The sequence below is a fragment of the Atractosteus spatula genome, chromosome 4 (assembly GCF_055471065.1).
Source record: "Atractosteus spatula isolate fAtrSpa1 chromosome 4, fAtrSpa1.hap1, whole genome shotgun sequence".
NCBI classification, from domain to species: domain Eukaryota; kingdom Metazoa; phylum Chordata; class Actinopteri; order Semionotiformes; family Lepisosteidae; genus Atractosteus; species Atractosteus spatula.
This window is the reverse complement of record NC_142709.1, coordinates 14,602,103-14,713,475: the sequence shown is the minus strand read 5'-3', so window position 1 is coordinate 14,713,475 and position 111,373 is coordinate 14,602,103. Positions and strand designations below refer to the sequence as shown.

The 111,373-nt window shown below is 40.3% G+C and overlaps 3 protein-coding genes across 4 annotated transcripts; 1 reads left to right on the top strand and 2 right to left on the bottom strand.

Annotated features, from left to right (window-relative positions):
• Nucleotides 1-21,477: 21,477 nt before the first annotated feature.
• clcn4 (Cl-/H+ antiporter 4) lies at nt 21,478-36,358 on the bottom strand. Its single transcript, XM_088913419.1, has 12 exons — nt 36,162-36,358; nt 34,162-34,313; nt 33,698-33,797; nt 33,152-33,339; nt 32,282-32,404; nt 31,702-31,908; nt 31,165-31,245; nt 29,315-29,860; nt 28,472-28,658; nt 26,522-26,920; nt 25,600-25,816; nt 21,478-24,229 (listed from the first exon to the last, which is right to left on the bottom strand). The coding sequence occupies exons 1-12, from the start codon at nt 36,172-36,174 to the stop codon at nt 24,139-24,141; spliced, it is 2,304 nt and encodes a 767-aa protein (XP_088769545.1). The 5' UTR covers nt 36,175-36,358; the 3' UTR covers nt 21,478-24,138.
• A 1,533-nt stretch (nt 36,359-37,891) lies between these two features.
• On the bottom strand, nt 37,892-92,428 carry wwc3 (WWC family member 3). 2 transcript variants are annotated; one of them, XM_088913325.1, is made up of 23 exons: nt 91,969-92,428; nt 73,553-73,662; nt 70,879-71,082; nt 69,425-69,501; nt 68,389-68,468; nt 63,513-63,642; nt 58,759-58,908; nt 57,864-57,937; nt 54,235-54,483; nt 52,298-52,387; nt 51,419-51,960; nt 50,585-50,705; nt 47,856-47,933; nt 47,402-47,488; nt 46,192-46,384; nt 44,909-45,082; nt 44,087-44,232; nt 42,275-42,422; nt 41,195-41,359; nt 40,751-40,843; nt 40,355-40,585; nt 39,589-39,716; nt 37,892-38,736 (listed from the first exon to the last, which is right to left on the bottom strand). In XM_088913325.1, exons 1-23 carry the CDS (start codon nt 92,112-92,114, stop codon nt 38,670-38,672), a joined length of 3,483 nt encoding a protein of 1,160 aa, XP_088769451.1. In that variant the 5' UTR covers nt 92,115-92,428; the 3' UTR covers nt 37,892-38,669. The 2 variants fall into 2 exon arrangements, with proteins under 2 accessions (XP_088769451.1, XP_088769452.1); XM_088913326.1 differs by lacking the exons at nt 73,553-73,662; nt 91,969-92,428 and adding an exon at nt 73,212-73,274.
• A 9,165-nt stretch (nt 92,429-101,593) lies between these two features.
• Nucleotides 101,594-105,379, top strand: LOC148835891 (claudin-24-like). Its single transcript, XM_088913447.1, has one exon. It carries the CDS (start codon nt 101,982-101,984, stop codon nt 102,636-102,638), a length of 657 nt encoding a protein of 218 aa, XP_088769573.1. The 5' UTR covers nt 101,594-101,981; the 3' UTR covers nt 102,639-105,379.
• Nucleotides 105,380-111,373: the final 5,994 nt, after the last annotated feature.

The window sequence follows — 111,373 nt, the reverse complement described above, 5'->3', positions numbered from 1 at the left end:
AAGTGCATTAGTGATAGCTGAATAAACTTGGCCTAATTAAGCTCTCGTGACTAACACTTCTGGAAACAGAGGTGGCTCACTAAGAAAGAAAACATATTTAATGGGATCTGGGTTAAAGTGGCTGGCTTTTCAGAGAAGGAGTATTGCTAGAAAGTCATTAAATTATTTAAATAAGTGTGAATTCTTAATTTCCCCTTCGAGCTCAATTCCTGTTTAAGGAATAATTAACTAGATAAAAATGAATACTGCATATTTAAAGAAAAGCTGCTGATAACCTCTCACTGGCAGGCTTCAGCTTGCCAGTGGTCAAAAATGAGATTTTTATAAATTACATAACTTGCATGAAAGCATATGCAGTTTATCTATTTAGAGATGTACTGTAGCACTGAAATGGCTTTAGAGATGCTTTCACAGTTCATTGGTAACTTATCTATAACAGGACATCCTAATCCAAAATATAAGAACGTAAGAATGGTTACAAATGATAAGAGGCCATTTGGCCCAATCAGCTTGTTTGGTAATAAGCAGCTTATTGACCCAAGTATCTCATCCAGACATTTCTTAAAAGAAGCCAGAATATCTCTTTGGGCACATGGCAATTTTCTTTCAGTACTCCCACAGCCTTTTGGAAAAAGGAATGTCTCTTGTTCTTGGGTCTAAATGCCCTTCCATGTAGTTCCCACTTCATGTTTCTCTGTCTGTTCTGAAGAAATCCACTAGGTTAACTTATAGACGCCCTTGAGGATATTGAATACTTGTATCGGGCCCCCTCACAATCTTCTGTTTGAAACTAAAGAGGTTCAGTTCCTTCGCACTGTCAGAGTAGGACTTTCCTTAAAAATCCAGAATGTTTCTGGTTGCTCTTCTCTGGACTAATTCCAGAATAGCAGTAACATCTTTTCTTGAATTTGGTCACAAAATTATACACAATATTCTAAATGAGGTCTTGCTGAAAGGTTAGGCCTTTAGGATGAGAATTACCTACTAAATGTAACTAAATGTAAAGTCACCTTGTAATTTAACTGTTAATTTACTAATTAGGTATTTTAATTGTTTTTTGCTCTACTGTTCAATGAGGGGTGCAGTTAAGCAACTGAGGTTTCAGATGGAATGGATGGTAAACCAGCACTGGCATCATGAGGATCAGGATTGGGAAGTCTAAGATGGCCTATATTTAGACCAGGAGTCCCCACTCTGATCCTCTGGGTCACTAATCCAACAGGTTTTCAATGTCTCTTTAAATTGCCATAAGGCTGTGAACAAGGGATAAATTGGTTTAATAATAATAATAATAATTACTTACACTTATATAGCACTTTTCTGGACACTCCACTCAAAGCACTTTACAGGTAATGGGGACTCCCCTCCACCACCACCAATGTGCAGCATTCATCTGGATGATGTGACGGCAGCCCTAGTGTGCCAGAACGCTCACCCCACACCAGCTATCAGTGGGGAGGAGAGGAGAATAATGAAGCCAATTCATAGAGGGGGATTATTAGGAGGCCAATGGGAAATTTGGCCAGGACACCAGGGTTACACCCCTACTCTTTTAGAGAAACACCCTGGGATTTTTAATGACCACAGAGAGTCAGGACCTCAGTTTTACATCTCAGCTGAAGGACGGCACCTGTTTACAGTATAGTGTCCCCCTCACTATACTGGGGCATTAGGACCCACACAGACCACAGGGTGAGTGCCCCCTGCTGGCCCCACTAACACCTCTTCCAGCAGCAACCTTAGTTTTTCCCAGGAGGTCTCCCATCCAGGTACTGACCAGGCTCACACCTGCTGAGCTTCAGTGGGTTGCCAGTTGTGAGTTGCAAGGTGATGTGGCTGCTGGCTGCTGGTTTAGTTAAGCTTCGGTCGTGTAACCCTGAACACTTCTACCTAGTAAAGTCTTGTTTATAACAAGGAGACAAATAAATACTACTTAATTCCAGACCATAGGATCAGAGTTGGCAACAGCTCAAATACTGTTGCAAAATAGTTGAAACAAATATGTATTGTTACTGTCATGTACCGTGCAACCAAAATGTAAGCTACTGCAATTTAAATACATAGAAAATCTGTTTAATCCATACCTTCATGATAACTGCCACCAACAATATTTATGTGTAATATTTATGTGACAGGTCACAAAAACCGTCAGACATTTTGAAAACAAAGGGAGCTGAAAGTAATCAAAGAGGATCTTTTTTCAAGGTCAATTACAAATAATGGATGGAAATAAAACAACCCCACAGACAAAATGCCAAAAGTGCAATGTTTTTCATGGAATCAAAACTCCATGCACCTCAGTGTCAGAGCCACCCAAATGGGTTCCCTGGAAATGCAAATCCCTCAAGTACTGGGAGAGGAAAATGTATGAAATGTAATGGAGTTTAATGTTTAGGAAGTTTTTGACACCATACTGTGGTCTGTGGCATATTAAAGCCAGCTTTCATTAATAAGAGAGTTATATAAAAGACAGATCTCAGCACCAGAAAGATTCCCATTAAACTAAAAAGGAAAATTCTGGTTGATTATTTTTGTTTTGCAGGGACTTTTATCTGAGGTACAAGATATAATTACATTTACTTCCACATGATAATCATTTGAGACTTTCACTTCCATCTGGCACGCAGATGTTTCATTCAACCATGTGGCCTGCCTTATTTCTTTTTTGCCCTTGCTTTGCGAAAGTGTTGAAAACGTCAGGATCGAAAAGTCATAAAATGAAGAATTTTATTTTTTGTGTGTCCTATTTCAGTTTGTTTTAGGTTCTTTTCACCATACTTGCATTTGTTTGAAGAAAAAAAGGTGAAACGGAAGGTTTTCCTTCTCCATTCCAGGACATCCATCCATTTTCTGCCTGCTTCTTCCAGTTCAGGGTCACCAGCAAGCAAGGGGCGCAAGGCAATGTATCGCAGGGCCCAGACAAATACGGGCATGCACCCCTAGGGCCAATTTTCCAGAAGCCAATTAACCTAACCAGTCTGTTTTGGGGCTGTGGGAGTCCAGAGAACCCAGGGAAAATCCAAGCAAACAAAGGGAGAACATACAGTACAAACTTTTCTAGAGAGCCTTCTAATGTGGAGTAGACAAGTCCATTCTGGGAGCACAGAATGCTTCTAAATTAATATGAATAATTTATTAACCCATTCTTTCTTAATCAACTTGTTTTCTTTGTTCTTTCACTTATTCCTATTGAAGGTGTATTGCTGCAGCTGGTTTTTCAAATCGTTGGAAATCGCATTTTTCAGTTTGATCGGGATTGCATCTTGAAATGGAGTTTTTCAAAACTTTAAAATGCAATCAGGATTATTCTGATATGGATTTAGGTTCAGTAATTCAAATTGATGTTTGATTGTGATTGATCATGATCAGAAGATGACATACATTCATCAGGAACTCATGTTGAAATCTCTTAAAGCTAAGCTCTTAGTACTGTAAATGCTTAATATGCACTCAGTTTCAGTGTAGACATTTTCAACTAATAATGAGGACAGTTTTGCAGTTTATCAGGTCTGTTATATTATTTAATAAAAATCACATATAGTAGGCTAATACTGATAACCTTTCTTCAGTTGTTGTTTCTGTTTTTATGTGCTCTAATGTAGTATATTCCTCAAAAGCTTTCTATCACTTTTAAAAAAATGTATTCTTGATTACAGGTACTTGTTATCTGGATAAATGTGGAGGTGGCATTTTTAAAATACGAAAATGAAAAGACTTGTATGATCCAGATCAAAACCAAAAAACACGTGATTACAGAATCTAGATAGTTTTTATCCACTTTAAAAGTTCTTACATGTTTTTATAAGTGGAGAGATTGAAGAAACGTGGCAGGCACATACTTTTCTGATCCTGCATTTTTAATATCAAGGTTTGAAGAACAGACCACATACATTTCTTTACTTTTATGCTGTAGATGCCAACGTTCCTCCAAATTTATACAATTTCTGGCAGAGATTTGATAAACAAGCCTCCATGCATAAAATCCTACTTGATTTCTTGTATTAAAATATTGTAGAAGTCTTATACCTTTTAGAGAAGTACATGTATAAATCAGCTCATTTCAGACCACCTGCTCAAGTTGCATGGATTGTGAGCAGACTCAACAGAATTGTCATTTAATGAAAAAAGGTTTGTGTTGTATTACAAGAAAGAAAGTGGGAAAAGGAATGCCTCTATCATATTTAGACTTAATAGATATAGGACAGGAAAACAAAACTGAAAAGCTCAAGAAGCCCCATGACTTTTTTTCCCCCTCTAAACACATTTAGTACACTCAGAATTTGATCTGGATCAAATTTAGATCAGCATAAAAAGAAATAACAACCTGGATCACATTTCTCTGGATTACAAGTGACCATGATTGCAAAATCCGTTTTTCTTAATCAAAACAGTTTACCATGGTCCAGCCCATGAAATGCAGAAACTACAACAAATACAGATACAATATATCACCTGGCGCTGCAGTATTGTAATCCACTCTGTCTTCAAGTACTGTATATTTCTTATTTTATAAAAGTGGGGTTCCGCTTGAAGCAATTTTCACATGGGAATGAAACTTCGCAGGCGCCACCACACTCTGCTCGCTGTGAAATCTCATGCCGCGGTCTTTGGGTACGGCAGGTCTTGCGGGTGTAAAATATCAAAGCAGGACCCGTGAGCTAAGCGACGTAAAACCTGTTTTGAACCCCCCGTCTGCCTGCCACATGAACCTGCTCACCTCCTCCACTCCCAGGCGCTGTGTGCAGCCCCAGGATCATGGCAATGCCTCGCATGACCCAAGAACAAGCGTACCCCTACTCTGACGGGGAGCAGGCATCGGCGCTCAGGAGAAGAAAAAAAAACATGACAACTGATACAAGGGACAAAATAGACCCAGAAACAGCAAGTGGAACTGCATTTGTTGGTCACAGTGAGCTAGTTTTTATGTTTACTGTAATATTTTCATGGGATGGAGATACTTCCTTAATGCTCAAGGAAAGAGGCTGAGGAACTCGGCAACTGCATTCCCCTTTATTTTAACCATAATTTTACTTTTTTTTTTCCTCAAAGGTGATGTTACTAAGGATATTTCGGACCAGAGGCCATTCATTAATGACTTTCTCCAAGTGTGGCCAATTTTCTTAATAAAGGGTATGTTCTTTAAAATGCCCTTTTACCGTGTGTGTAAATGTTGCTCTTCACAAAACCTGCATTGTCGCAAGTCCATATGGTGCCATCTACAGGATAAATCTCTTATTGCACCAGAATTGCTATAGTTGCTATAGTAGAAATGTTATAGAATCAAAATGTAAACCATCTTGCATTGTACAGTATGTGGTAAACTGTTCATATATTGAATTACATACTGGATGTCATAATTTAGACAGTGTAACTTCAGTTTGGAAAATCTGGTTATCTTCCTGTTAATTTGCAGGTCTTAAGTAACTTTATCCAACGAAAGTGTCCTAAAGTAAAATGGTTTAAAAAAACAAGCCACCCCATTTTCACAAGTATGGAGTTTCCAAAGCAAATCCATTTAGACATTCTTGGAAACTCATGTATAGTTAACAAAATCCAGATTTCACACAAGTTTTAAACCAATCTTCTTAAAAAGCTTTTCCACTTATAGCAAATCGTTAAATTATGTTAGGCTTTAAAATGCGTCTAGTGTTTCACTTTTTAAAATATTTATTAAGTAAAACTGATGACAGATTGAAAACAAAACACTCCTTCATATAGATTAACCAGCCAGACGTTATTTATAACCGAATAAATCTTTTACAGATATTTGGAGCACTATTAAAGTGATTCTTTCTCAATATTAATATTCATTAGGCCATTGTTTTTTCAGATAGAAATGTAATTATGGAATTTTAGGAGCTGTGCACAACAATGTATCATGTCAGCTAGATCTCCTCTAGTGCCCATGAAAATTGTTCTTTACATAAAATACATGGCAATACTCACGATGACAAAAAAGTTATTTTAAAAGTTATTTTCAGAGACTGGGTGTGATATTCTCTCCAGGCTTGTAATTTATTAAATTCCTGAAGTTAAAGCCCAACACATCACAATTTAAAACTTATTTTCCTCCAATCTCTTTCTCATGAAAAAAAAATCATAAATCAGCTGCCAGTACTAATAGCCATGTTATCTATTCCCTATTCTGTTTTCTAAGTTGGGAGCAAGGAAAGCACTGCAGAATTTCCTATACGTGTCAGACCTTTAGCAAGCAATACGCTCATCATAAATAGCAGATGTCGCAGAAGGTTCAAAAGCTCCCAAAGTAATTGCCAGTTCTAGCAAGGTTAGCCTAACTAATACAGAGCGCAGAACAGTGAAACATGGCATGCATTGTGGCTGAAATAGAGACTGGAGAAAAGAAATGCATACTGTAGAATGCACAAGGCACTTCAGCATTTTTCTGTATTCCTGAATGTCTTGATTTTACATATGTTTGTTTTGTTCTTAACCCGTGTGGTAATATGCTATGATGACACAACAATGGGTGTGTCAATGAGAACAGAATAATGTTCTTTACAGCAGTGATTAGAATAGAACGGCCTTACATAAGTGAACACAGATTCAAGATGGTCTACATGCTGCACTTAGTAAACATGTGACTAATGCTCTTGTACAAGTATGTACCCAATTAACCATCTTTTCAGTCTTGAGGAATAAAATACTTTTCCGGCAATTTTCTTTACGAATGACAGCCACAACAACAACAACAAATAAAATTACATTACTTGTTAAGGTTGAGCTGACATAACTGGAAATAGCTGAAATACCTTCCACTTCGTCAAGCATGATAAACAATGCCTCTGCTTGCAATAGCGGTTATAGTTGAAATATAGCCTTAAGTTGTGTTACAAACAATCCTTCCTTATTATCTTCGAATGAGTCTGTATCTGGGTTCATACTGACAGTTCTAATGATTCAGTACTGGTCATCAGCTCAAAACACTGGGGATGCAGCTCTGAAACCAATAATTGTGTTTTGTTTTTACAAAATGAGGGATCATCTCCCCCACAGTGACTCAATTGTGGATAACTACCTTTGATGCCTTCCCAACCATCTTCCAGGCTACACTAAATCCCCTTCGTTGCAGTTGTTCTGGAACAGCATGGGGTTACGGAAGAGAAAGAATGAAAACAAGAGACGTAATAATAAAGGCAGAAAATTTGCCCCAGTGTGGCTCAGAGCCTGGATTCCTTCTTGATCAAATCTGTAATCAATATCTTTATTCTAGGAGCCGCTGTTTGAGTCAGACCCAGGTCAGATGCATTATTCCTGTCAGGTTCCTGGATGAAGAAACCCTGAACCATGCCTCAGACTGCAGAGGCCATAGGTGCTAGCTCTGCACGATCAGGTCATTGTGCAGCAGAGCAGACTTGACAGAGGACCTCCTGACCCTGTGATAGTGTTGGGAAAGTACCACGTCAGAATACAGTGTGACAGGAAAGAATTTCAGCTATCACCTGGAGGTTTATGAAGTTAAATGGGCTAAATATAATAGTTGGGCAGAGATAGATGTATCTTTTGTCATTCTACCGCACAACACAAAGCAAGAGCATCATTACACAGATATGAGTCAGGACAACAGTTCATTGCACAGCAGGAGATCAACTTAGTATTACATGTTCTCTCGTCCTGTTTTTTTGTCTCTGCTTCCTTATGCTTTCCTTGCAGCAAATGTTACTGTGTGCCAAAGGACATAAAGATGTGACACAAAAGAGCTAATCATGAAGTCTGGAACGGCCACTGGGGACAATAGCAGCTTTACCAGTAGCACGAATTTCACTTAATTCATTTCTCTGCATCATTTACTCCCTTTCAAATATTAAATATTTGCTTAGTAAAGCTCATCATAAACACCTAGGAAGTTTCCGCCGTGCCATCATGTTTTACTATTTAAAACAAAATTCTCCACGAGAGAAGTTTTATGGCAGATAAATATTGCCATATATTGTATGTTGCAGGGTAGGCATTACTGTAAAGCAACTTTCTTTAGTCATTTTTTATTATCATTCATTTTCCACTGAAGCCTAAATAAAAAAATATACTTTTTTCCTAAATGCTATAACAATGCTTATTTGAATCAATGTCATTCTATGCAATGTTATTTTCTAGGTGTTACAAATAAAACGTTTTGTAGAGGACACAAGTAGACACTATGTGGAAGTACATTTAAAATCACGAACAAGAGTCATTTCTTTACACACAGGGCTGGAGAACAAGAACAAGAAATGTTATTGAAGCCTGTACTCTGGCATCTTTCAAGATGGATGTGATCCTTGATTCAATTAGCTACTAACAACCAAATTGAATAGATTTGGCAATCGGCTTCATCTGTAAGTTTTCTTATGTGATTTATGGAGGAAGAATAAAGGTAAAAGGACAAGACTCCAGGATACACAAACTGAAAAATGTCACTGCACATTTTCCACACTGTTGTTTTAAATGTAATATTACCAGCTGGGTGAAATGTTTCAAGTACTCCTGCATTTTATCCGTGGAATGAATTGATTAAGCCTTCAGCCACTCTTTCATTGCTCGGCAATCGCGTGACTTTTTGTTTTGACAAAACCACACAATTAGAAAAATATTCTAAAAGATAAAATGTGACAAATTGTATTCATCTTGCTTGAATGCCTGAAGTGGACAAATGCCGCCCCTCACAATGAATTTCAAACCAATGGCTAGAAAATCAGTGAAATTGTAGGGAATTTGTCTTTGTCACATCAATTGCTTCCCTAACTGCAATTACCTGCAAATATTTTTTTCATTGTTTAACTACTGAAGTCTTTGAGGGATAAAGAAAGTAAATGTTGTCTTAGTCTTGATTCAGGGGATCTGGTACCTCCTACCTGAGATTAGAGTAGTATACTTTAAAAAAGAGTAGATGAGAGGATTCATTTCAGATTTTATGTGCAAGATTAATAATATTAATCTTTTAATATTAATAAGATTAATAATATGTCTCTCCATTAGCCCTGATCACTTTATTCAACTTATTTTTGCTCATGAGTGACAAAGCACCTTCCCACCTCTGAATACAAAAGGTTGGAATAACACTCTTATAAAAAGCATTGTGCTTTGTACATTGAAACTCCTTAACTTCCATAAAAAGCATGACCTTGTTGTGCCTTCAAATACCTTGCTTCTGTATTGGCGGTTCAAGTCAATTTACAATCAACAATAATGCCAAGGTATTTATAGTCATTTGCAGTTTAATTTTCAGTTCCATTAACAGTTACAGAGATCACAGGAAAAGAACATTTCTTTCCATGATCAGTTTTCATTTCATTTATTTTTTTTTGTGTTTAAAAACAGTGAATGACCCTGACACCAATAATAAAAAAGGTTCTGTCTCCTGTCTGTAATTGTTTTTGTCATCATTCAGAAGTCCAGGCAACATCATCCACAAACAGTTGTGTAGAACAGTTGTGCTCTACACAATCCGCTGCGTATGATTGTACAAGTTCCTGGATTCAGTTAATTGTGTTTCTGCGTGATTTAATTTTGAAATTAAAATTTCTTCTAAACTGTGACTGCATCTTTAAAGCTCTGGGGCTCTGCAGTATGCTCTGGTTTTTCAAAAGCATTTACTGTGGAGAAGCAAGGCACAAGCATAACTGACAAGACCTTTGCAAGAGCAGTCCCTGGAAAGGCAGAAGAAATCATGACCATCCTTTGTGCTAAACTATCTACACTACTCCCCACAGATCAATCACCAGGCAGAAACAAGGACATCAATATTGCCTTCATAGTTAAAGAAACAAATCTTAAAACAAATGGCCATTTTAGCTTTTGCAAAAATGTCATACAGTATGTGTGACTTGTTTCGGAAATAATGGTTTCCTTACGTAGCTCAAATACCGCATTTTGATAAAACAGTAATCACAAAAAAAGCAGTATTTTTAAGTTGAATATACTGTAAAATACTAACGTTTAACTCACCCAGGTTTAATTCCTTATTGTTTACAGAAAGGCACAGTCACTTGCACCCAGAAAAGAGACTCTCTCTTACTGGAGGAGGAAGAGGAAGAAAAGAACCTGGACAAGAGGAAAGCGAAAAGGGGTCATGGGACAGTCCAACACTGGAGGAAGTGAGGAATACGAGGAACACAACAGATGGGAGGATTTGAAAAGCTGCAGGCTGTGTTAAGGTGAATGGGGGGGGGGAAGTTTTGCAAAACTGGGAGCAATCTGGGAAAGATGGACCGCCATTCATCTGTGTGGGATGTCAAGGGATAAGAAAGAGAGGAGGGTTGTAGGATGCCTGCTGGCTGAGCCAGAGGCTGGACGATGGATAGACCCAGAGGATGTGAGGTCAGGAGTAAGGGGGGTTGAAAGACTGGAATCCGGGTATGGTTTGACCACCCCAGGGTAGTGAACTAAATCACCTTTAAGTCCAGGGGTGGTTACAGAAGTCATAAAAATCTAGGTCCAACAAAAGGAAAAAAAACCTCTGTGTTTACTAAAGTGTTCTTGTGCAAGAAGACAAGACATTCAAGAAAAATGATATACCTCGAAACCCAGTGAAACAGCCCACAGAAATGGTTGCTGTGGTTAGACAACAAAGATCAAGACAAGGCTAATTTTCTACAACATAAATTGTAGAAAACTTATGTTGTATGTCAGGACAAAGGTAGGATAAGGATAACTACCATCCCCAGCTCCTCGTGATGGACAGGTAAGCAGCCAGAGGTGAGTCAGGGTCTGTAACATGTAAAAGGGTGGAACAGAGAAGGACGGCACTGTCAAGACAAATACAAACAGCCAATACATAGATTAACATAGATTAACAATAACAATTTACAGCAATATCCAGAATTCACAAATACACAAATTCACAAATACAGAGATATATGGTCTTTGCTCTAGGATGACAAAGATAACTGATGAGTCAATAAAAACAAAAAAAACTTAAAATCTTACGAAAGACCTCAACAGATCTCAAAAAACATCCTTCACAGGTAGGATAGTGGGAACAGAGGCAAAATGGGAGCTGGAAGAGAAGGCAGAAATTAGGTGGGCAATTGAGAATGAACAATTTAGAGTGACCTGGAGCTGGAAGCTCGGTGGTAGAGCATGGCATTTTAACAGAACCTAAGGGATTTAGGCAGAAAAAATAGTTGCAAGACAAATGGATGGTTTTGAGGTGACCTTTGTGTCATGCCAGAAAGGGATATTGGGTGCAAAGGCATCGCAAGTTTTAGTTTGGGCCATGTTGGGTGTCTGGGATAGAGGAAGAAGGGTTAGAAATTAAGTTGAGAAAGATGGTGGAAGGTGGTAAACGGGGGGTTTGAGATTCAGGGGACTAGACTTTTTAAAGAGGGTGTTGGTAGAAACAAGAGGCAGGACAAATGAAGGAAGCAGACAAATGAGATGAGAATTTAGATGAGAAGGAACATGAGCAGCAGAAGAAACAGAAACGGATGGACAAGAAAGAGCAGAAAGCCCAGGACACAGGAGCAGTGGCAGCACAGGGATCCCTGCTGGGATGAAAGGGATTGGTTGTCATCAATCCAACCAAACCTCAGTCAAGAATTCCATATACAGTATTACTTCTGAATAAATCCAGAGAAGAGAGACCAGATAGCATTCCTGGGCCTAACAGATTGTCCTACACTGACAGGTTACAAGAACTAAATGCTTTTTGTCTGGAATAAAGAATATTACAGTCTGAGACCAGATTCAATCATTCAAAATGATAAAAATGCATTACCAAAGTCAATTCACTGGTCATCTTCAGAACCAACAGTGAAAAATTAGCCTGTAGGAAACTACAGGGAAATGCATTGAAAACTGAGAACAGGGGGCGCTTTTTAAAATCAAAAATGCTTCAGGAGTTTTGATAAGCTATCAGGTATGACGCTGAAGCTGTTGCCCTGAATTCATTCAAGAATCGATGGATGGCATCCTAGGATCAATTAGCAGCTGGCAACCAAACCGGTAATTCAGCTGAATGACCTCCTTTCTTCTCTATCTCTGGAAAAGAAAGAAGGGCTGTAATACTAGTGGACATGTTAATTTTTCTCATAGTTCATCCACATCTATAGAATGAATGCTTGAGTGTCTCCACGCTAGGTAATAGCTGGGTAATAGACCCTGTTTTTTTCTATGTCGCAGTTGCTCATTTTAATACGTCAAGATCCCATACATATTATCATTTTGTGTACATCATCACTGGTACTTTGGAACTATCACCAAAGGTGCTCCTAGATGAACACGGTTCTTGTGCAAATCTGGGAACTGCCAGCACAGTACACTGTGTATGCATTATCTTTTATTAGCTTCATAATGGAAAACAGTCCCACTGAGAATTTCATATAATATTTCTGCATGGGCAACTTCCCTAATGAAAACATTTGTCTCATCATAATCCACTGAACAGCAATGCGCTTAATATATGCCATAAATATTCAGCTATGAATTGTCAATAGATAAGGCTCATAAATATCAATTATTTTATGTCCTTCATTTGCCTGTTGGCTCAAAGAGAAAACACATCTGTAACTATTTGATTCCAGAGCCTTGAAAAAGTGCAGCATACATGTTATTACATATTTATAAGCAAAATATAATACATAACATTTTAGGAGTTGTGAATTCTGTTTATAATGTTTATAACACATAATAGATTAAAATAATACCTGTTAATATTTAATAATATGTTAATACCTTAGAAGTAACTGTTCCATAGTAATGAATAATATGGTTTAATAGCAAAAATCAAGATTTTTCTTTTGATTTAATTAACAATTTAGTGTTGCTAGCCAGTTCTGCATTTAAAAAGTGTTCAAAGGGTTAGTTGTAACCCTAAAACTGAAGTGTTACCGAACAATAAATATGATTCATTCTCATCTACTGTGTTAGAACATTTATAAAACAGATCAAATACTGTATATGGAAAGAGCACACAATGTGCAGAAGGACAGAAGCTGGGGACCGTGTAACTCATTTACCCTGACTGTCAGAAGCCCTGAACAAACATTCATCTTCAAGTTGATTTTCCAAAGATCTTTAGGAAAACTCTTTCTCACCTCAATGGTGAAAGCCTAACCTGTCATTATTTTCCAAAGAGACCACAACACCTGGACAGAGGCTGCATTGCCTGCCCAAACAGTTGCAGGAAATGAAAATATGTTGGGGTCATTTGAATACTTCTCTTATTTTAATTATGTATAGGTTGCTCATGAATAATAGACACACAGAACATTTATGTTAGCCTTTATCATCCATAAGATTAAAAAATTCAATCATACTTCTTTTGCACAATATTTTCATTTAGTGGGAGCAATCGCTTTACTATGAGTAATTATTTTGATAGAGTGCAGGCATACCAGAGAAGCAAAAGAATAGAATTGCTTGGATTCAGAGATGCTACAGTGTGCACTGTGCCCTAGGCAGTTGGCATTGCTGAATGTACGAATAAGTGCTGCAAAAATGCCTTTGATACTGTAGTCATGTTTCATGCTTGTTGTGCAGCTTTTAAAGAGCAAAAAAGCTTTGAAAAATTAAACAGTGCAAATTATATTGATCCTCAGACAGTTGCCTTCTTGCATATATACAATTTGCATTCCTTCTGGGAACCTTAGCTTGAAAGACTTACAAAATTAAATGCACGTGAGGAGCTTATCCATAGCCTCTGAATGCAGTAGCTGATATTATACATAGTGAAAGCTAGTGGTGTTGCTTTAAAACTGGGTGCATATGGGTTTCATTCTAACTGCCCTGCATAATATGAGGTAAAAAAAAACAGTATTATATGGGGAGTTCACATTGTTCTTGTATATATATCTTTTTCATTTTTTGATTTCTTTGAGACTTCATTCTCATACAAATATGTAGCTGCATCAGTCACAATGTGTAGCCATGTGTAGAACAGCCGCAGTTCACTTTGGCATATCTAATGTCTTGGGAATACTTTAGAGGTGACATCATGCAGACCAAGCAATTAACACTTGATTAAAAAACTTATATATATTTGTACTAATTAATCCAAAGCAAAGTTCTTACCAGCTTAACATTTGTGCTTAACAGATGCACATTTAAAAATCTGTTAGTTCAGGTATCCATTAATATATGGTCTATAAAGAAATTTACATTATATACTACTGATGTTATGAACAACTGTAGGACAGCACAGTTGGTATTGTTACCTTGCAGTGATTGGACCCTGGGTTCAATTCCTGGGATGCTCTCTGTGTGAAGTCCTAAGTCCAAAGATGTGCTAGTAGGTTAATTAGCTTCTAGCAAAATTGACCCTGGTGTGAGTGTCTGTGTGTGTCCTGTGATGGACTGGTATCCTGTCTAAGGTGTATCCTGGTACATATTGCTTGCCAGGATAGGCTCCTCTACAACACTGTATCGGATAAAAGAGGATGGATGGATGAACAGTTCTAAAAGATTATATTGGACTGGTTCAGGCTATAGTCAGTATTCGTATTTTGTTAATGAACATTAGTAACAATGTGTTAAAAAACAAGGCTTTAAATCCAAGCAGATGCTCTGAAAGGGGGGAATTCAGAATACTGTTGTAACAGGAAAATCACCTGGAAACAACTTTGCATCAAGTGATTAAAAATAGACAGATGATAACATTTCAATCTTTACAAAAAATTGAAGTACAAAGTATTTAAATCAGTATGTAAAGTATTTACAATATTTTTTAAAACAGGATTTGGCTCATAACAAGAACAAGGACAAACTCATAATTCTGTCAGCTTTATATTCAACCCATTTATTTTATAATAAATAACATGAGTTATTTTTTACATCTTTTCAAATTTCTCTAAATTATCGCCTAACTTTTAATTTAGGAGAGAATCTTGAAACACCAGGATGCACTACAGTGTTCAAAAAAGGCAAATTGTGTGTAGTAAATCATAGCTATTCTCCCAAAGGACTGTTCAATAATTCATGCAGTGAAATATTGCCTGTGCTCACTTTTTTTTAAATGTATCCCTCATAAAAGGATTCATGTTTAACTCTTACTAGCCTTTACAGTAATTAAACACATGATAATAATGTGTGGGCTGTGATCATTAATATTTAGCCTTATGGTGAGTTAAATCTTTTTTATTGTATTGGTACACGTGTACAGAAATGTCAGCAAATCAGCTTTAATGAGGCAGCGTAATACGCAGAGCGACTGTTCCCTGTAAGGTATTCAGAAAAACCTGTACAAGAAAATCCAGACTTAAACTGTAGGAATCCACAAGCAGCTCATCTCTAGTGAAGTTAACAGTCTAGGGATTTTTTTTAAATTAATACAACACATTTTGGCTGTGCTCACGCATAAAAGGCTCCACATTTTTAAACTGGCTTGTAATGAGCATAATGTGTAACACAACGTGTCGACCCATGTTGCATTATTTGCCTCCTGAACGCCCTAAAACGTTGTGAGATAACAACGGTGCAAGCAGGACCGGGACCTGCCATTCTGCTGCTCTAGGCGGCCACTTCCCCCCCAGTGCGCCGCGGGACCGGCCGCGGGACCGGGTAGTCTATTATTTGCATGGTTACGTGCGTCTCATTTCATCGTGTTTAACACACAACACCCAAAACCTTTACAGAAAACCTTATACCAATCGAAAATAGACAACCGGAATTTCACAAAACTATTTTCAGAACTTAAAGGCACCACGGCAATCGAACGCAATAAAAACAATTATCGGAAGACGCACTTCAGAATACGTGCGGCGATAAGTAATCAATAAGCCAGCAAAACATGACCGCAAAAGCAAAAACCAGCACAAAAAGAATATATCCCATGTTTTTACCTTCCATGGAGTCTCTGTGAGAGCAGCTGTATATCCAGAAACGGCTCGCCTGACTCATCTAAAGACCTGGAGGAGACTGAAATGTATGGGCTATTGCAATTGAATTTTGAATCTGCCCGCTTCGAAAAAGCTGATCTAATTGGTCAAAATCGCTGTCATTCATCATATTTTCAGCCAACCTTTCGAGTCCATAACATCAACCCCCAACTCGCCAAGTTTCTTGATCAGAACGTCAGTCATGCCGGCTCCTGTAGAATCTGTCAGCTCTGTGAGTTCTAAGTAATGCTCTCTCATCTTCACGCTGCTTTCCTGTGTTGTAACAAAGCGCACGATCACTGTCATCTGTTAGATTCCACTCACATCAGGCGTACAATCTAAAATTATTGAGAAGTACTTAGCTGACTTGAGCATCATCAGAGTTTCGTGCTGAATACGGGATGCTAGCATTGCTATGATTTCATTTTGAATTCCTTTACCCAAGTAGTGAACATGCGTTTCTTTAGAAGTTACTCTCCTAATGTGTTCAGCCATAACATTATCAAAAAGGCCAATCATCTCTATAATGACACACGGAAAATTTTCTCTGCCCGCTGTCCCTGGGAAAATCGATTCTTTTGACTTGATGCGGTGCCCTCTGTATGAAAATATCTCGACCAAGGACCAAGTCCTTGGTAAATTGTTGTCGGCCACTTGGCAGGATCATTTTTTCTCAGCTTGTAACATGTAAGTGGCTGGTGAGTCTTTGTTTTGGAGCCCGAAGGAGTTAATGTATCTGATTCTCTGCCCCCTAACTTGCTCCTGTTTTTGACTCAGTCCAGTTGAGATAAAGTATTATAAAATGAAAATTATTATTGTTATCTTTGTGAAGAAGCAAATAATTGTGCCACATCCAATAGGTGCAGTATAACACTGAAAGGAAACTTGGATATATCCTACTAAAGGTTTGTGTACTGTAACGGTCTAGGCCTAAATTTCCATTTCCTGCAGTCTGAATCACAGGACAGGATGTGACTTTGTATAGACAGCTCTCCTTGTTGTGGTTTCTCCTACACATTCACAGGAAGAGCTTCCCTCACTAACGACCACGTGGAGCAGAACTTGCATCAGTGCTGTAGCAGGTTTGCAAGGTTCTCGTAGATTGTGTTAAATGACACAAGCTGCTCTGGAATGCACATTCCGATCCACGTTGAACTGGAATAAGAAGGCTGGTGTTCCTCACCTAACAGCTCGTGTTCACATGATGGGCTCCAAGGCTTGTTCTAATTAAGAAGTGCTTTCGGTCTGCAACCAATGGTGCGGCAGTTAAAATAACTGGCCCAATAAAGGTAAACAAATACCAAGATATACTTGATAACAGATAATTAACAGATAACAAACCACTCTCTATCTGAGGGATGGATGTCCTGCAATAAACGTAATTCCAGCCTTTAATTACCAGAGCCTTCGATTTTCTGCTCAGGAGGTTACAGGACCTTGAGAGCTGCAGACTTCCAGGCCTGAACTTAGCTGGTACGCTGCCACACTTACTGGCCATGACTCAAGCTGTATAAAATATTATATAACACCTTAAAAAAGGGTCATTTGCAATACAAGGAGCTTTTTTTTTTCTTTCAGACAGCAGCCCAGCTCCTTGGGTGATGATTTAAATATATCTGTAAATCTATTTCACTGAAAAATAATACATGCCACAATTGACTAAGTGAAATACTGTACCACCCTGATCCTGCTCTGCATCATGGATATGATTACTGTTTCTTAATTCTGTGTGTCCTCAGAGTCTTGTTTCACTGCATCACAGTTTTGGGCAGTGAACCAAGTGAGGGCTCTCACCATTAACTTCTGAAAGACAGAGAGTGGAGAGTATTCACAAACCCAGCATATCAGGAGATTACTTCAATACGTACATGGCCATTATTCAAGCACTTCTTGTTTTCTAGAATGAGCAAGGTTCTAGAATGAGCAACATTTATATGTTATAATTTCATTTTATTTCTTGTACATTCATATAAACTCACTTGGAAATATACTGTGTCTGCACACAGACTGTAAAATAAAGCTAGACTGAAGTTTATTAATACTCCATGATGTGTCTTTGTCATGAATAGGACAGAATCTTGATGTTCTGATAGTTAATAAATCTCTTTAGATTACAAGCCATCTCTTCACCTTTGCCCAGCATTACCTATGAATATGTCTTATTTATGCTGTAATCCTTAAACACATTTCGCTGAAGTCTCCGATTTCTATTCCAGTCCACTTTCTTCATCAAGGTCACTTTCACTAGCTTTAATTATTTAAAATTTAACATAACAGCATTTTATTTAACATATAAGACTCTCAAAACACCATTTCCCACTGGCCTCTCACAACTGGGACCTGCAGAGGCTGGTAAGTCTTTAAGCAACTAAATTACTTACAACTGCCTTTACTCCGCTGCATGGCCCACAGCCTACGGGAGGTAGCCAGCACCAATTTTCACAACACTTTCAGTCAGAGAAGCACTTTGAAGTGCCCACAACTCCTCGCTAGGCGAGTACACTTTTTCTCTTCCGAGCACGAAGTGCGTTCCTTGGTTCGACACGCTTGAACCGTCTTAATGGTTGTTATTTTCAGACAGCCACCTAGTCGTTTTTATCTTTTCGAGAATTCATGAACACGGCAACGATTAGAGTTAGAACAAGGGCTGTGAGGTTTCTGGTGAGCGCACACACACAGGTACGGGAGGTGGAGTCTAACTCTCGCCTCACCCCGTGACTGGTCCACAGCCCGGTACCCACGCCCGAGGCATTCCTGACACCAGGAAGCCCCGCCGGAGTCGAGCTTGTGGAAGACGAGACTATTCCCCACGATGGAAACCAATCCAGTCGCAGGCACAGCTCGTTGACCCCTCAGCGGCATTGCTTTTTTTTTCAGCTGGAAACAAAACATTTCACATTTAATGAGATCCAAGGTCGTGACCGCATGCAGTTTCCTCAGAGACTTGTTTACATGCTCTACATGCATTTAATTTCACAGTTGTTTTATGCCTAAAAATATAAAATTGTTTACAAAGTCTGGCAATTCTTAAAACGAGTCTGATACCAAACAGACGTATTTTATAGAAGGCAACCTTTTTTCTAAAATGTATTTTTCTACTGAAAGCCTTATTTAACACTATACTAACATATCACGTTTACAGAATCATGAGGACTTTCACTCTGCTTATAAAAAAATAAAACTGCTACACACTGTGTCCATAAAATATTGATTAAGAGCCCATGTAGGTCACATATTTTCTTCCCGTTATGGTTTCTCTGCTTTAAATAGCCAGATTGTCATAAATGAGGTTGTGCAGGCTCTCCTGAGTCTAAAAGCTTCTATAAACTGCTTTATTACTTCTTATATCAAGTGGAAATGGCTTTTTCCAACCAAAACATCTGTATGTTCCACAAACAGTAGTAAAAAGCGCCTGTGAAAACAAGTTATACGAGCACCACTTTGCTCTTCTACGAAATGTTAGCAGTCGACTGAATGAATTTGGGGTGTGTATGCCCCCTAGCGGATACACGCATAAACTGCAGGGGAGCTGAACTACATTGGTCATGTGTGTAACAAACACAAAAATAACATGATTTGCAGGGTCAGTAATGAATTAAGAAGCCGGTCACATCAAACTACTGAATGGAGTGGACTCAGAGTCGTAATTCGAATAGCACTGGTCTATGGCAGTTTTACTATTTGGCTCCCAAAGAAACATAAGATGAGTTTTGGTAGCATAGTGAAGAGTTAGTCTCATCCTGACAAATTTCAAGTAGTACTTCCACAAAATATTCCAAAAATACAATGATATAAAAGCATGATAGAGCATTTTATTTGTGATGAAAATGTATTGTCTTAAATTCCTAGCATTTCAAACCATTAGACATCGGCTTTCACATCATTGAAAGACGATATGTTCATATGTGTTTAAATTTTATTGATGAAAACATTATGGTACAATCTGTCTCATACACCATTTAATGCACACAAATCAACAAAAGCCACTTCGACTGCAGTCAAATATTTAGCATATAAAATATGCTAGTTAATTTTTAAGTGCCATGGGACAGTATTTCCATAGGAACATGCTTTTATGAATTTAATGTTTATTACTATAAACAAATGTAAGGGTTACCCTATAAGAACAGAAGAATATCTGCTAATGTCTAGCAGTATGAAACAGAGAGGACATGAAAGATAGCATCAAGTAAAAGTACCATTTATAGATCACTTTGAAGTGCTCAATTTCAGAACAACGTCTGAGGGTTTAAAACATAAAAACAGAATAAGAACTAAAACAAGTCAGATATAATGTGTTAGATCAGCTACAATGCATCATACCTTAAAATACACAAGCCTTCAAGCTTTTGTCATTTGTACTAATGCTACTTCTATTCCCCACACACTACTTTCAAAAAAGGAATACCTATGGGATAACTTTAAAAAGCACAGGACGGTATAAGAAATCAACTTTCTAAGATCATGACTGCTTACTGCAGACTAACCATCAGCAATGTGATCTCAGTTCACTCACTGTGACTTGAAATGGCAAAGTGCAGGAAGCAGTCGTCCTGTTGCAGTGAACTCAAGGCCTCGTCCTTAACATCTCACAAGACAGGGCTGTCCCTAGTGATGTTGGTAAACATTTCCAAAGTCGAAAACATCACTAAGAAAAGAAAATAAAGTGAAAAGCAAGGTTTTCGGCAACCTTCTCTGCATTTACACTCCTGTGATCCGGTTTTAAATTTAGCCTCAGCCCCCCGAGCATCACTAAATTTAGACGCATCTCTCTGCACTTTGCTCTCCCTTCACCCCACTTCCAGCCACGCCTAAAGGAAGCAGCAGAAATAATCACTCATCGCTGCTAGCAGCAGGGGTGAGGGTAAGAAGTCATCCTTGGGCTAAGATGAGACTTCACAACATCTGTAAATTCTTGCCCAAACACAGCACAAAATGACCAGCTCAATTCAAACAGATCAAGAGCATTAAGGCCAAGAAACTGGTCCCTTATAGTCTTCCAGATCCCTAGATCAACACACAGCATGCAGCTACAGGGATAGATAGATCAGCTTTGTTATACAGCAAAACACAGCAAGGATCTTGACAGCCGGAGAGCCGTTTCATTAATTCATGACCAGCTTTTACAGCGGCATCTAAAAACAGGGGGAAAGTGTTCCCAATTTACAGTAAGTGGCTTTCATGTTTAATTCACAGGGAATAGGGGGACGTCGATACGAATAGCCTGTGAAAACACCGCAACATAAAGTGCTTTTTTTCTTTAGCTGCATAGAAAATCCTGCATCACATCTGACGTAATTACAAGAAAAATGCCAACATGCATTTCAAGTTACCAACAGTTATAAAATACGGTGTAAAAATGATTTATGCGGTACTGGATAATACATGGTGATAACATAAATCCATAAGGCCAACAGCGAGCCAGGAGTGGACATCAGAATGTACAGAAAGATGTATTACACAGCATAATCACAGAGGGATTTTTAACATAATACAATGTATTCTTTTCCCTAACTGTACCCATCTTTGCAAACCTAGTCAGGCTGGTGCTAATGCCAGGCATCAAGAACAGGAAACAAAAAGCATCAAGTTGACTCAGAACACATTTGATTTCTACATTTTAAGCCTGGCAGCAATATCAAGGAAAAAGTTACAAATACATTAAAATGTTATCAGTATGTATTTATTTTACAAGTTTAGTGACAATGTAAATTTACAAAAGAAATAAAAATGTTAAGTGATCTTGACCTCTGAAATAGTAGAAGTAACGTTTTAGAGCAGTTATGACATTACATTAATACAGGTGTTAAGCAAGAGAAAGAGAACTCATAACAAACATACACAATACAACGGAGTTTAATAAAACAAAGTATTCCTAAAAAAGCACATAAACATACTGCTAAAAGTGCATCAAGACCTTAATTTCTTGAAGCAACGGGAGTACAAAGAGCAACCTTAAAATAACATTTATTCTTCTAGCTTTATGTTACATTTGGAACCATCCGGTAAATATCAGACATCTTGTACATTAATGCACCTTTAAAGTTGCCAATAGGGAAAATCAATGTCCTAAAATGGTAGATTAATTGCATCACTGTAGACTTTAACAGAACAATTCATAGCAAAAGGTTAGTATTATATTGAATTTTAATGAACTACACACTCCAAATTCAGACTTACACTAAAGCATTAAACAATACCAGAATGATGATGCATAAAAGAGCCTGGATTTCGTTTCAGAAAATTATACAAAGTGCACTTTGAAACGTAGACGTCTGTAAACGTGCTGGGGCAGGAAAATACTTTAACGTCCTTTCAAACATCCTGATTCTATCTCACTCAAAATAACACAGGCTTGTCATGACCTAAACATTGCAAATCAGATCAGTTATCTTATCTGAAGCAAAGTGTCAAATCCTTTCTTGGTTTTCAGAATGCATCTGAATACTCTAGCCATGATGAAAGGTACTATTTCACCACTTTTCAGAACTTGCATTTCACAAATGTCTTCATCCATCACATGAAATGTCCTTTGCATGCAGCCTCAAACAACAAATAATAACCGAGTCGACTATTGGGATTGCAGAAGACTTTCAGATCTAAGGGAGTATAAAACTACCCACTCTGTTTTTAAGGATGTCTGTTCCCGAGTTTAAATGCTCTAGTATGAGTCAAAGGGTTGTAGAGGGCCATTGCACATTCTGCAAAGGCAAACGGGTCTTTTGTGTTTCTTAAAACCCACATGGGCTCAAAACCCCAAGTTCCATTGAAAGATCTGTAGTAAAACAATTCATGTGCAAGATCTGATGCTTACTCTTTACGTAGTTTGCAGTTCAGACACAACTTTTACTTTCTGACTGCTATGCAAATTGTGTTAGATTAAAAAAAACACTTTTTATATTGAATCCACGGTCAACAAAACATGAACATTTAAAGACACTTTAAAGATAAATTAAAACAATGTTAATGCTAATTCAACTGACGTTAATGTGATTTCAGTGCAATCTAGCAAAGTTATATATATACAGTATATACTCTGAATATTTTTACTACAATTATATAAAATATAAATATTGTGCAATTACTTCCTAAAGCTTCACATTTTTTTGCTTACATGTTGATCAAATAAGTGAATTCCAAAATAAACTGCTATGAAAACAAACTCTAGCTTAGCTGGCATTTTTGTCACAAGATACAGATTTAGAAAAGAACTTCCACAAAGTTAACATGCTTGCCACAAGTGTCCCCTCATAAGGATACTTTCCTAAACTGACCTCCTGAACTTAAGAGGAACATGCATGGTCTCTCTGAGAAAACAAGTACAGCAGCTAGAGAAAATGCCACACTTTCAATTCAGATTGGAAGGTTCTGAGATAGTTGCTGACAGGTCAAATGCATCTAGTAAACAAACCGTGAGACAACAGTCATCATCATCTCATGAGCTGTCAAGTTCACTGTTCTCTTGAAGTTCTGTACACTTTACAAACTGCAGTTACAGTACTCATTGCAATGTTATGTGTTAAAAGCCCACAACAGTTGTGAAATGCTAAATGCAGTATTTATACATCATTCACTTCAAGAATTTGAATAATTTGCAGGAGGGAAGGATTTTTTTTGTTTTTATCTTCTTTTTTTTCCTGATACCCTTTTCCAAACAGTAAATAAATAATTATGGCAGTAAGACAAAGGAAAATAAATCAACATACAAAAGTTGTAGAATAATGCTGCCAAAATGCCTTTCATTTTCATTAACTGGATTTAAATTTCAATTTCCTTCTATTTAGGAAGAAAAGCTGAACGTTTGTAGAGCGTGCAAAATAATTCCTTAGTACAGTACGATCATCCACCTGATATCATTAATCCCAATATCCTGCTTCTATGACACATCAAGTTCCCTTAAGGTAGTACAGTTTTAAAGAGATGCTACAGAAACTGGTATACTGTACAATTTGTCAAAGCAGGCTAGACCCACTAGATGGACGATTATTCCTAGTTAAAACGGTTGAAGAAACACTTCCAATGTATTCCTAGTAACACATCTTTAAAAAAGATACAAGCTTAGCAATGACATTTACGGTAGCAGCAAACAAGACACATTAAACCCCAGAGGTGCTCTGTCCTCTCATTCCTGCCATTTCGCCACGCTCTCTTAGTCTTTCTGCATTTGTCACAGCAGAGCCTCTAGGGAGATCATTTACATTAGGAGCTGTTTCTGTTTCACAAGTCACTGTAGCGATGCCCTGTCCGCAGGCTCTTCCAGGCTAAACTTAGGAATCCCTGAAGGCATCAGTAGGTGGGCTGCTGAGCGCTGAGCTACCTTGGACACTGATTAATTGAACATGATGGATTCAGGGTCCTGGTTTGCCATTTTAGCCATGTGGCGGAGAACATCCTTTTTTGTTATGATGCCTAAGAGGCGCCTGAAAAAAAAGAAACATGACAATGTAATATTGGTCCAAGGTGCTGAGATTTTCCGAGGGCAAATGCAATAAAAAACTGCATTAAAAAGAGAACCAAAGAATACAAGACATGATCACTAAATGATACCACAAAAACCACCAGACCTGACACTTCCACAACAAATGAAACCTGTTAATCGTTTTTGCAGAGTGTGATATCAGATCAATCATCACAACAGACTCGCCACCAATAGTGCTAATCTAGTTAATCAGTTAGTTGCCATGACAACGTGCTATGAATGACAATCGGTGCTACCTGTTAGGCTGTAACTTGCATTGTTATTTAAGACCTGTATCTCTGCATTCTCTGGAGTTTAGTTTTCAGTTACTAGTCTTGGCGTTCACAATTTACTTACCTCCTATGTTTCAACTGAATTTTGTTTGACTTCACATTCCTGTACTTTCCCCGATCTGCATCTTAGTGTTTGTTTTTGGCTTTGACTTTCACCCTGGCCTGTTTTCTCAGCTTCAGTTCTGAGTTTCCCTTTGCTACTTTACTCCCAAGTCTTCCTGCATTTGACCTCGGCCTGTTCCTGTTTTTCAGCATTGGACTGTGTTTCTGCCTGCCTTCTTGCCTGTTCCACTCTCACTTGAATCTAGCCTTCAGTCCTAGACCACTTCTCCTTAACACCGAGTACAGTGGTATTACACACACAAGACTAAATATCACCTTATACCCAAACTGGAGTGTACCTCCAAACTGGCTAAAAACAATATTTTGTTGCACATTTCTGGATTAGTGGGAACACTCCAGTCAGCTTCGAATAATTAATCAATTAAAGGAAAATAAGCCACAGAAGGTTGTTGTTTTTATCGAACACAAGATTTACAACGGGGTGGCACAATGGCGCCATGTTAGTTGAAGTTGTGGATCTGGGGAGCTATCTGCATGAAGTTTGTAGATTCTCCCCGTGTCTGTGGTAGTTTCTTCCAGGTGTCCCCATTTCCTCCCACAGTCCAAAGACATGTTGGCAGGTTAAGAGGTTTCTGGGAAAACTGGCTTGGGTGGGTGTGTGCCCTGCGATGGACTGGTGTCCCATCCAGGGTGTACCCCACTTTGTGCACATTTAGGGTCCGGCTCTCCCCCGACCACGGACTGGATGAAGTGGTAAGAAAATGGATGGATGACAGATTTACAAATAATAAAAAAACAACCTTTTTTAGATTTTAAAGTCCCTGCAATAAAAATCCAAACCCGTGTGCCACACTTTGTATTACAAAAGCACCAGAGCTGCTGAACGCAAGCGCTACTGCATCCGACCGCAGGACCCAAGCAGTATGACCACAGGCCCCAGCGTGCTCTGGAACAGACAGCAAAAGGCCGCACTCACCCACTGCGCGTCACCAGGCACTGCCGGAGCCCCAGCTTGCGGAAGATGTCCACGACGGTCTCCATGGGAGTGTGGTCGGTCACCGTGAACGGGCTGAGGTTCAGGATGCGCCGCAGCTTGAGAGGCTGAGGGCTGCTGGCGGGCAGCTGGGGGGCGTCTTCGGTGAAGTAGACCACTGAGTTGCTCACCACGCCGTCCTGCTTCTGCCGTGCATTCTCTGACGATGAAGAACGTTTGTTGGGGGTAAAGAACACGTAAACAGCTGAAACAAATGCAGTTTGCTTTCCAGCCAAGTGCCTTAGTCATCTAGGCCCTTCATCGAACTTAAAAGGTTGCTTGACCGGAACGTTTACAAGCCCGTTTCTCTACTCTGAAGCCTTAAATTATTCATGAAATGCAATAGTTAATAGGTCCAGGCTTGAGAAACTTACATTAAATCTCAAGCCCTGTGGTATGGACAGAAAAAAAAACCTTGCAGATTTCCACAGACATTTAGACACTGTGTGCTCAGAAGGTAACAGAGAAAAGTATATAACATATTTAATGGGACTTCTTCATTTATACATAAAACAGAAGACACAGGACAAATGCAGCTAGGAAATTAAATGCCAAGTTTAGACAACTAACTGAATGCAGTAGAAGCTCACCTGAAGTGAATAACTTGCCGGAACATGCCTGGCCAATTAAGAGTAAGTTATTTACTACAGTGTTTATAACTTACAATAGTATAAAATCATACCCGTCTCGCTATTGTAAAGACAGAGCTGTGAAAGGGGAGAACCTCAAAACAATCTCAGGCATCAAAAGTCACTGCATATAAATATCTCGGTGCTTCGCGCTCGCAAAGGACTAACACGCTCAGAGATGGGCTGGGGACAATGCTGCTGCTGTAAATGCTATGAAGAGAGAGGCAGGGTCTTACTGATGGCGAGGATGAGGTCTCTGCGCTGCACGAAGCCGATGAGCCGCTCGGATTCCCGGGACACGACCACGGGGAAGCCGTTGTAGTCGGTGTCCTTGATGAGCGCCTCCACGTCCTCTACGGTGGTGCTGTCCTGGGTCAGCACGGCCAGGGGCGGCTCGCCGCGCCGCGGCCGCATCACGTCGGTGGCCAGCGTGCGGTGCGTGAACTCGTCCTTGACGTCCAGGAAGGGGTAGCCGTTCAGCCGGATGTGCGACTCGTAGATGCTCTCCTTCCCGAAGGCGTCCGCCACCCACTTGCTGGTCACGGCCGCGGCCATCAGGGGCACGATGTACTCCAGCCCCCCCGTCAGCTCAAACATGATCACCACCAGCGACACCGTCATCCTCGTCACCCCACCTGCAGCCCACCCCGCCACACGCCAGCACATCACACGTCAGGGGCACCAGTGGAAAAAAATAAAAATAAACGGTGAGGCTCACTCACTCACCAAAGACTGCCTGGATCCTTAATTCTCATCCCAAGACTCTCATCTAATTACCGTGCTCGTGGATCGAGTAATCTGGACATCCAATCCAATGACACGCAGCTGTGTTAGTGTACAGCAGCTCCATTCAAATACATTACATTTGAATGAATCCCTATTAGCTTTTCATGTACAAAACGATTTTCGGGTTATAACAATATGAAACTTGAGGCTATTCAAACCAGGCTGGCAACACTGACACTGCTGCTTCAGAGGTCATGAGGCCAAGGTTCAATTCTGACCTGGGGGATCAGTGTGGAGTCTGCATGTTCATGAGGCTTTCTGCCATGGGCACGGTCGGGTTTGATTGGCTATTCTGCACCGTCCCTTTCTCAGGGGTCCTGCAAGGGCCATTCGTCCCATCTTTGGCTTGGATTGATACAGAACTCAAAATCTGGCAAGTAACCATTTCTGATTTTTAAACAATACCCTCAATTTTGCAGTTTCTGAAGTCTTTGAAGCCAACGAGTATCGCTTTTTAACAAAGATTCAAGATCCACGATAGCTTTAGCTCCTTTTAAATGACTTTTTCAATTATCACGATAAGCTGTCGTTTACACTGCTGTGCTTTTCTATCAACTGCCATTTACTTTAACATTACTATATTAGTGATTCTAACATTTTTAACATTATTTTAACATTTTACAGAATTTAACAGGTGTGGCAGTCACAATAAGATAAAGCTAATAAGCAATTAGGGATATTCAAGGATATTCAATTTACATTGGTGGAGGTATATGACATCTGACTTTTTAAATTTATAATTTACTACACTCAACCATTTCCAATAACAGCTTAGTTCCATACAGGGCCGTGCTGAGCTAAATCCTAACCAAGCAGACAATGGACAGAAGGCAGAATACACACAAATCAGGATGCCAGTAAATTACAAGACACTCACACATGCATACAGAGACAATTTAGAGATGCCAATTAATTTAGACATCAGGTCTAGAAATCTGAACCGTGGCAGGAATTGAACTCAAGTCCATCAACTGTACTACCAGCCTGTCATATTTAGCTTATCACATGTCATTTAGGAGGCATGATGTGAATGTATGAAACAGGCAGACATAATTTGATTCAGATTGTCACAGCACAGTTTGTTCTCTGTGCTGGCTCCAAACCTTAAAGTGAAAAAACACCTTATTAAAATATTTGCTCTTCTCTGGCAATTAACACGCCTTTTAATACGCCTTTGCTCATTTTAACCGACACCCATTGGGGTCGAACGTTTTAAAAGAGAATATTTGGATATCATGATTAAAAAAAAAAGTTTTAGCAGAACCATGGCGAATAAACCCCAGTACACTTTTGAGTCCTTTTTTGGATAAGTGGTGTACAAATTGATAGGCCATCCATTCCTTCCTGACAAAACAACAGCAGCAGAGTTCAAGAAAGGGGACAGAAACAAGTTCTCTCACCCAGACAAGCTGCAGCCCCAACCATGGCATAGAGACCTGGAGTGACACAGTCAGCTCCCGGCCGGCACCAGTTCTTGAAGATAATCCAGTCGTGATGGTGATAAGCCATTTGCTCCACTGCTATTCCTACTATCCGGCCCGCAATGGCTCCCACTGCCATGCTTGGGATAAACAGCCCGGAGGGAATCTGACCAGATTTGAGAATAAAGAAATGAGACTGAAAAAACTACAGTGCCATTAAAAAAATAAAGCTTTGGCTTTTAGAAAAAAAATACAAATGCTACAAACAGACTACACTTGACAATATATCTGCAAATGTTATGACTTTCTCAAACTAACTGGATCTAAGAAAAACTATATTATTCTGCCCTTAATATCATGACGCCTACTGTCAAAATTCTGTAATGCCTCAGTAGGGTCAGTTCGTTTTTTTACAAGCGTTACTTAAAAGCCCCGAGATCTTCTCAGAGTACAGAAGCTTACATCAACCCACAAACACAAATCTTTGGTATGATCACTTTGCAAAGTTAGACAAATAAAGAGTATGCTCACTTCTTGAGTCTTTATAGGTCTCGGAGCTCTAAGCACACATTGTAAAAAAAAAAAATTAACGTCAGTTCTAAAAATCTCATGGTAACATGGTGATTTTATGAGTCCTGAAGAAGTCAGGGTTTAGCGTTTACAACTCCTGCCAGCCTCTTGTGCATTACATGAAGAAAACCTCGGGTACACTTCTTAGTGAAGAAGGCAGAGGCGTGCACACACAAAAACACACACACACACACACACACACACACACACACACAAACACACACAAACACACACAAACACACACAAACACACCTTCATGCCAAAGGTGAAGATGGTGATGACAATTTTGAAGACGAGCGCGAGGGCCAACTGCCAGAGCGCGGTGTAGACCCCAGGGCCAGCGGGCCGGTCCGGAATGTCGTCCACGGGCCGGGTCATGTTGGGGTCGTTGACGTAGTCGCAGAGCTGGGAGGACTCGAGGGCCCCGCAGTCGTTGAAGAGCTCGGAGATGAGCTCGCTGGTGCTGCGCCGGGTGTAGGGGTTGGGGAAGGCCAGGATGGCAGTGATGCCCGTCACCGCAATCACCTCCAGCACGGGGAACTTCCCCAGCTTTGTGGTCTTGCGGCGGCGGCACCAGGCGATGTTGCCACGAATGAAAAGGGTTCCCCACAGCCCCCCGAAGACTCCCAGGAGGATGAAGGGGAGGAGCTCGGCCATGTACCAGGGCGTGTGGTACTCCACGTAGAACAGCACCAGACGGCTGTTCCCAAAGGGATTGATGGAGCGCAAGGTGAACGCGGCAACCAGGGCAGCGAAGAAGGACCGCCAGAGAGTCTTCAGCGGGAAGTAATAACTCACCTATGGAAACAGGAGGCCACGAAAGACAAGATGGCTGCCGGTTATTTTTCCGATCATTTCTCAATAACCGCCCCTGTCAAACTTCAAAATTGAATTTTTCAAGCATATGCCGTGTATGGTAGAATTCACTTATCATTCACCGGTTAAAAAGGTACACGGGCTCCTTTTTTAAACTGTGAACATTTTTTTTTAAAAAAGCATGACCCAGGGGCAGACGCAGGACACGCTGTTGGGATTATACCTCTGTATAATCTCTCTCTCTAATGCCCCCCTCCAGGAGCAACTGTAGACTGCTGCTGGGGAAAGGCAAGGCTGGTATACTCTAGTCAGCCCGTTATGATCGTGAACCTCACAAGAAATAAGTGGTTAGGAAATGATGATGATGATGATGAGTTTAAAAAGGTTTTAAAATCTTTTTGTCACACAGACAGTCTCATTTTTCTCAGACAGTGGAGTCGGAGTCGGCAACAATGCAGCATCACATTTACAAAGCAACACAAATCTGAAAAACAGACCTAGACAGACAGTCCCATTATAAGTCTTGATAAGCTTGTTGAAAGACTATTTTCCCAGTGTGATAAAGTGCTAATGTGGGGATTTCTCCTCCGAGTTTTTCATTCAATATCTCTGGAAGAGACTGATCACCGGCAGGAGATTGTTCGGGTTTTTTTTAGCTTGTGAGGGCAAGAGTAAATGCTCGGTTCCAAGATGCTCCTTAGCAGGGGTGCCTTTGGTGAGGTTCTAGGTAGAACAGAGAGACACCTGCGTGAGCATCTTCCATAGCTGCCTCTATTAAGAGGAACAGCTGCTGCCAGCGATGTTCTGAGATGTCCAGGCGGCAGTCCGATGGGATGAGCATGGAGCCACATCCCTAGTCTTCACAGGCCCCCTAGTGGTGACTTGCAGAATTTCGGGACAAGAAACACTCGGCTATGTCACAACAGCGAGACTCGACAAACAGCTTTTTGCAAATATCACATAACCTTGCACCAACCACTGATTTCCAGCCATGGTGAACCGCTACACACATACACATATAAAGATAAAGTGTGTGCACTTGCAAAGCATTCACTTCAAAACTTACAGACAGTATGGAGGACAACACAAAGGATTATGATGTGAAGTCACGGTATGGGCACCCCAGAATACTGCTGGTTTTCACTGCCTTGAATTACGACGCAAGTGTTGATCTGAATTAATTTCCTTAATTAACTGACAAAGTTTATGCAAACCGACAAATACCTTGGCAACTTCTAACGGGACCCTATGTATCAGAAATCATTTGGTGCAAACCATGCACTTACCTCCTCGAGGCTGAAGAGTACCCCTCCGATGGGAGCCCCAAAGGCCACGGACACTCCGGCGGCAGCAGCAGCCGACAGCACCTGGGACCCGGGGCAGGGGTGAGAAATACGACAGAAACACAAGCACCGCGAGGACTTCAACAAAAGAGGGAGCTGCCAGGGAATTCTCCTTAAATATACAGGACACCACTGATTTCATTAATGACCAATTGTCTAGTTATTTAATCCAGGTGAATGAAATCCTGTGCACGTCAGCCATTTCAACATTTCAGCACTCTGGGACGCCTTGCTTCAAAGACCTTAAGAAGTCCTCAGACAAAGCAAATCAGGTGTGTAAGTCTAATCTCTCGGAAATCTCTCGGAAAAGGGACAGTGTGTAACATGACATTCCAGACAAAATAGAGCTTAGGGAATATCTCTGGCAGAAACATGCATTGCACAAAAGATATTCTGAGAATGGGTGAAACTTAAGTGTGCTGCCATTTGAGAACAGATGCACAGAAACAATTACTTGCGTGTCCCTGTAGTGTAGTTTACCTCTCGGCGCTTTCCTTCATTCTTGCTGTACTTTGAGAAGAGGCTGCTGAAGAGGTTGCCACAGCAACAGGCCACATGAATGAGCGGGCCCTCCTTACCCAGGCTCAGCCCTGAGGACACAGCCAGCACCAGAGTCACAGGTTTGATCAACAGGGTCCACTTCCCCAGGTAGCCTCGGATGATGAAGCCACTCAGGATGGTCTTTATCTGCCAGGAGCAGGAGACAAACCCATCATCTCTGGAACTACAAATAACTAATACTTCAAATAACAAACAGCAAATCTCTCACACAGTTAAAGTGCTTTGTTTTCATTCCCTTCTAAGATTAATGCAAAATACATCTTGCTTTATTCTTCAATTTGAAAAATATTACATTCTTTATAAAACAGTTCAAAAAATATTTTTAATTTTACATTGTATTCACATTTTTTCTTGTAGGTATTTTTAAAGCCAGGTCTCAGAAGCGGTCCTTTTTTAACCAATACAACTCAAGCTCTCAATTATAAAATGACAGCATCAAAACCCCATTGGTGTAGCTGAGGCTGTTCATTCTTCGGTGTTTATCATCTCTAAGGCTCACCTCTGGAATGCCAGAGCCACAGGCATAGGGTGCAAACACCCGCACAAGAGACACCGCCAGGAAAGCGAAGGACAGCGCCCAGGTGACATACAGGAAATAGTTCAAGAGATAGGCACCGGCGCCCTGTGAAACAGAAAACGAGGGGGTTAACACTACATGAATAGGAACAAAGAGGCTTTTGTTATTCAAAAGAGTTTCAAATCTCCTCAAGTTCTAATTAGGCATTTCAGGTAGCAAGTGCCTCATTACATTTCCACCCCGACTGATGATGTTCCTGTCTGATCACTATGAAGGTCCACGCCTAGGGCGCTGGGTTGCATGCTGGCGACTGAATGCAGGACACAGCAATGCCCAGTGGTATACAGCTACACCCCACACTTTACCAGCTGCCCAGATTCTATCCAGCTGTAAGACTATTGGTACCATCTTCTCCATTGGTAATGTTTGTCTTCCCTGTTGTATCTGACCGTGCCGTAAAACACATTTTCTCCACAAGATAATAAAGCATGAACTGAAAAAAATGAAAAAATTACAGTATGATACTTCAAGCAGTCAGTGCTGCAATATCAACAAGCACCACTAGCGACTACTTTGGCAGATTAATACCAAGTCTCCAGTCTTTCAAATTAATCCAAAGATTTAATCCAATACGTTTTCAAACCATGAGCCCAAAAGAGTTTCTATTCACAATCCTCTTTGTTTTACTCCAGATCGGAGGTTTACTGTACAAGATTTACATTTTCGTGTTGTCTGTAGTCACTACAATTTAATCCTCCAATTTGAAAAACAAAACAAAGAGGACGGATGAAAATTTAGACTGAAAAGCACGGGGCCTTCAGCAAACTTCTGCCCATTTCTGAAGCTGCGCACCTCGGCACGGCCCATCATCAGCTCTGACCACTTCTGCCACTGAGGACACTTGTCTCGGTCATCGAAGGTGGTCTCATTCGAGGTCCAGCAGCACTGTTCATGGCTGTACCAGAATGCAGACAGACACACTCCTTCTTTCAGATCCGTCATCCAGTCAACAGCCAGATCAATAACACCGGCCAGAGTACCTAGATACAGGAGTGAGAAAAAAATAGTACTGGTAGACTATTGACTCATTCTGGGTTAAGTCACAGGAGACTGTATTTTACCTTTGACTTCCGAGACAAAAGTACCAACTCATTTACTGGCACTATTTCATCTGAAGTGTCTGTGAAGGGAAAACAGACATGCTTTTTAAACTGCTCGCATAGCCCGCTTGTACTTATTTGCTGTTCCCATCCTGATGAGTTTAAAATGATGTAATATTAATGGGTTAAACTTGTAATTCACAAGTCACACAAAGGGCCTTTGTAACTATAAATGGAAAATGCAGAACCTCAAAATAAGATGGCCAGATGTCATGAGAAAAATCACTTCAGTACAGACCTGCCAGAAGCCCGATAAGAAGCATCACAACCCATCCTGACCAGGCATCCAACAGGCTCTTAATGAATTCCCAGACCGACTCCTTACTTTTATTGGTGATCTAAAACACAAGACGTGAGTGATCAGTTAGTAAAAAAAAACATTAAAGCACATGCACAGATTTCACACCTGAAAGCTTCAACAGTCACTAAAATGAAAATATTACCATAGGCTAAGTCACAGACATTCTTGTACAAAGAACCATGTGTATCGAAAACAAAATGCCCCCAAGCATTTTTTTGGGGGGGAAATCAGCTTGGGAAAACAATTTGCTAGTGACAACAAAGCATGAAAAGTGACCAAATGTCCTCCGCTCTTTACTGAGTCTTCCTACATTCTTGGTCTTACATCATTCAAGATTTACTGAAAAACTTCAAAAGGTAAAAACAAGTGTCCCATTGTAGAAGAGGCAGTCAATGCTCCACCTTCCTGTGGCGGTCAGTGTCCCGGGACTTCTCTCTCAGCCAGTCGATGGTGTGGAAGTCTTCATACGTCCCTACATCTGGGAAAGGCTCGTCCAGGAAATCCATCAGGTTACTAGAGCCGTTAATGTCACTTGCCGATACCATGCTGGTCTCTAACAGAAAGAATGTGAGGTAATATATAAATGAAAAATTAAAGATTTAATTATAACAAGGATGATTCCAACCCAGGGGCATGAAACTGGAGGCTGCACCGTACCCACCTCTTAAATTTTAAAAATGCTCTCATTAAAAGGAAACATAATATACTATCTTGTAATGAAGATCAGTTTTTGTGCTCTGATCAAGTTGTACTGAAAGTCCCACTTGAACTTCAAGGTTAATTAAAATGCTTGGAGCTTGGAGTTTATGACAAGGCCCATAAAGTGAGCAACTCGATAAGCAAAAAAGGCAGTTGGAAAGCACATTGCTGTGCAATACTACTATTTAGGAAGTTCTCTGAATTTGAGAACTTCTGCCACAATGTCTGCAGCGCACAGCAAGAAAGTCTGTGTCGCATAAGAGTTGCAGTCACTCATGGCTTTGCTTAGGATTAACTTTTAACATCACACAGGAAACAGTTGTTCTCTAAATGCTCCAAAACACTTGAAAAAAGATTTCCATCTTTCAATTACTCCTTGTTTCTGTAACTCACAATCCATGTCACTGTTGTCATTTTTAAGTTTCCAGACAGTGTCTGCTGTAGAGCTCTGCATTAAGATCTGATTTGAAGAATTCTTCTGTCAATATTTTAAAAGGCAAAACCATGAACCTGCAACAGACGTCTTCATAAACAAGACCTTGTACCACGGTTCATTCCTCAATGATTTCCTGATAATCTTTTATACTATTCCCTCTTTACTGCCCACAGTCAAATCTTTTAAGCAGCCAACCAGAAAACGGGGACTGTTTAATCATTCCAATACACTACAAGACCCCAATCGTGACCCCTACGTTTTCATTTTAAAAACCACCTTTACAGATAATCGGATACAATCGTGTCTAATCCAACCAAATAAAATACCTAATTTCTTTTCCCCCCACGATTTGAATATATAATTACTGAATATATTTCGGGGCGCCGGACAAATTAAATATCTTACATTTGACAAAGATGTCTCTTCTGTATGTGTCGTGATTTCTCGCATTCATGTTATTACAGCACCTGTTCTGAAACGAAGACCATGACTATACCCTAAGCTTTTTAAAATTCATTTTCGCCTACATGAGCACAACGACATTTTGATTTCCCTTTTTTGATACTCTAGAAAAGAACAACCCTTACCTGTCCACTTGAAGCTAATACGAGAAATATGTACCCACAGTGGGTTTGCTACAGTACCTTCCTGTGAAGTAACACTGCAGAAGCAAATAAGAGAGCAGTCTGGGCAAGAACAGACCTGGGACACGTGATTCCCCTCCTTGCTACTGTACCATCCGCGAATTTCACCTTTAGGGAGGAATCTGGGTCATTCATTTTTAGTGTTGTGTGAAAGGACGACAGAGAAAAGGAGCATCTATGTGTATGTTTGCTTTGACGTTATCAGCCTGCATCCATTTTATCACTTAAAATGTTGAGCACGGTCCCCCCGCATCATGACTCAAAGTTTCAACATGTAGTATTTACTACTGTGCATACTTTGAGAAGAACTGATAAAACGCAAGTCATCGTGGTTGCATTATTGTATTATTCATCAGCAGGTTTCGCTCGGTTTCAGTCCGGCGTAAATGCTCCCTGGTCACAGTTCATAAATTCTAGCTCCATAAAACAGCAGGGGGAGCAAATAATCCATTTTAAAGTCATGGACTTTCTGTACGTGAACATATATTTTCATGCTATATTTAATTACTGCTTATAAGTTCAAATCGTAAATATGCCGTTCATCGTGTTTTTAATAAAAACCGCCTCCTAAGCTTAAATCAAGTCACACATTGGACATTAAATACTAATATTGCAGGCTTACCATCCGATGCCATTCTCCCGGAATAAACAAACCCACCCGATTAAGATTTTTTTCCTTTACTTAAAATTTTGAACTAACTCATTGTACTTGGTTTGTAGGATGTGATTAACGCTTTCCAAAGCAAAATACAAAAACAGCCGCAAACAAAAAAAAAAATCGCTGACCGTGATAAAGCTTTCCCACAATGCACAGCTGTGGCTGGCAGGGTTGTCGGCTGTCCTTTCCACACGAGCAAACTGCTTGACGGCAGCGTGTTTGTATGGATGTATATGATTTTCGTGACTTTTTCTTTTTAAAAACATGTTTTTATTTGTGTATCATTTATATTACGACAGTAAGATTTGGAGTCCTAATTGCTACGTTCTTGTTAAGAAACAAAGCAGGAACACCTTTACAGTCTATCTTGAAAGTATTAAAACATTTTGCTCCTATAATTAGTTTGGTGTTAAATGCGGGAGCGTATTAGCTCGGGGTCCTACCAGCTAAAATGCTTATGATGTAGTCAGAAAGGAGGTAAATTAATGCATTCCCGGGATCTTTTGACCAAACTAAAAACAGTCGGGTCAGTTTTTTAAATTTTCTGTGGTGTATGGCGCATTTTTCTCACATTTTTGAATAAGCTGTATTTTTATACAATCGCTTTTTTTCAGAACAAAGACCACATTAACACTTTTACAGAACAAGGAAACAGTAAACAAAAAGTACTTATCCAAGAACAACAAATTGAGGTATACAGTATGTGGAAAATCAATGTTCAAAATGATTATTTTTAATTAAAACCACATGATGCGTTTTCTTTACTTTTAACAGGATTTTAGTGGGTGTTTGAATATTGAATTTTGTGCTTTAAATGTGAGACTGTTATCCTTGGTGCATCTTAATAGAAGTCAAGGGTGAGACAGTGAGTTGTCCAGATTTGAGGTAGGCTGGTTCACACAGTACACACAGTGATTTCGTAAAACCTGCACTCCTGTATTGTCACTGATAACATGCTTCTCAAGTTTTTACCTAGTATGCACAAAAGTTTTAAGAGATGTTAGAATCTGATGATTCTGAATTTAAAAAATATGATTCAAAAACGTTTATACTCGTATCCTCAAGTCAGCATTTAGCAAATGGGAGCAGAGTAAGCTACAGAGTTGGTAAACTAGAGAATGTCAACCACATTACCAACGTCAATCGTATACTGTAGGATTTAACTGTTTTGTCTTTTGTTTGTACCATTTTGTCAATATTGTTATGTATCCCTCCCAACTGCTACAATTTCAGTTCAAAAGCTACCTACCTGTTACTGTACATTTATATATATTTATCAATTAAGCAAAGAGATAGATTTTCTGATTTGTGTCCTGGGAAAAGATTGAAAAAGAAATATTTTCTCAAGCATAAAGTCAGTTCTTCATAAAGAACCCAAGCTTCAAGATTTGGAAGTGTCTGGTTCTAATTCTGTGAGTCTGTACAGTAGCCTTACAATTCATTCTAATCAGAATAAATGAAGTGACTACCATTCGTTTCCAGTTGTGTCCTGTGGCCCAAGTTTAACTGCTGAAGAAGTCCTTGGTTTGGCTCTGTCACTATCTTTCAGGATTTTATCATAGGTTAAATTCGATATTATCATAATTTGTAAGCATTTATTAGTTTACTCACCTCTGATTTTACACATCCTTCTTACTGTATCTACGATACTAGCAAACTGCTATAAAATGTAACAAAAGATTCTGAAGGTATTCTGCATAAAATAACAAAACCCAAGCTTTGCTCTTTGTTTAATAGTAAATCTTCACAACAGTGAAAACACTGCAGATGTTATTACAGACATACAATAAACGTTTTGAATACAATGTTTAATATATATTTATCTATATATATTGCAAAGTACAAGTAATATTTATTAATAACAAATATAATAAAAGTAGATAAAAAAGTGACAATAAAAGATGATGCAAAGAATTTTTTTTTCAGTATCAGGTAACAGAAACAAAATCAGCCAAAAGTTCCATTCCACTGTATGTCAAAATACTGAAGTGCTACTTCTTATAGCGTTATATAAAAAAGGGTGTTTTATTCCTTTCCTTCAAGGAAAAGTACTATAAAATAAATTACAGTACAGTGAATTTGTCTAAACTGACTTTGTTCCCGTCTTCCAGCCTTTTGTAAGCAAACATCAGAAAAAAACATTTGTACAAGTGTAAGAAGATATTTGTTCTTTTATAAAATAGCTTTTTCAGAGATGTTACTTTTACAACAAGGAAAACCTAGCCTTGTTGTTGTCAATAGTTACATAAAATATATGCATACGTATTTGAGTGTGTATACACACACAAATGTAGACATTTTGTTTTGCTTTTTTCTATTTTTACAAAACTTGCATATTAATAGCTTTAGCACAAGTTTGATTCTTTAAAGTAATGCTACCTACAGTACGTTCTAATTACTTCATGAAGTTAAACACAAAAACAGACAAATACTTCATATTTGATAACATATTGAGTGTTGAAGGGGAAGCTTTCATACATCATCAGCTGGTAGAGGAGGTATGTTGAATCTTGGTCTTGTAAAAAATGCTATCTTCTCTCTGTAAGCAATCAAAATGAAACAGAACAACAATTAGACTCATGGTGACTGTACTGCTGTGCTGGTTCATCTCTAACATTACAAGAATAAGGTATAATAATGATTCCTTACACTTATATAGCGCTTTTCTGGACACTCCACTCAAAGTGCTCTACAGGTAATGGGGACTCCCCTCCACCACCACCAGTGTGCAGCCCCACCTGGATGATGCGACAGCAGCCATAGTGCGCCAGTACACTCACCACACATCAGCTATCAGTGGGGAGGAGAACAGAGTGATGAAGTCAATTTGTAGATGGGGAATATTAGGAGGCCAAGATTGGTAAAGGCCAATGGGAAATTTGGCCAGGATGCCGGGGTAACACCCCTACTCTTTTCACGAAAAGCCTGGGGATTTTTGATGATCATAGAGAGTCAGGACCTCGGTTTTACGTCTCATCCAAAGGACAGCACCTTTTTACAGTATAGTGTCCCCGTCACTACATTGGGCCATTAAGACCCACATAGACCGTGGGGTGAGCGCCCCCTACTGGCCCCTCTAAAACCTCTTCCAGCAGCAGCCTTAGTTTTTCCCAGGAGGTCTCCCATCCAGGTACTGACCAGGCTCACACCTGCTGAGCTTCATTGGGCTGCCAGCTATGAGCGGCAGGCTTAATGGTATGATTCAATGGTTTTTATAAAACAATGAAGACTGTTGCTGTTCTCCTCCACTTATGGGATTTGCGTTCATCCCCTCAAGCAGAGTGTCAGGGCACTGTGAAAGGGATTACAGCTGGTCAGCCTCAGTAACCGCAGCCCCAGCTATTCACTGCTCATGAGAAAGCTTGTCTTCTAGGTTCTGTTTTGCCCTGACCTGAAAGTCTGAACAGGCAGTGGTTCCTTTTGGCTCTGCCCCCTCATCTGCAGGATCTCTTTGGATGCCTTCCTCAGCCTCCGCTCCACCACCTCCTCCTGCCGCTGCTCGTGCTTGCTCTGCTTCACCTGCAGGGGACGTAGCGTAAGACGGTTAATCATGACGTGTGGCTGCCCTCAGTTTACAGTTACGGCAGGAGTCAGCACAGACGATGTCAGACTGTCACATTTTGTGTACTCAGGTTGTCAGCACGACTGTAAAAAAATAACCGGTTTGCAGAATCACATATGTCTCCATCTCTTCCTTTTCTTTTGCTGTCCAGTTTTGCCCAGTGCCTCATACTGGAGGCGTACCAGACACAGTCCAATGGGAAGAGACCCTGTGGCAGACCCAGGACACGTTTGAGGGGTTATATGCCCTGGCTGACCTGGGGCCATCTGGGGAATCTCTAGGAGGACATGGGGACTGTTGCTGGGGACTGGGGAGTCTGCTCTACTCTGCTCGGCCTGTTACCACCATGACCCTCACTAGGAGTAAACAAAATGGCTGAATGGATGTGTCTCTCTCAGTTTCTACCTTGTGGCTAAGTAGTGGATTTAAACTGTCCTCCATTTTTGGACTGCTGGACTGTTGTTGTGGGCACCAGTTTCATTGTCAGCTCTGCTCAGCGCAAGTCGGCTCCAGCTGTCCCCCCCTCTCTGTGTCGCCTCACCCAGGATGTATAAACCTCCCTCTCCCATCTGAAGGCACCCCTGGCATACAGTACCTGTCTCTCCGCCTCCCACAGGAAGTTGCGGAAGCGCTGATCCCGCAGGGCCCAGTGAGGCAGTTCTGTAGTGCCTCGGCTCTGAGCTTCCTCCAGCCTCTGCCTCAGCTCCCGGAGGGCACCTAGCTCCTCGTTCAGTTGCCTCTGCCGAGTCCTGGAGGCCTGGAGATCCAGCTCCAAGTCCAGGGACGTTCGCATGGATTGCTCCGCCAGAGAGGACCTGTAGGACTGCTGTAGAGGAACATGGCCGCCAAGGCACAATGTCAGCGGACTGATTTGCGTTCACACGGGGAAAGTCACAGATGCACTTTATATTAGGGGATTTTAAGACGTTCATGTGTTTTCATTCTGTCCTCGCCTTTGCTTTGTGCAACAAGAAAACCCAATATGACTTACTTGTTTATACCGCAGGGTCCGCCTTTCCAATGTATTTCTGACAAATGGAGATCTTTTTGGTAGCGTCGAACTGTCACTGTCGCTACGGTACAGCTGAAAAGTTAAAAGTGAAAAGATTTAACAAACATTAATCGGAAGCACAGGATTATCACGCTATTTGAAAAGCAAAATTTATGTTTGAGATCAAAATTCTCCACACCCAGAGTCTCTGAGTCCGCTAACTTAGCACGAAACATTGTCCAACGGTTCGGAAAAGGTCTCGATGTTTGTTACTGTCAAACACGAAATTGCGAATAAAATGATTTTCTTATGCGGTCCAAATGTTTGCCAAAAGCAAATAACGGAATTTTTATTTTCCATTTAAAAAGAAAAAGTGGACGGAAAATTCCGCACGCGGGCGGGGAGCTGCCTGTGCCGCAGGGCCCCACCAGGGGGCGTACTCACCCTGCACACGTACTGGCTTCGCGCCCCCGGGGAGAAGGTCTGGGAGCGGACGATGGTGCTGCTCCGCACAAAGGGGGAGCCGTGGGTCCAGCGGCCGCCCCGGTCCTTCCGCCGCACCGCCGCCTGCTCCGGGAACGGGGCCTCGGTATTGGTCTCCTTGTCCACCTGCCGAGACGTGACATCATCGCACCCAGACACATGACTGCTGACCGTTCCCCGCCGGCCTGCCTCTCCCATTATTAACCCGTGCTGCCCGAGCCGAGCTAGGTTTTGAGAGCTGCTGTTGGCTCACTTGTGAAGGCATGCAATACAAGCAGTAGAATAACAATAATTCCCTTCACTTAGGGAGGAGAACAGAGTGATGAAGCCAATTCATAGATGGGGATTATTAGCAGGCCATGATCTTTAAAGGCCAGGGGTAAATTTGGCCAGGACACTGGGGTAATAACCTTTTTTTGAGAAATGCTCTGCGATTATTAATGACCACAGAGTCAGGACCTCAGTTTTACATTTCATCCAAAGGATGGTGCCTATTTATAGTATAGTGTCCCCATCACTATGCTGAAGCATTAGGACCCACATAGACTGCAGGGTGAGCGCCCCCTGCTGGCCCCACTAACTCCTCTTCCAGCAGCAGCCTTAGTTTTTCCCAGGAGTCTCCCATCCAGGTACAGACCAGGCTCACACCTGCTGGGCTGACAGTTCTGATTTGCAGGATGATACCATACTGGGGGTCTAAGAACGCTGTAACATTGTTTCTTTGTGCAGTTGGTTTATTTTATAATAGAGTTGTATTTTAGAAATGACATGACATTGACAGATAATTAAACTCTACAATATAACAAGTCATATTTTTACACAGCAATTCCGGTTTTTGTGTTGTATCACCTTCCTCCTCTACAGAACTCAAAATGTCGGCAATCCTCTTCACCGGTTCACCTCCCTTTCTAAAATCGTTTCCGTGATTTTTAAATCTACTTGGAATCAGGGTCCGCGTGTTCTCTCTCTTGCCAAGACGGCAGGTTTTCTTTTTGAGCCGTCAGTGCCTGCAGGCAAGCCCGCGCCCCTGCGTTCGGTTACCCTGAGGGGAGGATTCCTGGTCCTGGCCGGGGCGCAGCGCCCCTCGGCTTCAGTGCACGCCGCCTCGCCGCACAGCCCCTCGGCGCACTGGGCTGCGAACGCCGTGCTGTTGCTGCAGCCACTGTCCACCGACTCCGCCTGCCAGCTCCTGCGAGGAAAGCACAGGCGCTCGCTATGCACTTTCCACGTGAGTAGCTAACAGTGGCATTGTGGAATGAAAACAGTGCACATTATTACACATTTACAGCATATAATTGAATTAGGAATGCAAATAAGTCAATCAGCCACCAGTTCATAGAGGTATTAGGGTATATCATGAATTACATGGCTATAGTTTACACAGAAACAAATACTAACATAGCATCATTCCATAAATAATGGGGCTTTATTTCAAAATGTGATGATTTTATATTTTGTAATGTAAAATGCAATGATTCTACACAGGATTAAAGAATACACCTTCATGTACTTGCCTGTTATACAGGGGCCTGGCGTCATTCTAGCTCATTAGGATTCAGCATTTAGCGTTTGTCAAAAAAGGCAATAGCATTCTTTCTGGAGTTTCCTTTAAGGGTAGAGATCACTCCACATTCTGTTTACACAGTGTAAGAGGAGCAGAAGGTTCAGACAAGATGGCAGTTCTTGTCTGAAGCCATATTTCCCAGAAGGCAGTGGGGAATGATCGGCCACCTCAGTCACTGGGCCAGCTGATGGAGAACGGCTGGTCAAGTGCCATTTAAAATCACAGATCTCAGGTTATTGAACTCTGCTGGCCAGATAGCACAGACTGACCTGCAAGCCCAGGGATGTGAAATAATGAGTTGTTGAAAGAATTTCTTTGAGAAAGGTCTTGGAGAGAGCCTTGTGTTTTGAAATCAGTAAGCAGTTTAGCTTCCCAGCTTGTTAAGGTAGAGTTCAGACAGAGCTAGGCTCTTGTTTTGTTCCATAACTTTTTGCTATAAAAGTGTGAATAAAACCTGAACACTTTTTACACCAAGTAGCGTTTACATGTGGGAGGGTCCCTGAGCTATTCCACCCATGACAATTGACATTTTTAAAAGATTTGATGGACATCACTAAAATTAGAAACCAAGTCCATCTGTTATCTGTAAACATCTAACCTTGAAAAAGGTATTTATTTAGTCTTTTACTTACTACTTTAACATTTTAATTGAACCCAATGCACTTATTTAACGTAGGATGAGATGCTCATAGCTCAAAAATAAATTGTAACAATTTCTGCAGCTTTACCTTATTTCAGAGTATTTCCAGCAAAGTTTTACCTCCTTTTCATCTTAAATAATTGCAGCACTAAAGCAATCCTCTCCAGAATCTTTGTGTATATTGTTAATATAACCTGGTAAAAATGAATATCAAAAACTGTATATTTAAAATTATGTATCAAAATAACTGTTTTAATGCTACTCTATTTCCTGTTTTTAAGACTGAAAAATCCAAAAAGCTTTAAGTGTTTTACAAAATACCTTGCGTTGTGTACTAGTATGTTTGAAATGCCTATAATTAGTGCCCCATAATTTAAGAAGAGATGTCTTTCCCCAAAAGTCTCCAGGTTGGGATAGCTAGATAAAAGGGGTATTAAGGTGTTTGCACAGTTGCTGTGATGTCTTGCTTGTTAGATGAATTCAAGTGAGCACAGGACCATGAATCAGGTCGGATCGGTCCATAAGATGAAAAACTGTTAAAGTGGTACACTGGACTGCAAAGACAAGTGTTCTTCTACATCACTGCTCTGACTGTTTGGTAGTCTGTGGAATGTGATGGAACAATAATGCCCCCCTAGCTGTTTCATACCTCTCGGATACAGCCTCGGCCTGTTCCTCCTTCCTCTCCATCTCCCGGAGCTCGTCCTCGGAGAACTCCAGTTTCCCTCTCTCCAGCTCCCTCTCGACGGCCTCCAGCTGGGCTGTTGTGCGAGCAAGCAGAGCTGACACCGAGTCCTGGGGACAACAGAGATGGATGTCATACACACCACAGCGAAGGAGAAGAACTATCATACAGTACATCACTGCTGGACTCTGTTACTGAGATCCAAATTGACTTCTGCAGCCTACGAGTCTCTCTTGTACTACTGGATTTTGCTGTTATTTATTTGGGACATGAACATTACAAAACAAAAGTTTTGGCCAACATTTCTGTCTAAAATAGGTTCTATCAAAAACAGCAGAACTGTTTGTTCTTGAAACAAGCCCAAACACGGTCTCATGGTGTTGATTCTCATGTCTGTCCATCAGAAATTAAAGCTACCAATTACATTACAAGGCCTTGAGGATTACAGAGGAGACTCGCTTTACCAGTTGATCGGATCATTTTGGGAACAAAGTGAAGACGTTCCTTTCTGGGTGACAGTGCAGTGCTGGGAATCTGGGTATCTCATGGGATGTGTCCTCTGGGAGAACTGGCCCTGGTGTGAGTGTGTGCGCCCTGCGGTGGACTGGCGTCCCGTTCAGGGTGTACCCCGCCTTGCACCCGTTGCTTGCTGGGATAGGTTCCAGCTCCTCCGCGACCGAGGATTGGATGACGCAGTTTAGGAAAGGGGCGGGTGGAGTTCCTTTCTGAGGAAACCCAGTCAAGAGTGCAGCAACATCCAGTCTGCACTGGCTTAAAGGCACTGACCGCGGCTTTAGCGTCCATTCCAGTGTTGAGAGGCTCCAGCAGGCTGTCGTCTGTGAGCCGGCCGCCGTTGCCTCTCCTGTGCAGATCAGCTGCGCCCAGTGTCTGGACTCTGTGCCATTGAAACACCATCTCTGGGAAGCCCTCACAGTCTGCCAGGGCCACCTCGACCACCCCCTGCCGGAGACACAGCAGCACCAACACACCCCCTCAGAAGAGCCCTTTCACTCCACCTCAGGACACAGGGAAAGCAGGCTGGAGCAGGAAGCCCAGCAGCTCCTCACTCATGTACAAACAGGAGGAGGTCATTCAGCCCTCCTCATCATTAGCTACGTGGTCTGAGCTTGTTCAATACTCCCACAAAGTAGAAGTGCCTCTAGTAAACGCACTACCCTGTAGTCTTTCTGCTTGTACAGATCGTTTTTTTGTACATTTTAAAAGAAATTTTAGGCATTTAGCCTTCATAAAAATTCTAGGTTGTTTTTTTTCTAAATAGTGTTTTTGAAATAGTGCTGTAAATCGTAATTTTGATCTGCACTGTTTTGCAGGGAAGAAATGTGAAAGCACAATCAAATAAGAAAGTGGGGTGTTGTACAAACAAATCATTGCCCTCCGTTATACAGTATATTGTCCCATTTACAATCTTACATATCAGAATTGTAAGGGATATTGTGAGGAAGTGAAAGCGTCAGGCAAGAGGAAAGTTTTTTTCTGAACTTAATTCCCCAGGAAGAAGTATGGAATGTCCTGTTGTCCTCCCTCGCCTGACCAGCTAGTAGACATGTAGTAATTTAAAAACCAAGAATCTAAAGCTCCCAAGAAAAGAACACAGTATAAGAGACAGAGGGGACATTGTGGAACTGTGACACTTGGGACGATGAACTGTGTGAGTTTTCATTCTGAGAAGAGGATGTTATTTTGCAAAGCCATTAAGCAGTTTAGCTTTTTCCCGAGAGAAGAACTGAAAATAATAAGGAGCTGAAAGAAGATATAGCCTTTTGTTCTGTGTTTTGTGGTGATTTTGGAGTAGTGTCCCTGCCGTGTGTTATAAAAAAGAACACTTTTTTTACATTATAGTTACATTTTGTGTGTCTGTTTACCTCGACCCACCTATTAAAAGATCACTTGCTACAGCACACCAATTCTCGGGGGTGTCGCAATATCCACAAAGAACCGCCTGCTTGTCTCCAACAAAAGTTTGGCAGTCTCTTCGGGTTTTCTTTCTCTGTGCTGTGATTGTGTATAACGGTGGTAAAAGAGAACATGTTTTGAATAACTTAACTTACCAATATCTCCTCTTGAGCCTGCTGGCCTATACTACACACACACAGTTGAAGACTCTTGCATTCCAGAGCAGCAGAAGGAATGGGAATACGGAATCCTTCGTTTAAGGTTAACAGTGTCTGTGCTTCCAAAGCTTTGCAACAGTAAGTGTTTGGCGAACTGGAGTTCAGCGGCAGCAAGTGAAGCTTCACATAGCTGCAAGAAAAAAAAATACCATTTAAGAACGGGGGGTCCTCTTATGCTGAATGAGCTATAGAAATAAAATCCCAGGGGAGTGAACATAATAGTTCTGCCTAGTTCCCATCCTCTGGAATTCTGCCTCATCATTACTGATCATAAAACACTGTGGGTAATTAATACACTGATCTAAAAATCCAGGATTTGAACATTTCAAGTATTCCTTTATTCAGATGCTTAACCATAATTATATATATTGTAATAAATATGTATATAAATATTTATATTTATTATAACTAAGGCAAACAAGTCCGAGATTCTTTTTTTTATTTTACTTTTTGAATAATAATAATTCCTTACACAGCACTTTTCTGCACACACTACTCAAAGTGCTTTACAGGTAATGGGGACTCCCCTCCACCACCACCAATGTGCAGCCCCCACCTGGATGATGCGACAGCAGCCATAGTGCGCCAGAACGCTCACCACACACCAGCTATCAGTGGGGGGGAGAACAGAGTGATGAAGCCAATTCATAGATGGGGATTATTAGGAGATCATGACTGGTAAAGGCCAATGGGAATTTTGCCCAGGATGCCAGGACTCTGTCAGTAACACCCCTAGTCTTTTCAAGCAAAGCCCTGGGATTTTTAATGACCATGGAAAGTCAGGATCACCATTTTTCATCTCATTCGAAAGACAGCGCCTTTTTACAGTATAGTATCCCCATTACTATACTGGGGCATTAGGACCCACACAGACCGCAGGACATGCGCCCCCTACCGGCCCCTCTAAAACCTCTTCCAGCAGTAATCTTAGCTTTCCCAGGAGGTCTCCCATCCAGGTACTGACCAGGCTCACACCTGCTGAGGTTCAGTGGGCTGTCACTTGTGAGACCTAACACTCACACACTATTTAATTCTACCTGAACATTCTTAACCTCTTAATGTCTCCTACAGTATGTAAATGTGTAGTTGGCAACTTTTTAAAAAACGTGCACATATTTTTTACCCATGTTTTCACTCTTCAACTTACATTTTAAAACCTTCTTTGACAAGGGCCCCATTTAAATTCTTTAGCTGAAGCAGGTGAACTAAGAGGCATTCACTACCGACATCATACCTAGAACACAGAAAACACAAGGTAATGTGCAACATTCTCAGCTGTTAACTTGTTTTCAAATAAATCGAGGTCTTCATGAATGGGACTGATTAATAACTGCCTCCTAAGAGTGTAAATAAACATTGAAAACAACACAAAAATAATGATAAACAGCTGAGACCTGCATTCTACCTCAAAAGCTCTTACACTACTACAATGCAAACAAAATGGCCATACATAAAAACATATGACAGAAACAATGACTGTGTAGTGTTGTTAGACAAGAAACTATATTTCCACAATCATTAGTTTATAATTACTTTCTTTCGCTCAATTTGCAGTCAAGTACTGCCTGACTGATTGTTTATAGTGGAGTGATCGCACTTACAGAAGACCCAGATAGATCTGAAGAGGTTCACCCACAGCAGTATAGCTACCATAAGAGCCCTCCTCTGTTTCCTCAGACCTGTTGAGACAGAATGAGAGAGGTAAAGAGCCTCCTTGTTTCACTGAGCTACGGTATGACCTTCACTCACCCTGAAGAACACTTACTGTACATTAAACATTATAGAATATAAAAAGCCCGACTTCCGTCCCCATACAAAATGACACGATAGCCTAACAGTCCAAACCAAGGTGTGTTGGTTATAATCAATGAAGGAGAAGTAGGTTTGAGTCTCACACCTGAACTTCTGAGAGAGTAGGTTATTTCTTTTTTTTCTTTGCTTAAACAAAGCTTAAACCACATTTTTTAATGCGTGGACTGAAGTAAAAAGCAGACTGATGTGATACAAAAGGATTATGAGCCACATTCTTCACATTTGTTATTAAGCAGACCCTCTGTCTTAAGCACACACCTCTGAGCAAATGCAGTGAGCCATGTAGAGAGAAGAGATATTAAGTGTGTTTGTTACACATACAGTACAGTATATAGTACCTACAGTCATGAGCTGCTGGTAAAGAAAACACTTCTAAAACAACCAGTGCTTGAATGGAACACAAGTGCTGGTACCCTCTTCCCCACTCTATTTATGTAGATGGCAGGTAGGTCCCTTTCCAGGCCATAAAGGCCCATGGGGAATGGGGGGCAAAGGCCACCATTTTTCTTGACCACCCAACACTGGAGGTGGAGGTGATGTGGTCAGCATCACGCTCTGGCGAGCCTATTTCCCCCGGAAGGATTAACCCCCCGGTACTCATTTGGAAAGCAGGCTGAGTGGACCTGGGAGCTGTCTGGAAGGAACTAGAGCAAGCTACATCACTTGCCCATTCGTGGGATTGACCTGGGCGGTCAGGAGCTACACGCCCTTGCTGTCTGAGCTACAACAGCTCCATTCATGTAGAATGCAGAGGAGTTTATTACCATATGTACATCTACATTAGAATTCTTATTTGCGTTGATCTCTTGGGACATACAGTACATAGTACAGCAGACGATGTAGACAGCACATTACATTGTTAGCGAAATATAAGATGGAAGCAGACCTGTTTATTAGTTTAACTCATTGTACAAATAACAACAAGTCCTGTGTTTGGCGACAGACCGTAAACAGTTCATAATTTTTCCTTACAAACTGGGGAAAAACTAACTCCTTTCCTAAATGAAGGGTCGAAACAAGATCAAAAACATCTAAATGTATTATTATCTCAACTCAAGGTATTAACATACTGTACAGATTTACAAAGCACACCTGTATTATAGTGCTCAGCATTAAAGATTAGAATCAGACATATTTTGAATCTATGAATCTAACATGATTAAACTGTACATGGCAGAGTTCTTAACAAATGTATTTAGTTCCATTCATCATTCATTGCCAGGACTCAAAACAGACGTGATGGTCTGAAAAAATCAAAACGTCAGACTTAGTGCCTACTTGACAGCCCCATCCCAATTCAAACACTTCACCTTTAAAGGTTGACTGACTAGCTTAAGAAATAGATCCACTGTAACAGTAGATCAGCTTATGGACACAGACACAGGGAGAAGCTTTGTGTTATAAGTCATCTGGATAGATATACCCCAAAAGCACACAAACTCGAAGAAAAGCGTAGTTTTTTCAAAACTGAAACTATTTGAATGTCTTTGATAACATACAGTAAACCAGCTGGGAAACACAGTATTGGCTGAAGGTGTTGCATGTTATCAAGGCAACTAAATGTGTATAGCAGAGGAACCAAAGTGTGAAAATCCAGACTGTTAGAAAAACTAAATCATAAGAATGTATAAAACCATAAATATTAATATTATTTTAAATTTTAAAACACAAACACATGTGTTATAACACCCTCCCTATATAACTCTTATTGTAGGTTTAAAAAAAGTCAAGAGTGGTGGACACTGCAACATTTTTTGTCTTGTTTTGCAGCAGTACACTGTATTAACGTAAGAATAAGTTACACATTATAACCACTAGATGGTGTCAGGAGATTGTTTTTATAGTTCGGGGTTTATAAGTCAGTACATTTTTGGGACTGCAGTGGTGTGACAGTTTGTGCTATTGATGAACAGGATAGCTCTAGAGTCCTGGGTTTGATTCCAGCTTCAACCACCTGTCTGTGTAGAGTCTGAGTGTTCTTCCTTAGTTTGTGCTGGGTTTTGCCAGGTACTCTGATTCCCTGGTATCTCTCATAGTCATGGCTAGGTTTGATTGGCAGTTTTTAGTTGCCCTTTTCACCCTTGGACCTGTGATGAGTCGCTGGGTAGAGCAGGAATGTGCTCCTCGTCCTGCCTTGCCTTGCACCATGTGCTTCTGGGACAGGCTGGGGTTCACAGAGCAAGTAGCTTTCTGTTAATGGATGGATGGTACATTATGGGAATAGTTTGTTCTAAACATACTGTACCAGGCAAGGTCTTACACACAGGAAATAAAATAACTATTTTGTCCATTAATTTAATGCTTCATTTTAAAGTAGACAGCTCCGTTGAATATACTATCCCCTAAAACAGCCCTCACTGGGTGATATCAGCATGGCAAGAGAGAGAAAGAACCTGTTTAAATAATAATCTAATTCACAGTCAGGAGAACCTTCAGAGAGGGAAACTACTTCAGACTTAGAAGTACTGTACATTATTCTTCTGCAGGACACAGAGAACTCTCTTGACAGATACTCAACCTTTTGCTCCAGGCCTCGAAGACTCCACTGTCTGTGGCCAGAGCGTCTTCGGACAGCCCTGCGGACACCCTCCTGGTCCTGCGCCCTGCTCTGCCAGCACTGTTAGAGCGCAGGGTCACTCCTGAAAGACAGTGCAGGGGTAGATTCACTTAGTCACTTCCCTCAGCTACACTCAGCGACCCCTCAAGTAATCATCAGTAATGTAATGATACGAGGTTGCTAAACCAGTACAGTGATCTAGTTTAAATGACAAGCAGAAAAATAAGGTGCCGGGTTATATCAGGCTTTGCAATCAAAAGCAAGGACAATTTTTGCCTTCAGCTAGGGTTAGGGTTTTTACAACACCTAGACATTTTGTGATGTTTCTGCTGTGCTACGGGAGGAATTTGCAATGCAGGAAAGTGTTGTTTTGTTCTTTCCTCAAAAAAGAAATTTGGCCACATTTTGCAGGTTTTAGTAAGCCAAACACCTGTCAATCCAAACTGGTCAACAATCAAAAGTTAGATCTCCCTTTCTTCATGCTAAACACTTTGACTTTTTTGCATCGAAAAGCAAACAAAACGATTATGTTAGCTAAACTACAATGGTAACTGTAATCCTAGCCTGTAAACGTCACAGAATGTACCGTATCGATATGACATTTCAGCAGCAGATTGCAAAAAAAGAAGTACTAGGAAATTAAATGGTTACACAGCAGATACCTTGACACACTTTCAAACTGCTACGCTACTGTACATGTTTCTGACGAACTTGGGAATCACGTGGGAACTTGTGAAGGCCAGTTTTGGGAGAAACGCCCGTTTAACAGCCAGGCCCGGAGTCTATTCAACTTGCCTCCAATGGCAGGTGACCCCTGGGGGGCGCTGTCCTTGAGCGCTTTGCTCTCGGGCAGGTGGGCGCCGGCGCCGGTGCTGGCAGCAGGCTGGCCGTGGCCTCGCAGGCCCTCCAGCAGGCCCCGTCCCGCCAGCTCCACGTACTCCTCCGTCATCTGGGCCAGCGGAGAGTCGCGGGAGGCCGTGTGGTAGGGGGTGTCCAGGGGGGAGCTGGGGGGGGAGAGGGAGGAGAGGGAGGAGCGGGACGAGAGGGAGGCCAAAGAGCGCGGGGTGTCCAGGGACCGCGGGGCCCTGCCCGGGCTGAGCGGGTCTGGCCCGTATGCCACGGTGTCCCGGGAGACCGCCTCTGGGGGCGGCAGGTGGAAGCGCAGGTGCGGGTCAGGGTCGCCCGGCCCCTCGGGCCGCTCGTACTGGGGCAGTCCGTAGATGTCGGTGAAGCTCACGGAGCTGAGGGAGCCCCGGCTCGAGGCCAGGGAGCCCCGGCTGGAGGCCAGGGAGCCCCGGCTGCTGCCCGACGACATGGTGAGGCTGCTGGCGGACAAGCTGACGGGGAAAGAGAGGGGAGATTCCATCAGGATGAGCTGGGGGGGGGGGGGGGGACCTTTTTATTTCATACTGAGAGGGAGGTGGTTTCCAGACAGTCCGACAGCTTCGAAAAACCAACCAGTGGTTTTTTCAGACCTTGCTGTGTGCAGTATTAAAATGTAAAGATATAGACCAACACATAAACCCGTCTGCAAAAATGAAAAAATTTGAACGAGATCCGGACAAAGCTCGCATATCAATAAAAAAAGACAAGCCTGCACGTTAACAGTAGGAGAATCTCAGTACAAGCCTTCCTTTCAAGAGCAAACCTACAGCCACATGGGGAACAGCTCACCTCTTCAGCTGCGAATGCAGGTATGTGGTGATCCGCGTCGCTTCTTCCAGCTGTCTCAGAAGAATGTTTCTTTTCTCTTGTTGAAGAATCCTGAGAAAAAAAATGACAAAAGCATCCATTACTGTTACTGAAGTGGCATGGTACTAGAGTCAATTGGAAAATATAATTAAGTAGTGGCTACACATCGTAAAGGGGCAAACATTTATATATATATCTATCCAGTATTATTTACACGTTTTACACGAACTCATAAGAAACTTCAACATACAAATATACTTTAAATAAATACATTAACATTGGATTTTTTTTTACCAAAATACAATGACAATAAAAACACAAATACTTTTATTTAAAACTTTAGAGGGGGCAATTTGGCTCCTATTTAGTAGTTAGTAGTTAACTGATGTAAATGTCCATCTGTTTATTGAAAGACATCAACATCATGGCTGGATAGCGTGTTCTATACACTCACAGCCCTTTGGGGAAAGAACGACATCCTGTACTCAGTTATAAATGCACGTATGTGTAATTCCCGGTTGTGTCCCCTGGTTCATGTTTCACAGTTCATTTTGAACAGTGCTGGACCGACTTTGTTGGTGCCTTTTGAGGATTTTTTCAAAACCTGGATCAGGTTCTCATGTAGTCTTCTCAGTTCATGACTAAATCATGAACTGCTGTTCTTTGGACTGATTCCAGAGCAGCAATATTTTCTATAACATGGTGACTAAAGCTGGAATCAATATTCTAAATGCGGTCCTATAAGCGCATTATATAATTTCAACATAATATCCTCTGATTTACATTCTACACTTTAACTATATATCCTCACTTTTTGTTTGCCTTTTTATTCTTTTCCCACACTGCCTAAAAGAATTAAATGTTGAGTCAATAGAAACACATTACATCTTATTCATCAGCATCCTCTTGCATCTCAGCATTTCCCATTTCATATTTATAGTTTGTCTTTCAGCTATCTGGATTTAAAACCCTGCTTGAAACTTAAGTGAAGCCCTTTAACATTCAATATTAATGCATAATCTATCGTTTTATGTCTTGAGACCACGGAGATTTGAAAAACTAGGGCAAAAGCTGGTAGGTTTCCTTGCTGAGAACATCTTTCCAGCTCATTTCACACAAGGAAATGATTTTCACAGTCTCTCATGCACTCAAGAAAAGCACAGTTAATGCTCTTCACTCCAGAAAGGCCAGAGGGGAGGTATGTCTTTCGGAAAAGACAGCTCTGGAGAAATTGAAAGGATCCCTGTGCCACTGTACCCAAGCAAGCAAGCATATCATAGGTAAAAACAGAAAAATCTCTTCAAATAAGCTAATTTAACTCTTTATATGAAATCTATAATATAGTGTTTCTGCTGGAGCAAATATCTATTTTTTTCAGACGTTACATGTTATAATGCCAGCTCGCAGGACAAAAACTGCCGGCTGGATAATTCGGGATATGTTTTTTTCTTTGGCATTTCTTGCCAGCATACTGTGTGGTCTGTGCCCGGATAAAACCAACAGACCCAGAGAAAGTGTGCCTCAGAATGCTGTACTGCTGTATTTCATCAGCTGCCAGTCTGCTAAACATTATTGTCAATCTATACCACATTATATGAATATCCTACAGTATGTCCGTGCAATAGTTCTGATCTCAGCCAAATGGTATTTGGGTAAGAGAAAGAAGACACTACTTTCTGGGCCCGCAATTAAAAAAATGATCAAATTAGAAAATGTATTCAAACATTTGGCTTTCTTTGATTTTTGTCCTCAAATATGTGCTTTTTTAGCATATAATTGCCTAATGTAATTTTATAACCTATACAGTGAATAAACTAAGCCTCCTGAACCTACCAGATCTGTTCAAGTGTAAACGCAAGATGCACCCCATTGTTAATGGGAATCCCGATGATTTTTAATATAAGTGCTTGGCTTATAACCTCTGGCTGGCGCTGTGCCCGGCCGTGGCGTGTGCCCTCTGCACCTCCTCCTCCAGCCGCCTCCTCTCGGCCTCCAGGTGCAGCTGCTGCTCGGGTGAGCGGCGCTGCTGGCTGAGCAGGGTGAGCTCCTGGAGCAGGGCCTCCTTCTCCCGCAGCAGCTGCAGGCAGTCGCGGTCGCGGTCTGCTTCGGCCCGGCCCGGCCAACTCTCGCTGTCCAGCTGGGCCAGCTGGTGCTGGATACCGGACACTCTGCGGGGGGGAGAAAAGAGCTTGAAAGGTCAAAACACATCCCCTGTGTTTTGCAGTGAATTGAGGCTCACTGGATTTACAGTAGGTGAGATGTCAGCCCCACTGTACAGCTCGTCTTGCACAGTGCAGTCTGTAGAAAAGACAGACTGTACTGATAAAAGTCCTTATCTTTCTGGAATATGATATTCTTATTCCTCTCAACCATCTACTCCCCAGTTGCAACAGTCGCGATGGATAATGGAGTGAAACGCAGCTACTGTACCTGTACACTGTACATCGTCTGATGTATCTTTCTGTCTGTTTTTAGCCTTCCAACCAACATCACACAGCTTCAACTAGTAGCTTTAGCCAGCAGCTTCCACCAGCTTCCATCAAACTTCCAATCAACTTCCATTCAATCTTCATTCAACTTGTAATGTAAGTCCCACATGCTGTACCATTTACGGGTCTCTGCCCCATTCTTCTCACTGTTTAAATTAACTTCTTGTGTGATACTCTAAAATCAGCTATTATAAAATTGATAACTTTCCTACTCTGACAGTTTCTCACAATTTCCAGTCATAGAGGTATTATTTCATCGGCACAAAACAATTGCCTCTGCAGAAGTAGTGGAGTATTCTAACACATGGGATATGAACACTGCTGTAATCATGCATGCAACATGCATCTACACACATACATACAAGAGCAAATACATTAGACTGAATATAATACAGAAGAATGATGAATACTTCTGTGTGGATGAAGTTTTACATGGTCAGTTTTGAAATTTCAGCATGACTCATACCCCATACCCAGAATGGGCCTCAGTGTTTTGTAATTCTTTGGCCAGACTGAAATGAAATGCTCTTTGGGTGCGTAAAGTTGGAAATACTGTATGCGTCAAATGAAATGTTCTGCACGTGTGTGCATGTGTGAGCTTGTGAGTACGACTACTACGTTTCATCAGATTGAACTGACTTTCCAAGGATGTGGCTACCTGTGCAAAATGTGCACAAACAGGTGTATTCATTCTCTGCTTCTAGACTCTTATCTCAGCACTTGGCTCATGCTCACAAAACACTGAATCACTGTTTTATGTGTTCTGGAGTTTTAAATTGTGACTCACAAGCCGAGCATGTGAGTTTCCACAGGTCTCTCTCTCTGTTCCCTTCCCACTGAAGTCATACACTGGCATGTGTGGCCGTCTTGTCTCCATGGAAATACCAATCTCGTTAAAACGAGGCAATGGCGCCATTCACAATATCTCTCTTGCCAGGCCTGCTGGATAAGCAGTTCTTCTGAACTTTGTTAATATCCTCCGGCTAGTCGCTACAAATAACATTATGTTCTTTCTACCCAACAAATAAACTACTTCAAAGGGGCTCATCTTTGAATGTTACCAGATATATTATCTAAAGCCTGGGTGGCACAGTTCAGCTCCAGACCTGGGGTGCTACAGTATCTGTGTGGAGTTTGCATGGGTTTCTCCCAGGTGCTCCAGTTTCCTAACAAGCTAATTGGCTTCTTGGAAAATTAACCCAAGTGTGTGTGAGTGTGTGTTTGTGTCTGTATGTACCTTATGATGGACTAGCGTCCCATCCAGGGTGTATCTGGCCAAATTTCCCTCTGACCTTTATCAATCTCGGCCTCCTAATAATCCCCATCTGTTAACTGGCTTCATCACTCTGTTCTCCTCCCCACTAATAGCTGGTGTGTAGTGAGTGTACTGGGGCACTTTGGCTACTGTCACATCATCCAGGTGGTGCTGCACATTGGTGGTGGTGGTGGTGGAGGGGAGTCCCCATTACCTGTAAAGTACTTTGAGTGGAGTGTCCAGAAAAGCGCTATATACTGTACACTTTTATTATTTAAGTCAGTGGCTTAATTTTTGTCAGAGCCTTAACAAAAAAATGTAACCTCCTTGTTGTTATGCACATATAAACTTTATACTGATAGATAACATCAACATGCAGAATTATTTACTGTTAATTTAAGTACTTATTAAATGTTCCCTAACAGTCAACATTTAATAAGTACTTAAATAAACAGGAAATAATTCTGCATGTTGATGTTATCTATCAGTACATCTGGCAAAATGACCAGATTAAGGAATTCATTTTAGATATGATTTTTCACATATCCATCATCTTTAAGGTTAAAAACTGATATGCTAAAAACATAGTATGAATCTCCTACAGTTAGAGAAGGGAAATACGGCACTGGAAAAGAACAAATAATGACTGTCTGGATTTAACTAATTTCTTGTAAAAAAAAAAGAAACAGTCTTTAATATCTTAACTACCTTCTTTTTTCAAAATCCAAATAAAAAATGTAAAACCATCTGAGATGATGGTGGGGTAGTAGGGTTCATGTTTTGTGCTGCCAGGAGCTCTTCTCGGATGCCAGGCGGTGGCAGTGCCATGTGGAGGAAGGCAGAGCAGTGTGGAGCTGTCCCACTGTGTTCACTCACAAAGGCTCCACAGTGTCAGAGTGAGGCCCAGGGGGCAGGAATGCATGGTAAATGAAGAATGTGACCACCAAGCTTATTTCCTAAAGAGCACAGCATTCAGAGCTGCTCTGCTCACCAGCCAGAAATCCTGGCTCAAAACCCAAGGTACACACACTCATAAAACATTTACACATAACTGGCCGGTTCAAGTGCAACGCTGACATCAAAAAAGCCTTTGGACATCTCTCTGATGACCCAAAGGAAACACCACATTTGTGTTTCTGTTCCCACAGGCTGGTTTGGCAAAAGGCTGGCAGTGACAAATTGGCCTCACAGAGCTACAGTGGGTCTTCCATGAACAGACACCCTTTTAGAGAGGCCAGAACTCTGACCTGCTCTGCTGGACAAGACGATGAGATCGGAAGACATATATCCTATGTCTTAAATTAGCACAGCGCGTTTTGTGCAAATCAAACAAATGGACATCTAAGACTAGATTTCAGACCCACTGCATTTCCCTTGTAAATCTCAGCTTAATGAGGATAATGTTTTGTCCACTCTACACCTGAGGGTGCCTGCAAACTGATTCTAAAGTCGAGGGTCTAATGAGAGCTTGTAACAAAAGTCTGGGAGGGATGACAACAACCACGCTCAATCAGACTGTCAGTAATTAGCAATCGCTCCTGATAATCCATTCCTCTCCCAAACGCTAGAAATACCGATGAGATCCCTCTCTCTCTCTCTTGCATGTCTCTTGCATCCCACCTCCACCCCATCTCTACCTCTGCAGCTGCCCCTTGGCCACCCTGCATGGGGGTCCTGGTCTCCTTGTCCTCTGGCTGGGAGATCAGCCCTCAGACAAGTGGATTAAGCCACAAAATTTCGCTCTGTGACGCCATCATCTTGGGTGTTGTCATTCCTCGTGAAATACCGTACATCATGCACCAACCTTTTCTTGGCTTCTTCATACTGCCAGTTGAGTCTCACTTTGTCCACCAGTCTTGAGGATTCTCGGGATCCAAACTTCAGAGAAAATAATGTCATTAGGTATAAATTGTACAGTATATTAAAATATGTAATAGAAAATACAGACAAGATGAATGGCATAAATATCAAATATATTTCTAAAATAGCATGCATTTTCAATGCAGAAAATGTTGCTGTCTTCATAAATATAATGGAGTAGCTCCACCTTACTTACAGTTGCTACCATCTTTTTGTTCGGTTAAATGTTACCTGAGACTGTGTATTATAAACTATCATTAATTGTTTAGTTTTTGTTGTTTTCCTCATTATCAGATTTAACAAGACAAGTTTCGTAAACAATTATACAATAATTATCCTATTTAAAGCTCCAATATTCAAATTAAACAATAGCACCATTTTTGGGCTAGCACTATTGAAATCAAAAGAACTGACATTTACTTGTACGTAAAAAACTGCCGAAGAGTCAGTTATTCAAGTAATGAACTGACCGCAAACAGTGTTCTGTATCTGTGGTGGACACAGTTCCATTGTTTTAGTGGAAAAAAAAAATCATTCCCAAAATTGTTTTTTCTCTGCTGGAGAGACTGGTTATTCTTTCAAGAATGACTAATCTCCTCAGAAGGACTATAACTCGTGTTTCTCATGCTTTCTCATCATAAATCTTGATATTCTTAAATCAGGCCAAATTCATGAGTTCACTTTCACTAAAAATAAAAAAAAACATAATTTAATGCAAAAAATAACCTCTAGTAATGCATAAAAATGGAAATCAATCACAATTACCCCTGTTTCTAGGCTTCCCTGTTTGCCAGTTGGTCATACTGTATAACAGGACCTCAGTTCTCAGCACCGCATACCTCTCCAATGATGTCAGTCTGCGAGCCCGTATCACAGTACTGCTGAGGTAAACAGGAGTCACTGAGAGCTGCCGGGCTGCTCTGGAGGTCCTGCAGGGAGTCGCTTAGACAGCAGCTGTTCTGGAAGCCAATCGTGAGCTTTGCTAGGCTCTGCAAATACAAAGCAGGGCGTGGTCAACAGGTAAACCGGTGTGATGGTGAGCTCAGGAAAAAGAGCTAGGACTGCGGTATGGACAGATGCTGCCCTGAACCTTTGGAAACCATGGCAAATTTCTCTTATGCCATGCTTACTCAACCAAGCTGATATAGCAACAAGACATGCATTGTTTTATACAATAAAGCAATTCATTTGTACAACAGAAGAGCACCCTCTTGCAAATTATAATGAATGTCAAACATAAACATACTAGGAGCCAAAATATCAGTCTGCTCCCGTGACTAAGGTTATGAGATCCAATGGGCAACAGGGACAGCTTTAATAGGAAGTGGCATCTATTTGAAGGTTCTGAAATAGTTGCAGTCCTTTCCCATCTAGTTATAATCGAGCAGGATTTCATCCAGAGGAGGTTGTGAGTTAAGTGGGACTCAACTGATCGGTCAGTTATTCCTTCAGTTTTCAATAGCACTGAGATGTGGGGGTTGATCTGGACAGAAGTGATGGAAGGTGCTTCTCCAGACCAGACACACAATGTCTGCCCACTGAGAGAGTCTGTAACACCTCAGTAATACCACATTTCTTTTCAGGCCATCTCGTCTTCATTTCAACATGTCTTTTTTAGCACTGAAGTGTTTTTTTTTATGTCTTCATGTAAGGTGCATGACATTTTGCCTTTTGTCTACAAGTTTAAAAGTGCTCAAGATGGCTTGTTTCTCAGAAATAAGTTTGTGAAGAATGATGCAGGTTTTCTACTCAGGGTTACTCATCTAGGTCTGATGTAATGAGATTTTTTTTTTGTTTTGACAATAGGATAACACAGAAGAAAAAACAAAAAAGTAGTGGAGTGAGCCCCCTGTTCCTCTGCTTTTCCAGTCCTATGTTATGTCATGTAGAACTCCAGGTTTGGCCACTGTGGTGTACTGTGTTTTACCAGCATAATCAATTATTTAGTGCTGTTTTAAATAAGTTACTGACACACACAACCCCAGACCACACTCCTTAGATCAGTTTTTTTCTAAGAGTATATAGAAAAAACGGAACGATTCCAAGACAATGAAACAGATTATAGTGACCACTCCCCTTCTAAAAGCATGAAACATAGAAATGTTATATATACAAATACACTCAAGACCACTGAAATACATTCACCATGCAAATTCCTCTCTTCTTTAAGTATGTACTTTGCCAGTTTTGCCCAGATTCTTAAGTCTCGGTTCACGTAGTCTTGTTCAACATTGGTAAAGGAAAAAGTTCCTCACTAACAAAAACCTCATTGAAGAAAACGTTTTAACTTATTTACATTTATATTCATACCATACAGTTCAGGAGGCCATTTGACATTGGTATTCTTCCATACCGGCATGTCAATGTTTTGGTGTAAGTCACACCTTTCTTGCAACATGTTATAAACAGCATTTTTTATCAAAAAGAAAATCCATTTTAACTGCTTTATCTAATTCAGGGTTCCGGGGGAGCCGGAGCCTATCCTGGCAAGTAACAGAAGCAAGGCAGGATACACCTTGGACAGGACGCCAGTCCATCACAGGACAGACACACTCACACCAGGGCCAGTTTTCCCAGAAGCCAATTAACCTGCCAGTATGTTTTTGGACTGTGGGAGGACACTGGAGAACCCAGAGGAAACCCTCATGAACACTTGAAGAGCATTCAAACTCCACATTCATAAATTAAAATGATCATTGTGTTCAGATGAGAAAACATCAATATCACAATTGTTAAAAAAATATATTATTGAATTTTAAAAGCCGGCATGGTTTCTAACACATGAATGTGTTTTGAGTAAGCTCTGTGCAGCACCAAAATGTCAACATGGTTGTATTAATGAACTGATCGATACTAATTATACAATTATATAAATATTGGTCATATTGCACTGATGTAAATCAATAAAGGGTGAGTTGCCAAATTTAACTCTTCATTACTATTGTGGCACTTTAGTTTCAGCACCAAACAAAATGAGCACCACCTACCTCTAATTTACTTTTGGTACTTAGCATTGGTAGGAACGCTCCAAATTTTAATTTCGTTCTTTAACTTGAATTTTTCCTTTGAGGAAAACAGAATCAGCACACAGAATCACGTGACGTAATCATAAGAATTTACAATCCCAAATCTGGGGTTCTGCAGACACACTTGTGGAATACAGATAAACTTGCCACGATGCTAATCATATTGCCTACAGCCAAAGAAACCGCTATTAGTCTGTGTGTGGTTGCAGGGTTAGTAGCTGTGAGCTGAGACAAGAGAAAAGCAGTTGGTTTTAGCTGATAGAGGTAAGCAAGTCTTAAGATTAAAACCGAAGCCTGACAAACCAGATCCGTTATCTTCCAAGTATCTGAGGTGTTAAACAATCCACAAGGGGGCAATGTTGCACATGAATACACAGGGTTTGCTTCTTTGTGAAAGAATTCTGAAATGGAGGGCACTTTTTTTTTGTCTCATAAGACAAAGGGACAACTCCAGAGGAATATTTTGTCCTATATTGGAATATGAACTCCACACATAAATCTAAAAGATTTAAAAATGTTAGATATGTTTTCTACGAAAGAACCAATTCCAGGGTAATGCAAGGAGTACAAAGGTACACACAGGATAAAACCTTTTCAGAAACATAAATATCAACTCAAACATGACACATATGAGCAGCTATGTGAAAGAAGTATAGCTTGTACCATGAACTATAAGCTACTATATATAAAAATCAAACTCAGGGAAATAACTGAATGCACCTTATCAAGATATCGAAAACGAGGTCTTTAAGTGTGGTGCAACAACGGCAGAGTCATTGTGAACATCAGTGGGTAGTTGTCTGTTTGGCGGGGTTTGGGTATGTTCCTGAGAAAAACACGCTGGTTTTGAAGCAAATTAGCTCCATCCTTCTATTTCAGAAGTTAAACAGTGAATATAAAAAAAGACATCTCACTGCCCTTTGTCAAGACCTTTGAAATCAGCAAGACAGCATACAACTTTTACTTAAAAATGTCTATTTAGTATTTCTAAGTGTTTTCCCGTATAATATGTGTGCTTCCTGTGGCCTGTCAGTGTCAACCAGCTTCATGCACTACATATTAGGCTAAATGAAAAAATTAATAAATGGGAAGGGGGAGGGTCAAATTATACCATAAACGGGTTTTAATTTTTTTTTCTTTTTGCGTCTGGGGATTGATGCAAAACTTAGATACTGTGGGAAAACAGAACTGTACTGTAAGACGTCTAGCTAAGCTTGGCTTTCTCTGAACTCTTAGGAAATCACTGTTAACAATATTTGACCCCAATTTCCTGTGCATGGTAGTCTTGAAGTTTTCTGATGTAGAAACAAGCCCAGTCCAGTGTTCATTACAGTGTATCTTCAGAGGGACCTGTAATGCAAACCATTCTTAACTAAAAACAACTTATCTTCCATTTTCATCAATGGCCTCTTTCTGCTTTGAGCATTTATGTGCAAATTGGAAATTACATTTCTAAAAATTGCTTCAACTATATTTGAGGATATTCTGCTTAAAAGATATAACTCTCCATTATATGATAAATACTAATTGCATTGTCTTAAAGTTAATTTGAATAACAGTGATAAACGATAGCCAGCAGCTATATCATCCTGTAGCTCAAAACTGGCAGCCCACTAAAGCTGAGCAGGTATGAGCCTGGTCAGTACCTGGAAGGGAGACCTCATGGCAAAGTGCTGCTGGAAGAGGTGTTAGTGAGACCAGTAGGGGGCACTCACCCTGTAGTCTGTGTGGGTCCCAGTATAATAATGGGGATACTATATTATAAAATCACTCTGTTCTCCTCCACACTGATAGCTGTGGGGAGCGTACTGGCGCACTTTGGCTGCCATTGCATCATCCAGGTGGGGCTACACATTACTTGTAAAGCGCTCTGAGTGGAGTGTCCAGAAAAGTGCTATACAATTATTATTAAACTAAAAAGAACAACAGTAACAAAAAGCTTACAGTAATCAGTTAAAATGAATTATATGAATCCCACTTTCTCTCACTTTCTCTCTGTGCCTCAGTGATTAGCACACCCCACTAAAATGAAAGGCAATAAAACTACAGACTCTCTGACAAAGCCGTCTCCTGACAAAAACAATCCCCACACGGCCAACACAGAACCAGGAGCGTTCGTTAAAATATTTGTTTGTTGAAAGAAGACTCATGTTGAGATGTGTATGCTGGGCAGTGGGTACTTGAACAGGTGGCGGGGCAGTGGCTAACTTAACCAGCAAGATAAATCTCATGGTCCTAGTCTCTGGGGCAGTTAACTTCCCCCTCTGCTCTTCTTTCACAAATAAGCAAATCTGTGAATGTTAAGACCCCACAGGATTGAAAACCTCAGAGCTGTAGTAATAAACATTTGCCTTTTGCCATTTAAAGGCTGTAGTAAACACTGCATATTTCTTAACATTGGTTCTATTGACTCTTTCAAAGACTGAAACACAGAATTCTGCCTGACAGCTGTGGGATGACTGGGGAGCTCCTGTCCCTGCAGGTGAGATGTGAGTGCCTTGCTGTGCATGGCTCTGTCTCTCTCTGCGCAGCCCCCGGCTGAGATGACATGAAAGAACAGCTCTCACCTGGATGAGGTCCTGCCTCTCCTTCTCGCCTGTGCTGATCGATTTCTTTATGCTCCTTAGTTCACTGAAAATGGCTTGGGCCTCGTCCAGCTTGTAGTTGGTCTGGCTGCTGGACATCTTCCTGTCAATCCTTTGAAAGAAAATAAAATAAAAAACATAAATTGAGTTTCACTTCCTTCCTCTTGGACCCCAAAGAGGGGGTAGACCCCCTACAACCATCCAGAATAACACTGCACTTTACAGCACAGTAAAAGAACTTCGAAAAGAACACACAAAATGCAAGATCTTGACCACATTTAAAAAAAATCAGCTTGAGGCACGGGAATAAGATAAACAAAGAAATTCATTTAAACGGCAGATACAGTTTCATAAGCTACCATTTTTAATGGAATAAAACAATATTAGTTCAACTGGCGTCAAACTATAAATTAGATAACTGGGGCTATAGGATCTGGACCAGATACTCTAAACCTTTTTAAAATAGTTAAGAACATAAGAAAGGTTACAAACAAGAAGAGGCCATTTGGCCAATTTGGCCCGTCTGGTAGTTAGTTGTTAATTGATCAAAGGATGTCATTCAGCCATTTCTTGAAAGAAACCAGGGTATCAGCTTCAACAACATGACTGGGTAGCTTGTTCCATTCTCCCATAACCCTTTGTGGTAGTGACTCCTGTTCTCAGTATTAAATGCACTTTCACATGCTTGTAGTTTCCACTTGTTCCCTCTGGGATTAATAATGATTTAGATCATATAATAGAAAAATTAGAATATGTGTATGAAATTGTTTCCATAACATATCTTAGAAAAGCAATAGAAACCACCACTCCTATCACACACAGTATTTTGCCATCTTACTGTTAATCACCATATATAATAGACTGAGAGGCATCAAGGATGTAATAATTATGACAAAAAATGGAATTTGTTACATTTGAATGCCTCTCAGTATGTTATATACTGTACATACAGACAGCTATGCAAAAGATTTTTACAATTTCTCATTGTTCTGTTCTTATCACTTACTGTTTTTGCTTCTCTTTGCAGACACAGAATTCTACAGTGATTTTCTCCTGAAAACCCATTTTGTTTTAAGCTATCACTCAGTCCCAAAGGATCTGTATTTTAAGGTACAAACAGCAGCTTTGAATGCACGTGCTTACATATTTGGGGGTTGCGCTTGCAGATGTGTGCAGAGAGGAACAAATGATGTTAATGTTCCTAGAGGTAATTAAATTTCATAGTAAATGTGATGGATTAGCTACAGCAACACTTCACATTAGCTGTTCACGTGTGGCGTTTTTGGAGCTGCGGGGAATAAGTTTTAGAACAATCTAATCGCTGTGAAGATTGTTATACTACGTCCTCAGACTAAGCTGTTTTGATATCAGCTTATGTGGCACCAAGAACGGAAAACGCTAGTGGAGGCTTTGAGTAACTCGTTGATGCATGTTGCACCACTGTTGCTACTCCACTGTTTTCTGATGAGAATTCACGTCGTATACATTCGTGTTACATTAATAACACATAAGAATAACAACATATGTTTCACCGACTGTGAAAAAGTCAACCATTTCTATTTCTCCAGCTATTTTTAACTTCTGCACTCCGTGGCAAGCTCGCTGGTACCTCTGCTGCCAAGTGCTCGGAGCTCCCTGCCTGGACCCTCCGGCCCTTCATCCTGAAAGAATGGAAAGCTGTGTGGTGGCTCCTGCCTTTTACATCATCACAGCTGGCACGTGGCCCTGGCCTCACCATAGCCTGTTTCCTGCAGGCCCTCCATCAACAGCAGGTACTGTTCCCTCCCGCCAGATCTTCAAGAAACCCTGCCCCATCCCAGGCAACAATCCCTGCTTTGTTCCTACAAAGGGGCCTGTATATTTTTTCGGTTATCAAAATCTGGCCCTATCTGATGTTTGCTTGCGAGCTCGTGCATCCACACAGGCAGCCTGCACCGGCAGTGAGACGGCCGCGGCGATCGCTTTCTGCTCTTCCAATGTTCTCAGAGTGGGATCTGCCCAGTTAAAACTACAGCCTTGAGCTGGGAGAACTGCAAAGAAATGGCTTCAGGACTGACGGACCATACAGAACAAAAATGTGCATATTTAAAAGTATATCCTCATTTCTTTGAGCCCTTTCTCATAACACTTGCTTACAAACAGGCACTTACTGTTGACTGGCCTCTTGGTTAGGACCTTTCAGTCCCGTACACTGGATTTGTTTTCTAAATCCTGGAAGCATTATTTAGCTGATTTAGCGTCAGAACTACAAACACTATACTAGAGATGTGGAGAATAGGAATCCAAAAGGATTTTAAGTGGCCCTTCAGACGTTGCAGTTGAAATACTAGAAAATGTCTTTCAGATTTTAATTTTTCTGCCCGGTGAGATAAAAAGATTTTTTACAGACATTATTTAGTTTACATTAACTGTAACTGTATTTGAAAAGTGATTTATCTAATTTCTTTAACACTACTAGAAAACATTCTATCATTGCCTCTTTTACTCCTGAACACTACCAAGCTGAGCCCCTTGTTTACCAAACCTTGTTTCCAAACTTGTCTTTGTGTTTGTTGTACCTCATGACTATTCTGGGAGTAGCTCTAATTTTGTACTATCTGAGAGATAAGGCCCCTCACAGAGAGTCAGGATGTGCTCTGGAATTCGGAGCCAGATATCTCTGTGATTTTCCAACTGCTTTTAACATCTTTTCCCCGTACAGAACTTCCTACTCAGATTGAAACTTGGCTAACACACAATAACAGTGCATCCTCTTCCTGGGGAGTAGCCTTGCTTCAGAAATAATCTCAGTTAACAGCCAAACAGTGTTCAAGATAGCATACACAGTGGAGCACAACTCAGAAGTCACCAGTTCTGGTCACCCTGTTACAAAATAAACACTGCTGCTCTGGAATCAGTGAAGAGGAGAGAGACCAAACACATGCCTAAAGGAATGTTTTAGATCTCAAGCAAATTGAACCAAATCATTTTAGTCTTGAACAGAAAATACTATGAGTGCAATCACTTCAAGTAAACATATCCTTTAAGGCACTGACAAAATCAACACAGTGGACTTCTTCAGGACCAACAATAAAACACATATCAGGGGACAAAAGTATAAAATGCTTTTAAAATGGATAACAGGAGGCATTTTTCACACAAAGGGCTTTAAGGCTCTGGAACTTCAACTTTTGCTGTTGGGAGCCAAAACCTTGACTTCTTTCAAAATTAGCCTGAGGACATTCTCGGTTCAATTGATTATTAGCAACAAACAAGCTGGCTGGGCTGAATGGTGTCTTTTCATTTGAAATCTTTAACATGTCCCTAATTGAAATGACCATGGAGTATTTCATAAGTGAAATTAATTAATACATTAATACATTAATTTTTCTTACACCCCAAATAACCTTAAAGATAAGGACATTTTTCATGAAAAGTGTAATGTCTCAAAAATAAAGATATTAAATGCAGGATTCTTGTGCTACATTTCTGTGTCGTGAATTTGCTTCCTGACTTGGCTAAAACCATACTTAATGCAATCCCACTGCAACTCAATCAGGCAAAGTACTGCTGAAGAAAACCATACTGTATCTTTTTTGTCAGCACTGGAATCATGTTGTTGGAGCCAATACACTGGCGTCTTTTAAGACGTGGCTGGATTAGATTCTTGGATCAATTAGCTACTAAACTACCGAACAAGCTCAAGGGGCTGAGTGGCCTCTTCTCCTTTGTACAGTGATGTTCTCATGAAACCATAATGTAAAAATATAGGGCTCACTGGGGCTTCTGTTGCATGGTGAGGAGAATAAACTGCAGTCACTTTTAATTTCCCACCATGTAAAAAGCACAGAAGCTAATATTGCATTACCCCATGGGTCCTCAGCCAAGATCGTCAGTGTTGGCCGCAACTTGAACCAGTACGTTTTACAGTCCCACAAGCACACATGAATGTGATTCGCCATTTCAGAGTCTTGATTTTATAGGGGGGTAAGTGGGATTCCAAGGTTGCCATGCAGTGCATGAGCTATACAACGATAAACATGTACCAGTCCTACAAACAAACTGGACAAAGTAAAACAGGAAATGGAAGAAGCCCGTTGTCTGAAGAAGTAATGGAAGTGGAAGACGAATGCAGAGCGTGTGGGAGGAAGTAGGCAGTAGAGGGGGGCCAGCAGTCTGATACAGTAGACAGAAAGAGAGGTAAATGAGCAAAAAATACAGCTGGAGCTTCTATGTGCTCCAGGCAGTAAGTATGCTTGTTTCTAGTGGAGGTCTGAGACTTGCAGTGAAGACATCAATAGGTTGACTATGCCATACGATGGCTGGGTTTTTCCACAGGTGATGGTACAAAACTGGCCAGGCACCACAAGGACTAGGTTAGACATGAATAAAAAGTGCAACGGTGATTCCGGGGACTTGCTGGGCACCTACAGTATGTGCTTGGATTGCTGTCAGTGGGTGCAACATCTCTCCTACTATTGATGCAAACTGCCCAGTATAAACACCAGCGGAGCAGACTAACAGTGATGATTCCACATAGCTGAGTGCTAAAGAAAATAATCTGTGATTTTTTTTACAAAATAAAGAAAGAATGAGGGCCCAGGTAAGAGATGTGCATAAAAAGAGAGACATGGGAGAACAGGAGGGAATCAGCAGGAAGAACAGGACACAGAGAAGGCAGCTAGATGCAGGGTGTGACAGTGGGGAAAGTGTGCTGGACAGGAAAGTGGAAGGCAGAAGACGAAGTGGGAGGGACAGACGCAGAGAGACAAGGAGACAGGGAGGGTGGGGAAGTCTGAAGAGGGGAGGGAGGGGGAGCAGGAGGGGGGAGTGGGTCGGTCGTAAAGGGAAGGCTGCAGGCGTCCAGCAAAGCACTCACTCTTGCAATGTCTCCACTCCCATTTCCTTGTACTGCAGCTCCTGCTTCATCTGGGCCAGCTCCTGCTTCAGCCTGGAGAGCTGGGAACACAAATCAGCCTCCGTGAGCACCGTCTCGCAGCGTGCAGCCCTCTACACCGGCTGGCAGTCTTAATCATGGCTTTCATTGCCGGACCTCGGAGAGCCATTACGGCCCCAGCTCTCTTCAACGGCGATTAATGGTGTTCACTCAAACACAGCCCTGAAGCGCAAAGCCCTGAAAGAAATCGACTGGACCTTTTTCCTCACACATTACAAGACTATTCAATTGCAAACCTCCGATGTGATCTCGCATAACACGTGAGCAGAAAAAAGAAATCAGCAGATCACGGTTCACTTTATACATAAAATATAAATGTATTTCCATTTCACAATCCTCAAACTATTGCAGTCAACCAAGGTCCCACCAATCTTCAGACAACCTAAATTAAATATTGTTCCTTTAGCCTCAATTTTGCTATTTTCCTCTCCCATAATGTGCGTGCACTTTACTTTCAGGAACACCATTCTGAATGATTTAGAAATGTAATAATATGTATGTCAAGACATACTGTATGTCTGTAACACTGAACACAAGGCAATTTGGCTTGTAAGCTCCACACCCGGACGGGTTTGCATTCAGGATGTGAAAGTCACCTAGGAAACTGTTGTGATTAATGATATTTGAAAATGGTGCCATTAGATTTTTAAATCGGTCACATTTAAAAGTTCTGAGTCATATTCCTTCATTTTACGCTGCTATCGCTTAGTATTAAGAACTACGAAGGTCAGCCAGCCTTCAAATGGTTTGACATTAGCTGTTCTGAAACAGAAGTTACATTTAAAGTGCTTGGGCCTGATCACAATCCTGTTCTGAAAGACAAACAGCTTCCCCTTATTTTAGAGCAAGGTGCCACACCTGATCTGTCACCACACCCCAACGGAAGTGCATTCCTGCACAGTGCGGAGGGCCTGGGATCTGACGTCTGAGGTATTGTTCTGGGGTGATAATGACTTACCCGATCCCGCCTACGGGCAATTTCCGCTTTTATTTGGTCAGGGTCATACTTTGTGTTTGAAGAAGAGCCAGAGTATGCTGCAAGGAAAAGGAAAACGAGGTCAGCTACAACGAAACCCGCTCCTTTTTGTAACAACAAAAACAACAACAAAAAGGACTGATACTTTATCCCCAGATACTCAGGCTTTTGTCATTTTTTGCTTATGAATCTCACTGGGCCACGGGCTTCAGTCTGTGCTGCCTGTCCTTTCTTTTGGCATTTTTTTATGAAGAGGGAAGAGTTTCAATGTAATTCTCAGGAAAAGGAGTTGTCAAATGAATGCCTCAACAAGGCAGGTTGCAGTAAACCAGGAAAGGGCTGTGCTCCACATTCCTGCAAGCGTACTGACTACTTTGTCGCGACATGGGTTTTCTAAGAAAGCAAGGCACAGACTTCAAATGGCAAACAGGCCTTTTTAGCCACAAATTTCTTTTAACTCTTTTATCAGCTGTGATACCACTTCAAGACACACGAGAAAAGGCACTTTTAACAAGGCAAATTAAAGAACAACACAAAAGTGCAAAGTATGCTTACACTTTTGCACTGTAAGCAAAGATGTTAAACCTATCAAGATAACACCTTTCTGTAGGGGCATTATACCATGCACTGTATAAAGAGGAGTGTTCAGAACTGCCAAGTACAGCACCTATCGATAGTGCCCGTTTTGTTACACAGGCTTTAAAACCTTTTGTTCAGTCCTCAATATCTTCTCTAGTGCTCGATCCACTAGATTCTCTAGGAGAAGAATTAGATGACACAGACCAAGCTACAGGAGGGACGATTGAGAACTGTGAGGACTGTGAAGGTCCGGAGAGACTGCACTGGGGCTGGTCAATATGGAAGTGAAGGAGAAATCCATCTACATAACCCATTGTCACGGCCCCCCGTAATCAGAAACAAGCCCCTTCCAATTCGCACAAACGCCAGCATAGAAACTAACACCCCTCGATCACCATCACACCTCCCGGTTCTCAGAATACTCAAGGGCTCTTTACCACCACCACGGTGCTCAGCATTGGGCATCCCAGCGGAGCTCCTAGTTAACGTCCTCACATCTACTTGATTGCTGTCCGACTCTTGAATCTCTGGCTTCCTGACCTGTGCTTCCCTTTGACTACGATTCTGGATTCTACGACTTGGCTAAGTACACCCGGCTCTCTCTCACACCCCGTGTTTGATATTTAACCTGCTACCGCATAGGGCCCAGTTTTACATAAACTTTTTGCCATCGTGCCATTACACCCATTCGTCTACGCTGGTTTGTCACCGTTTCAGTCATGCTTCCCCCTAGCTCTCCATGCGTCACAATGCTCCTACCAGCACTGGCTCCCACCATGCTTTGCAACACTTCAGCCTGCTCCTGCCACAGTAAACCCCAAAAACCCCGGACAAGGACAAGGCGAGGGGCGCCTTACAGCTGGCGTGTGAGAGGCTGTCCTCCTCGGAGAGCTCGTGGAAGTGCAGGATCTCCTGCTGGGCCAGCTCCAGGCGCTGCTGCTTGATCATGTAGATCTCTTTTTTGGCATTGAGGGCCTCCTGGGCCACCACCAGGTACTCCTTCAGCATGCGTTCCTGCTCCTGCCGCCATTGCGTCCTGGGGTTCTCGATCTGGGTGGTCTCTGCACACGGGGGTGAGTGGGAGCAGAAGAAACATGGAGTCTCACCACTTCATTATTTATTACTATTCATTATGGAACAGACATAAAGTTTAAAAGGCTTCACCTGACCTTCAGATGCAATAGACTGTAACTCTGCTGATTAGGCTCAGTAGTGTAAATGTAGGCCTAAGCAGTGAGGATGTAGTATTCACGTGGTAATGAAGCAATGCTCTGCCAGTTCTTTAAAAATTATTTTAAATTGACAATTCATTGCAGCTCAAGAGAAATAAACTGTTTCATCATCAGTTTCCCAAAAGCAGTATTAATATGTTCAAATGTAAATTAAGTCTGAATACACACTCAGGCATAAGGTTTTTGGTCAGGCATAAGATAGGTGCACCATACGTAATCACATATAAAGTGGTTTTATATTTTTTTCCTATTCAACCTCCAAAACTCAGAGTATTAAAGCCTGTGTACTGAATTTGTTAATCAGCTCAAACATACTGCTAAATATTCGTAAAGTCTGAGTGTTCATTACATCATCACAAAAAGCACTCCCATACTAAAAAAAATCCACTATATCACTGGGTTTAAGAGGACAGTAATCTTTGCACGAGAAATATCAAAATGTGCTGTTCCAATTCAAGAGCAGTAAATAGTTAATTTAATAAGTTAATAAGAAAACATACAAACTTCCACAAGACTCAAGTTTACTGGAGACATGTGCAATATTGTTTTTCTTTCACTTTTTATTTTAAGTTTGTAATTTTCTCTAGGCACAGGAATAATGTTCACTAAATGTATTTTACCTTTTTACAAATACAGTAGTCAAGCTCATGTGTTCAATTGCAAAATTAACAAAGGCACTTTTCACAGAGTACATGAGTATATACAGTAAATCTCCCGAAGTATGAGAAATCTGAAGCTTGCAGAGAAAAAAAAAAGGTTTTACACAACTCCAGGTTTTAAAGGATTAGTTTTAAGTACTTTGGCATTCCCTTGAGTTTTCCAGTAGTGTCAACACACAGGACACAGTGTGTCACAAAGGCGTGGCAGGCTACTGGATTGCCTGGCATAATTTAAGACACCAAATACACTTATTATTATTTTAAACATTGACAATTCAGCCCCCAAATAAATTATCAGAAGCATTGACTCAAGCACCAGGGAAAGAAATTTGTATAGCACACAGAAAACAAAGACTTTCTTTTAAGCAAAGGAATAGTCAGATATTGTCTTTGGATCAAAGACAAGTTTTCTTCTTCTGGCAGTAAATATATGAATATGACTAAAACCCATTAGGTTCTAACATGCATTAATAAATCTGTTGTCCCAAATTGTGTCACATAGTTTCTCTCCTTCTTTAATGTAAATTGATACAAATGTTTCATATTTGTATCAATTATACATTATATTTTAAATAATAAAATAATTATGAAAATCTTCTCTAGTGCATCTTATAGTAAGGCATACCTGCTCCAAAAATACATTTAGAATACTCAGATTATAAATACACTATTTAGGCCTTTATATCCTAAACAATACATACAATAACATTTATTGTGTATTGTATACCTCAGATACCTCTGGAAGAGACAAGTGTATTTCAAACTTTGCGTTACAAAATCCCAGAATGAGCTTTTAATGCCCAGAAGAATTTTAGCTCTTATGTTGTTTAATTAGATTCAAAGCTACCAATTCTGGCAAGGGATATACTGTTTAAACAGTTTTTTTCCTCAAAGACATAAATATACAAATTGACACAAAATTCTGGTTGGAGGTAAGAGCGAGTTTACTTTACAACAGCCCTTTCAATTATGTTCCAGTTGTTGTATATTTTTAGCAAACACCTCTGTGTGCAAACTCCTGAAATTCAGTCAATATTTACTCGGGTAACTCAGCCGGCCTCAGTGTGTTTGCACAGTGATTTAACAGAGATATTGAAATGCTATTCTGTAATAATCAGCTATTTAATTGCAAAGTAAATATGGGGAAGGCTTATTTAACCTCTAAATAAATTGTTATCCTGGCTCCAGGTCAATAAACATCGACAGCCAGGACATTGTGTGATATGAAAGCAGTTAAAGGTTCTCAAGAAAGTTACGGGATGGAAGGGTCTCTTCTCAGTGAATACTCTATACAATTACCCCCTTTCCTGATCATCCTCATCACCCTTTCGGTGATGTTCTGAGGGTGAAATGAGTATACACAACTCAATAATCTGGAAATGATTTCATTCAAATCTGCAGTAAGGTAGACAAAACAGTAAAGCCAAAATAAACTCATCAAGGCAGTTACACTACTGTACATCTGAATTAAAAAGAAAAGAAAACATCATGTAAATGGCTGGCCTTATTTGACATATTTCTTAAATTGCTCTGCAAAATGGTCCAACGAAGCTAAAAAAAGAAAAGGCAATTCAGGCCCAACATTTCAGCACATATACGAGAAGTTCTGTAGCAGAAAGGATTCATTAAGGCTGACTTACTGTTTATGTGATCAATGTAGTAGACTCCAATCTGTGGATCATACACAACCTCCCAGCCTAAGGGCAGTTCATCTCCGACACAATCAGCAAATGTTAAAGGTTTGGTAATTCTGTAGAAACAAAAAATAAAAGCGAAATTAAAGTTCTGAATTCTGGATAACCTAACAGCAACATGCTTTTCCTTTTTTTGAGGTCATACAGATCCCGGTATACTACTGTACTATATACACATCCCAATTAAAATAATATGATGATATTCATTCCAATGGACCCCAAAATGCTTTACATACAGGAGGAGACCTAGTTCACCCACAACTGCAGTGTGGCAGCTCCCTTGGGTGATGCATAGAGAACATTACACCCCAGCAGCATCAGAACACAGCAGACCAACTAGAGACGTGAGAGATTGTAACGCAAACTGAAATAAGGGGGAAATCTGGGGAGGTCTGATTGTGGATTGTGCAAGACTAGAGTGGAATTCATTCAGGACACTAGGTTTACCATCCCTGCTCTTATGACCAGTGTCATGGGATATTTAGAAAGGAACCTGGCTTAAATTCTCATATGAAGGATGGTGCCTCCTGCAGCACAGTATCCCATACTTGGACACTGGTTTGGAAATTGTGCCTCAGAGGGAAGCCACCTACTAGTCCACCAACACTAATTACAGCCTTTCCCGGCTTTGAAATCAGGCTAGAAAATACAATCTAGCTGGCAAACGACCCCAGGTTTCATCTCAAAGCAAAAACTTTAAAATGTATTATTTCTAAACTCCACAAAATGGCATAAAATACTAAAAATACTTGTGGTAATACAGTAACCGTAACAGGAAAAGCACCAGCATTTTAAACATCACTACAAACAACAGACTGCATGTTCCATCAGAATGAACATTTGTGGATATTTAACTCCCCTGAAAATAGTTTGGAGCATGGTGGGATAATTCTGATAAACCCGTTCATCACCATGAAAAAATGAGAACACGGAGAAAAGGAGTAAGGGCAGACACAAATAATTGAGAGAGAATCGGATATTTCATGGGATGAATTTCAGAGAGATTAAAGTCTGGTTTACTGAAGAATCAAAGAAATCAGGTAATGGGAGGGGTGGCTCTGTGGCTAAGGATCTGCACCTGCGGCTGGAAGGTTGCTGGTTCAAATCCCACGGCCGGCAGAGGAATCCTACTCCGTTGGGCCCCTGAGCAAGGCCCTTAACCTCAGCTGCTCCAGGGCCACCGTATAAATGGCTGACCCTGCGCTCTGACCCCAAGCTTCTCTCTCCCCACCTGTGTGTCTCATGGAGAGCAGGCTGGGGTATGTGAAAAGACAAATTCCTGATAGAAGAAATTGTATATGGCTAATAAAGTGATCTCTTCTGAGGAAGAAAGAACAGATGAACTGGTGACTCTGAGGAGGGATCCTGAAACACTATCAGGATTAGAGCTGGTCCTGGAGGGCCAGTGTGTCTACAGGTTTTCTAAGTCTCTTTAAAGCAGTAGCAACCGAAAAAGCTGGAAGAAGTGATTACATTGGTCTAATTGGGCAGCAGATCTAGGTCATTATGAGTTGGAATGAAAGTCTGCAGAAACATTGGCTCCCCAAAACCAGGTATGGACACCCTTGATCCACATTTATCGTTAAAGAAAAAAGTGTTCATTTTATATAAATTCATATGTAGGATTACCAAAGGAATCCATGTTCACCTGGACATGTTAAGGCAGGAAAGGATTTCAAAATAGCCTCTCAGAAGAAGGAAACTTATTTGCAACAGCGTATTACACTTTTTCTGGAAGGAATATTGGTGATTCATGACCAATCTTAACATCACTCCACTGCTCCCCATTCCTGCTGTTGATCAGACTGAATGAACAGCTGGTCAGCGTTAACTATCTGCAAGTGTGTGAAAATGAGCTTTTACACATAATTTATAAGTTAGTTCTTCTATCACGTAGCTAATTACATATAACGTGAACATTTAAAATAAAAACATACTTTTAAACAAGCAGTGTAGGCAAACAACAGTGCTCATTTCAGAAAAGGTGCAATGTTTATTTTATATGTTAATTCAGTATTACAGCACTTTTAAAATCCTATCCTGTTTCAAAGAGTCACCCTATTCAACTTAAACCCCTGTGGTCATATAACTAGCAAGCCAGAGAGTCAGAAAAATTGCTTTTTACTTTGAAGTGTCCAGTTTGTAACTCAATTTATTAATTGCTCTATTAAGGTTTGGACACATTTCATATCTTCTGTACAGCAGTGAAAAAAGACAGACATACTGCACAGAGTTCCATAAATTAACTGCATGGAAAGGATGTTTCAAAATCATTACCTTATTTGGATTAAGATAGCACACACAGATGCATGGAGGTAAAATAATTGTGAATCTCTTGCATACCTCCGTCATTGGTATAATTTGTATAAGACGGCTGCTTGAAAAAGCCCTCCTAAAGGGAATCAAATTACTAGACAATGTGAGTCTGAATTGTGTCCCTGGAATAACGTATTTTTGAATCTGAAACAAAATATAGACAACTTTTGAACAATTTTGAAGACATAGGAACTACAGAAAGACAGTTTTGTACTACAATGAAAGATGAGATCAAAGGTACAGGCAAAAGGAACAGTTATTTTCTCTGAATAATTTTAATTTTAGCTGTCTCTGTAAGTTAAGCTTTGGTTTTCCCATTTTACACACTTGACAACATCAAAGAATTGTTGCATTCATCTTTTACAATGACAATATTCTGTGAGGTATACTGTCTGAGCCAATATCTTAAACATTGGGGTTTATTGTTCTCACAATGCCCATGAAAGAGAGAAGTAAGAAAGACATAAGTGGCATCTTGTGACCTTCTCAAGGTTATACTCAACTAAAAAAAACATAAAACATCTTTATGGGATCATTTTTATCTTGTCAGGTCTTGACGTTTCAGTTTAGCCCCAGGACTGGTAGATATCTGCATTCAATTAGGGGACCAGTGACCAGCAGGACAGACTGTAGGCAGGGTGGTTTCCCTTTACTGTCCTGACACTCAGATAGGCTTCCCACGAACACAATTCTCCACTTTCTGTCCTGGGGGAATAATGATTGACTACTGAATTGAACCATTCTGAATTATTTAAGCATGTGAAGCAAGAACTGTTACGAGTTTTTACAGCGATAAACATAAGTATTATTTCACTCCCTTTGGGAAAAACTAAAGCAGACTGGCGATCCTTCCACAAACGTATTGTGCTCATGTGTTGCAGTACACACTGAAGATACTGAAAGTGATCGATAATCCCTTCAGAATGACCAACGGAAGAACTTCAAAAATCAATTTTTCTTCAAAGCACAATAAGATTTTCTAACAACTCAAATCGGGTATTTAAAAAAATAGATTTATGGGGTTACATACTGTACAGTACTATTACTCCTGGTCTGATAGTATCAACAAACACCAAATTCAAGATAATTCTTTCCTTTCTTGCAAAGAGGCAACTATGAACTCAAGTGTGATGGTGTCCTAAGCAATGCTGCCAATCACTAGTTAATGATTATGTTAAGTATTTGAACATGGCAAAGTGTTAGCTGATCCACTACTACCCAAATCCCCTGTTGACAGCAACACAAGTCTCTGCGTCCATTATTGCAAGTCAAGGCCCATTAATCACTTCAAATACAAGGCACAGGAGTGGAACGTGCATGTTAGCCCCTCAGACAGTGGCATGCACAGAATGTGCAGGGTGCATGAGGAAGCCAAGGCTTCAATAAGCTCTCTGAAGGGGGATGGAGGGGGGGGTCTACACCACATTCCAGTGCGGAAGGAGACTGAGCGACTCGGTGAAAAAAAACAACACTTCCTCCATAGGGCTCGACAGAAGAATACAGTCCATTTCCAATGGACTGTCTATTGTTGCACTGGAGAAAGCACACCCGAGAAATTTCGAGGGGCACCAGCGTGGCCTGAAAGTAACCAGATGTTTCTCAGCGCATCCCCAAGCCTCCCAGGAAAAAAAGAAGAATCTGGCTGAAACGGGGGGTGGGGGGACCCTTCCGAATGTTTTGCTGTTGCTGCTGCTGCTGCTGCTCCTGGAGTCTTGTGACAGCAGCTGCAGGCTTGCCAAGTGTCATCTCGGGAGGCACCACAGCCGACCTTTCATTCCCACAGAGAGCAGACAGCGGTTCCAGCACTATCTAACAAATACCACGCGCACACCCCCATGCAGGATTATAAAGGACATTTTAGCACATATCTTATTAATTCAGGGGGCTTAAAGAACTCCTGATGAAACCACAATGTATAATAAATGTGCACTGGCAGAAATCAGGGCAGAGGCTAATGGTTTACAGACGTATGTTTTGCTATCTTTGTCCAGCCTCCACTGGACTGAACACTGTAATGAAATTCTACACGTTGCACAAATATGTCAAGACTGTGGAGAAACAGCAACAAAAGTGTCATAAATACAATACTGAAGCAATTCATACCCACAAGGCTATGGAGCGGAATTATCACTCGACTGATATGAACTGGAGATCTTAAACGCAGCATGTGAAGACCGAGTGCAAATCAGCTCCGCTTTGTCAACCCTGTCACTGCTCACTTTTCCTTTTATTAATTTCACGTTGGGTCTTTCCTGGCATTTCTGGTATTTGATGAAAGCTGACCTGAAAGGCCCACCAATAAAATAGAACTTCCTGAACCCTAGCTCTGGGTATGTCTCTCTGAATATTTAGATTATATATAAAACGTTGACTTAATAGCTCCATACATAACGGTATATTGGAAAGATGACAAATGTGAGAAACCATCCAGCTCAAATACTACTCTTTCTATTTTCTATTCACTAAAGTGCCATGACAACTAATCTTGAGAGAGTTTCCCCGTCAAAAAAACTCACCTTTGAGTATCCACTTTCACTATCACCTTTCTAATTCTGAGGTTTGGCTCTCTCAGGCAGGTCAACTGGAGAAAAGGTTTCAGGACAGCGAGAGGTTTCTCAAGTGACACCAGCAGCAGAGGTCCAGGTTAGCACACATGGGCCTTCAGCGGTTGCCCAGCACAGGGAAAGAGAGGCAGACCCAATGTCTATTGAAATACTAGAGTTCCATAATGATTCCTTATCTTCATAAACATAAATTCGCATAAAATGCACAATAGAGTCTTCAAAAGGAAACCCCAACGTTGTGAGGGTTAGTCTATAAGGTGAAGACAAAAGAACAGATGACCTCATTGACTCACAATATGCCTACACTGCTCTGACTCATTGCCAACTGGCAGTTTAAAACCAAAATTAGACTAATGCTGTCAAAGCCTGACCAATCAGGGCCACTTTTCTGAGGAGGTACTGCATTGGTGCTGGGTTAAAGGATACCTGCATATGAATTCACTCCCCACCTTGGATGCACAACAGCAGTTTCACTGATGTGAGATGTGACATGAAGGCAGCAAGGGAGAGGAGGAAGAGATGAACGTGGAAATGAAGCTTAATGGAGACTCATGAGAGGCCGAATGACAAAAGTATAAGAACACAGAGAAAAGAGAACTGATGTTGTTTTTTTTTCATTTCTTTGGAGTTTATCTTAAAAAGTTAAGTTTAAGACAGTGCAGTCTGTAGCATTTCATATTCTAAGGTAAACAGCTTGATTTCATCATCGTCTTATTTTTGGAATGAATGGTTAGCTCCTGATAAGAGTTTCCAGAAAACCTGCAATTTGTGTAATGAAAAGTATTTACTGACAGTGTGTACATTCTGTCAGCATTTCACATAATGATTTAAGTTAGAACTCTTTAGATATCTAAGCAAACTCCTAGGCGTGTGAATAATGTGCAATGGAATAAGACTAGTTGACCACTTACTAAATACAAATAATTTTGCTTGGCTTGGTTCTTCACAAAAAAAGTGGTGATATTCACCTCTAACACATAGAGAAAAGATCCAGGACAAGGGTTAGAGACCCCTGGTGTACAAGAAACACACATTGCAGATTTGAAAAGAATTTGGCACACTGTAAAGCACTGGGATGAAGTTATGCAGAAAGTATAACACAGGATCTACGGTTCGTGCTCATCAGGGCTTCTACCTATACTAAACATAGCAGTAAGTAAGCACAAGTGGGCAAGGTCTAATAAAGTACTGTATTGTCCTACAAGAGCCGTCCATATCTATTGAACAATAGCACAGATCTGCCTCAGTTTTTTTGTCCATTCATATCATATCTTTAAATGCCTGAGAATATCCCAAGCCTCATTTTTGACTACTCCATCAGTTCAATTGCCTGTAGAGCTATTCCTTCCAACCGTACAGTATGATCTTTATAAATACTTCAATCAAATTTGCAATAGCCATTTTGTCTGGAATTGATTTCGTGGCTCAATGAGCACGTCGGGAGAGCTCTCTGAGGCGTGTGAAATATGAGTCCAAGGCAGGCTTGTGCTAAGTATCACCATAGCACCTCTAATATTGGTCCCTGCTTACAACAAAGGCTGGAGCAGCATTCCAAGTGCTGATTAAGATGGTACAGCCAACAGTTTCTCCATTCCTTGTCAGGAATGTGCCCTTAAAAATAATATTCCTACTTAAACTTAATAACAGTACGATACCCAAGAGACAGTGTTTCTTTAATGCTCTAGATACAGTTCTTTATTTTCCTGGTCGACCACATTATGTCTAGTAACAGGCCTCAAGTTTGACAGCTGTATATAAAAAAGCTAATAAATCTAAAAAGGTGTTGAGGCTGCTGTTGCCTATCATGTTATTCAACCAGCTCTATATAATTTTATAAGATGGCCTTTATTTGATAAAAGTCTACTGTGTTCATTCTGCGTTTTGTTACCATGGAAACTTACATTCCCCTACAATGTGAGCTCAAAGTTAATTTTTTTTAGTGAGTTATGTATCTATTATGTATTGTCTAGGTAAGCTGTTTCCAAGCCAATAAACTCCTTTTTTCGACAATATAAATCTCAGAGTGTTCATTTTCAAGACTTGCACGACTGCAAGTTCGTGTGTAACTCTAAACAAACTCGGCATGAGCACACGGAACAGAAATATTCCTTCCCGTAAAACAAGTTCTGGAAAGGTGCATATTCCACAGTCCAGGTTTTGAGGGACTGCGTGATCTGACAGTTTCACAGACCACTTCTAAACAATTAACAATCTATGGAATGTAGGAAAATTAACCCACATTTTTTTCCCTAAAAGTTACCTTGCCTTTACACTAAAAATATTTATTTTCATACTGTGTGAATGGCGTCTTTGAATTCTTCACATAAAAAGAATTATTGTACACTCAAGTAGAATTCTTGAATTCAATTTTCACAAATTTAAAAAACAAACTTGCAAATTGTGACACGTAGCCTAATTAAAAACTTGTTTTCCATATAGACAAGGCACCAAAGATTGTGCACTCCATTGAAGCACCAGAACATTCTTAATAGGCAACTGTAAAAGTGGCCATCCCTTGAGGACAGGTTTATTTTAAAACCATGCTTTTCTCACAGTATAACAGAAACAGAAAATCCTATAAAACAAAGACCCAGAGAGCAAATATGTCGGGAAATAAGTTTAGAGCACGGTCATTCTTAGCATGGAGCAATTTCTTACAATAGCATGGCATTTTGATGGCATGTGTCCTATTACTCCTTAAGAACATGTGCATTGTCAAAGTTCTCTGTTGTTTTTTTAAGACTGACATCTGTCCCCCAGATGACAGGTATTTATCTATAAGTGCAACTCTGTAACTCTAACTGTATACCCGGTGCATAGCTTCAGTGCAGGCATTCGCAACATACTGTACGCTCACTGGACGTTATTGTGTAAAGAAACTACTTTTACAAAAGCAAGTACCGTATATGTCCTCGATCCAGCACATTGGAAGTCTCACGTTAAATCAAGACAGAGACGGACATCACCAGATCAGGGCTTACAATCCGAAAAAAAAACAAATGCCATATAGACCACTTTTAACTTAAATATGCACCACAAATAACTCGTCTTTCCTGCTAATACCAGGGCTCTGAAGCTGCTGCTTTGCAGGGTCTAAAAGTGTGTGTCAAGAAACAAATGCCACAAGTGTTTGTCTAAAAATTCCGTTCTGGGTTAAAAAAGAATTAGAAGACAACTTTAAGAGGAATCTCATATATGTGCATCTCCAAAGGGCGGTACAGTGCTTCACTGCAAAGCACAAACAGCTGTGCATTTCACTAGCAGCATCAATGCAATGACATACCCTCCTTCTATTATGTTTAGCATCTTATGGAAATAGGTTGACTATAAGCAGTGCAGAACACTAATGTGTGGTATGTCTGTCTGAGTGCTGTAGTGATGCAGATTTAGATTCCTCCAAGGCATATGAGAAAGGCATCTTGGTTGTCAGCATTCCATTCCACTATGTAAATACCTGATCTTTAAACCTCAGAAATGAAACAAAGCAAGGAAAAATAAAAGGATCTTCCACTTCTACAAGACTGCAATTTGCTTTAAGAAGCGGGGTGTCTTTCAAGAGTTGTGTTATTCACTGGTACTTAGCGGTACATTGGCCGTGACCACCGAGGCGTGAAACCTTTGTAAAAAGTTCTCTGCTAGGGCTATTGTAATGGATTCTGTTTGCGCCTCTTTGATAAAACTGTGCAGTTAACTTTCTTGGAATAAAAACAAATGTGTAGGAGACATGAAAGCCCATGCTTTCATATAAAACGTTATTCCTCTTTTTAAGGGGAAAAGGCTGCGATTTCAGTTTAGTTAAATATAAAACAGTCATTAAAAAAAGTAGCACATTTTTTTTTCCTAGGATCATAAACAGAGATAAAAAGACTTAAAAAAACACTGAAGGATGAAAACCATTTGCTTTATTACAGCTGTGACCCAATGATAGATTGCAACTTTTCATCATGAAGACCCTTGACGAAGCATGGTGCCCATATAGGACAACATGTAACAGAACTATAATCTAGGAGGGTTTAGCCGCTATTCATCTGGCACAAAGGCAGAAAAGAAAGACGGTATCACAGTAAAAAGGCAAACAGTCTAGTATAGTACAGAAGCGTTCCCTTAAGGCCCGTTCATCCTGCCACAAGATGGAGGGTGGAAGTAGAAACGCCTCACTTCCTGTGCCCTAGTTACTTCCTGCACTGCAGGAATGAGTCGCCCTGATGTGCCTCACCCTCTGGCTCTCAGAGCTCTGACTGCGGGACTGTGGGGGTGGTCAGCAACAGACTTTTGCCCACAGCACAGGAAAACAGTTCAGGGCAGGAACAGCTATATTCATCTTTTTATTCTGCCACGCACCCAATTCTTAGCTATAGTTTAGGTATTCTACACAGTTTTTACTTATGCTTTTTTATAAATAAATAATCTGGAATAAATAATCTGCTCCTTGTTAGCCTGATCTTAGTTAAAGAGGCTCCTGTAGTTAAATCCACTGTCAAACCTACCTACAGGCAAAACCTACCGGTTCTGCATTTAATGTGCAGTTTTTTACTCCAAAAATATTATTTTATTTTTCCCCAAAAGAATAAAAACAACTTAGCTTTCCCTTAAGAATCTGAAGTTAAAAGAAGACGATTTTGATTAATGGTTCCATAAGGTGTATCTAAATTTTTTTTGCGTTGGCAAAATTTCAGTTCGTACTGTAAAAGCAAGAGGACAGTTGCTCTGTCCTAGGCTTGAGAACAGCGGTGGAAAAAAAAAAAGGCCGAAACAATGACACGGACATCAAGTAAATGATTGTCTAGTGAGATACAGACATGACTCCACACACACAAAAAAATTGAAACAATAACATGTTCACAACCTATCCGTTTAAAAAGAATACATTAAAAAAACAACACAAAGCAGAATAACGGATGGTCCAGTGCTTGTGAATGACCTCTGGGCTTTTTTTAACACAGCTCATTCCCTCCAGTATAATTGAGTTTGTTCCGCGACCGCGTATGAAAGCCTCCTTTTCCACAGGGTCGGCCCCGGCGTGGCCATTGCATAACAGAGCCCATAAAGAGGGCTGGCAGGTTCTGGGGGGCACCAGGGCGACACGTGGGAACCGTGTCTGCGCACCAGCTATGTCTGGGGCCGCGGAAAGGCAGAGCCTGAGGGTGTTGGTGCAGGCATGCCTGACATACCACTCATTCTGAAAACAGAAAAAAAACAACAGAAACCCTCATTCTGGGCCGTCGAGAGGCGCAGGCCGGGGAGCACCTATGCCACCCATTTGTTCATTCTGCTTAGCAACAGAACTGGGTCACACCTGATCATTTTCCCATAGCGCAAGTTATTGTCCTTTATTGTAAGAAACTGAGATGCTCAGAAAACTGACACTTTGTAAACATGTTCTGGGAACTGAGCAAATTCTTTTCCCAAAGTTAATCAGAATTCATTCTTAGTGACGTTCATATTTGCAGATATTATACAGGCTACATACATGCATTCTGACCATAATTTTACCTACAGTTTTCCCCTCTTAGATGTTTGGTGTTAATCATCTTCAGAAAATAAGATGTTTATGTAAGTACCTCAGTACGTCAAGTATCCACCTGTAGCAAACCATTGAGTATTTCCTATTCTAAGAACCTACCAACCCACAATATATTTCTGAATAATAACTGTGTAAATAGCTTTTACTAAGTTTCATTTAATTGCATTTATAAAATATAATAAGCCAGCTTAAAAAGTAAACAATCCATTTATCTAATAATTTTCTTACTCACAAATACTGAGATACTTTAAAAGTATTTTAATAAGTTGATGGCATTTTACGGTACCTTGAAAATTTGTATTTCATTTCACTCTACATAGTCGAAATATATAGAAACCAGTGGAACTCAGGAAGAGTGCACATACTATACAGTCCATTTTGCAAAATAAAAAAAATTAGGACAGAAGATAATAATGTCCTCACTTCAGAAAAGTTAGAAACAAAACGCTAAAAGTAGCTAGAAAGTCAGAAACAAAAAGCATTAGTGAAAAACTGTGTTAGGGTTAATGCAATTTGTGCAGCTCAAGAGCTGGGGATATGCTCTTTAGGCAAGTAAAGTCTATTGTCAAAAGGCAAGATACAAGTAGTCACAAAATCTTAAAACCAGCAATCAAATTCAGCAGAAGGATTCAGTATCTGAAAGGCTCGAACTCAAAGGATAATTGTGCACTAACCTGGCACTAGAGGCACGTATCAGCATCACCAGCATGGAGCAGTGGTTTGGCACTCTAGACCCTGGACTAGGGGATTCCAAGTTCAAGTCCTAGGAAGTAGTTTCTGTTGTATCCTTGAGTGAATTACTGACCTCAGATTTCTTCTGTAAGTGCCCTGCTGTGTAAATGAGTACACTCCAACTTGCCATTGCAAATGAGACCTTGTCCTGAATGGACTCTCTTTCTTAAATAAAGGAATAACTGAAAAATGTGACTAATGGTGTGGTTAAATGGAAGTTTGGGAGATCAAATTCAGACTTCCATTCTCCTACATATACTTGCAGGCTGGACTAAATCTGCAGGCTGCCCACAACTCTGTGCACATCTTTTCTAACGACGCCGCCTTCACTCCAACTTTACCCTTGGAGCTGCCTTCCTGGTTCATTCCTCGCAGGTGCCAAACACTAAAATACTATACACACTGTCCCTTTATATTCATTGTGGCTTGTTTTGTCAAAATTAAACTTTGACCAAACTACTGAAAAATCTGGTGCCAATGAAAATTTTCTGCTGAAGAAAAAAATCAGTATTACACACGAGCATAGGTCAGTCAGACTTAAATTTATTCTCAAACTATGCAGTATTTATTAAGAGCTAGGTTGGAGGATTTATTACAAAGCAAAATTATTATAGGAGGTGAAAGGCAAGTATTTAGAGGAGAAAGACCTTGCCTATTCAGTCTGCTAGATTTCACTGAAGATGAAAATATTAATGTGTCTAAAAAGTGACGAGGTAATAACAGTGTTTTGACTTTGATCTTGTGACTTTTCAAACATCGCAGAAACAGATCACACTTAAATGACCAACTAAAGCCAGGAATAAAATAAAATCATACATTAAAGGCAAAGTAAAAAGATAGCTACCACCCCTAAATACACGGGACCCCGAATCTTAAACAGCCAATTACAGTTTAGGCTAATTGTTGGACTATACTCATGCAACAAGTCCTTAAGGTAACCTGGAGTTAGACTGTGTGATTGCTAGACCTTAGGTACCATATGAAACTCTAATTCTAAAACTTAAATCAGTTAGGGCGCAGGGTAGTACTTGTATTGGTAAATATCTCATCAATGTTGATTCCAGTGCCCACCAACAGTCCCACCAAGGGACAGAAGTGAGCTCAACAAAAACACATAAGGGTGCGATCTTGGAAGGAGAGGCTTTCTGGGGAACAGCGTGTTCCAATGAGTGAAAAAAAATTTAGGGTAGGTGTGGGGCGGGGGGGGGGGGTGGGGGAGTGAGGGAAACAAATTTTAAGGGAAAAGACCATAATCTCTTGTCTTCCTTCAGGATTTTCAATGTAGCATGTGAAAGGAAAAACGTGTTCATAGCTTAATTCTGGACCGTGGCACTCAATACATTCCCAAAGGGATCAATATCAGCTTCTGCTGAAGATTCTCAACTATGTAAATGACCTCTGAACTCTGATATTAAGCCAAATAATGAAGGGCTACACTCAAAGCAACAATGGAAATCCAAACAGATTTAAAGATAACACAGAAGGACAGGGAGATAAACACGAAGTGGCAGGCTAAATGCCATGAGAGAAAATTACAGCAAAAATGGTCAAATGGAAGGAGAGAACGTGAAGCAGTTCACCAGTTACGGATACAATCTAGATGTTTTTGTTAACTATTCAGTCAACAAACCTAGTGTGGGGAGGCCATACAAAAATGCTAACATAACAGCAGGATACAAAGGAAAAACAGCTGAACTTAACTCAAGGAAGGCCATGAGGAACTGTACAAAGCACGAATTTGACCACATGCAGAAATCTTCGCCGAGTGTTGCAGCGAGGACAATATAGTAACAGAAAGACTCAGAAAGAAAGAGGAGCAACCATAAATACATAAAACCGGAGTGCCAGTCAAAAGCAGATGCATTTAAGGGACCAAATGCATTTTCCATAATGGGGCAAAAAGAAGACTTCAGGGAAGTCTAAAGTTTCTAAAGTGACCAAAAAAAAAAACTACTGACAAATTCAACCCAGACATTTATTTCCTTACCAGGGCAATAAAAGAAAATTACAAGAGCAATGAATTTAAAGGACTGAAAAATAGAGTCATGCCTTTGCACAAATTGTTGTATGCAACAAAGTGACATTCTCAATCTCTAATCACACTATTGGTGGGGTAATTAACACACAAGGAACTGGAGGGGTAGGATGGCTAAATGATTTCTTCTTGTCTGTAGCCTTTTTTTATAACAACTTTGAAAAAAAATAGCTTCCCCCGAATCAGAATGTGTAAGCTGTGCTCTGTAACTTCCAGGTGTGAGCATGGGTCTGAATTACTACAATATCAGGACAGTCTCCAGTAAGAACAGAAGAAAGGCCTTGTGACTCTCTCATTCTACTCCACCGGCAATTTCAAAAGTAGACTCAGAAGGGCATAAAGTTGGTCTGCTGTCACTGCTGACACTGTACCCATACTTCACATACACGTTACAGTAGCTTCCCAGGTGTCTGTGCAGCACATTCACATTTGCGTTATACTTTCCTCTACAAGCTGTCACCCAGAGCACACTGTTCAAACAAGTCCTTCCTCCTAGCAGTGGTAGCCTTGCCTTTGACTGCTGACTGCTGTGAAAAAAATTTTTTTTTTTGCTCTGCATTTAAAGCGTTTTTCTGTAACTCTATCACTCATGCCAAAGAACAAACACCTTTGTAGCCCAGACATGTCCATTTATTTGCAACAGAACCTACATATGAATCCTCACACTTATAAAATTCTCCATATAAGCATGTCTTTCTACTTCCAAAACGTAGGTGACTATTAAAACCAAGATAATCTTTCTGAAAATAAAGCCAAAGCACAAAATCTCTGCAAAGAAATCTAAGAGAGGCCATAGAGCGTTATCTCATCCATAGCTAATCCAGACCTACACACTCGAGTGACGCAATGCCTGGTATACAGTACACTGTGCTGACTTGCTGGTAAGTGTAAATATGATCATGTAAGCAAAAATGAGAACTTAACATTCAGCCAGGAGGGAAATTCAGACAGCAACACACACTGTTCCGGTTTTGCTTTAACACATCATGTTTTACACACACTTTAAAAAATAATCTTCTAGATATCTAAAGTATTATCAAGGCTAATGTTGTAATAACAAACCATAATTTTGGTGTTCAGCAGACGACAGAATTTGCTAATCAGACATGAAGACAATGAACTTCAAGGCATCATGCTCTTTCCACCTATAAGAAAGTACCCATACAATCCTATTCATGGCCACAATTTACCACCAAAAAGAGAGTCAATAAACCCTGTGGCTGTTTGGCAGCATTTCTGTCTTCATATGGAATGCTATGAGTTAAGTTTAAGGAACTTAAGGACAGGAACATGGATAGTATTGTACAGTTTTTCACATCTTTTCCCTTATCGCACAGCAACGTTTCAAAGAAGTTAGCTGTGTCAGCATGCATAGGCCGCAAAGGAACAAGTAAAGGTTCATTCCATGCTGAAAATAGAAGAAAAGAAACAACGTTTTGGCTGTGGAGCCTTCTTCGGAGAATTCTTTTTTTAGGTGCCTTCTTCTTAGGGGCCTTTTCCTTGACACCCAAAGAAGGCTCCGCAGCTGAGACGTTGTGTTTCTTTTCTTCTCTTTTCAGCATGGAGCAAACCTTTACTTGTTCCTTTGCAACATTTCAAAGAACTTTTTCCTCAGAACGTCTGACTAGAAATACATTAAAAACGTAGATTGCAATGGTTCTGGTACAATCCAATTGAATAAATACATTTAAAAAACCTCTGGAAAACATTGATAGACTTTTCTACATGGACACCAACACATACTTATTAGGGACACTAAATCATTACGGTTAATGTTAACTCAATGACTTATACTCCCACTTTTAAGATGTAACATTGGTACCGAATACCTACAGTACCCAGAGACAACCTCCGACCTGCACATCACTCTATTCCGTTACAGCTTTCAGAAAAACATATAAAGAAAAAAGGTACTGTTAATTCTGAGATGGCTCCTTAATTCTTGTTGGGTTTTTTTTTTTGCCTTAGCCTTTTCTGTGCACAGATTTTTATTTTAGATTTTTTCAGACTTCTCTTTTTCTTTCCTTTTAAGTGGATGGAATTTGAAAACAAGGTCCTGACAGGAGCCGTACTCTGAGCCTCTTCTGTCCCTCCTCTGGCACCATGAGTCTCTATGAGAGCTCCACAGACCGTACATGATAGCAAGACAGGCCAGGATCCACTTGTGCAGAGGGAGGGAACACAGAGGCAGCTGTAAGTTTTTTTCCCCCCAAATCAGCAAATATCCAGTTCCAGCTAATCCCTGTTCTGTAACCAAACACAAGCAATTTAGTCCACAGGCAGTTTATAGTCCTCAGTCCTCATTACTGATAATAATTCAATATTTTGTTCAAAGTGCATTTTAAAAAGATAATGGTTTCCTTTGGATGGCACTCCTATCTTGAAGGTACTGTACATCTTTGCCATACGTGCACGATGCAACGACACTTTTTTATGTACACTGCTTCGTTATACTGAAGCTCTCTATCTTGTTCACAAAGGTGTTTTGTCCCTGTGTGCTTCTGTGGTGCAAAAAAAGGCTGGTACTCTGAGCAAGAAACAGGACATCCAAGATGTTGAACAAATTCAGATCATGCGCTTTCTTCTCACGCAAACTATCTGATATGATGATAATGATGATGATTTCAAATTCTTTACCATCTCATTTCACATAATTTTATTATTATAGTTCTGTTTTTTTTTCTTACAACAACCTGTAACCTTGTTTCAAAGCAATGCATTACTGAACTACATGTGCTAGAAACAGACTCCTGCCTCCTGCTTCAACTGCCTCCACAATTTTACAATCAATCACAAAAGAAATTAAAATTTCTGTTTTGAATAATCCCTTTACTGTACATAGTTTCACACAACCAATCTGTTGAATTCACATAATGTAAAATGGATTTAATGAAAAAATACAACAAATATAAAAATACTTGTATTTATATTACCATATTTTGCTTTTCAAGCTATAATTTGCCTACAGTAGTTCACCATTCAAACTTTAAACCATTTCTCAACAAATTAATACATTTAGAAACAAAACCAGACTCCAAGTAAATTTACAAGAAGACAAGATTTATTGCTGGTCACTAAATATCAAAAGCATTTTTCTTTCTGTGATGTACTGTACACACCATTGATTGACTTCACAGTAACCACATCACAAACCAATACGTTTAAAACACACTAAGTCATGTGCAACGTAGTTCTTCAAGTTTGCATGCTGACAAAATCTAACCACATAAAGACGTCTTCAAAATATAGCTCCAACTATACATGTCCTCTTAGTGTTTCCACTGGGCTTTGTAGCATTCCTTACATTTTTAGAAAAGGAATTCTGGGAGCTGGAGTTCAAGGAATTTTACCATTTGTAGTCAGACTTTTCTTAAAATATATAAGGGAGGGAGGTCACAACTGATGATCTATTAAAAGAACACAAAACGTTGTATCCATATTTAACTGCCCTTTAATTAATCACACAAATTATCTCCAGACCCACACTACTGTACTTTCAAAGAGTTAGCTGGTCTTTTCAAATGAGCCGATTATAAATGTAATAAGGAAAGTTAAAGAAGTAAATTCACTAGTCAAAAGATACTTTTATCCCAGACTCCAAAGATTGTTTTATTGCCGAATCATTATGAAGACAAACATAAGCAGTTGTCTGTTGCGGTCATAAACGTGAACTAATGTCAGCAGAGTTTTACAATTAAAAGGAATAATGTGGCAAGAAATGTCTTTGCAGAATGTAAACAAGACATAATCCTGCCTGTCAGCAGAATAGCAGAATAAGACACCTAAAACAGAAGATTTTCGAGCGAAATAGACATCCTAAGAGCTTTCAATGCGGTAGTTGTGAGACGATGCAGAGAGGAAGGTCTGTTAGTTGTTATCACAAAGAAGGCACGATTTCAAGGTTAATAAATTAAGCGATTACAAAGACTGACAGAAGGATTCATTTTAGAGTCTCCTGTCAGCATCCTTTGTCTTCAGGCCCGTGAAATATTTACGGTTATATTCCCAATGATAAATCGATTGGGTGTTACGGCTTTTTATATTTTCTTTACCTAATCACATCGTAATCCTTAGGCACCTCTTTAAAGAGAGACAGTACAATATTATAAGCAACACGGCGTCCACGCCTCCAAGTATTGACTTCTTCGATGGAGATCTATCGAGGGAATTCATCTTCCCAATTTTACAGTAGTTTGCTGCGTTGCTACATAATAATTTTCCAACAACTGCTCAGAGTGTATAAGAAGTAACCGCCCATAAAGATCAGAATCAGAACGGCAAGATAGTTAAAAAATTGTATCATAAATCAAAAAGCCATGAAACAACGTTTCGGTTATGATATACATCGAACAAAAACAAGTCATTCTCAGAAGACATCGACTTTGTAAAAAAACATCATTGCGACGTCATTTAAGACATTTTAATTTAAAAAAAGTTTAAAAAATAAAACCATTTAAGACAAATTAGGTTGTATTTGTATTAGAGGGCCTATAGCATAGAAACCTGAAGTATGTTTCCTACTACCAGTTTACTGGGGATGGAACGAGAAAAATCAAAATGTCCGAGAAACAACTGCATACTGCAATTCCTGGAAAGGTAAATGTGCAAAAATAATGATTCCAGAGTGCCATTTGCAAGTTTCCATATCACCGAAGTGATGTTCAGTAAACTGCGACAGGACGGCAGCGAAAAAGCAAAGGTACTCCGCGGCTGGCAGGGAGTAGCTGCCGTTTTTTACATTTAAAGTAAATGCCAGGCATTCAAATTAAATCTCACGAAAGCTAGATGGTGTATGTGTGTTAGGGGCGGAGGGTGGCTGCACAGAGAAACAAAAACGCAGTTCCACTTGACATGTTATTTCGAATTATAAAAATAATAATAATAATAGCTGCGAGTGTCGTATGGGGAGGAAGATCAAAGCTGCAGAAAGTTTTAACATCAACACGTACAGGTAGTGGATCGCGCCTGCTTTTGTATTCTCCATGACAGGTACAGTATCAATCCACATGCCCATCTTTTGGAAGCCCAACGTGTTATCAGGACTTGCCACCAGTTGCTCATGGCTGTTTTGCCCCTCAACCCCTCGGGTCCTCTTTCCTGTTCGCCATCGATGCCCCCAAAACCTAAACCCACCTCAAGTGAGACACAGCCCGGGACACCCCCCTCACCCCCTTTGAAGAGACTCGATTACCTGTCTCTCGGGTCAATCCACGAGGTCTGCCGGGTGTTGTGGTCTATGAAGAAGACTCTGCCATCGTAGTCTCTTGCTTCCTCCCAGCCAGCGGGCAGCGGCAGCTCCGAGCTCACTCTTCGCTTGCTGCTGCTCACCCACGGCATAGCGGTGTGATGGTGAGGGGGTTCTCTCAGTGGCCAGACGGCCCCCCCCTCACCCTCCCCTCCCACCCCGTCCTCTCTTGTCCGGACAAAAAATATGTATATGTAGAATCCCTCTTCAGTTCATTACAACACTTTCCTATCGGTGGTCGGATTTGGCCAAAAAAACAACAACAGACAACTCTGCAAAAATGAAAAAGCAAGCATGGATTGTCCAGTATCCACTTTCCCCCCCAAAAAAAAGTTTAGCTCGGCTCTCATAACGCCTCTCTCCGCTCCTCCATGTTCGCTTCTCCAGCCATATTTCATTCCACAGTGTCCATATTTGGGCAAAGGATATTTGCATAAACGGTGCCCAGGGGCGAAGGGATCATTAATACGGGCGTAGACAGGCCAATAGAAACACGAGGAATTCTGTAACAGCATGGAAAATGGAAGTTCCGTTTTTTTTTCCTAGGCGGCTCAAAAACGAGAGAAAAATGGATTTGATTTCTGGAGTTGACTGAAATCAAAGGCTACCCGTCGGCAAGTGTCAAACGCGGTCCTTTCCGTCATCTGGAGTGTCAGAAGGGTGGGGCTGGATGATTTGTAACTTTTCGGTAATTGTGTGGTATTAATACAATGTAATAATTCCCATTCCCAAAAAAGGCACGGCTCGGCTTTAACTTGAGAGGCACAAAAACAAACTATGCATATATCGTTTGAATCCTTGAAAACTCCAAGCAAATCAAATCCCGATGCTATTTATATGTAGTACGTAGAAAAGCAAAGTAAAGGGATCAATATTCTATAAATAATAATTCAAATACATTCTAACACACAATAAAATGATAACACAATATCACCACGTGTGCCTTCTTGCAGACTCTTATCTGCTGTAGGTGGCATCCACAACATACAATAAATGAGATCAATGCGAACATGTACAGTATATTGGATTTAATTGCGTTGTTTTAGAGTTCTTCTCCAAGGGACCCACAGAACTAATTCATCGTCCTGAAAATGTCAAACTTTCCTTCCTCGTTGGTGGGTTTATTAGTGTAACTACCGACTCCAAAAATGACTCGTGGCCAAAAGAGTCAGGAGGCACTTTTTGTAGATTCTATGTCAAATGGATCCGTCTCGGTCATCTTTTCGGCCGATAAACCACAACCTCGGAGATCTCTGTTTATGCGAGTGTATCCATCACGAATCCTGGAGCGAAGTTTTCAGACACAGTTCCTGGTGGACCAAGTTTTTGTTCCAGCCTGGGTAGTCAATTAAACAATTAACATAATTATCTTCTTAGACATAGGATTTTTGTTGAGGTCTCTCAGATCATATCATTCAAAACATTCACTTCTTTAAAGATTTTGTTCTGCACAAGCTTCTGATTACTTAAATGATTTATTTTTTTATAAATTGGGATTATTTACCACATAAATTGTGACCTTATGTATTTCACATCTACAATACTTATACAGAGCAAAATGCAAAAATAACCCCAAATCCTAATACAGTTTATCCAGGTCCTGACACTCTCGGGTGGCCTTTACCAATCATGGCCTCCTAATAATCTCCATCTATGAATTGGCTTCACTACTCTGTTCTCCTCCCCACTGAAAGGTGATGTGTGGAGAGTGTACTGTGTGTACTATGGCTGCTGTCGTGTCGTCCAGGTGGGAGCTACAAAGAAAAGTGCTGTATAAGTGTAAGGGATTATTATTATTATTGTGGCGCAGAAGGTGATGTCTTACGAAAGAGGGCCACCTGCTGGTCCATTGACGCCACAGCACAATAACGTGTTTGAGAGTTTTTGTAACAGAAATACCAGTGAGAGCCTTTCAGAAGATCTAGGTACAGCATGTACTATAAGTAAGTTTTGCAAACTTACCAAATAGCTTCAGGCCACTGGTACTCACGTAAGCAGTTGCAAAACAGGTTGGAATTCTTGTGTGCCAAGTTCTTTAAAAAACAATCCCTGCAACTTCATGGTGTCTTCTACTACTTTAATTTTTGTTGCTTTTATCAGCTTACATTTGCACCCGTTTATACTACTGGGGCAAACTGGTCAAAGTGCTACTTCAATAGCAGCGTGTCTGCTCGGATTTAAGATAACAACCTGCCTCATACCAAACCAGAACCGTAAATACTGCCCCACACTGCCATCTGCTGGTCATTTTTCCATTTGCAATTACTTCGTTTATGAGTCTAATTACTTAAAGGAGAAAATAAAGCATTTGCTACGAGGTTATCAAAATGTTTTATAGACAATGTGTCGAAAATCAATCACGTCTTTGAAATTCTCAGAGAAATTTTAAAAACAAAATTGTATTTTTCCATTTGTGGGGCTTACGAGATTTATTAAGTTTTTATCTAAAATTGCTCTTAACAGAAAACCTGAAGTCCCTGCAACCCTCTAGGATAAGAATTTTAGACACCTGGTGTCCATCATACATTTTCTAGCCAGCATTTCCCAACAAAATCCTAACAAAGCAGGTAACAATAACCAATGTGTTTTTTTAATGCGTACAATATCATCCCTCCCAAGTCAATATGATATTGAAAACTTAATTCTGAAAGTGTCGCAAATATTTATTTCTTCATGTAGTTTGTGCAAGGATTTGCACCCATATCACCCTGCAGCTCACAACTGGAAACCCACTATAGCTCAGCAGGTGTGAGCCTGGTCAATACCTAAATGGGAGACCTGCTGCTGGAAGTGGTGTTAGTGGGGCCAGCAGGGGGCGCTCACCCTGTGGTCCATGTGGGTCCTAATGCCCAAGTATAGTGACGGGGACACTATACTGTAAAAAGGCGCCGTCCTTCTGATGAGACGTAAAACCGAGGTACTGACTCTCTGTGGTCATTAAAAATCCCCATCTGTGAATTGGCTTCATTACTCTGTTCCCCTCCCCACTGAGAGCTGATGTGTGGTGAGGGTACTGGTGCACTATGGCTGCCGTCGCATCATCCAGGTGGGGGCTGCACACTGGTGGTGGAGTGGAGTCCCTGTTACCTGTAAAGCGCTTTGAGTGGAGTGTCCAGAAAAGCGCTATATATGTGTAAGCAAATTAATAATTATTATTTCCTCTTGATGATAAATTGAGATCGAGTTAACAGCTATATTCAATATATCACTCTTACACATTTTTCTACAAAGTTGTGATTACTTGAATATAGATGTATAGTCAGATCTCAGAAGCTAAACATGGTCAGTATTGGGATGTATTGGGTCTTTAACACGGTTATCTCTGTGGTGACGCTTAACCAAACTAAGTGTAACGTTTTTTCTATACAAGCCCAAATCGTTTTGGAAGCTAAAGTAACTGATTTTTCACCTTTATGTTCTGCCTCCCTCGTGTGGTCATAGTAAGTATAATACCAAAATGCATTGATGTTTCTACACTATGTTACTATCTTTGTTTCCCCGAGTCAATTTGAATTGAACCCAGCTAGGGTTCGAAGATAATGCATTTGAACATGGGTACCTACTTTTCCACTTTTGGATTCTCCAGTTAGTTCTCACCTGGAAGGCAGTTTCCCTGCATCCAGATCGGAGAGGATTCAAAAACAATGTTATAACGGCATATTCAATTCCTCCTCTTAAAACAAACTCTTATTTCAAATAGCACATAAATAATAAATTGAAAAAATAATGAGAATTTATTTAGTTACTCCGTTCACAATTGACAAACGTTTAGCACAGGAGAATCACTGTCCCATCTGCAGGAAACAGAAGTCTAAAGGTTTAACTGTAAAAAAAAACGAAGGCGTTTCTTTTAACCTTCCCGTTTTACTATTTAGTGCCGTATAAAAATGCATACACAAATTATGAGGAAATCTGCTACAGCAAATCCTCTTAATGTTTTGACCTGCCGTCATAACAAAACCATTTGTTTTCCAGGAACTTTGTATTGAGATGTTGAAAACACCGTCCGCTGCTCCTTGGTTACACAAGCCTGCGGATGCACAGAGCGTGGTGCATTGTGGGAAAGTCCAGTTTGCATGAATCCCACCACCGCCCTCTGGCGGCCACGTCGCTCTCTCTTCAATTCAATTCAATTCAAGGTGCTTTATTAGCATGACCGATGGGTACAATCAGTGTTGCCAAAGCAAATGAAAGTAATGATATTTACATGAAACAAAACAAAAATAGAAGTAAAATAAAATCTACAGACATATTACAGACATTTACAACAAAGACATATTATAAAATATTGACATATTCTGTAGGCGGCTGGAGCATTATTGGGAGACAGACTCACTGTTCCTCAGGCCGTGACAGGAGATCACATACTGGGCTGCCAGTTCAACTGAGTTCCCTCCTCCCTCTCCCAGTAGGATTGGGACCCGTTGTGATTCTGGCAGGTGTGGGAACTCTCTTCTCTCAGTCTCTCACTCACCGTGCAGAGTTTTAGAACAGGGACTTGCGCCCAACTCCCGACCCCAGTGGCTGGAGGATCTTCCAGCTTTTGTTCCATCAAAGCCCTCCGTGGCTTTATAACCCGAGCCAGACAAATGATTTGCGCACTTGGAGCAGTTTGACACAGTTCCCAGGTGTCAAGCTGTTCTTGATTTCTTGATGCAGAGGAAACATTCTGCACTGAACCCTTCCAGGCTTGAACACGTGCCCACGGACTTGTTGATTCAGGTGAACTGTTCTATAAAATTTCTAACTCCTACTGTGAGCCCTGAGTCTTCCTCAACTGTGGACAGATTTGGGATGTTTTAAAACTCCACTGCTTTGTGTTCGGAGCCCCAGGAATAAAGGCCACGTGGGCTGGGAGTCATAAAATCATAATCTGACACGTGCTGGGCCACCCCAGAGAGGGATACCTTTTATAGCACTACAGTGTCCCAAATACATGCTTACATAGACATGGACATGCAAACACAACACAAGGGTGACCTCTACAAGCAGTTTAAAATCTTCATTTGGAGAAAAAAATGTTTGCTTTAATGCTCCAGTAGTAGGGGTGTATTATTGTAACAGACAATCAGCTGAAAACATTTGCAAAATTGTTGATTCGTTTTGTGGTCATCAGCTTTCATGATAGAGGGTGGTAGGGCGAGTTAACACAGAAAGAAAATTAAAACCCCAGGCCATCACAATTTTGTTTCAGAAGCCGAAAAGTAAAGTACCAGACGAAGAGGTGTTTTGCGAACAGCTCACTGCAGCATCTACAGCTCTGAGAGTTACGTTCTGCTTGTGTTTTGCGCTGTTTTCACCATCTGCTTTTCAGCAGTTGATCCACAGCGTGTTCAGCTGCCACCAAGCACAGACTATTACTGGTCAGTCATTCATAAACGATCTGTTTTTCATCGCCTTATCTAGCTTTCCTTCCTTTCTCTCATCTAACTCCCTCACTCTCTCCTCATTTTAATGAGACAGGCTGGAACGCTTGATCAGGAGTTTCCCTCTTGATCCCTGGCTGTCCTGCCTGTGAGTTTTGCCATGCTATCATGTTTTTCTTGGCCATCCGCACTGCTGTTAAGGCTATCGGTTTTAAATGCACTTCCTTACGGGTTCCACTTCTGTCCTCTGAGTTGAAGATTTTGAATATTTGAATCAGATCTCCTCAGGTCTTTTAGTCTATGTAGGACTCTCCATCAGGCCTAGAGAGGTATCACGGACCTCTTCCGTGGAGAGAGCAGCATTTCCTTTTTCGTAACATGGCAACCACAATTGTACTCAATACTCTAAATGAAGCCTTACGAGTGCATTGTATATATTCTAACATGGCATCCCTTGATTTAAATCCTACATTTTCAACTATATATCTTAACATTCTATTTGTCTTTTTCATTGCTAACCTTACATTGTGAGGTAGAGGAAAACAACACGTCTACAAAAATATCCAAGCCTTTTTCACTTGGAGTTTGTCCAGTTGTGAATTCTATTCTATTTTTGTACCATCTGTAAACTTGGCCTGTTTACTAATTGTACCAGAATCTAGATCACTGATATAAATTAAGATCTGTGGTCTTAATATTGATTTCTGTGATTCTTCATTAATTACAGTATGTTACCACAATTTCAGCTTTAATATCTCAATTTTTTTATTTAGTTGTTTTTGTTTGGTTGTTTTTTTTTGTTTTAAATAGGCTGCCAGATCCAGATCCAGATCCTTGTTCATATATAATGTCAAGATAAACAACCAAAGTTGAGATAAAGCAATGCATGCACATATTCTTTTTACTGGTTGATGAAGAGCCTTGCTATACCATTTTCGCAGTCAAGTTTGTGTTTGTCAAGATGCCTTGAGCAATTCAAAGTGTGTCACAATCAATCAAATTTTCAAGCTAAGCAATATGCTTCACATGTGATCTACATGGTATAAAGAAAACAAGAAGAAAACAAGAAGAAAACGACACCTGAAGAAGGCTCCACGGCCGAAACGTTGTGTTCTCTTTCTTCTTTTTTTCAGCATGGAATAAACCTATTACTTGTTCCTAAAGAAAACAAGAGGCTGGCAAATTGACTGTTGCTCCCAGTGCATCAAGAATATGTGATAGGCTTGTCATGGTGCTTACAGGCATACAGGTCCTTTGGATATTGGACTCCTTTTGATATAAGAAGTATGAAGAATAGTTTTTGGAAAATAACACTAACAACATTTTTTCTCTATATAAAGGCACCAAAAAGAAACTGAATTAGTAACTTACAATCACCTTAGTCTCTTTAATTAATTCATTCACTCCAAAATATTAACATTTTCTCACAGAGCATAACAGATTTCAGCATCTTGGATAGGATTTAGATTTACCAGAACAGTAAAAATGTATAGTAAGAAGCAGAATGTTTTAATGTACTGTTAAAGAGGAGGTAGTGGCAGTTATAGTTAAAGTATGTACAATATCACAAACGCAAGCTGTTTGCAGTCTTCTGTCAGGCGATGTAAAATTGATCTGAGGCTGATTTTTGGTTTTATTCAAGCTACTGTGTCAACCAAATTCAGACTTATTTAGTTACATTGTTTGTGATTGTGGTTAGCTAGAGAATTAAAGCACCAAAAAAGGGCTGATCTTTTGCTACAGTACACATACATTATGTAAAATAGAATCATGACGGCGCTTAACAGGTCCAAACCCTCCTGCCTGCACTTATTGCAAGCTCATAATATCAGTGTGCAAAAATGAACTCTTCTGCACTAAGACTGGTGTTTACAATGGTTGCTGCCTGAATTAAATACTGTAATCACAAAAGATGGTATGTAAATTGTAAGGTTCTTGGATGCAGCATTCTCATTGTTACATTTTTATTTAACGAGCCTTTTGTTTTTATTTCAACACACATCACAATTTTTTACAAAATAGAATTTTCTATCTATGAATAGGTACTGTAGTACAATCAATGGTGCACAGGCTACAATTTGTATTTATGTTTTTTGGGTCTGTAGCATTAATGAACATTTTCTGTGAAGTACAAACATAGCACGGTTATCAGTTGGTTAACATTTTGCTCTCCATATCAGGATATTTTTAGGGAAGTCATAAAACTACCCTGAAAGTTAAATACTCACTACATTTCAGTTTTGATTCCTTTGTTTTTTTTATTATTTTTCACTCAGGATTATTTAAAAATAATTATGCAGAAAAATCAGCTTTTGAAAATGTTCTGAAGAGGCGAGAATGAGCATATTTTTCAAAACTTTCCACTGCAAAGTGGTCAGCCTTGAAGGGACAATTACAGGAACTGACTGATTATGAAAAAATCTATACACAGGAAATAAGTGTCAAATAAAAATAAACAGGTCTGCAAAAATGACTCTTTCTGAGTGATCCATATCTTGATTTATTTCGGTAAACACTTGCATGCCTCCACAGAGTCTCAAGTTCAACAGCATACCTGAAATTAAAATAGGCCCAGTTAGTTGCTGGTGAAGGACACTAATTTTACCTTTTACTGTATGTTTAAAGCCCAACTGAAAGGTCAGTTGCTTCCTGTTGAAAATCGTTAAGGGCTCGAAGGAGATTTTTTCAAGTCTGAGAATCTCTACTTCTCCCAGCTTTTCCCCTTTCTCGCGCCCATACTCTCACAGAACACAGGCTCAATACTCTGTACATCGAGGAGTCTGATACGCAATACACTGCTTTGACTCCTGGAATTTTTTTCCAACCAGACCAAAGAAAGCTGTATTTTGATGGTGTTCTTTTATATATCCCTGTGCAATCACAAAGAGTTACAATTCTCATAAACTTAAAGTGGCTTGGTTTGGTTGATATTTTTTTCATCCAAGAGCTAATTTTATTTCTACATATAATTGATATAATATCATTATACAAATAAGATCAAAATGACATCTAAGAGAAAGTTTGGCCAGCTTTTTTTATTCTTTTAATTCTTTTTTTTATTTTATTTTTAAAAACAATCAAGGCTACTTAGAATAACAACATCATGCTAGATAATCTTATTATTCTCCATTCATTGAAGGGTAAACTATCCGATCATTGAAAGGTATTATTTAAAAAATGCAATTTTTTGATTAAAGATCGCGGTTAAAAATACTTTATAGACCAAAATGTTTAAATTACTCAAAGCAAAAACTCGACAAGGTGAATACATTCTTCATAAAGTATAAAAATACACAAGTATTTTGAACACAAAGATAAACTGCACTTACCATTTTAATTCTTGGTCTGAGTAAGCTTTTCTGTTTTTGTAAGAGATGTATAATCCAGTTTTAACTGTAAGTGATGAGCTTGCAAAGTCGAGTCTTTTCAAGTTTTAAACCATGTAAAAATAGAACATTATGCAGTCTATTTTGCACTTTCAGACATGAATTAGAAAGTGTTTGTCAGTCTGCCTAAAAGCTCAGAATCTAAATCCTAAAACCTTTAATATCATTTCAGAATGATATTCTCATATATCTGAAATGCTATACTTTCACTGATTATAATTTCACTTGTCACTTTTCAACATTTTCTCAGACTTGCTCACAGATATACTGTACCGTGTACTGTATATCATATTACATATACTGTATGTAATATATGAAGCACTTTAAATACTGTATATATTTATAAAGCTCAAGGTGAATGATCTACTCCACGTTACTGAACAATGAAAACATGTTTTTGAAGGATTGTGATTAGAGGAATTCTACTTCAGAAAAGAATGCATTGTCTTTCTTTTAAGGATTAGGCTGTAACAGCAGAGTGAGCCGTTCCTCAGTGAGAAGCACTAGAGACGCTAAGATATGATGCACAGGGCAGATTTGACATGCCCTTGCTCAGCAGCAGTGTTGGCAACCTGGAGTTTGTAAAGCTTATCTTTTGCTTTTCAGCCAGCACGTTATTTTTTTTTTAATTATAGGGCAAACAGCCTTGTTTAGTTTTTTTTTCCATTGCTCCTGATTCTATGCACCTCTCTTCAGCATTGGGTAAGCACTACACAGTGACCCATAATTACACGTCAGAAACAAAACGCCAAAAAATGGGGGGTGGATACTATAAATAAGACTGCCCTGCGCTCCCCAGATTATAAAGATCTGCATTTTAATAACATCCTGTCTACATTTTAATAGCATCCCATGTGGCAAACTGTTCGGAGACTGGCAGGGATCTGAATGATCTTTTTGTCCGCTGTCTCTGCCACTTGCTTGCTCCTGCTCTGATGCAGCAGAAGGGTGGGCAAGATGTCAAGAAGCTGAAGTCCTTTCATTCACAGATGATGTGAACATTTTGTCTTTTTTTTTTCTTTCTTGAGAGGGAGCTGATTTGGAAAACGTGTTTTCAGTCCCGCTGAGGCAGCTAGCACTAATTGGCCAGTGTTCTTCAGAATTTGCACCATAGCGGGAGTTTTTCAGCTGCAGGGCACTGATACACGCGTACTCTACATCCAGCCTGGCAAAGGCAAAGAAGGGAAGGACACACTGCTCAAGCACAATGGATGCAGGGATCCGTGTCACTGAACTGCTGGGGATGTTTTTCTCTGTTGCGGCTTGGCTTTGCCTGTTGGCTACCACGTTCATGTCGTGGCTAACGCTCTCCACTGACTTGCTGCAGACAGAAAGCTACCAGCTGGGCCTATGGGAGAGCTGCGTGATCCAGGACCTGGGTGGCATGGAATGCAGGGGTTATGACAGTCTGCTAGGCCTTCCTCATGATATCAAGCTGGCTCGGATCCTCATGTGTACAGCCATAGCTATCGGAGTCCTAGGACTGCTGCTTCCCATTCCTGGGCTCTACCTGGTGAAGACCTGTAAAGGACACGAAGGTGAGAGATCAAAGAGAATCCTGAAAGTGCTGGGCGGTCTCTTCTCCTGTCTGGCTGGTGTGATCTGTCTGGTCCCAGTGTCCCTCATGGCTCATGAGACTGTGCTAAGGTTCTGGGATGAAACACTCCCCGATATCGTGCCACGCTTCGAATTTGGGGATGCTCTTTTCTGTGGCTGGGCAGCCGGATTTCTTCACATCGTGGGTGGAATCCTTCTCATTTCCTCATACTGCTGCTTCCGACAGAATTCGGGCGCTAATCCCCCCAGGAGCCAGGAAAAGCGAGGTTTAGATCACTCATCCAAGAAGCGCATGGAGTATGTTTAAGAGGCAAAGACTGGTTCACTTGCTTCTTTTGCTGAGTCCCTGTGAGTGACTGAAGTGATTCCAGTTTCTGTTTCTTTCTCCTTCTCCTCCACTCTCAAGATGAAATGCTGCTCCTTCTTCAAAGCTCTCACACGTTTCTCTAATTAAATCCTTGTGGTCACTAAGACAACACTTGGAATTCAGATATTTGCTCTTCTACGCATTAGTTTACTTTGAAGCCACGATGATTAATAGATATGTTTTAGCTGAGTTGTTTTAGGTGCTAGGTGAATTAATCTGTGCATGATGCTGCTGCTACTTCCTCTTTTTATTCTTACCTCAGAACGACCTAGTCCTGGATGATCAGCTTCTTCTTTCACTTGACCCACAGTTTCCCCACACCGGATTTTTTTAAACAAGGAAATGCTGGGATGAGGAACTTAATACATTTTTAAACAGGTTGTACAGAATTTCCCACTTCTAACTTCTGTTGTTGGTTAGTATTCCATGTTTTTCTTAACACGTGTTTGCGTTATGACCCGTAACACGGTATAAAGACCATATGACAATTTAAAGTACCCAGAGAAGGAGTAGACTTGCTATAGACAGCTTTAATCCATCTTCACCTCTGGTGGAACATGGCAGAAGATTGTGCAAGCAACGTGCCATAGAGTAGTTCTCATCTAAGGTATTAAATAGTTTTCTGACATTTATTATCATACTTCAAAATGAAAAATGAGCATTATTAGTGTTAAAAAGTTCCAGTGAAGTGCTGGGATTTTTTAAGCTTGCTGAATCACACCAAAAGTAAAATTTTAAAAGTAAAATCTCCTGAATTCTCTGCTGGAACAAAGGTGAAACCTTTATTAAGCAAAGACCAAATTCACATACACTCTGTGTAATAATATTGCAGAGTACTCTATGAAGGGGATAGCATAAATTATAGTACTTCGAATAGTCTTTAGAGTATTTGTGCATGTCAGCTAAGACAAATCAAGATTTATTAAAAAGTTTAATTAAAAAACAGTATTTTGTACATGTATTTTTGTGATATATGTATTTATAACAGAATGAGTGCATTGTAGTTTACATGATTTTATTTCAATCCACTCATCCTGTTGAGGTGCATTGCCTTTTTAATAATATATATAAGAATTCACTTTACAGATTTTATACTCCCAGCCGGTTCATAAAGACTAACTACACAAAATGGAACAAAAATTATATTTGCTATAAAATTTAACAAGATATATTTTACAATGAGAACGGCACTATAAATTATATTACATGTTAACCATGAATGTTATTGGTAATACAGTATTATATTCTGTTGAAATATTGTGATGTTAAGGGTATGAGTTTTGTGAAATACGTAATTTAATCTGAATAATAATTGTAACAATTACCTGAGTAGTTTCTGAATACGGTTTCACAGGAAGACGTGAAAAGCCATTTTTCTGGCCCCACTGTGATGATGAAATAAAGTATAGAACTGTAGCTCTCATCTGACCACATTCGCAGGATGGGAATTTGATAATGTCATTCTCATCTCCGAACACACGGGCAATGTTATTTAAGTTAGTTTAAGATAATGCAGCTGCTTATGGAGGAACAAAGAGTCAGGCACTGCAAAGACTTTCCTGAGGCTCCTGTTGTTTTCCAACTTCATTCTCCACAACCTAAAAAGCTCAAGTGACTTCTGCAGTGCACAGTGCTTGAAAGCAGCAGATGTCATCCACCTGCTTGCACTCCACCTTTTTTTTCTCAATTTTAGCATTTGTAATCTTTGATCCTTTTCAGAGAAACAAAAATAAGCAAACAGCAGTCAGAGTAAATAGACAATAAAACCAATTAAGTCATAACAGCAGCATATGACCAGTTTTGTGGGTTTTGGTGGTTTGATGTAAAGAGTACCTTTCACCCTGAGAGCACAATGAAACGGTATAATTTTGTGAAATGGTTTTCAAAATGTCTGGTGGTTACCAGGCCCTCTGATATATTTAACACTGTCGCCAGACAGTGGCTTGGAAAATTAGATTAAAACAAAGTTAATTTTGGTGTTGCAGATCTATTCTGCTGGAAAAGCGTTTGAAAAAAATTCATACTGACTTCCCTGTTGGTTCCAAGGCTAAGCTGTGTTTAATGAACGCTTTAATGAACGACACATCTTGAAAAGAATGTTAAACAGATTGGTCTGCAGCCTGTGCTCTTTGATAATCACACACATTCGCAGGGGTCAAGGAACAAAAATATTTAAAATGTTTCCAAAAAAAATATTTGGTTGTTATGGCCATGGTGATCCAAAGGCTCCGATCAACATTTTTCCTCTCCTCCTCGGTCTTTCCAATCCATGCCTTGTGCTTGCTTTAAAGGCTCTGCATCCACGAGGTTGTGCCCCTGCTGTCATCTGAAAGATTCCTCTGTTGTTGCTCACAATGCACCCATTATTTCATTATATGGTAATCTTTCAATCCTATTAGTTACAGTGGGAGGTTCACCCTCAGAGCTGCACATGTATGCGTCAGTATATACAGAACTGAACAATCTGTTGTTGCTCTGTTGATGGAAGTAAATAATGTATATATCATTCAAAATCACATTTAAATTATATATGTGCACTTTTTAAAATAAAAATCATTACGTAAAATATATTGTGCATCTGTTAAAGTGTATAATGTATGTGCCCAAAAGCCTAGTTTAAGCTGCCAATAAATCTTTGTATGCAAAAAGTGCATTAAAGACCATGTATGTAGAAAATAAAAGTTTTTTGTCATTAATATTACAGGTAAACAAAATACTTCAGATACCTTGCAGCACTGTCCTTTTCCAGCTATCGCTGTAAATATATTTAATGATTTTAAATGGATAGACACTGACTTAAACCAATGGACTAATTTTCCTGATTTCCTTACTTCTCATGTCTCAATAATTCAAATCAATGTTCATCCACACTTCAAAATGTTTTGGTTGTAGGATTCATTTTCTTTATTTTTTCTTTCGAGATTTCATACTAGAATTGCTCAATTCATTTGCAGTGGTAAGAGATCCTTCAATCAATTTTCCATTCAGCAGTGTGAAAGATCGGTGGATCTTGTTCTGCCTAGCTTCAACTTTTATTCCTGTTCCACTGTGCTGCAAACATTGTCTGTTTAGTTTCTTAATGCCACCTCTGGTGTTGTTTAACAGAAGATTAGAGGGAGCTGAGATTCCAATCTCACGCTTCTGCTCTCTTGCATATAAATGCTCGCAGGCTGCCCCCAAGTCTGTGCACATCTTTTCCAGTACCCCTTCCTTCACCCCAGCTTTGCCATTGGAGCAACCTCCCTACGTGAGTGGGATTGTGACAGCCCTGACCATCAGCCAGCGCTGTCATTTCCTCAGCCAGGCAAGTCACTGACACAGCATTAGGTACGTAATCCCTTTATATATTCATTGGCTTGTTCAACTGGAATTAGGAATTGACCCAACTACAGAATTTGGTGTCCAGTTTAGGAAAGACATTCCACACAGACTTCAAGGTTGAATTTAATCATTCATAATAATTATAATTGTTTATAATAATTCCTCACACTTATATAATGCTTTTCTGGACACTCCACTCAAAGCACTGTACAAGTAATAGGGACTCCACTCCACCACCACCTGGATGAAGAGACAGCAGCCATAGTGCACCAGAACACTCAACACACTTCAGTTATCCTTGAGGAGGAGTACAGAGTGATGAAGCCAGTTCGTAGATGGGGATTATTAGGAGGCCATGAGTGGTAAAGGCCAAGGGAAAATTTGGCCAAGACATCGAGGTAACACCTACTCTTTTCAAGAAACGCCCTGGGATTTTTAATGACCACGGAGAGTCAGGACCTCAGTTTTACATCTCATTTAAAGTATGGCGCCTTTTTACAGTATGGTGTCCCCGTCACTATACTGGGGGATTAGGACCCACACAGACTGCAGGGTGAGTGCCCCCTACTGGCCCCACTAACACCCCTTTCAGCAGCAACCATCCAGGTACTGACCAGACTCACACCTGCTTAGCTCCAGCAGGCTGCCAGTTGTGAGTTGCAGGGTTGGATAGCTGCTGGTTGTAAGTGAGTAAGTGGTAAGTAAATGGTGAGAAGGCAAAATAAATTATTTAATGGGAACAATATAAAAACCAAGTACATGGTTTTCGATAAGGTTTAAATCATATATCCTAAACTTGAAAGGAGGAGGCATGAGTAAATTCACAAGGTCTGAGGTCTGATAAACACATTTTAAACACTTCAGTCATTAAAAAACACCTCTTGGATGTTTTAAATGAAAACACGAATGACACATTTACTGTAGTAAATGATGAGCATTTCCACAAATCTTTGAAAAAAGTTATAATCTTGAGCAGTTGATATGAGTCAGAATATCAAATTGGGTCGTGGCACCATATTTATTTACTTAAGTATTTTACGAGTGGCTCTCAGGGCACACACACATCTACAGTATAACAGATAAGGGGACCAAGGGTTGGCCGTAGACTGATTTAATCTTTGTTTAGTTCAGCACATTGATAAGCAACTATGATAATATCCCTCTCAGTAGTGTTGGCAAAGTAGTCTATTTCAATTTTCAAAAGAAACCATGTCAACAGTCATGTAGTCTAAATTAACAAGCAGTGTTCTTAGTTGCATGTATTCTATAATCTCCCCTGAAACATTAATTTACAGTGACGTGGAGCTTTCCATCGCAGTCCTAATAGTTTTATTATTCTTTTCTATAGAACACATTGTCTTAAGGCACTTTATAATGTAACAAAGGAAAAGCCAAACCTTTAAACTACTAGTAACACATGAATATGCATTTTCTTAGAAGAAACAATTAAAATCTAGAGTATGAAAAATAAGCCGCAAGAAAGGATTCAAAAGTGCGGCGTGATGTGTAAGGTTTGATTTGGGTTTGGAGATTATTCCACAGCCTTGGAGCAACAGAACATATAGCTAGGACGCCCAGAGACCAGAGCTTGGTTTTTTGGAAATAATCGAAGGTGAGGGTTCAAAGAGCACAAACAACATGTAGGTGTATAGCGAGATAACAGTCTACAGATAACTGCAGCAGTCAGGAGCCAAGTCATTCCAACCCTAAAGGTGAGCACAAGTATTTTGAATATTGTGATTATTGTGAAACCACTGGACGAGAGATCCTGTATACTTATATATTTCGTTTCAGTTCAAATCAGAGAAGCTGAGTTCAATTTGAGGATATAGCACCAAGCACTACAGTACAATAATCCAGCTGGGAAACAACACATGTACTGTATGGAATAGTTCTTCTGCATCAGATGTGGAAAGCCATGAACAGATATATCAGCAGTGTTGATGAGCTAATGAAAAAAAGATTTGTGTCTTGTAAGCATGACCATAAAATACAAGATGCAGATCAAAGATTACACCAGGATTACTCACCAAGTCCCAAGAGTACTGGGACTGATTCCAGCACTATCAATAGTCAATACTGAAGTAAATACTAATGTTAACACAGCTGTAGAGTTAGCAAGGAGAGACAAACAACATAAAATCAGTCTTGTCAGCATTGCGATGTAATAAATTTGGTTGCATCTGTTTTTGAACATCATCAAAGCAGTGGTAGGTAGTCCTTAATGAAGATCAGCTTTTGTGCAAACAGGAATTTGGCTATCATCAGCATTGAAACGAAAATAGATTATATCTTCAAAGAATCTGACCAATGGCAGCACAGATACTAAAAAGACCAAGAACACACATGTGCAATGCTCAATTTGCACAAATCATTTTCACACCAAGATTTAAAGCATGGTTCCAATAATACTAATAATAACTTCTTTTCAATAAAATGGTATGATCAAGTACATAGACGATAATGCTCCTTACCCCCAGGGGCTCCTTACCTCCAGGGTGTCACAATGGATACCCTGTCCATAAGGACAAGGCTGTTGGGGTCACTTAACAACAAATTTTTATCGTCAGCAATTTCCCAGAGGTGTTTGTGAATGAAAGAATGTACATGCATGCTGTAAATACCAAGGTCCGTTTTTTTAATATGCAAAAATATAAATGTGTTAATAGAATTAATAAGCATCTGTTTTATCTCAATTATTTTGATTTTGTAAATGTTTTGCTCATTCAGTACTACAATTTTGTATTTTTATTTTTATTGAAAAATATCATCTATAATGAAACCCAAAAAGATCCCATGAGCAGGTATTTTTTTAACCTGTAAAATCACTGACCTCTGCAGCCATGAATGGTCTTGTAAAGTGTTATCTTGTATCTGTTGAGCATAAGTACAGTGGTATCAGCTTGCCTTGATAATTGCCAAGATTGAAAATATAGATAGAATGTATACAAACAGCTGCTATGCCAGAAAGTACAACAATCCATTTTGCAGAACCGAAGAGGCAAAGTTTAGGGATGTTCTAGAAAACTGGCAAGATGTTCACTGTGTAGAGATCATTTGAGTTAATTATTTACTTCAGCTCAAACGCAAGATTGTTTTAAATTAAACACATTTTATTTGGATGATGTTTTTCTTTGAAGCACCTGACATTTATATAACTTGGTGTTTTTACTGAAGCAGTCTGAGTGAATGACCTTGCTCATGGGTACAACAAGAGTTGTAGAAATGAGAAATGAACCCACATAATGGTGTTTTAAACAGATGTTCCCCCTTTGTGCTTCTTTCTCGTACCCCGGCCCCCACCCCATCTTCACCCTTGCAGCAGCTCCCTGGCTCATTCTTTGCAAAAGTGAGGCTTTTTATATGTTAAAAATTGTCTTCATTTCATTGAGCCTTATTTTTATGGTGGAGCAAAAGACACGTGGTAGTGGTATCTTCATCAGTGCTTACTGCAGAATGAAGAGTATACCTGTAAAACTATGAGTTAGTTAGCTTTTGCTCCTGGAGACCTTTCTACCTGGAATTATTACTAAAAAACTTTCAGAAACATAGTATGTTTCGTTTTAAAATCCAATTTCAAAATACAACAAGATGGTTGATGAAGGCTCTCACCTCTTTAACTGAGGACTGGATGGTCGCTGTCAGAAACCATCATTAAAAAAACATATTTACTTTCATATTTATTGTGGATGATCATGCATGATTAGGAATAAATACAGCCAAACTCTGACAATCTCCTAGAACGGTGGTTCCCAGTCTTGGCCTGGAGGCCCACACAACAAGCTCTCACTTACACAATTAAAACCTTAATTGACTTAACAGTGGGATTAATTTGAATTGTTTGGCTGTCTCTAGCTCTTAAACATGTTGGAGGTCGCCTTTTCACTGTTGCATTTTACTAGGAATATGAAAAATCTTGCGAAATCTGGCTTCAATTCAGTAATTGAACTGAAAGCCTGCAGGTGTGTAGGCCTACAGGCCCAGGATTGGGAACCCCTGTTCTGTAGCCTGCCAGGGTTGTGGCAGACTCGACTCAACCTTATATACAGTAGGTATAGATCTTAATCCGAGATTCATGGACTCTGTATCTTTGAATTTTATACAGTATACAATTTTAGCTCTTGAGAGTATTTGCATACTCCTCTGTTTTTCAATGTAAACAATTTCAATTCACACTCATCATTCTTCTTGTCTTGTTTTTGTTCTCATACTCTTATTCTTCCTGGCAGGCCTCCTTCAACACTGTTCATTTAATGTTATTAATACATTTTAAAAAGTAATGGAAGTGGAAACTCGTTTTCAAATTGCATCTAAAATATCATATTTAGAGTGGCACAGTGGTGCATTGGTTAGCCTTGCAGTGCTGGAGCCCTGGGTTCAATTCTGGACCTGAGGTGCTATCTGAGTGGGGTTTAGGTGTTCTCCCTGTGTTCAGTCCCACAGTCCAGCAGCATACAGGACTTAACAGGTGGGTGGTGGGTTAATTAGCTTCCAGAAAAATTTCCCTTAGGTGTGAGAGTGATTGTGTCTGTGTGTGTCCTGAGATGGACTGGTGTTCCCTGCCTTGTGCCTGTGGCTCTGGTTCCCCTGTGACCCAGAATTGGAAGAAACGGTTAGAAAATGGATGGACATATATATTTTTACATTAAGGTACTGCTCCTTATTTTCGGATTCAGCCTTTTTTCATAGCCATTTTTTACACTACTGAAGGCTGCAGCTGTTGGGTAACTTTTTTTCACAGACAGCATTTATCCAAATTTCCTGTGTGGTGGATTGTCTCGGGTGAATGACGTGCAAACCTTTGTCCATGACTTGATTCCATGTTATCACCTCTTTTCCAGAAGGTACGTCATTTCTGAGCTCATCTGTTTAGTCCCTGGAGTGATCTGGCTCCTCAGTCAGGCTCACGGGAGGGTAGGTGTTACTGGAGGGTAAAACTTCCATGAAAAAGCAATTTCAGATAACACAAGGCAGGATAAACACTGTAAAAACTGAATCAGCATCAAATTTTTGTAAGCATTGTAAACAGAATGTTTGCAAACATTCTTCTCTTTAGAGCCCACTGCGACCAATGTTAAGTATTCACTATCATTTGAACCTTTTAGCAATTATTCTATTCCTTCATAGGCTCACCACTCTGTGGATGATATGATCTTTTTTCGTACAAGGGTTAAGGTGCCATAGGCAAAAATGGCAGCCTACTGCTAAATGTTCATGCCCTGGTAGGCAAACACTTCATAAACACATTGATTAAAGGCTGAAAGCTATGCAGAAAGTACCTTTTATCCATGCTTTGACTTCTTCAACTTGGCATTTCTGTGCAGACTTTATGAAATAGCTGTACATTATCTGAG

Excerpts from the sequence above, each read along its gene's own strand:
- clcn4 (XM_088913419.1), bottom strand. Across the intron at positions 31,909-32,281 it reads GTGGCTCTGGCATTCCAGAG|ATAAAGACCATCCTGAGTGG; the intron begins GTGAGCCTTAGA and ends TGCTCCTGGCAG. Across the intron at positions 25,817-26,521 it reads AGACCTCATCCTCGCCATCA|AGAATGCACGGCAGAAGCAG; the intron begins GTAAGACCCTGC and ends CTTCATCGTCAG.
- wwc3 (XM_088913325.1), bottom strand. The coding sequence starts at position 92,114 with ATGCCGTGGGTGAGCAGCAGCAAGCGAAGAGTGAGCTCGGAGCTGCCG. Across the intron at positions 68,469-69,424 it reads TTGCCCGTAGGCGGGATCGG|CTCTCCAGGCTGAAGCAGGA; the intron begins GTAAGTCATTAT and ends TTGTGTTCCCAG. Across the intron at positions 42,423-44,086 it reads GCCGAGGCTGTATCCGAGAG|GAGCTGGCAGGCGGAGTCGG; the intron begins GTATGAAACAGC and ends CTTTCCTCGCAG.
- LOC148835891 (XM_088913447.1), top strand. The coding sequence starts at position 101,982 with ATGGATGCAGGGATCCGTGTCACTGAACTGCTGGGGATGTTTTTCTCT.